This window comes from Leucopleurus acutus (genome assembly GCF_964270905.1).
Source record: "Leucopleurus acutus genome assembly, chromosome: 1".
Lineage (NCBI taxonomy): Eukaryota > Metazoa > Chordata > Mammalia > Artiodactyla > Delphinidae > Leucopleurus > Leucopleurus acutus.
The window spans coordinates 169,721,510-169,865,688 of record NC_139142.1 but is presented as its reverse complement, the minus strand read 5'-3'; the positions used below and the strand labels follow the sequence as shown (position 1 = coordinate 169,865,688).

General features: G+C 46.3%; 1 protein-coding gene across 2 annotated transcripts; it reads left to right on the top strand.

Moving 5' to 3' along the window:
- The first annotated feature begins 27,803 nt into the window (after positions 1-27,803).
- On the top strand, positions 27,804-143,572 carry IL16 (interleukin 16). 2 transcript variants are annotated; one of them, XM_082852560.1, is made up of 19 exons: positions 27,804-27,887; positions 60,937-61,349; positions 97,451-97,559; positions 103,074-103,216; positions 105,543-105,653; positions 109,129-109,243; positions 114,797-114,870; positions 116,104-116,320; positions 119,220-119,337; positions 121,499-121,631; positions 125,605-125,692; positions 126,409-126,869; positions 130,355-130,505; positions 133,075-134,173; positions 135,723-135,891; positions 137,983-138,084; positions 140,389-140,647; positions 140,881-141,003; positions 143,378-143,572. In XM_082852560.1, the coding sequence occupies exons 1-19, from the start codon at positions 27,848-27,850 to the stop codon at positions 143,569-143,571; spliced, it is 4,119 nt and encodes a 1,372-aa protein (XP_082708686.1). In that variant the 5' UTR covers positions 27,804-27,847; the 3' UTR covers position 143,572. The 2 variants fall into 2 exon arrangements, with proteins under 2 accessions (XP_082708686.1, XP_082708685.1); XM_082852559.1 differs by having other exon boundaries at positions 140,878-141,003.
- Positions 143,573-144,179: the final 607 nt, after the last annotated feature.

Here is a 144,179-nt window from a genome sequence, read left to right as displayed (position 1 = left end):
AATTTATGACAAAAGAGGCAAGAACATACAATGGAGAAAAGGCAGCCTCTTCAATAAGTGGTGCTGGGAAAACTGGACAGCCACATGTAAAAGAATGAAATTAGAACACTACCTAGCACCATACACAAAAATAAACTTCAAATGGATTAAAGGCCTAAATGTAAGACCAGACACAATAAAACTCTTAGAGGAAAACATAGGAAAAACACTCTTTGACATAAACCACAGCAAGATCTTTTTTTGACCCACCTCCTGGAGTAACAGAAATAAAAACAAAAATAAACAAATTGGACTTAATTAAACTTAAAAGCTTTTGCACAGCAAAGGAAACCATAAACAAGACAAAAAGACAACCCTCAGAATAGGGGGGAATATTTGCAAATGAAAGAACAGACAAAGGATTAATTTCCAAAATATACAAACAGCTCATGGAGCTCAATATCAAATAAACAAACAATCCAATTAAAAATTGGGCAGAAGACCTAAATAGACATTTCACCAAGGAAGATGGCCAAGAGTCACATGAAAAGTTGCTCAACATCACTAATTATTAGAGAAATGCAAATCAAAACTACAATGAGGTATCACCTCAAGCTGGTCAGAATGGCCATTATCAAAAAATCTAGAAACAATAAATGCTGGAAAGGGTGTGGTGAAAAGGGAACCCTCCTGCACTGTTGGTGGGAATGTAAATTGATACAACCACTATGGAAAACAGTATGGAGGTTCCTTAAAAAACTAAAAATAGAACTACCATATGACCCAACAATCCCACTACTGGGCATATACCCTGAGAAAACCATAATTCAAAAAGAGACATGTACCACAATGTTCATTGCAGCACTATTTACAATAGCCAGGACATGGAAGCAACCTAAATGCCCATCGGCAGATGAATGGATAAAGAAGATGTGGCACATATATACAATGGAATATTAGCCATAAAAAGAAACAAAATTGAGTTATTTGTAGTGAGGTGGATGGACCTAGAGTGTGTCATGCAGAGTGAAGTCAGAAAGAGAAAAGCAAATACCATATGCTAATGCATATATATGGAATCTAAAAAAAAAAAAAAGTGGTACTGATGAACCTAGTTGCAGGGCAGGAATAAAGATGTAGACACAGAGAATGGACTTGAGGACACGGGGTGGGAGAGGGAAGATGGGGTGAAGTGAGAGTATCATCGACAAATATACACAACTGAATGTAAAATAGTTAGCTAGTGGGAAGCAGCAGTATAGCACAAGGAGATCAGCTCGGTGCTTTGTGACCACCTCGAGCGGTGGGATAGGGAGTGTGGGAGGGAGGCTCAAGAGGGAGGGGATATGGGGACATATGTATGCATATGGCTGATTCACTTTGGTGTACAACAGAAACTAACACAGTATTGTGAAGCAATTATACTCCAATAAAGATCTATTAAAAAGAAAGAAAAATAAGGCAAAAAGCTTGAACTGGAAATTATATAAGAAATAATTCAAGCATCCAATAAGCATTTCAAAGCAAGTGCAAATGAAGACAATGAGATGCCAGTTTTTCTTCCTCTGAAGAAAGGCAGTGACAGAACCATAGAGTGTCAGAGCCCACAGGGACCAAACCTGATTTGACTTCCCCTGGTCATTTTACAGGTGAGGAAATAGGCTGGATCCCGGAAGGGACATGCTTAAGCCCATAGGGAGGATGGGCAGGGTTAGCTGAACTCCACATCTGTGTGACAGTGACTGTTGAGAGGTCTGGGCTAGTTAGTCTCACAATCAGTTAAGTCCTTTGGAGAATGGAACTAACTAGGGTAAGATTCATACAGGTGCTGAAGTCTGGATGGATCTAGAAGGTATTATGCTAAGTGAAATAAGTCAGACAAAGACAGATACCATACGATCTCACTTATATGTGGAGTGTAAAAACAAAATAAACAAAACAAAATGAAAACAGACTCACAGATACAGAGGACAAATCAGTGGTTGCCAGAGGGGAGGGGGAGGGGGAAGTGGGTGAAATAGGTGAAGGGGATTAAAAGGTACGAACCTCCAGTTATAAAATAAATAAGCCACGGCGATGTAATATACAACGTAAGTAAAATGGTCAACAGTATTGTAATAACTTTGTATGGTGACGGATGGTTACTAGACTCATCGTGATCATTCCATAATGTATGCAAATGTCAAATCATGATGCAGTACACCTGAAACTAACATAATATTGGACATCAACTATATTTCAATTGAAAGAAAAAAAGAAAGGAAGAAAGAAAGAGAAGAAAGAGAAGGAAGGAAGGAAGGAAGGAAGGAAGGAAGGAAGGAAGGAAGGAAAGAAAGAAAGAAAGAAAGAAAGAAAGAAAGAAAGAAAGAAAGAAAGAAAGAAAGAAAGAAAGAAAGAGAAAGAGAAAGAAAGAAAGAAAGAAAGAAAGAAAGAAAGAAAGAAAGAAGGAAAGAAAGAAGGAAAGAGAAAAGAGACTGGTTTGATTTGGTCTTGCAGTTTTCCAAAGCGGCCACAAGATGTCAATATTAAAAATGCTAACAAGTCAGTGCGGCCATCGCTCAACTGCTGAGCTTAATTTCAAAATACTAGGGAGTCTCCAGTTTTCAAAATGTATATTTTAAGAGGGGAAAACCCATAAAGGCCCTGCAGTCAGGGTATCAGTTCATTTTTTTTCCTTGTAAAAGAAATGGTGTATTAGGTGAATGTAAAGACTGCTTACCAAATGTAAAGTAGATAGCTAGTGGGAAGCAGCCGCATAGCACAGGGAGATCAGCTCGGTGCTTTGTGACCACCTAGAGGGGTGGGATAGGGAGGGTGGGAGGGAGACGCAAGAGGAAGGGGATATGGGGATATACGTATATGTATAGATGATTCACTTTGTTATACAGCAGAAACCAACACACCATTGTAAAGCAATTATACTCCAATAAAGATGTTAAAAACAAACAAACAAAAAAACACACAGCATTGCAAGGGGTTGTGCCGAGGGACATTCAGGTTAGGGCACAGCCCCTTTGGGACTCTTCCTAGGCATTCCACCCGAAGTCTGGAGTTTTCCCCAGGAAACTGCTTGGCACCCAGGCCCGGGACCCTGCGCTCTGCAGCTGCCCTAAGTGAGAGTAGCATGATGTCCAGGCGGGTGATTCCAAAGCCCTCTCTGTTCCTTTCCAACCTTGCCTAAGTCTTCCTCAACGCCGAGCCTCAGTTTTCTCTGCTGGGTTACTGACTTCCTCTCAGACTTGTTTATAAGATTGAATGAAATGACATATGTATTCTCGAGAGAGGCAAGAGGGGATAATAGTTATAAGCTCCTCTCTGGGGTCAGACAACTCAGTGAGGATACCGGGCACTTCCTAGGTGTATGACTTTGGAGATCACTGCACCTCTTTGAGCCTCGATTCTCCCATAGGTTAAAAGATGGCTAACATGTCTCCCATCTCATAGGCTTGCTGCGGGATTATATATACTAAGCATTCAGCACTCCATCCAGCACCATGTCAGTAACAATACTAATAATCGTTATGACTTGGGTATCTCACACATATCTCTGCTGTCTGTGTGCTGCCTGGCATTGCTGCATCCTGATTTTTTAATATCCCTCTCCTCCACGTGACTGTGAGCTCTTCAAATACAGAAGCTGCACGTATGCATACATGATCTTCGTTTCTGTACCCTCAGCGTTCACACTACTAAAATGTTCGCCCCCTCTTCCCCCTAATTTCCAGGTAAATCAGTGAAAGCTTGGAGAGGGGAACTGTGTTGCCCAGCATTGCGCACGAATTAGCGCTCCCTCTGCACAGCACTTGTCACCCTGAGTTGTCATTGTGTGTCTACTCCTCCACGTGCCATGCTTGACTGCAGGCTCCCTAAGGGCAGGAAAACCGATCTGGAGTTCCATCCCCAGTGTTAGAACATGACCATCAAGATCATCATCATTGTAGCTAACATTTATGGAGGACTAGGCGCCAGGCACTGTTCTAAGTACCTTTTCGTGTATTAATCAATTGAATCCTCACATATAACTTGTGAGATGGGTGTCATCGTTATCTGAATTTATAGAAGGGGAGACAGACATAGAACGGTTAACTTACCCGATGCTGTACAACTAAGTAGGGGCGCCAGGCAGTCTGGATCCAGAGCCAGAGCACTTCATCAGTGAGGGGTGCTGCCCGTCAGCCAGAAAGCTTTTGATGCATTTCTGTTGGATTGAACTGAATCAGGAAGACTGGAAGTTGAGCAACATTATAGTGCATTATGGGGAGTCACCATAGGTATGCCTTCGAGTTCTGCATTCGGAGCTGCTTTAAACGCGTCCTCCAAGGGCGCCTGGGAGAGCCTTGCCGGCAGGACACGATGAAACGAGGGGGAGGGAGAGGGTAAGGAGCCTGGCAGCTCCAGAGCCATTCAGTCCCGGCGGCAGCAGGGAGCAGTGGCGGGGGGTGTGGAAGAGGCTGGGAGCTGCCACAAGTCCATGGCGGGACCACAGGGGGCTCTTCTCAGCAGGAGGCAGTGCTCAGTTCCCTGGGCACCCAGGCTGCCTTGGCACAGCTGGAAGCTCAGTCACCCAGCTGCATCCTGCAAACCTGGAGGGGTGGTGTGTGGGCTTCCTCTTGGGTACCAGCTCTGGTTGAGTAGAGGCAAGACTGGGTGTGTCCAGTGTCCAGTTTCAGTGGAGAGAGCATTCCAGCTGTCCCCATGTGTCCAGCAGGGGGCCGTGGGCCATGCTGGGCAAACCTTCCCTCTGATAGACCCCAATTCCTGCCGCTTCTCCATTCCTGCCTTGTGTTGAGCCTGTGGGTTCTTTCTGGGGCACTGAGTGCATCAGGCTGACCCACCTAGGGCTCTACCCCAGAATGCTGACACTGTGGGCGCCATACTCTAACTCACTGCTGGCAGGTCATGCACGAACCCCTCCCTCCCTCCTCCCCCAGAAGGAGGGGAGGTGTCGTCTCCGTGGTGTCCCCAGCTATGGGGCAAGAGCCATCTCCCCTCCTCTCTCCCTGCAACATCATCTCTGTGCTGTGTTATTGTTGGCTGGTGTGAACAAGGTTGAACATCTGCCAAACATCTGCTCATGTCTCCTGTGTGTGCTCCCAAACAGACGGGCAGGAAGCAGCACCACCCCTGGACCAAAGTGCCAGGGGCTGTGAGCCACCACACAGGCACACTGCCTAGCATGTCTGGGGCTGGTGGGATCCCTTGGGGTCTCTGGGAGCTTGCCAGGTGGTGGGAGAGCTCTTGTTCTATGTCCTCCCCCTCTTCCCCGGAAGGGACAGTACTACGGTCAGGGATATTCAACAGAAGAGAGACCTGTTGGGGATGACTGGGGGTAGGGAGAGGGGGGATATGTTAGAATTCCCCCCACCCTGGGGAGGCAAAGACAAGGGTGGATGTGGGAAGGAGAGTGGCTTTCTGGGTGCTCCAGGAAAGGGACCTTGATGTGAGCGCAAGCAGTTTATTTGGTGTGATTCTATTTGAGATGATGTGCAACAAGGAGGAGAAGAAAGTCAATAAAAGGCACTTTATGAAGCAGTTATCGTTGGGGGCACCTGGGACTCCATCCCACTGAGGAACCTGAAAGACAGCCTCATTCCCCCACCTGGGAGGTGGGCACGTGGGGACATTTCTTCTTCACCTCCCCTCTGCCGTCTGGAGAGCGGCGCCGAGCGCATCAGCTTCCTGACTTTTCTGCCTGCCGCAGGGAGTGGGCTGGGAGCAAGCCTGCAGGTGCAGAGGCCCCAGTGCTTGCAGGGAAGCCACAGAGGGGGATAGGCAGGACACGGAGGGTCCCTCCCACCAAGGGAGAAGGAAGGTCAAGGATGAGGCTAGCTGGGCATCGGCAGAGTGGTTGCTCCTCTTCCCTCTCTCCTCTTTTTCTTTCTCTCTCTACCCCTTTCACTGTGAGTTGCCCATCTCCCACCCTCTCCTGTGGTCCTCTCCCTTCTCCCTCTCTCTGTCATCTCTCTTACTCTCTCCTTTTCCATTTGTACCTGCCTCTCCTCTCTGTTTTACTTATGTGGCCCTAATCCTGAACAAGGAAGGGATGGAATCATAAAGCAACTTCATTCTATTTCCCAAGGAAGGGCCCTTCCTCCTGTTCTACGGGACTAGGTGGTTCCTCCCTGTCTCCTGGATGAATACTCCACTAGTCCCTTCAGTGGTAAAGTGTCCTTTAACTACTTTATGTTGCTAAACACTTAAACATGGACTGCGGTTAGCAATTAAAATGTCATTTTCCCATGTAATAATCAAATTCTGGGCTTGATGGAAAATTGAGCCTTCCTTCCTCCTCCAGCTCGGCCCCCTGATGGCAGGAGGTTCCCTGTGTAGGTCTTCTCCCCCATCTTACCCACTGCACTTTCTGACCCTTTTGGGGTTGGAGCTTGGGGGAAGAAAAAGACATCAGGACATCAGGAAAGTTCTTTGCTGACAGGCAGTGCTGGGAGTCCCAGCTTCTGCACGCTCCCCTTGGCTGATGGCCGTGGTGAGTGTCTGTCTTTTTTTTTTTTTTTTTTTGGCCGCACTGCACAACATGTGGGAGCTTAGTTCCCCGACCAGGGATCGAACCCGCGTCCTCTGCAGTGGAAGCGCGGAGTCTTAAGCACTGGACGGCCAGTGTCTATCTTGAGGGTGCTGCTGTGTCCTCTGGGCATATCTCCCACTCCTGGGATCTTATCTAGAGTTTCCTGTGGAAGACAAATGCTGCTCTTCCTTGTTGCTTTTGCTCTCAGCCCCTGGGCATCCCCCATGTTTCTGGGTTCTTCCTCCTGAGGTCTGTTTGCTCTTCCAGGGCTCCTTCTGGACAGAACCTAAGATGCCCACATTGCCCCTCTTATGTGATTCACAGCTAGCTTACAGGAACAGTCATGGATTTCTGGAGTCCCAGCACATTCTAGGCGTGCAGATCCGTCCCAGGGCACCACCTGTTTAGTCACCGGAATAGCATCCCTTGATCTCCCGGGCAGAGGTGGTCCCTTTGCCCTCCCCTCTCCACAACAGACCAGCTCCCTGGGAAGCCTCACTCTCCCTGTCCGTGGCCCCTGCTGGGATCTGGTGAGGACGCACCGCAGGGCTGCTCACTTCGGTGCCCCTAACCGGCACTGCAGAGCCTGGCATTCAGCTAGTGTGGAGTCGGTGTTTGTTAAGTGGTTGAGCGAGTCCTTCGGCTCTGGGCCGGGCGGAGGGATCTGGGTGTGCTGGCTGGGCAGGCCCCTGGCACAAGCGCCTTAGAGGAGTCTCTTACCGAGGCTGGTATTCAAGGTCAGATCCAGCTCCCATCTGCTCTGTGACGTTAGGTGCTGTCTTTAGCAGAGAGGGGGAGCGTTAAGGGCTGGACCGGGAGACCCGAGTCTGGAACAACGGGAATGCCCATGACAGCTTTGCCTCCTTTCCTTTTGCTTCGTACCAAAGGAGCCATTGAGAGAGCTGGAGGAGCTGAAGGAGAGAATGAAGGCTCAGACAGCCTTTTGCTCCGGTGCTTTGTACAGCACGCCCAGGAACTGGGATGGCTGGCTTCTCTCGGTACTGCTGTTCATCTTTCACTTGGCACAGGGTTCGTATGACACCCTTGTGCAAATTCTGCTTCTCAGAAGGCTGAGGTTTCCTCCTGTCGTGGCCTCTTTGCCCCCTCGCTGTCACCAAGTCTTCCTCAGTCCCCTGAGCCTTCTCGCACCTGTTTCTATAGTTTTCCAAGAAAGTTGATTTTCAAGGAAAAACCTTTGGCTACAAGGTTGTTGGTTCAATAGAGTCCATCACTGTGACTTCTATTGCTTCCCCCTTGGCAGACAGCAGGGTGATCTAAGAGAAGATTCTTAAAATGAAGTGTGGTAGGAACCTGACGGATACCAATATGTTTAAAAAACATCGGGGCAATTTCCACAAAGGGAGATTATATACGGGGTTGAACCTATGTTTTATAGACAACCATGGCTCAAAATTGGTAATTTTCTATAGCTCAATCTAATATTCGGTGCAAAGTATGAGTTGGGCGTCATGGACTCTTGTCATACTTCAGTGGCGAAGGTGTTGTTAAACTTGATAGAGCCATGTAACTTTTCTGGATCTCAGTCTCTTTGTCCCTTTGATGTTGATACTGAAATAAACTATGGATTCCAAAAAAAAAAAAAAATAAGATAGGGACAAAACAGCTGTTTCAATCCAATGCTTCATTATGAGGTGTGTTCATTTTACTCATTCATTCATTCATCAAGCCCCTGGTTGTGGTCCAGGTGTTGGGGTTAGATATTCCTAGGTTGGCACAGTCCTAAAAAAGGTTTCATATAGTCATCACCACGTGCCTGTGCACCGCGCATGAAAAGAGAGCCTCTGGTCCGCATCATGTCTTGCGGACGCCCTCATTCCATGCCCCTGCTCGCACCTGGCTTCACACCCTCAGGCCATCGCCTGCGTGGCTGGCTCTGCTGCTCTTCTTGTCTCTTCTCCATGCCTGCCTTTACTCTTGGTTCCTATCCACAGAGAACCTTCTCAACCTTCCTGTCTTCTTGCCCCTCCCCAGGGTCTCCCAGGACTCATCACTTCTGGTACGTGAGGCTGAAGGGTTCACAGTTTTTGTGAAACAAAGAAGTAAATGTGACAGGGTTGGGACATCTACTCACAGTGCAATTTGAATGTGCACAACAAAGGACTCTTTTTTTTTTAACAAATGCAACTTTTCCTTTAAAAATATTTCATTACTTATAAAATGCAGCAGAGGTAGTAGTGGTAGATGAGTAACAATATAACTTACAAAGTGCAAAAAGTATTTCTGGTGCCGTACTTTTATATAATACAATAAATAATCATGCTTTTTAAATGTGGTATCTTGATTAAGCATGATTTTGTGTCTTTCCTTTATGAAAATTCATTTAAAAAGTCATTAAAATGTATACCTTTCGCAATTTTGTTTTATTTTATTTAGCTTTGTATTTTGTATTGGAGTATAGTTGATTAACAATGTTGTGATGGAACAAAGGACTCTTATACTCTGCAGCTACCATGATTTTCTTCACGAAGCCCTACCTTTGGGTAAGGGGATGATGAGAAGGGGGCGCATTAGATCTAGTGCAACCCTGGGATCTTCTTCCAGTGCAATAACTCAAACAGACCCTTTAGGTAAAATTTTTGATCTCTTAAGTTTGTCGTCATTGTCTTTCTCTACCCCTACGTGGCATGTGGGGTATGCAGAGGGCTTACCAGGTGTGCCTGGCAGCAGGGGAGAAGGCAGGTCCTCCAGTCCACAGTCTGTCCTGTTGGATCCTCGCTGAGCTCTGCCCTGGGTCACCTGGACTGGTAACTGCTGAGGGGTGACCAGCTCCCTCCCCTGGTATCTGTGGACCCTGATGATAGGACTCCGTGGTTGGAATGATTAGTGATCGGGCCTCTCCTTTGGCCTGGTCAGGACTTCTTGGTCTTTCCTGGTTGGCCTAGCATCACCTCAGTTCTCAGTGCACTGTGGCTGTCTTTTTTTTTTTTTTTTTTAACACTTTTTATTTTATATTGGAGTATAGCTGATTGACAATGTTGTGATAGTTTCAGGTGCACAGCAAAGCGACTCAGCCGTACATACACATGTGTCCATTCTCCCCCAGGCTCCCCTCCCATCCAAGCTGCCACGTCACATTGAGCAGAGTTCTCTGTGCTATACAGTAGGTCCTTGTTGGTCATCTATGTTAAATAGAGCAGTGTGTACATGTCAATCCCAAACTCCCTATCTCTTTTCCCACCCTTCCCCTCCGGTAACCATAAGTTCATTCTCTAAGCATCACCTCAGCCTCACCTGAGTTCTCAGTGTGCTGTGGCTGTCTTGATGCCTTCAGGTGTGGGCCGCTTTGTCCCTGCAGCAGGGACCTGTCTGGTAAGCTCTCCAGCAAAACCCTCAGCTAACTTCTATGTATCTTTTTTGACAAATTGGAACTTCTCGGTCATGTGCACAGCACAAGGGAGTGGGAAGCAGCTCGTTAGTGCTCAACTTAAGGGCCTCCCTCCCTAGTCCCACCCGTATCTCAAGTTCACTTTGATGTGATTTCCCTCCAGGTCGTTTGGGTTGTAATTACCTGAAAGGTGAGTCCAGCTTGAATTGGGCGAAAGTATATTCCTCAACTTCCCTAAGTCATGAGGATCAAGGTATCAAGAGGGGATGTATCCCCTCTCCCTTCTTTTGCCAATCTCTCCTCCTGTCCGTTATCCTTCGGGGTCTGAGGTGAAGCTCCGGTTTCTCTACTTCCTCTGCATCCTACCTGCTCCCTCTTGGTCAGCATCTTAGGCCACAGTCTCCCTCAGAGGGCAGAGGAATTTTCTCTCTATTATGGAAAAAACTAAGAAATTTTGTAACCAGACCTGCTTCCTGATAATCCAGGGGGAAGGGGGATGAAAAACCTATTGGGAAATCCTTTTCTTGCAACAAATCTAGTTTATAGAACCACTGTGTGACTGGAGCTCCAAAAATCCCATGTGATGCGGCAGAAGCTGAATCAGTAGCTTTGCCTTCCTGCTTTACTGGTTTGCCTTTCCGTCCATCTCCAAGCACAGGTGTGTGCCTTAAGCTGTCTAGGAAAAGCATGGAAACAAATATGAAAGAGAAAAGCACATTAGTACATGTAAAATATTACTACTATCTAAATGCTACCATTAAATACATAGGACTGTGGGAGAACAGAAGAGGGAGGGACTCTAGGATGCTTGATGGGATTAGAAAGACTTCTCAAAGGAAAGGCTAACTCAGGAGAAGGAAGGGCCTGTACACTAGTGCATCATCTTGAAAGAGATTCTTGAAAGACCTATGCAGAGAATGCAGATTTCAAATGATCAAGTCAGGTGAACTGTTAAGAACTGTTATCTCCCAAGCAACTGAATTGCCTGTTGACTTAAGTATTTGTAGTTTTCTTCTGATTACAAAGTAATAAATACTCAGTGTGGGAAACTGAGGAAAATAAAATAAGTATCCCTAATTTTTAGTGTGTTCCCTTAACATGTATATATATATATATATATATATATATTTAAATGGCCGTCATTTAATTTGAGTTTTTTTGTTTTCTTTTGTTTTTTTGCGGTACGCGGGCCTCTCACTGTTGTGGCCTCTCCTGTTGCGGAGCACAGGCTCCGGACGTGCAGGCTCAGCGGCCGTGGCTCATGGGCCCAGCCACTCCGCGGCATGTGGGATCTTCCCGGACCGGGGCACGATCCCATGTCCCCTGCATCGGCAGGCAGACTCTCAACCACTGCGCCACCAGGGAAGACCCCTGTAACATATATTTTGTATGCCATAGATGTGCTGCCAGACTCATCTCAGTCTTTATGTGAACAAGCAAGTGATGTGTTAAACCACTGAATTTGGGGGTTAATTTATGACCATAATATACCCTAGCTTATTCTGACTTATTTAGAAATTGACAGTAGAAGTAAGGTGCCGCAGTAACAAAAACCTACAATACCTGGCATCGATACATTGGTTAGGTGACCAGCAGGAGTGGAGGAAACCACCGGCCCCTCTCAGGCAGTGGTGAAATATTTGACTAGTCTCCTCTTATTCCTTGGAAGGCACATTTGGTTCCTAACGAACTTGTAGCTCCAGGAAAAGTGATCGGAACATAGAATGTTGGTAGTTGTGTTGGTTGTTACTGGCTCTGTTTAACAAGGTATTACAAGGCAGAGATGCACACAGAAAAGAATCGACTCGTTTCCAAGAGTAATGAGAGGGAATGGAGCAAGGCCAGAAATGAAGGTTGGAAAAATTAACGGCCTCTAGATGATACAGTCAGAAATGGGATTCAGAAAGACTTCTGAGTGGCCAAAGGCAAATTTAGGTTACGGGTGTGGTACCCAATGTGGTGTCCAGTTGGAATCAGGGCAGAAATCAAATTAAAGGTGTGGGTCTGGTGCCTATTATTACAATTTCGCTCTGGTTATTATGTCTCAGAGTAAATAGAAGAAGGATGTAAACTTCACACTTGCTGCTATAGGTTGCCTTAAGGCAGCCACTGTTGTATTGAGTGAAAGAGGCTTGGGGATGTGAAATAAAGAAATAAAGAAATAAAGCAGATCTAGGAACCAAGTCTTGAAAAAACAATGGGTGTGGTTCCTGGAAGATGAAACTGGAAACTGACTACTGAGTTTGAGAGTCATACTGCCAAAAAGAGAACCCTGGCCTTAAAAATCCTGTGATTATTTGAGACCTTTAACCCTCTAGCCACCCTGAAGCTCCAGCCATCTACAGGCAACAAACAGGCCGAGAAAGCTATGCAGCCCCCAAGGAGGACATACTTTCCAAAGTCTACTTCAGATGTGGCCAAGGAGGCAATGGAAAATGAAGAACTTTCCAAAAGTGGTCCTTCAAGAGCAGTAAATAATTGCAGTGCCCTCCTGAGCGCAGAATAGAGGGCTAGTCAGGGAACACCCCCCATCCTCAGGCTGGAAGTCTTCACAATGGCTGTCCAGTAGGGTTTTTCAGAATGTCTGTGGACCAATGAGTACTGGGTTCTTCCCATTTTTCTCCTCTTTGAATGGGAATGCTATGACAATTGAATACTAGGTGGGTCGAGGGCAGCTAAATTGACTTTTTAAATCAGCCTTTGGCAAACGCCACTGGTCAGATCCAACCTGCTGCTTGATTTTGTAAATAAAATCTGATTGGAACACAGCCATGCCCATCCATTTACAGATTGTCAGTGACAACGGTAGAGTTGAATACTTGCAACACAGACCTTATGGCCCACAAGCCTAACATATTTACTCTCTGGTCCTTAAGAAAAAGTTTGCTGACCCCTGCTCTAGAAGGATGCTTCTCTGGACCGAGGGCAGCCACACCTGGCTCGATACAAGGACCACTGTGCATCTGCTGGAGATTCTGATCTTTTGAGCTGGGGGCTGTGACTCAATGGGACTGTGGGTCATCGTCCATGGATTGGGAGTGTTTTCTTGTGGGGGAAGGAGGGAGAAAAAGGATATTGGTGACCAGACTGTAGCTGAGACATTGAAGGCTCACTGAACATCCTTGTGCTCTTTCTAGCTGCCCGCCAGCTGGGCATGGTCAGAGGGTATGTTCTAGGCAACAGATCATGCATGAAAATGACATGTGTCACGTCTGACCTGAGGCACTGAAAAGCCCATGTGAAACAGGAGGGAAGGGGGCAGGGCACAACCTTTAAAAGAATGACATAGCCATAGTACATGACGAAACTACTGAGAGCCAACTAGGTCCAAGAAGGTGGAAGATTTGACTTCCAGTGGACCTTGAGCCTCATTATACGCTCATTGTAATATATTAGCATAAGCTAAGTGACACACCCACCAGTGCCATGACAGTTCTCAGGCCAACCATAAAAGGCCAAAAAGTGGGTGGTGGCCCAATTCCTGGGAATCCCCGCCCCTTCCCCCAAATAATTGGAATAATCCTCCCACTCATCAGCCTACGACATTACCCAGCCCATAAAAGTTAACCGCGCTGTATGTTGAAGCCTCTTGCCTTCCAAAATGACCCACCCTCTGTCTGTGGAGTGTTTCTCTCTGAATAAATCTGATTCTCACCTATCACTTCGTCTCTGAATTCCTTCGCGATGAGGAAAGAACCTTGAATTCACTGGGAACCCGTGTATAAATCTCTATGCCCTCTTTTATTTTAATTTTTTATTTTTTTAACATCTTTATGGAGTATAATTGCTTTACAAGGGTGTGTTAGTTTCTACTTTATAACAAAGTGAATCAGCTATACATATACATATATCCCCATATCTCCTCCCTCTTGCGTCTCTCTCCCACCCTCCCTATCCCACCCCTCTAGGTGGTCACAAAGCAGTGAGCTAATCTCCCTGTGCTATGTGGCTGCTTCCCACTATCTGTTTTACATTTGGTAGTGTATATATGTCAATGCTACTCTCTCACTTCGTCCCAGTTTCCCCTTACCCCCCACCCCCGTGTCCTCAAGTCCATTCTCTACGGTTGTGTCTTTATTCCTGTTCTGCCCCTAGATTCATCAGAACGATTTTTTTTAGATTCCATACATATGTGTCTGTCAGCACACGATATTTCTTTTTCTCTTTCTGACTTCTTCATTCTGTATATAACTCAGCAATCCCACTCCTGGGCATATACCTTGAGAAAACCATAATTCAAAAAGAGTCCTGTACCACAATGTTTACTGCAGCTCTATTTACAATAGCCAGGACACGGAAGCAACCTGAGTGTCCATCGACGGATGAATGGATAAAGATGCGGCACATCTGTGCCCTCTGGTCCTCTGTTCTGGAACTCTGCACGCGTCATGTTGAGATGGTGGAGACGAAGGAGACAGCCAGGGTCCACCCCCCCACCCCGAGTCACCACTTGGAAAGTACTGCCTGGCGAGGGGCCTGAGTTGCATCGGATTTTGTGTTGATGAGAAATAAACTTCCGCTGGGGTTAAGATACTGAGAGTTGAGGACTGATTTTGCTATTGCAGCTGAAACTGTTATTCTTTAAAAAAATTTCTTTTTATTGAGGTGCAGTTGATGTACAACATTAGTTTCAGGTGCACAACATAAGGATTAAATATTTGCATATATTGTGAAATGATCACTACAATAAGTCTAGTTAACATCCAACAACAGACATAGTTACAGAATTGTTTTTCTTGTGTTGAGAACTTTTGAAATCTAGTCTTCGTAACTTTCAAATGTGCAAGGCAGTGTTATTAACCGTAACCACCACGCTGTACATTACATCCTCATGACTTATTTATAACTAGAATTTATACCTTTTGACTCGCTTCACTCATTTTGCTTCTCCTCCAGCCGCCCTGGCTGCCCACTTCTAGCAACCACTAATCTGTTCTCTGTAACTACGAGCTTGGGGGTTCTTTTGTGTTGTTGCTGTTTTTTCAGATTCCACATATAAGTGAAATCATACACTATTTGTCTTTCTCTGTCTGACTTATTTCACTTAGCATAATGCCCTCAAGGACCATCCATGTTGTCACAGATGGCAAGATTTCATTCTTTTTCATGGCTGAATAATATTGCATTGTGTGTGTGTGTGTGTGTGTGTGTGTGTATCTCAATGAAATGAAATACATATGTCTATAATATAACATATATAAAAACATAGCATTTTCTTTTCTTTATCCATTCATCCATCGATGGGCACTTAGGTTGTTTCCATGTCTTGGCTATTGTGAATAATGCTGCAGTGAACATAGGGGTGCATATATCTTTTCAAATTAGTGTTTCTGTTTTCTTTGGGTAAATACCCAGGAGTGGAATTGCTGGATCATAGGGTAGTTCTATTTTTGATTTTTTGAGGAATCTCCATACTGTTTTCTACAGTGGCTGCACCAATTTACATTCTCACACATAGTGCTCAAGCATTCCCTTTTCTCCATATTCTCACCAACACTTTTCGTTTCTTGACTTTTTGATACTAGCCATGCTAACAGGTGTGAGGTGATAGCCTGTTGTGGTTTTGATTTGCATTTCCCTGATGATTAGTGATGTTGAGCACCTTTTCATATACTGAAACTGCTATTCTGTCTGATTTAATATACATCACACCTATATAATATTGATAATTTAAATAAAATTGAGTTTATGCTTGTATTTAATTATCATTCAATTATACAATTTTATATTTATATAATTAATAGCTTTCCAGGCTATGTAAAATAATCTTTGAAACATGACTTTTAATAACTTCCTAATATTTCGTTTATTATTTCATTGCTAATGCACAGTGCTTAGGAAAGCATGGTGAGAAAGACAAGTTTCTGCCTTGCGTGTAAAGGGGTAACTTCGTGCAATCTTTCTGAAATGCCATTTAACAACATGTTTATCTCCTGTGATCCATTCATTCTGTATCTGGAAACATCATCAGGAAATACTAAGAGAGGTGGACGAAAACGGATAAACAACGGTTTTTGTTTTAGCTTTATAATATCAAAGTTGGAAATAATCTAAACATTCAACAGTAACAAAAGAGTTACATAAATCACAGTGCCTCTCCAGGCGTTGCCTGTTTGTTGATGTGGCTTGTTTAGCATCAGATGCTTTCAGCTCGAGACGCAACATAGATCTGATCTAATAACTGGCAGGTTGGATGCCGCTGCCTTTCACACTGTACCTATTCATTCCCTGCTGACTGCCTTGGATCAGGGATGGGGCTGGCCAAGGCTTGTCTCCTTTTCGTTTCTCTGGCAACTGATGACTCTTGGCTGCAAAGATTCTTCAGATGGTCTCTTGGACATCAAACAGCGACAGCCCAACATTTGGTTACATAAAGTGCAAATGAATCATGAACACGTGGATTATATTTCCGTTCAAATACACAGGGATTTCAATTTATGGGAAATAGACTGTGGGCTGCACAGATTAGCACTAGGTTTGGGAAATTGGTCAAATCCCTGACCAGATCCTCAGTTTAGTTATGTCCATCTGTTCCCCCCACCAGCTCCCCTCCTTAGCACCCTAGAAAGGACAGCTGTTTCGTTCCAGGGGATGCTAAAAGCTAGTCTTTCCTCCAAGACAGATGGGAGGCCAACTTAATTTGCCAAAGGTTCCTGAAGTTTATTTCTTTTGTCCCAAAGCCAGCGAAGACTAAACAAAATACAAAATGGACCCTCTTTTCCCCTTGGCTTCTGTGTTGGAAGTTTCTTAATTTTTATTTCTCTCTTTAGTTTCTTCTCGGCCTTGACGTTCCATGTCTCTTCCATTGCTGATCCCTTAAGTGTTGGAATTTCCCAAGGCTTCCTCCTGAGCCCGTTGTTCTTACTGTATTTTCTAGGTTATTTTAAACCTGAATCCTTGGCTCTGACTACTTTCTCTACACCTATGATGCTCGGATTTCTATCCCCAACCCAGATGTCTCTCCTGACCCCTGATTCCTGCATCCGTAATGCCCACCAGACATCTCTACTCTCTGTAGCCAACAGATGTCCAAATTACACTCATCCTTTTCCCCCTTATTCCAGCCATTCTCTCTGTATTCACTGTTCTAGTAACCGGAAGTGCTCTTCAATCACCAATGCTGTGATATGATCAGTGCAGAAAACTTTGAATCCTCCCTGTATGTCAGCCACTGAGTTACTTAAGGGGACGCAAAGATGATTAAGACCTAGTTCTTGCCCTTAACCTACTCATAACCTCGTGGGGTAGGTGGACATATAAATGAATAATTATAAGACACTGGAAAGCACAGCGTTAGAAATATGCAGAGGCTTTTCCACAGCATGGGAAAGGGGCACCATCACATTGATGCCTGAGCTGAGAATCAAAGGGTGAGTTAGGTGAAGTCGGAGAAGGGGAGAAACAGCAGAGTGGGAGCAGACAGAGGTGCACAGGGGCCAGATAATGGAGGTCTTACATCTCTTGTTCATAGGTTTGGATTTTATCAGCTAGTTTGTGTGGAATGTCAGAAGAGTGGGTTTTTTTAATCTTTTTATTTTACATTGGAGTGTAGTTGATTAACAATGTTTCAGGTGTACAACAAAGTGATTCAGTTATATATATACATGTATCTATTATTTTTCAAATTCTTTTCCCAATTAGGTTGTTAACAGAATATTGAGCAGAGTTCCCTGTGCTGTACAGGAGGTCCTTGTTGGTTACCTACTTTATATATAGCAGTGTGTACATGTCAATTCCAAACTCCCTATCTATCCCACCCCCGCACCCTTGACCCCTGGTAACCATAAGTTCGTTCTCAGAGGAGCGTTAAGTAGAGAGTATAACAATTTGATTTCTGCGGCTGTGGGAGAGTATGAATTTGAAGAGAGTAAGACAGAGGAGGGTGGAGAAGTTGAGATGCTAGAATTATCCGGGCTACATGTATGAGAGTCCAATCCAGGGAGCGTTTGAGAGATGTTTGGAATGTACACTGGCAGGACTTGAATTGAGAGTAGAGATAAGGAAAAGGAGCCAGGGATGGCTTGTAGATCTGGCTTGGGCGATGGGGAATCTGCTAATGGTGCCAGGAGAGAAAACACAGACGGTTTCACAAACATTCTCCATATGCTGGATCGTAATTCCTGAGCCTCTCCTGTTTCATGTCTCCGTACCACGGTGCGTGCTGGTTCCGCTGGTGCAGACGGGCTCAGCATCCTGACTCACCTGAACTCACCTGATGAGAGTCAGCTTATCGGTCCAGAGCCTCTCCAACCTGGCTCTGCGTGGTCTGTGCCCTATTCTGTGCCCCCACGTCTCCCAGGACTAGGCTTTATCCCTGAACCCACCCCACGGCAGTGTACCTGTCTCGGTCCCCGCCATCACTCTCCATCAGACAGCCCCTGAGGACGGCAGCTTGGCACCCATCCAGTGGCTGCTCGCCGGGTGCTGACTGCGTCTGGGGGAGATATGAAAGCCGCTCTTTCTGGTCATCAGGTTAAAACTCAACGCGTCGGCAAGATGAAAACAGCATGGCGGGCATCTGAGCTTTGACTTTATGGCTGTTGCTCTGGCGTGGCCTCAGGGAGGTTTGCTGCACGGTGGCGACCGTCTGATGGTGTGACCCGGGGCTGTAGCGACTTCTTTGGGCCCTATCTGCCTATTCGGTGAATAGGAAGTTTCACCTGTGCAAGTGGCTGGCCGACCCTTTGGAGGCAGAGTCCACTGAACATGGGGTGTGGGCTCAGGCCGCTCAGAGACCCACGTGGGAGGAGAAGGGCTGGTGGAAACGAGGAGTAGCTGTATGAACAGCACGATGGCAACAAGAGGCCACAGCGAGGGGAGCCCAGATATGGGCCCTTCCCTTGTCTCCTTAGCTGCAAATGGAATCCTCGCAGAGGACGAACACAGCAAATGATTAAGGTGTTGAGGACACAGGGTGGGGTAGTCAGGCTAGAGCAGTGGAAGGAAGAGGAGAGGGGACAACTGGCCCTAGAGGAGCAGTGTGCTGGGTCCACCGCAGACAGTGCAGGCTTGGAGACAACCACCAAGAGTCAGGGGGACCGATGGCCTCCCTGGTAGTTCTCCTGACTGTGTGGCCAGTGTAGGGGGAAGGCGGTGTGACATGGCCTGAGAGGAGTTGGGAGGGCACCTTGGAGGGACTGAGACTGCCTTTGAGGTGACGCTTAATGCCACCTCCTCCATGAAGTCTAGTCTAGTATGTTGTTATCACTGGGGCTCCTGTCCCCCCTTGAGCTCACCCCAGACCCTTAAGCCAGTCCAGCCTGCCCCCGCACTGTGTCCTCAGCTCCCGATGTCCTCCCTCTCTGTGTTTTGGACCCTGGCCTGGGGTCTGGTCTTGGCAACTTGGCTCTTGGGCTAAGCTTGAAAGTAAGCTCTGGCCTTTGCTGCCAACTCTCTGTACTTCAGCCTGCCTTGGAGGGGACCCCTGGCCTTGGGTGGAGGCTGGGGCTCTTTTGGGTTGACGTCCATTCAAGCACATCCAGTTCCCCCTGGAGAGGTGGGATTCAGACAGTGGTCCTTTGTCTCCCCGGTTTAGCACTCTATCAGTCTCCATCTCAGCATCCCCACTGAGCCACGGCCTCCCCCAGGTCTCCCCAGCTGGACCACTGAGTAATTTCTCCACTGCAAGACTAAACTCGCTCGACCTTCCAAACGGTGGGCTTATTACCTATCCACCCCCTCAAGGGAGAGCAAAGACGTGACACCTCTGGGCTTACCAGGGGGCTTTCATGTTGGTTCTGGTTCCCAAGTCATTCCTATGTCTCCCTCCTCCCCACTCACTGGGTCCCCTATTGCTTCCTGCATCCCTGCCTGGGCTGGCACTGGAGTGACTGTCCTTCTTGCTCCCTGTGCTACAGCAGACCGCCTGGCTGAAGCTCACTGGTCGGTCAGCCAGCCAGAGAGTGGCCACTAGTATCTGTGGATAACTTGTTAGTTTCTTCCCTACCTTCTTGTCTAGGTTGGAGGAGAAAATCAAGCTTTGATGAAGCGTTCTGCAATGTGATGCTGACCACACCTGCCTTAAGGACCTACTGTACAGCACAGGGAACTCTGCTCGATATTATGTAACAACCTCAATGGGAAAAGAATTTGAAAAAGAATAGATACATGTATACGTACAACTGAATCCCTTTGTTGTACACCTGAAACGATCACAACATTGTTAATCAACTCTACTCCAATATAAAATAAAAAGTTAAGAAGAAAAAGAGCTTTAACAAACAGAAAAGGGAAAAAAAGAGGTCACAAATGTCACGTGACTACTACAGTGCCTGACACAGAGTGAAGACTCAGGAAGTGGTCACTGTCATCACCATCACCATCACCATCCTCACCATCATCATCTCTGTCATCACCACCATCCTCCTCCTCCTTGTTGTTCATTACAATTACTTGCATATAATCTCTCCATTTCCCACTGTCCAGGCCCAGTCTAGGTGATCATACTATCATATGGAACTCAATCAGGGCAGCTGGCAGCCAGTGTCTTGAAGTGAAGGGTCTGCTCCCAGAGCAGAGTAAGCATGCTGTATACCCAGAGAGAGAGAGAGAAGACAAGCTGTAGTCCAGGGAGTGAAGCCAGGGGCCCTGAAGCTTGGGGGTCACTGAGTTCAGTCCATCCACGGTCAGTCTTGAGTTGGGGAGGGACTACAAAGAAAGAGCAGGACGGGAACCACAGGGGGCAGAGCTGTGGGGAGGGAGACAGGAGCAGGAACCGGTGGAGGGTGGCAGCTGAGAAGATGATGATGTCCTACCAAGAGGTGGCTTGGGTCAGACCTGTGAGGACGGAAGAGGGTGCTGCTGAGAGCAGGCATATGAGCTACCTGTGCTGGTACCCCCGCAGCCTGGTGTCTGAATCAGCACAGGTGCCTTGGAAATCCTGGCTGCCTTGAACTGACTGCCTGATGCCAGGTATTATCGTGAGTTTCTTCCCTGTGGCCTGTGCTTGTTTCTCAGTTGCTCTTGGGGACTCATATAGAGTCAACTTAATATTTGTGGAATTTTGTGTATCGGCTGTGGGTAAACAGTGATACATATGTATGTGTGCGTGTGTATATGTAACACACACACATTGCAAAACCTTTGCAATAAGATAGGAAAAGTCCTCCAGAATAAAGCCTTTATACCTCTGGGTCTGCAGAAAGTATTTTATGATAAATTAAAAATATAAGATGAGATAAGATATTTACAGGTGTGCTTTCACAAGGACCAAGTGTGTGAAAGATTGCAAAAGCAACTTCTATCCATCTCTGTGATTGCTGGGATGTCTCCCTGCTTGAGGAACTCTTGTGGACAAAGGAGACCGACCACGGCATCAATGGACTTCTCTAGATCATCTTAGTGTGCAGTAGACTGGTCACTAAGGGGTGGTTGAATGGGATCCTGGGGGCAGAGGAGTGGTGGGCATAGGTGGCCTGAGGACTCTCACATTTCTGTGATCCTTGAGCCAGTCCTTTCTGCTCTAGGTCTCAGTATCTCCACATGTTTGATGAGGGGGTTTCTTTAGGACTGCTGTTTTCCAGATGTGCTCATCAGAGCTCTAGCGGACTGCTGAAGAGCAGTAAAGGGGGAGGCTGGGGGCCAGCATCACCCTACCTTCAACCAGAGCAACTGATGTTGCTCTGATCTGCTTTATCTACTGATGTTCCATGTAAGATGTTTGAAAAAAGGGATCTGGTCCTCCTAAAATGTGGATTAGCTCCTCCCCAAGCCCTTCCACCTCTGACTTTCATGGTTCCATGACTATCCCAGCCAAGGCTTGGGGTGGGTACTAAAGATCACTGCCTTCCCATCTGGGGACATGAGGGATTGGTCCTTTTCGCTGGTGCAGCTATCTATTTAGTTCTTGACTGAGAAACTGTTATAGGTGTATTTCTTTTTAAAAATATTTTATTGAAGTATAGATGATTTGCAATGTGTTAATTTCTGCTGTACAGCAAAGCGATTCAGTTATACATATATATGTGTGTGTGTGTATATATTCTTTTCCATTATGGTTTATCACAGGATATTGAATATAGTTCCCTGTGCTATACAGTAGGACCTTGTTTTTTATCCATCCTATATATACTAGTTTGCATCTGCTAATCTCAAACTCCCAATCCTTCCCTCTCCCACCCCTTCTCCCTCTTGGTAACCACAGGTCTGTTCTCTGTGTCTGTGAGTCTGTTTGTTTCTCGTAGATGTGTTCATTTGCGTCGTGTTTTAGATTCCACATGTAAGTGATATCATATGGTATTTGTCTTTCTCTTTCTGACTCACTTCACTTAGTATGATAAACGCTAGGTCCATCCATGTTGCTGCAGGTGGCATGATTTCATTCTTCTCTATGGCTGAGTAATATTCCACTGTATATGTATATACCACATCTTCTTTCTTCACGTGGTAGGCACATTTCTGACCTTTACACGAGAATACCGGGCACCTCACCTCCATTGTTTCTTAGTTCTGTGACCCCAGGCAAGCCTCTCAACTTCTCTGAGCATCCACTTCCACCTCTGTAAGAGGTGGGAAAGCAATGAGGATTAAAGGATGCTATATGCGATAGGGTAGTTCTTTCTAATCTGAGAATGAGTGTGGACTGTCATTGTTAGGGGCTTAATAGTTAAGCAGTCTCTGTGGGTTCCAGCTCTGTCACAGGTGACCTGACGGAATTTCAGCACTTTTTTCCTGAAATTTTTGATCACCCAATCTCCCAGTTTAGTCTGTATGTTTGCTCTTCTTTGAATGTTGTAGGAGGTTCAGTATGCCCTTAACATGAATGTTTAAAAATTATAAAGCATTGTAAATATCAGAAATTGTCACAATAAGCCATCTCTATAATTTCCTGAGTGCAAAAGTAAAATTTAAAGGCAGTAAACATTTTAAAGTGAATGGGTTGGTTGAACAAGAAAATTGATTTTTAGGTGCATTTACCCTCCACAGGGATAAAGGCATTTGGGTTAATGATTACACATGAGATTGAAAAATAATTTACTGCCTCTCACTGAGCCACCCCAAGCTCCCTTGGGGTCACCATCATGCAGGCTGTCACATGTCCCTCCATGCAGTGTGGCAGCCCCATCTGTGGGCACGTGTGGAGACAGTGCTGACCTCATCTGAGGATGGAACAGGACACTTGCTGCTCTGGCCCTGGTTGAGAATGAAGAGGCAAAGCCTTAGAGGTTGTGACCTTGGGGTGATGCCGGCAGACCATGGCTCAGCTCGTCCTTCGGTGTTAAATGCGACTTGACAATATCAGCAGGGGACCCAGATGCCCAGGCAAAGGGGAACGGGAGGATGAGGACTGTGGAAGGCGGTCCCTGGGCTGCTGCAGGCCACGAATCCATTATGCAATAGGGCTTGGGGGAGCTGGACTTGGTGTGGGCTGTTCCCCTTTGGGAAGGGGTCCATGCTGGAACCTGGTAGCAGCAGTAGCATGTGGCTTGGAAGAAGGGAGCAGGGACAGGTCACAGGCCAGTCTTCAAGCTAGAGGCCCCTAAATTTGATGGAATATACAGTCAAGGGTAGGCTCCAGGTCCAGCAGGGAGTGGACAGGCCAGTCAACAGAAGCAAGAGGAAGGCTTGACAGACCCGGCCAGTACGTGGGGTCTGGGAAGACTCAGGGCTCATACAGGCATAGCAGATCCTGCATCCACAGCAGTGAGCATTCTCGTGGGCTCACCAGCCCAGCTCTCTGAGACTCCAACAACCTGGCTGCCTGGTCAGAATTGTCTCAGGACGGGGTAGGGCTCACTTTGTAACTGGAGGTGTCTTTGTCTATAACCCTGAGGGGCTGGGGGACACAGGGACCAGCCAGGGAAGGCGACCCTATCCTCTGAAGTAAGCGTGATCCAGAGGGCTTATTAAAAGTGTGTGTGTGTGGCGGAGGTGGACGGCAAAGGGCAAAGGCCTAGGGTCCTAGTATGGGGTCACTGCAGGTAGAGGAAGAGGCAGAGGCAGAGACCAAGAGGAGGACAGAGAGCTGGAACGTGGGGGTGAGGAGCCATCTCTCCCCAGGTGATTTGACCAGTAGGAGATAGGACCCCCCCCCCCATTCTTTGGTGCAGACCCTAGGCAACAAAAAGACATCCTCTCAGTCACCTTATGCAGGGGAAGGATACCAAGGACAAGCCTTTATTTATGGGAAGAGGCCTCCACGAATGTGAGACCCCTCCATTATATTCCCTTATACTTTGTGGTTATATCTGAGATTGTGCCATTTGACACTCTCTTCATTCACTTGTGTTGGGGGTACCTTCTGAGAGTAAGGAGCTGTAAATATATATATATATAAAATATAAATATATATGTTCCTTTTGGAAAAATAAATTAGAAAAGAAACGAAAAGCACTCACAATTTTTCTCACTAGCCAGAGATAACCTCTATTTACATCTTGGCATCTACTAATAGACTATTTTCAGACAAAAGTCATGTATAAACATGCAGTCTTCCTTATTTCTCTGTTGTTGAACTTAACTCCTAACCCCCCATGTCTGTGGATGATGGAAGACTAATTTTGCCAATCCAAAGTAAATTTAGTCATTCCTGGTTTACTCCTGATTTCACTCAGGTCTCCTCTGGGTACCTACTCAGCCAGTGGAGGGTCTCCCTGCCTGGTTTCTACGTGATATGGTGGCGCTGGGGAAGGTGCACCCGGTCCTTGGTCCCCTCGCTGAGACATTCACGGTAGAGGGAACCGGCCAGCCTCTCCTTTGTCCGAGAGGTTCCATCGCCACCATGTTGGCTGCTGAGGTATCTGGTTCTCTCATCACAGAGGTCACCCTGCTTCCTCCACACCCCACTGTGCAGAGCTCCTGGGTCAGCTGGGGCATTCAGGCATTCTGGGTACCTCTTCAAGGCACAGGGAACTTTCAGCTACACTCTCTCCTACCCAACCCTCCACCCTCCCATGGGAGACTCAGGGGATTGTCCCAGGATTTTGGTCTAACTCTCCCAGGTGGACATTTCCACTCCGAGTTGTCTCAGGACACTCGAAGAAGGCTCTTTCCTCCCAGTATTTCAGATAGAAAGTGGGACACAGGTCTCTGTGCTAGGTCTTGTCCCCAGTGTGTACTACCTGTGTGTCTCAGTGCCAACCAGGAAGGGGCAGAAGTGAGGGGCTCCTTCCCAGGCCCCAACCTGCAGTCTTTGAAACTCATCCTCTCTTCAGTTGGGCAGACCTTTATCTCCTTTTAAATAAGAAAATAGCTTCTCTTATATCTTCATACTTTTTCCCCAAATCTGTGGGTTTATGGTATAAATTTTGTGCTTTGTATCCTCCAGGCTTTGCTCTTTGTAATCAAAACCAAGCTTCTGGCATCAAACAAAATAAAAACAAATCCAAATGTGTTAGCGTCCTATTGCTGCTGTAACCAATCAACACAAAATTAGGAGCTTAAAACAATACAAAGTATCTTATGTAGTTCTGGAGGTCAAAAGTCCACAATGGGTCCCCTGGGCTAAAATCAAAAGTGTTGGCAGAGTCAACATCCCTTTCTGGAGATTGGAGGGGAGAATCCTTTCCCTTGTCTTTTCTAGCTTCTGGAGGCCGCCTACACCCTTGGCTTGTAGCCCCCTTCTCCATCATCAAAGACATCAGTGTAGCTTCTTCAAGACTCTCTCTAACTCTGACCTCCTCCTCTGCCTCCCTCTCCCACTTTTAAGGACCCTTGTGATTTTATTGGGCCCACCTGGACAATCCGGGGTAATCCCTCTATTTTAAACTCATCTGATTAGTAACCTTAATTCCATCTGCAACCCTAATTCCCACCTGCCTGTAACGTAACAAGTTCACAGGTCCGTGAGAACAGCATGTGGACACCTTTGGAGGGACAATTACTCTGCTTACCAGTCAATTAATAACTCCTTTGTCAAAGGCTTAATTCATATGATCAAAAGCTATGACTTTCAAAAGTATAGTTTTTGTTATTGATTTAACAAGATCTACTTAGTAGTCCCAAAGCCAATGACTTGACTTAAAAAAACAATTTTTTTAAATTTAAAAATGTTTCTATCATCCTATAGGTGATACAGATTGGAAGCTATTACTGTTCATTGACCTGTGGGGCTAACATAAAGGGTATTGGAAAGCTCAGTGGATGTTGGGAAGCTCATGAAGAAAAAAGAAATCCCTCAATTTTAGGTCTCCAAACTTAATCTTGTTTCATGTATATGGGTCATACTACACAACCTGTGTTTGTAACCTGATTTAAGTCACTTGAAAATGTAAAGCAGATATCTTTCTATGGCAATAAATCTTACCTTATTACCTCATTTTAATTTCTGCAAAGTATTTCCCTATTTATCTAGCCGGCTTCCCATTGTTGCTGCTACTGGGTATCACTAGAATGCAAGGCGCGTTTCTGGCCCTTATTGTTCTGCATGCGTAGTATAGCTGCAGCATCCTGACCTAGGCAGCTTCATGACCTAGGCAGTTAGGTGGTTATTCAAAGCAAGGTAGAGCAGGCAGCAGAGAAGTCCCAGCTCTGGATCCCAACCCTCATCTGGGGTAAGGATGACTCTCGGGGAGCTGTTCTGACTCCAGGTGCTGATAGCAGAGGTTTTCCTGGCACCCTGCAGCACTGCCCTGAGAAATGATTATTTAAGGGATGTGAGGGGTGACGAGGTGGGGGAGGGGTAGAGTGGTCACAGTGACCTGGAGGTGCTTTGATCAAGTGACGGTGATTCGAGGCTATGAATGGTGAGAGTGACATTGGTCAGGGGGCCAGAGGCAGCCATGGCAGGGATCCACCCCTGGAAGACCTGGGCCACTTGGCAGGGGACAGGTGACCCAGGAACTGGACCAGGCTCTGTCACGCTTGCTTCCCTGGTGACTTTTTCTCTCTCTATCAAACAGAGCAGCCTCTCCCTTCAGTCTGCTCTCACATTGCTGCGTCCCGAAAACTGTCACATTCTTCTGCAGCTTTCAGCTCTGAGTCTTTGCCCACTTATTGTATATTCTTTTGGTCTTTTTGGTGGGGGAATCCAAGGATTTATTTAACCCAGCAATCAAACTGGTCATTTAAAATAATAGTACATCTTGTCCAAGTCTAAAAATAAATCCCCCTGGTATGGGAAGGCTAGCAAGGGGAAGTTGGGTAGAGCAGGCTGCAAACGTTTTATAGCCCAGTTAGCCAGGGCTTGAGCCCACTTTTCTTTCATCCCTCCTTGTCCTGACATGGGCGGGAGTCAGAGCGCCTTCTGTTTGCCTCGATTAGAGTCAGCCTCCACCTTCCCCCAAGCCCAACTGCCCTTCTCAGGACACAGGCTGCATTCACCATGCCTCGCTCTCCCTTTGCAGATTTTATGAAAGGCGTTTTCACTTGGATTAAACAGGCACTGTGTTTGTGTGCGGCGTGTGTAAAGGAGAAAATGAATCACTTCGACTTTGGGCAAAGGACTGGAGGTGTTGTGTTTGTCCTTCGCAATTACATAAACACACCAGAACCCATTAAAAAGAAAGAAAGATGTAGGGTGGGGAGGGGGAAAGCCGCGTTGAGGGCTTGGGATGATCTGACAAGTTTAGCACATTTCCCATACGTTCAGTCTCAGAAAGCGTGTTCTGCCCCTCACGACAGACGCCGAGGCCAAGGGAAAGTTTGAGGTTTTGCATTTCTGTTTGTGGTACCGGAAAAGGCTTATGATCTGAGGGCTTGATTCAGTGAAGTAACATCGCCTTCTACACATTTGCTTCGCAAGGAGGGCAGGAGTTGGAAGCGACCGTTTTGAGATGTTAAAGATTTGCTGGCAGAGGGAAAGGGATTTTTTTTCCTCCCTCCCTGCCGAGGAAAAACAGTTCTAACGAGGAGTTACTTTGTAATTTTAACTCCCATTCAAATACTCCCAGCCCTAGAAGCTGCCGTTGATCCCCCGCCACTTCTTTTTTTTTTTTTTTAACATCTTTATTAGAGTATAATTGCTTTACAATGGTGTGTTAGTTTCTGCTTTATAACAAAGTGAATCAGTTATACTCAGAAGGGACCGGTCACGGCGCTCCCTCCTCCCTGGAGCCCCCGTCATGAGTTTGCAGAAGAGACTCTTCCCTGGAAGGGAGAATGGTGAGTGAGGCGGCTTCTAGGGGCTTCACGGGGAGGTGGGGATGGAGGGTTTGACTTTGTTTTTGGACACCGAGGGGTGGAAACCTAGGGAAGCATAATTTTGGTTATGCCGTGTGGTGTGGTGTGTGTGGTGTGTGTGTGTGTGTGTGTGTGTCTGTGTGTGTGCACGTGTGCGGTGCAGCGGGACACAGTCCCTCCCAGTCTGTCTGCGTTGTCCTCACAGAGGCTGGCTGAATGCTCACTAGGCTGCTTGGTGGAGGGGTGAGAGATGGATGTATCACAGGACCCCCAAGGGGGATGAGAGTGAGCCCTGGCCAGGGCAGCTGCTTCCTACCTGCCCGTTCTTCCTCTGTGAGTGGTCCTGGCAACGCTCAGGGGTGGGGATATCAATATCTAAATGCTCAAAGCTGTCAGGGTCCCCATGGTTGGACTCCGCTTCTAGCAGGATGCAGGACAGAAGGGGGAGCTGCTCAGCACCTGGGGGAGACCGGGGAGCAGGTCCCTGGAGCAGGGGGCCCCCGAGCCTCATGGATCTGAGCCCTGGGAGGGGCGCCAGGTACCCCGGCCAGACTCCCTGCCTTGTTGCAGGTACAGCCCCGTGGATCAGATCATTTCTTATGACAACCTCCTTCCTTTGCTCCAGAAGCATAAACAAACAGGCATCAGGGAAAAGGATTTTAACCCCTCAGCCTAGCTTTTAAAGTCAACACTTGGCAAAGCTTCAGCTCTGTCGTAACTTTGGCATAAGAGAATAAACACGTGGTTTTCTTTAAAAAGGAGAGCAAGGCGAGTCAAAGGCACATTCTGGCTCTTTCTGCTCCAGGAAGATATGATAGAGACGGCTAGAACCCTGGGATCCATTTGGTTAGGTTCTGTTAAAGAATTCTCTGAATTCTGAAGAAAGGCAGTGGGGCACAGGGGCCCAGAACCCGGGCTGTGGGGACGGAATCTTGGCTCTGAGATGAACAGGCTAGTTGGTGTGGGGAAAGGTATTTAACCTCGCTATGGCTCAGTTTCCTCCTCTGCAAAACAGGGGTCATAAATTCCTACCACACAGGACTATAGAAGCCGTAAATGAGATGAAGCTGGTGAAATGGCCCGAGCAGCATCTGTGCGATACAGAGAACGTTTCAACCCCCAAAGCAGCTGCTCCCCTGTTCCCCTGTCGTGACACAGGAACCCTCACAGAGCGCTCAGCCCTTGGGGATGAAAGAAGGAGTTCTCGAGGGTCCCAAGTGGCCATGGCCTCCCTCTCTTGCAGAAGGTGGGCCAAGCTTCAGAGATAAAGTACAGGATGCATTTTCTTACACTGGGGCATCTTTGAGGACTGGACTTCACCTGGTATTTAGTAGGCGCTTGACGTGTGCTGAAAGCATTTTCTTCATTTTTATTTCCATGGGGTCCTGCCGCTTCCTGTCCCTGGCTGCATCACCATCTCTGGTTGGGTTTCCCTGGTGCGTGTAGGAAGTTCACTGGAGAGCGTTGCTCCAACACAAACCTCAGCCGATCCCATGGGGCTTTGCACCCTTGCAATGACCCAACACTGCATGTGGGCCGCCCTGGGGAGAGGCCGCTGCCTTCAGCTGAGGGTAAGTCCTGGAAAGAGGTTCCGCTCTGAGCTGTTCCAGGCAACCTGTGTGCCAGCTGTGGGAATGAGTACTCAGTCTTGGGGCAACAACCCACAGCATCACTTCTCGACGGTAATCGAGTCCCTTCTTTCCTCTGAGTTCCAGCAGCTGGAAGGTTGGGGGTTCAATGCACGGACACCTGTTCAGTTACATTCTTACACAGCATTACGACCTTGGATAAGCCCCTTCCCGTATCCAGGACTCACGTCGCTGTCTGTAAGGTGGATGGAAGGTGTTAAGGAGAGATGGTCTCTAAGAACCCTTCTAGCGCTGCCTTTCCCCACGTGCAGATTCTGAGCACGTGACAAGGTGGTTGGTTGTACCCCCAGCAATAGTTGGGTCACGTGATCTCCTCCACAGGTGCCTCCATTCCTTCCAGCAGAAAATGGAATCAAGATATACCTGGGGGCCCTTGTGAGTCCCCATGGCCAGCTGTCAGCAGGGAGGGGCCGGGCCTGTGAGATGCAGAGGGAGGGTCTGTGTAGGGCTGGAGGGCAGGGGGTGGGGTTTGAGGAGAATTCTGCCGTATGCTTTCTCCCGCCTCACCCCTGCTCTTCTCCCCAAAACAAAGTAAAACCACATTGGACGCTGCCATCCATCTTTTTCTTTCCTTTTTTTTTGCGGTACGCGGGCCCCTCACCGCTGTGGCCTCTCCCGTGGCGGAGCACAGGCTCCGGACGCGCAGGCTCAGCGGCCATGGCTCGTGGGCCCAGCCGCTCCGCGGCACGTGGGATCTTCCCGGACCGGGGCACGAACCCGCGTCCCCTGCATCGGCAGGCGGACTCGCAACCACTGCGCCACCAGGGAAGCCCTGCCACCCACCTCTAGTGGTAAGGAGGTGTATAGTGTTGCCTGGGACAGGCATGGATGTAGCTGGCTTTATTTTATTGCCTTTCCCACCCCACCACAGATTTTCTATTTAGTTTTCAACCTACAAAGAGTGAAGTCACTCTCTCAAACACTTGGAATTCATTCTCAGCAGATGATTTATTTAGAGCAGTCTGTGCTTCAGGCATCGTGCTGGGCTCTGATGATCTGATGGGAGACTTCAGATAATCCGTCATACAAGCATCAATATCATGACAAGAGGGTTCGTTTTATTTATTTATTTATTTTTGGAGTAGAGCTGCTTTACAGTGTTGCGTTGGTTTCTGCCGTACAGCAAAGTGAATCAGCTATACGTGTACATATATCCCCCTCTTTTGGGGATTTCCTTCCCATTTAGGTCACCACAGAGCACTGAGTAGAGTTCCCTGTGCTATACAGCAGGTTCTCCTTAGTTATCTATTTTATATGTAGTAGTGTATATATATCAGTCCCAATCTCCCAATCCATCCCACCCCCACTTTCCCCCCTTGGCGTCCATACTTTTTTTCTCTACGTCTGTGTCTCTATTTCTGCTTTGCAAATAAGTTCATCTGTACCATTTTTCTAGATTCCACACACATATGCGTTGATTTACAATATCTGTTTTTCTCTTTTTGACTGATTTCACTCTGTATGACAGACCAAAGAGGGTTAGTTGCAACGAGAGGCTCTAACCAGGGAACCGGCCTAGTCTAGTGGTCAGGGCGGGCCTCCCTGAGGAGGTGCCCTTTGAGCTGTGTGCAGGTGTATAGGAGCGAGGTCAGGTGCAGAGGTAGGGAAGCAAGCTCTAGGTAAAGAGAACAGCATGCCGAAGAATAAGGATGAGAAAAGAGAACTGTCTCAACTCTTACGAGCTTAACTTTGTCACTGTGAGCTCTGCAAGCATCCTTCCATCCAGTCTGTTTTCCTTGCAGAATCTTTTAAAAAATCATCCTGGAGACTTGTTAGCTCAGGGGAAAAGAGATTTTGCTGGTGAGGCCAGGTCTCAACAGCCCTCTCTCCGTGTGACAGCCGGTTCTCTCTGTTCCCCACATCTGGTGGCCAACCCCTGAGGGTGCCTCCTGGAAATCTCTCTGCAACTACTAGTACCTCCCTCCACCTGGGCGCTTTTAGCAACAGGCGCTGATTTAGGACCCTGATGGGCACTGACTCACTGCATCTTCCCCCCACAACCCTATGAGGCCAATGCCTTGTCTATATCGTATAGGTAAGCAAAAATGAGGCCTGGGGAGCTTATCCAAATGGTGAGTGGCAGGACTGAGATTTGAACCCAGGGCAGGTCTGTTTCATTCTGAGTTCTTAGCATGTGGCTGAAACATAACAATAATGATCCTGAGGTACGTACAGACTGATTCCCGTGCTGACGTTTCCACTGGGGGTTAGGGTTCTCAGTTCCTGCAAAGTTTTCAGAACCATCACCATTATGGCCCCCACATTATGGACCCTTTAGATTGCTTTCAGTGGCATTTTTTCCAAAATCTTATTAAAAACATTCAAACATACAGGAAGGTGGAAAGAACCGTAGTCTAACAAGCACATACCCGCTATCTAGCTTCCACAAGTAACACTTCATTTGCCTTCTCACGTGACCATCCGCCCCTCTATCCATCCACCCATGCACGCATCTTATTTTTTGAATACATTTCCAAATAAGTTTCAGGCACCACTGCACTTCACTTCTAAACAGTTCAACATGGATGTAATTAAATCAAGTTCAGGGTTTGCCTACTATTCTCCTTTTAGGTAAAATTTACACACAGTGAAATGTACATATCTTATGTGTACCATTTGATTAATTTTGACACATAGATACACCTGTGTAAGACAAACTCTTAGCATGGTGGGAACATTATTCTCACCCCAGAGAGCTCTTCCATTCCCCTTCTCAGTTGCTTTCAGTTTTTCCTAATAATATATAACATGTCACTAGATTTAAGGGCCTGGTTTAATAAAGTACAGAACCTGCCTTGTCCTGCCTTGGCCGTGAGGGCAGAACCCTTGGTGGTAAAGGCCCCCAAGTCTGCTGGGGAGGGCTCACAATGGGTTCAAGTGCAGATTTTGGCTGGGGTTTTGGGAGAAGGGGACAGCATCAAGCAGAAGGTTTTGAGGGGCTGAGGGGAAGCAGATATAGTTAGTGGTGCAGACTGGGCACGGGCTCCGGGGGCTCCGGTTGGGGCTCCGGGGTCTGTCAGTGGGTTTAGGCACAGGCCAGGATGGAGGAGATGGGGCAGGTGCCCTTTCGTGGGAACTGGACCCTTGGGTGGCGGGGAGAACCGTGCCAAGGCTCTGTATATACTCGTGTGTCCTAGGGCCTCGCGGGGGGTCCCCACGGGGTCAGGGTGATAGGGACCAAGCTGTTTTCACTGGGGCTGCCTTCTAGTTCCTGATGCAGTCCAGACGGGTCCAGGAATTGGAGCCAGTACGTGCATCTGTCACTGGGAAAATGGACACAGAAGCAACCAAAATGGGTACCGTGCAGTGTAGGGCAGATACGTTTCGAGTGTCTGAACAGCTGTGATGGAATGAGATGGCAGTGGAGAGGGTCCAGACCCAGGGGCTTCTGACTCCGGCACCCTGCATGCTGCCCTTCCCACTGTGGGTGGCGTCTGGGGCATCGCGGGCGGAGTGCGGTTGAAGGAAGGCAGCGCTGATGCTTGTGGAAACACCACCGCACGTCAGGCAGCGACAGCATTCTTATTGAAGTCTTATAATCACACATGTTACAAAGGAGACATCTGCAGCTCAGGAGGGGGCGTGGCTTCTCCCAGGCCACACAGCCAGTCCGCAGCAGCCTCGTGGTAAGAGCTCAGGTCTCTGGACTCCTGGACCAGCGCTCTTCCTGCACAGACCCTGCGGTGGTGCGCGTATGCATCCCTGGGCATGCAGTCAGTTATATCCGTCTGTCTCTACGTCTATATGCATCTGACCACAAAGATCCCTCTCTCCCTCCTTCCTCCTGCCTTTTTGCCCTGTTTCTTTTCTTCTTCTCATCTCTTCCTCTAACAGGTATTTAACATCCACTTTGTGCCAAGGACTGTGTAGGGCAAGAGAGAGAGAGAGAGAGAGAGAGAGAGAGAGAGAGAGAGGAGACACAGTCCCTGGCATCAAGGATCTCACAGTTACTGGGTAAGACCCAGATGAGAGAGCTTTGAGCGTACAGAAGGGCCACTCCTTTTTCCATTCATCTGTTGATGGACATTTAGGTTGCTTCCAAGTCCTGGCTATGTGTGGTACATATATACAACGGAATATTACTCAGCCATAAAAAGGAACGAAATTGGGTCATTTGCAGAGAAGTAAATGGACCTAGAGAGTGTCATACAGAGAGAAGTAAGTCAGAAAGAGAAAAACAAATATTGTATATTAACGCATATATGTGGAATCTAGAAAAATGGTACAGATGATCTTATTTGCAAAGCAGAAATAGAGACGTAGAGAACAAACATATGGATACCAAGGAGGAACGTGGGGTGTGGGAGGAATTGGGAGGTTGGGATCGACACATATACACTCTTGATACCATGTATAAAGTAGATAACTAATGAGGACCTACTGCATAGCGCTAGGAACGCTACTCAATGCACCGTGGTGACCTAAATGGGAAGGAAATCAAAAAAGAGGGGATATGTGCATATGTATAGCTGATTCACTTTGCTGTACAGCAGAAACTAACACAACATTGTAAAGCAACTATACTCCAATAAAAATTAATTAAAAAAAAAAAGAAATTGCATTCTCCTCTCCACCGCCCCCGCCCCCCCCCCAAAAGAAGGGCAGCTCCTAATTCCATCAGTGAGTTGGGAGGGAGGTGTCAGGGAAGACTTCCTGGAGGAGATGACTCTGAGCCAAACCTTGAAAAACACAGGAGAGCTGGCCGGGAAGCAGGGGCTCTGGGAGTTAGAAAGCGCATTGTGTGCCGAGGCGCGGAGGTGGGAGAAGGCACGAAGAGTCTGGAGGAACTTCAAGCCAAGGGAGACAGTCTGCGACCTTGGGCAGGGACTGAAAATTTTTACTTATTGAGTCAGTCATGTCACGACAATAACAAATGAAGAAAAGAAAGCAGGGATTTCTTCAAATTTAAAAATGTTACTTTCTGATGCAAGACAGGAAGCGGCATTCCTCAGATAATTGTGTGGGCAGAAGGACTGCAGGAGGGGGACGGGCAGCCTCCCCGGCTGGCCAGGCTTGCTCCACCTTGGCTAGTCCCCTGTCCTGTGTGAACACGCTCTGGAGGGGGCCGGGCCCCCCGGCTGGGGGAGCTCCGGCATCCTGTGAGAGCCAGAAAAGTCGGGGCGCTTGACTGTCTCTACACCCTTGGACCGAACACACGGCTCCTGCCAAAATCTTACTGAGTGGAAACATCCCCAGCGCCCTCTCTTCCCCCTGGGTGTGTCATTCATTAATACCTGGCCTTTTCTTGTGGCCTGGTGAAGGGGAAGCTTGCTGTGCAAACCATCCTGATCTTGGCCTTGAAAAAGCACCGCCCAGACACCAATCCTTCCCTCCTGGTTTGGTGTTTAACCCTTTCTCGACCTCCCACCCATGTGACTGCACGGCCGGGGATGGGTAGGGATTTCCAGATTGCTCAACTTGGCACAGTTTATTTATTCAACGTTTATTCCAAGGGCCAGGATTGCCTGGACTTTGTTGTCAGATAACCTTGGGTTCAAAGGCTGGCTCCGTGCCTTGGGAAAACCGTTTTCTCCCTTCCTCGTCCGGAAAATAGGGATAACGAATGGCGCCAACCCTACGATTAGAGTTGGGAGATAGATGCTGTGTTGTCAGTACTTAGTGAAGTGTCTGGCTCACAGCAGGCGCTGCACGAGTGACAGTTGTTACTATTATTATTATCATTCCTATTTTTGTCCGCACCACGCAGCATGAGGGATGTCAGTTCCCCGGCCAGAGATCGAACCTGTGCCCCCTGCGGTGGAAGCTCAGAGTCTCACCAGGGAACTGCCAGGGAAGTCCCAGTTGTTCCTATTATTCATCAGTCAAGGTTCTGTATCTCCAAGTGTTTTTCTTCATCCCACAGCTATGAATTAAACCAAGTGACTCTGCTCGGCCAATCCAAAGGGTTATTGGTGCTCTCAGAAATGAACTCTTTTCTCTTGCAGAGAACATTCTCACTCTGTCCCCATCAGTGACCTTGAGAGACTAGGAGAGAGGGTGTGAATATGTTTTTGAAGTTCTGTCTAAGTCTGAGCCTAATCACATAAATTAGATGAAGAAAATGTCTGCCAGAGCTCTCTGTAAACGCTAAAATACAAACGAGTGCAGAAGCTCATTACATGGCATTAGTCATTCATCTATTCATTCGGTTTGGGGTTGATTCATTCAGTAAGTGTTTACCGAGCCCTTCTAGACCAGGCATGTCCTAGGGCTGGAGACCCTGCAGTGAACAAAGCTGGTGAATTCCTGTTTGGGGTGCTTGACTGTCCATGGGGCACAGAGATACAGACTAGAGACCGAATAGACTACAAGACACCTTCAGATGATGACGAGTTCTATGAAGAAAAGGAGACGAGATGGGGAGTAGCTGGGGCCTAGTGTAGACGGGGTGGAGAGGAAAGGTCACATTTAGGATATCAAGGCAGGAAGGAGACAGCCTTAGGAAGATCTGGAAGTAGGAAATTCCTGGAAGAGGAAACAGCTTGGAAAAAAGCTTTAGAGTGACATGGGCTTGGCTTCTTCAGGAAAGGGGAGACTAAGAGGGGCAAGACCATGTAAGTCTTTCCGGTCGTGGTAAAGAATTTGGACTTTATTTTGAAAAAGCAATGCAACGCCTTGGGGAGGAGTAATGTGTGGGCCCCAGGGCTTTTCAGGGCAGTGGCACACTGCTCTGCGTGACACCATAATGGTAAATACATGATGTTATGCATTTGTCAAAGCCCACAGAATATGCAACCCAGAGAGCGAACCCTGATGTAACCTGTGGAATTTAGTTAATCACAATGTCTCAGTATTGATTTACCAATAGTAAGAATGCAGGATGTTAATAATAGTAGAGACCGTGAGTGGAGCATACGGGAACACTCTGTACTTTCTGTGCAATTTTTCTGTAAACTTAACACTGCTCTAAAAAAAAAAATCCTTTTTTTTTTTTTTTTTGTTTTTTGCGGTACGCGGGCCTCTCACTGTTGCGGCCTCCCCCGTTGCGGAGCACAGGCTCCGGACGCGCAGGCTCAGCGGCCATGGCTCACGGGCCCAGCCGCTCCGCGGAAAGTGGGATCTTCCCGGACTGGGGCACGAACCCGTGTCCCCTGCATCGGCAGGCGGACTCTCAACCACTGCGCCACTAGGGAAGCCCTCTTTTTTATGTTTTTACTGTTTGATAATTTATGAAACATTTTTAGATACTTTATTACGTTTTTGCAATATACTTGCTATGTCATTACATTTTTACAATATCTGTGTTGAAAACAACATTAATGAAGAAATCCATGGATAATCGAAATTATTTTGATAGAAACTTGAACCATTTCCCTAAAGAAGTAGATACAAGAATAATTATCAGAGAGTGATGTTTTAATTCATTTAAAGCACACATTGAGCTGTGACAGATGCATGAAGGTGTCAAGGTAAGGGAGACATTTGCCCAAACCCTCAATCTCCTTGGTGTCTTGTATTCCAAAACCAAAACAAAAGCATGCGGTTACTTCTAACAGCAAAAGTTTGTAGAGCTGTTCACAGGGGCTCCCTCTCCTGTTGTCTCCTTCCCTCTAACACCCTGCAGTGGGAGTTTTTTGTTATTTTTTACTTTTTATGTTTTGGCCGTGTTGGGTCTTCGTTGCTGCGCGCGGGCTTTCTCTAGTTGTGGTGAGTGGTGGCTACTCTTCGTTGCGGTGCACGGGCTTCTCATTGCGGTGTTTTCTCTTGTTGCGGAGCGTGGGCCGTAGGTGCTCGGCTTCAGTAGCTGTGGCATGCGGGCTCTAGAGTGCAGGCTCAGTAGTTGTGGCGCACGGGCTTAGTTGCTCCGTGGCATGTAGGATCTTCCCAGACCAGGGATCGAACCCATGTCCCCTGCATTGGCAGGAGGATCCTTAACCACTGTGCCACCAGGAAAGTCCCACGGTGGGAGTTTTTAATTCCATTTGGCAGATGAGTAAACCAAAGTTGAGACGTGACCAAGATCCCATAGGAAGACCTTGCCCGAGCTTGGCATGTAGCTCAGGCGGGCCCCATTTCTCACCCAGGTGGGGCTCTCCCAGCTGCATCTTCCCGCCTTTCTTCAGGCACGAAATGAGCTCGCCTATGGAGACTGTCAGGGTGCAGAGGGAAGACTCCTTTTTCTGGAAGGGGTCCTGGAGGGCACTGATATGATACAGTCTCCACCACGAGGGAAACCACCCTGTGTCCGTAAAGGTCTGGGCAGGAATGAATTCACCTTTGGAGAGTGAGCAAGCGTGTATCATCTGAAAATGGAAAGGCAGGGCCTTCCCCGGCGGTCCAGTGGTAAAGACTTTGCCTTCCAATGCAGGGGGTGTGGGTTCGATCCCCGGTCAGGGAGCTGGGATCCCGCATGCCCCAGGGCCAAAAAAACAAAACATAAAACACAAGCAATATTGTAACAAATTCAATAAAGACTTTTAAAAAATGGAGAGTTCCAATAAAGATGTTAAAAAAAAAAATGGAGAGTAATATTCCATTGTATATGTGACACATATAGACACTGGAATATTACTCAGCCACAAAAAGAAACAAAATTGAGTTATTTGTAGTGAGGTGGATGGACCTAGAGTCTGTCATACAGAGTGAAGTAAGTCAGAAAGAGAAAGACAAATACCGTATGCTAACGCATATGTATGGAATCTAAAACAAAAAAAAGGTCAGGAAGAACGTAGGGACAAGACGAGAATAAAGACGTAGACCTATTAGAGAATGGACTTGAGGACACGGGGAGGGGGAAGGGTAAGCCGGGACGAAGTGAGAGAGTGGCATGGACATATATACACTACCAAATGTAAAATAGATAGCTAGTGGGAAGCAGCCGTATAGCACGGGGAGATGAGCTCAGTGCTTTGTGAACTCCTGGAGGGGTGGGATAGGGAGGGTGGGAGGGAGATGCAAGAGGGAAGAGATATGGGAACATATGTATATATATAACTGATTCACTTTGTTATAAAGCAGAAACTAATACACCATTGTAAAGCAATTATACGCCAATAAAGATGTTAAAAAAAAAATGGAGAGGCAGGAAGTGGATTCAGGTACAGGTGACAAGGCGTAGAAGGGAGGCTGTGGGGTCTGGGAAGGGCAAGGCTGGCCTCCTCACACCTGGGCTACCAGATCGCCCCCCAGCCTTTCTGCCAGTGAAACAGCCTGGGCAGTTGATCCCCGGGCCCCAGCCTTGACTACACTGCAGGTGTGAGCAGAGCAGGCAACACTGACCGAGGCCCAGGCTTCCTGCACTTTAGAAGTTACTCCACTGCGCCCCAGACTCAGCCCTGCCGTGTGGAACTGCCCCCTACACCCACTGACAAAGGCAGCTTTATCCCCAAAGTGCCTCCCTTGTGACCGTGGGCCTTGTTCCCACAGTAGTGCCTGGATCTCCAAAGCCTTGCTTGGAATTCCCAGGGCTTCCCACGAGTTGCACCTACACCCTCATTAAAGCCCCCAGTCAGCCCTGAAACATTTGGTGGTGAGCAGAGGAAAGCATTCCTTTTGTTAGAAGAGAGGGCCACACAGAAGTCCCGGCCCGGCACGCACAAACAGCTCACAGAGACCGTGCTTAGGGGAGATGTGTGGGATGGTCATGAAGGGGCAGACGGGTTAAATGTCACCCTTAGATCAGGCTCTCCGAGGGGACATGCGGGGGAAAAGCACTCTCACCATGCAATGAGAATCCTGAGAGGACACACAGAGTGCCTTGTCCCTCTGTGCCGCGGTTCTCAACACGCTCTCCGTAAGTGAAGTCCTCGGTTCTCAAACTTGAGTGGGCACCAGATGGTTCTGGAGGGCCTGCAAAAGCAGAGCGCCAGACCCGACCCCCAGAGTTTCTGATTCCGGAGGACTAGATGCAGCCCGAGAATCTGCATTTCTAGCAGAAGTTTCTACGGGCTCAAACTCGTTACATGACTTATTTTTGCCAGTGATCTCTTGGAGGCATCCCTTTTGATGCCTACAACTGGCGTGGGGACCAGACTGGCTCCTGAGATCCAGTTTCTTATTTTAAGGACAGCCTAGCATAGAGAGGTGGCATGATGCCATGAAAAGAGCCTGGGCTTTGGAGTCGGGTGGATCTCAATTAGACTCCTGACGGGATACCTTGCTAGCTAGGTGACCCCTGGGAAGGCGCTGGATTTTGCTGAACCAGTAGTGGGCTATGACCCAGGGTCACCAGGTCTGGCGCACAGTAGGTACTCAGTGAATCTCTGTGCCGTGACCTTTTCACCTGTAAAATGAGTATGGTAATATTTACAAGATGGACGGCGAGATAGTGTGAGCTGACGTTATGCCAGGCCCTTTGGAGGCACTGAGCAGTGTTTGTTACCTTTCTGCCCTCCCAGCCACTTCCAGGTTATCCAAGGAAGGCAGGGGTCAACTGGGACCCCAGCGAGGAACCTCGCCGGGCTCTGGGGTTCTGGGCGGCGCTGGCCTCCTGGGTGTTCTCTGCCAGCCCAGCAGATGGTGGAATTTGTTCTGAGCCGAGCTTCCCAGCGCTGGCAGCCCGGCCTTTTTGGACCAAGCGTCTTCACGCAGAGAAGTCAGATGGCTCAGGTCGGGAGTCTCCAAGCGAGCCGGTGCCAGGTTGGACACATTTGCCCTGAGTCACCTGTCCAGAGCAGGTTGTGAGAGCGTTGTCCGACTCACAGCATCCCAGCCATCAGCGCCTGAGATCCGATTTGAGACCAGCCTCTGAGTGAGAAAGGCGCATCCATTTCTCATTCTTTGCCGGCTCTGACCCAGGCCCGGGCCCTGACTTTTCCGGGATAAATGGTTCCGTGGTCCCGGCTGGGCAGTTGGAGAGCAAAGCCCCAGGGACTGTGAGCAGAGAGGTAGGTGGGCCCGGGTGAGAGAAGGTCCCTCAGGCAGCAGTTCTGACCAGGTGGCAGTTAACGGACGCAGGAGGCTGGCTTCTCTGACCTGCATGGGGACGGGGCCCGGTTGCTGGAACTTGGGCACCTGTTTGGAGGCTGTGCTGGGTTGGGCAGGAGGGGAAATGGTCACTGGGGTAGGAATCGGGTGCCACCTTTGGTTGCAGAGGGGTGGGGGAGGAAGCCGTTTGAGAGGTTGGCGTGGGGAGAGGGCTGTCACTTGTCCTCGCTTTGTAGCCCTGGGAGCTTCTGGTTCTAGGATTTCTGCCTGAACAGCCAAGACCTCATCCTTGGGACTGGGGATATGGAAGGCGGCGGAAGGAAGGATAGAGAGACCAGAGGAGGCCCCCCCACTGCTCACTATGCTTCCCCTCTCCCAGGTGGGCACGGTGCGTGGGCAGCCCTGCCACAGGCCTTGGGAAGACTGTCACTCCACTTGCTTTAGATGAGGGTCCACTTGCTTTAGACTAATTCCGCATGGTTTCAGTCCCACGGTTGGCGCTCCTTTGGTTGATAAAGCTGCTTGCTTTCTGTTGTCAGAGGACTCAGCAGATTCCTTCTCCGTGAGGACACAGGGCAGCATCTTCCTTCTCTTTTTTTTAAATTTGAATTAATTAATTAGGCCACGCAGCTCGGCATGCGGGATCTTCCCCGACCAGGGATGGAACCCACTCCCCCTGCAGTGGAAGTGCGGAGTCTTAACCGCTAGACCACCAAGGAAGTCCCATCCACTTCCTTCTCTTGCCAAGTGAAATCCTCCCGTTTCTGGCAGAGCCCGTCAAAGGAGCCGAGCGCCAAGCCTTCCTTACTTCCCCAAGCAGCCCGGGATGCTGCCCTGTGGCTTCTTTCCCTTTCTCCAGGCTGCTGGGAAGGACAGGATGGCTCCATTCCTTTCCTCTCCTCTGTTCTCTTTTTTGTCCTGCAGTTAAGTGGCGGTCAACATTCATGACCACAGTTGAGGGTACCTCCTGTATTCCACGCATGACGAGGGCATGAGCTATCAGGGTGCGACAGCCCCCTCCTTGAAGCCCCGGCTATATATTTATTCACCTCCACTGACGTTTATTAATCACACTGAACACCCAATCATTTCCTGTGCACTCTTCCTGCCCCAGGCTCTGTGCTAAAATCTTTTCCTGCATCATCTCATTTAAGCCTTAACAGCAACCCTGAGTTAGGTAGTGTATCCTCGCAAACTGCGAGACGAGGTGACTCGCCCAGGGTCACTCAGCTAGAAAGTGGCACTGAACCCCAGCCTGTCTGACTCCAAACTCTACAATCTTAACTGCTCTGCTACATGCCTCAACAAATATTTCTATTTCCAAAACACAAAGATGGTCGTATACCCACAGGGTAAAAAAAAAAAAAAAAATCTGAGTTGGATTATAATTACCTACAGCAGATGTTTTCTAGTTCTTTTTATCCATGGAAACCTGTTTAGAATTGAAATCTTTCATAAAAATTCATGTGTCAACAGTTTGGAGCAGAATTATTCAGACTGAAGGCAGGCTAGGAGTTTGAGACCTGTCCTCTTGCCAAACTCCCCACCCCCCTTTCTGGGCCCCAGCCAGCGTACCCCCGGGGGTTTGGAGGTGAAGTGGGGAGCGTGCACTTTGAAATGAAAGCCACTCACTAGCAGGATAGTGTCTTCATTCCTTAAGCACGACTGCTCGGCTACCTGAATTGGCCATTTGACGCTTCTCCCCCGCCCTGCTCACACCCAGACTCCAGTGTTGCCAAGAGATCTGCTCCGATCTGAATACAGGGGGGTCTTTTAGAGCTTTGTGACTTTGCTTGTTGTTCTGTCTGCTGGAAATGCTCACTCTTCTGTCTTTCCTTCCCACGTGGAAAACCCTCATTCAGCTTTCAAGCCTCAGCTCAGGGGCCAATTCCTTGGTGACACCATCCATAATGTCACTTCAGATGGGGGTACTTGATTCAGACCATTATTATGAAACTTCCCACACTAGGAATATTATCCACGTATTCATCTGTCTTCTCTCACTGGCTGTGAAGGACCATGTCTTCATCCTTTACATCACGAATGCCTGGCACACGACAAATCTCAGAATATAGTTGTTGCAAAAATGAATGAACAATATCAACATAACAACAACGCTAACTCTGACAATAGCACCTTGTATTTGCATTGTCCGTTTGGGCTGGCAACCCATTTTAGTATATAAGATGTTTTGGATACTAAGACACAAATCAGTGTGAATAGCAACATACTGTTATATGCAAGGAGAAAAATACCCCCCAAGGCAAAATAAACAAACTAAGAGCTTGGACTTTGGCTAGGAGGGCTTTGTCTAGGAAGGCAGCCTGAAATTAGGAATTTCCTTCAAGTTCTTCTCTTGGATCCCAATTTATATAAGGACAAATCTATGTCGGTCCTGTCAGCTAGGCAAGTTATGGCAGAAGGATTAAGGGGGTCTGCATGAAAGAATGCAGAGCAGGGTGCTGAGGAAGGCTTGTGGAGGAGCAGGGTGCCTGGGTGGAAGGGCAGAGCCCATTGAGAGCTGTTATGCTTGCACGCTTGGAGATGCTGCAAGAGAGTGTGTGCCTTTCGCGGGAGCAGCTCATGAGTCTGGCAGTGCCTCTGTGCAGTGCCCCAGATGCTGAGGACCACCCAGAGTGGGGATCTCCACTGGTCTTGCTTCTGGCTCAGACTTGGCATGCACATCTGGGCCAGAAATGTTTCTCAGGTAGACAGCTACAGCAGCTAGGACAGGGCTGCCCTACCTGGTCGACGGGAGGTGCTCCCCCCGCCCCCCACCTCCCACAAACGTGTTCTCCAAATGATCAGAAGCTCTCCTCACTCCTGGGATGGCTGGCACTAGGGCTTCCTCCCTGCTGCTCACAGCAGCTCTCATCTGGCAAGGGAAAGCTCCAGTCAACCTGAGCCCTTCCTCAGTCTTCTATCTGCATATGAAAGATTTGAGCAGAAAATTTCACGGTCGATCCCACCTCTCAAATCTGGAGAAGCACAGGTCTCTGAGTAAGGACGAGCAAAGGCACCCAAATCAACGTACACGTGAAAAGATTCAGAGGCTCAGAAGGGACCTAAATGAGGAACCAAAGCAAATACCCTCCAATGAAAGTACGGTAGGAAATCAGAGAAAACTTTAAGTGGTTTTCAAACATGACCCATGAGTGGACTGAAAATCAATTTAGTGGGTTGAGACCAGCTTTTTTTTTTTTTTTTTAACAGAAAAAGAATAGAGTTTATCAAAATGCATCAGGTTCTTGGCAAAATCATTTTAAAATAATGTTTATTGAAGATTAGTTGATTTATAATGTGTTAATTTCTGGTATACAGCCGTGTGACTCAGTTATTATTCTTTTTCATATTCTTTTCCATTATGGTTTATCACAGGATATAGTTCCCTGTGCTATATAGTAGGACCTTGTTGTTTACCCATCCTATATATAATAGTTTACATCTGCTAATCCCAAGCTCCCACTCCATCCCTCCCCCACCCCCTCCTCCTTGGCAACCCCAAGCCTGTTCTCTATGTCTGTGAGTCTGTTTCTGTTTCGTAGATATGTTCGTTTGTGTTGTATTTTGGATTCCACACATAAGTGGTATCATATTTTTCTTTTTCCTTCTGACCTACTTTGCTTAGTATGATAATCTCTAGGTCCATCCATGTTACTGCAAATGGCACTATTTCATTCCTTTTTATGGCTGAGTAATATACCATTGCATATATGTACACACCTCTTCTCCATTCTTCTGTCGATGGACATTTAGGTTGTTTCCATGACCTGGCTATAGTAAATAGTGCTGCTATGAACATTGGGGTGCATGTATCTTTTCGAATTATACTTTTGTCTGGGTATATGTCCAGGAGTGGGATTGCTGGGTCATATGCCAACTCTATTTTTAGTTTTTTGAGGAACCTCCATACTGTTCTCCATAATGGCTGCACCAATTTAAGAAAAATCATTTTTATATCATCTTTGTCATGTTTTCACCTTATTATACCATAGTAAGTGTGTTGTTTCATAAACCTTTTGTTTTGACTCTTTGTATTTATTTATATATTTATAACTATTTATATACATAGACACGCGTTTATGTGGTACATACTATGATGTAAAATGTAAATTCTTACTGTAAGTGAATATTTACAAAGTTTCAAGAACAGTACTGTAGAAAGAACATTGGGTGGGATTTGGAAAGGCAGAGATATGTTAGGAGAGCATTTTCAGCCCCAAGTATTCTGGATCTTCTCTTTCAACAAGATGGTCTTATCCCCGTCATCCAAGGCAGGGATTCCAGACCTAAGTCAGCTATGAGGTGATCTTTCGCTTTTCCTATCCTCACCTGTCCTTAAATCGATTAGAGGGGTTTAAGCAAGGGAAAGAATTGGAAAAAGTGGGAGGCACTCTGGGCTCATGTGCCTTCCGTCTTCTCATCCTCCAAGGGTGTTCAGAGTCAATTCCAGCCACACTGCAGTGGTCCGAGCACCTGGGGCAGCTGCTGATGGAGGGAGGAGACCCATGGCCTTGACTAAGCAATGTCTGGGCACGCACTTCCCCTGCACTGAGCTCTTTGTCAAAAGCAAACAGTAGGGCTTCCCTGGTGGCACAGTGGTTGAGAGTCCGCCTGCCGATGCAGGGGACACGGGTTCGTACCCCGGTCCGGGAAGATCCCACATGCCGCAGAGCGGCTGGGCCAGTGAGCCATGGCCGCTGAGCCTGTGCGTCCGGAGCCTGTGCTCCGCAATGGGAGAGGCCACAACAGTGAGAGGCCCGCATCCCACAAAAAAAAAAAAAAAAAAGAACATTAAAAAAAAAAAAAAGCAAACATTATAAGTGTGTGTGTGCGTGCGTGTTGTGTGTTGAGAGAAATAGAAAATAATATTGAAAGAGATGATACATACCTCTTACCAAAACCGAAATCCCAAACAATCGTACACACACACACACACATACACACGTGTGTGTGCACACACACAATGGCAGCCGTTGGACCACAAAGTCCAACAGTTCTTTTAGGCCAAAGACTCTATGATGATTTGTAGCTGTTATTTTGTTTTTCTTTGAATCTCCTCTCAGTTCGCCTTAGAGATCATTGGATATCAGTTTAATGCCCCTGCAGTTCCTTCCCCAGGAAGGGATTTTTGTTGTTTATCCAGGAGTATGTCTTGAGCATCTTTCTCAAGGCAGGTCTTTTAGCAAGTAGGTCATATTTTCAGTTTGTCTGTTTTAAATTTTCTTTTTTTGTCTTGATCTTTTCTCTTTTCTAGATTGTAATTAAGTGATGTATACATATTTATTACCAATGTATGATATTGCCACTTTGCCCACAGAAGGGCACCTGGGACAGCCCTAGGTCTGGATAAGGGTGTGGTTTTAATTCAAAGAAGTGTTATCTAAAAATGGGATCTGAAGAGTGATGAAAATTTAGCGTCACCTAGGGTTATAGAGAGCAGGTGAGGCATTGGGAAGTGCCTGTGCCTCGGCCAGCAGGTTAGAGAAAGCCAGGGCTGCTCAGGAGGCTAAGAGCTTAGTTGTGCAGTGGACGGGGTTCAGGAAAGGAGCAGAGCGAGAGCTGAAGAGGGTGGTCGGGGCAGACCCTGCTGATGGAAGAGCAGATATTTGGGCCACAAAAGGAGGCTAACTCTAAGTTAAATCTCAATCATCGACGGTTCTCAACAGGATTTTGAAGTAAATGATAAAAATAATTTTGAAAGAGATAATATATAATGTCCTCCAAACAACTTGCTCTGAACTGAGAGGTTGGAATAAGGAGGAAGTGAGAGGATTCCCAGCACCTGTAGGGAGAGGCATCAGGTACAGTGTCTTTCTTGGAATGGATGAAGAGGAAACAGCTAAGCTCAAACATCACTTTCAAAAATTCTTTATGGAGCCATCCATAATATAAAAATAGAACGTGAAACCTCTAATTCATTAAGGAGAAGAAGGAGTGAATGGCTTGCCTGGAAATCAAGAAAAGGAGGCAGTAAGAAGCTACATAGGGCTTCCCTGGTGGCGCAGTGGTTGAGAGTCCCCCTGCCGATGCAGGGGACGCCGGTTCGTGCCCCGGTCCGGGAAGATCCCACATGCCGCGGAGCAGCTGGGCCCGTGAGCCATGGCCGCTGAGCCTGCGCGTCCAGAGCCTGTGCTCCGCAACGGGAGAGGCCACAACAGTGAGAGGCTCGCGTACCGCAAAAAAAAAAAAAAGAAAGAAGCTACATAAAGAGAGCAAAACAAAGCATAGCAGAAGGAAGACGCCTCAATTAAGATATGATATAAGGTTGTATATTAAATGTGTATAAGATATACAAAATATAGTATAAGATATAAGGTCATATATTAAAATAAGAAGTCTCCCAGATACAGCTTAAAAAAGGGAAATTAAAACACCCAAAGAAACAAACTCTCCCTCCCACTCCTATTATATCCCACTTGTAAGGGACACGTTTAAAACTAAATCACGTGAAGTTAAAAATAGTGATGGGCAAGAACCATGCAAATGCAGATTAAAAGAAAGTGGGGTAGCAATGTTAATTCTGTCAGACAAAATAAAAACTGAGGCAACTGTTAAATAGATCAAGAAGTACTTTTTACAAAATGATAAAAACACACAATGGAGGTATGAAAATCAGAGAACTTTATGCACCTAAGAAAGGCATTGAAATATGTAAAATAAAAATTTTTTGAAATATATTACAAATATGGCACCAGATTTCAATGCACATGACTCTAAGCTTTTTCAGATTAATTAGACAAAAATATAAATAGTTGATGACTTATAAGATTGAATATATACACATATTTTAATATCACATTTGAGTATATACATATTTGAAACTCCAAACAGAGGAAAATCATTCTTTTCAAATGTGTACTGAACATTTAAAACATTTAGTTACATCACATACTGGCTTACAAAATAAACCTCAATAAATTCCAACAAATAAAAAGTGTCCAGGGCACATCCTGTGGCCATGATGCAATTAAATTGGAATTTTCTAGTAAAAAAATTACAAGAACAACAAGGCTAAATCTTGGAAATTTAACCACAAGAAATTAACAATAGCAATAGCAGTCTTCTAAAAAACTGAGTTTCAATTGGAAATCAAAGCTGCAATTACAGGCCATTTCTAAAATAACAACAATTAGAGCATCGTGTTTCCAAATTCATGGGTTGTGGCCAAAGGGGTATTCAGAAGAAAATTTCTAGCTTTTTATAATAATGGTGATTATGACAATGGTGGCTATAATAACTAGCCAACAAACTGTGCTGAGGGATTTACATGCAGTATTTCAATTTATTATCTATCACAAAGTTGCTGTGAGGCGGCTCCTACAATCATCCCCATTTTGCAGATAACAAAACTTGAGTCACAGAAAAGTTAAGTAGATTTTCAAGTTCGGACACCTATTGGACTGGGATTTAAACTAAGACCTAGTTGGGATCCATGCCAGACCAGGTAATCACTGCATGATATGCTGTTATTTCTAAAATAGAAAGAATGGATTTGGGGGAACTAAATATTAAACTCTAGAAGATGGAGAAAAGAATAAAACAAATATCAGAAAAACAGGAAGGAAAAAGGAATAAAACTTAAGCCGAAATGAATACGTTGGAAAGCAAACTGAAAAGAGTAGATGTTTTTACTAATTCTAAGAATGAGTCCTTTGAGAGGACCAATAGAATAGCTCTCTTCAATCAGGTAAATCAAAGCAGAGAGGAAGGAGGACCGGAGGACCAACTGAAATGTACAACACTGGCCATGAGAGACAAAGCGAATGTATAGAATAGTTTCAGAGAAAAAAATTTAAATTGTGAATATGTAATGGACAGCTCTATACTAATAAATTTGAAAATCTTGATGAAAGGGTCATTTTATGAACAAGGTAAGTGATCAAAATTGACAGAGGAAAAGATTTTTGAAAAATTGAATAGACCAATAACTAAGGAAACAATGGAAAGTTTCAAAAGTGATGCCAGGACCAAAAGATTTTATGGAAAACTATTTCAAACTTTTACTGGATATATTTTAACTATTTCAGACCCGGGCCCTCGGCAGTGAAAACGCAGAGTCCTAACCGCTGGACCTCCAGGGAATTCCCCCAATTCCTTTTATAATAACCAAAGACAGCCCAAAGTGGGGTGATAGGCCATTTCTTTTTGTGAGCGTAGATACAGAGACCCTAAACTAGATGTTAGCAAACTAAATTCAGTTCTCTATGAAAAGAATTGCACACTAAGATCCAATTGGATCAAAATATTGGGGGCTCGGTCTTAATAATGCCAGTAATATGTTTCTTCACACTGAGAACTCAAAAGAACGATACACAACATGGCCAAGGAGCTGAAAAAGCATTTAATAAGCAACACCGTTCTTAGAGAAAATACTTCCCAAATGAAAACTAGTAGAATATTTCCTTAATATAATAAAAAATAATTTTATCTCAATATAGCCATCAATATTCTACTTAACTAGAGAATTTCCATTAATATCTAGAAAAAGACATGGAACTCCTCTATTGTAGCCATTATTTACTAAAATTCTGGAAACTTTAGTCAGTAGACTTAGAAAATAAAATGAAATAAGTGGTATAAATCTTTTAAAATGAAGCGAGCTTATTAATATTCAGAGATCCCATGATTGGAAATGCAAGAGAAACTATTGAATAGTTTCTAGGTAAGAGAGATCTGTAAGGTTGCTGGTTATGAAATAAATATGCGAAAGCCATAACTTACATATAAGTAATAATCAATTAGAAAAAATACTTTACAAATGGTCCATTCAAAATAAAAACAAAAGTGCTGACAAATAAATGTTACTAGAGATATTTAAAGCGTATATGAAGAAGAATATAAAAGTGGATTGAAGGTCTGAAAAGAAAAGCTGAACAAATATAAAAACAAAACAACAATTAAAAAAATGGTCCTGGATGGGAAGACTTTCTCCCCAAATTCATCTGTACATATGAGGCAGTCTCAATAAAAATTTCAACCAGATATTTTCAAATCTGAGAAAATTATTATAAAGTTAATCAGAACTACTAGTTAACAAAAATTAGCCATAAATTTCAATTTTATTCTTTGGAACAGAAACCTTTATTTTTCTGGTTATAATTGTGATACATGATTGTTGTCCAAAGAAATCAGGAATAGGAAATGATTAAGTAGAAAGGAAAAGCTCCTTGTAAATTCCATCTCCCAACATCTTCCTTCACCTTCCAGAAAAAATTATTAACAGTTGGGTTTTTATTCATACAAGTACACTTTTATAACCCAAACTAGTCAGTACGTCTACTTTGTGGTGTTTCTTACAATATACTGTGGACCTCTTTCCATAGCCGTATATTTTATTCTTGATATTGGTCACATAATGTTCCATTGTGTGAATGTTCCATGATATGTTTAATAAAATCTCTCATTGATGTACATTTAGATCGTTCCTACTATTTTACTTTTTTCTTTTTCTTTTTTAGTCCATCTGTGTGTCAGGCACTCAGCTGAGTCCTTTTCAGAGCTACCTGCTTTCGTTCCCACAGTGGTTAGCATTGTCATTGCCAATTTATGGGTGATCAGCAAGTCATAAGAGAGTTCAACACTTGGCTTGAAGTTGCACAGGTAAGGGGCAGACCTGGCATACAAACTAAGGCCACCTCCAGAGTCTAAGCCCTTGGCCAGGACATTTGTGTACCTGCTTGTCACTCCTCCCAATTACAAGCATCCTTGGGGTAGCTCTGGGCAGCTGACTGCTTATTTCATGGTAACAACATTTGTTTTACCTTTTTTTGCAAACATTTTATTTATAGGTAGATAACATATGGTGGTTTTTTTAATTGAAGTAGAGTTGATTTCCAAAGCTGTGCCAATCTCTGCTGTACAGCAAAGTGACTCAGTTATACACATACAGACATTTTTTTAATATTCTTTTCCATTATGGTTTATCACAGGATATTGAATATAGTTCCGTGTGCTGTAAATTAGGACCTTGCTGTTCATTCATTCTAAATGTAATAGTTTACATCTAGCAACCACAAACTCCCAGTCCATCCGTTTCCCTCACCCCCCACGTTGACAACCACAGGTCTGTTCTCTATGTCTGTGAGTCTGTTTCTGTTTTGTAAATAAGTTCATTTGTGTCATATTTTAGATTCTACATATAAGTGATATCATATGATATTTGTCTTTCTCTTTCTGACTTACTTCACTTAGTGTGATAATCTCTAGTTGCATCCATGTTGCTGCAAATGGCATTATTTCATTCTTTTTTATGGCTGAATAGTATTCCATTGTATATATGTACCACATCTTCTTTATCCATTCATCTGTTGATGGACATTTCGGTTGTTTCCATGTTTTGGCTATTGTGAACCATGCTGCTATGAACATAGGGGTGCATGGATCTTTTTGAATTATAGTTTTGTCCCTGGTATATTCCCAGGAGTGGGATTGCTGGATCATATGGTAATTCTATTTTTAGTTTTCTGATGTACCGCCATAGTATTTTCCATAGTGGCTGCACCAACTTACATTCCCACCAACAGTGTAGGAGGGTAACCTTTTCTCCACACCCTCTCCAGCATTTGTTATTTGTAGACTTTTTTAAAAAATTATTAATTAATTTATTTATTTTTGCTGTGTTGGGTCTTCGTTTCTGTACGAGGGCTTTCTCTACTTGTGGCAAGCGGGGGCCACCCTTCATCGCGGTGCGCGGGCCTCTCACTATCGTGACCTCTCTAGTTGCGGAGCACAGGCTCCAGATGCGCAGGCTCAGTAGTTGTGGCTCATAGGCCTAGTTGCTCCACGGCATGTGGGATCCTCCCAGACCAGGGCTCGAACCCGTGTCCCCTGCATTAGCAGGCAGATTCTCAACCACTGCGCCACCCGGGAGGCCCTATTTGTAGACTTTTTAATGATGGCCATTCTCACCAGTGTGAAGTGGTACCTCATTGTAGTTTTGATTTGCATTTCTCTAATAATTAGCGATGTCGAGCATCTTTTCATGTGCCTGTTGGCCATCTGTAGGCAACAAAATTTATTGAGTGTCTCCTATATGTGAAGCCCTCTTCTGAGCACTGGGATTTAATGAAGAATCCGTCTTAGCCAGTCCCTCCAGAACAGTGGTGGGTGGATGTGCCTTTCTTGAATTTGTCTAGGGTCTTTTTGAGGTTAATTATATTTTCGGCCTTTTCCATCTTGGAGGGAATGCATGCTGAGGGGAAATAGTCCTGTCCATCTTCATCCTTTGTCTCAGAGGCCTGGGTTTTTGGGGGGCATGCTGGTGATCTGACTTGTGCTTGCACGTTGATGGATTTGATCACCTTCCAGGATGTTGAAAGTGCAGAGGCCCCTGTGAGGGCCTCCTCTTAGCATCTTACACACGCCTTTAGGATTTTCCCGAGGAGCAGATTCCAGAATGTCTTTCCAATGGCTCTGACTTGTCATCTACTCTCAGGTGCAACCCACTACGACTCCTTATCACTCTGATGCCAGTCGGTTACCTGGAATCCTTCCTTCTGTGGTACTAGAGGGGATGTTTTCCCTGGTGTTTCGTCATAGTTCTGCAGAGAAGTAGACCAATAGGAGGTAGATAGATACATGGATGGATAGATAGACAACAGATAGATGTAAGGAAGGAGATTTATTATGAGGGATTGGTTCATGTGCATACGTAGGCTGAGAAGTCCTAAGATCTGCTCTCTGCAAGTTGGGGGCCCAGGAAAGTGGGTGGTGTGGTCCAGTCCAAACCCAAAGGCCTGAGAACAAGGGGAGCCAGTGGTGTAAGTCCTGGTCCGAGTCCAAAGGCCCAAGAACTTGGACCACCGATATCCAAGAGCAGGAGAAGATGGCTGTCCCAGTTCCAGCAGAGAGAGTGATTTTTCTCTTCCTGCACCTTCTTCTTCTTCTTCTAGTCGGACCCTCAAAAGATTGGATGATGCCCACCCACTTGGATGTGGGCAGATCTTCTTTACTCAGTCTACCGGTTCAAATGTTAATCTCTCCTGGAGAACCCTGACAGACACAGCCAGTAATACTGAAAACCCTTAGCCCAGTGGAGTTGACATATAAACTTAACCATCACGCCTGGGATCATTTCACCTTATATTGGTGTGGGAAAGGTCAACTGAAGGCAAAGGAACTTTTGAGATGTTCATCCACCATTCCTCCCTTCCTCCCTCCCTTCCTTCCTTCCTTCCTTCCTTCACTGGACATGCAAATGCCCCTACTCTGTGCTAAGCCCTGTCAAAGGTCTGCAGACATAAAAATAGTGAGATATGGTCAGTGCAGAGGAAGAAAGACCAAGGGTATAAAACTAACTTCAACACCACCTTCTCATTTTACCATTTGGGAAAGAGGCTATGAGGTGCTGTGCCATTTGTCTTGTCCTGTGACTGATGTATACAGACATACACACCACCAGTCCCAGCGGCGTGTCCCACGGAATCCTATTAAAGATACTCTTTTAGAAAGAAAAGGAGCCATGAATTTCCTCCCTTCATTTCTTATCTCTGAGTCACTCTTTAGCTGAAGACAAAAATTATCCCCTGGGCAAGAGTGACCAAACTTTAAAAATTGCCTTTGATATAGAACACTGTTGGAGAATTCAGAAATTTGAAACACATTTTATCAACTAGTTCCCCTTTCTCCATATGGCTATTTACCATCTCAGAGTTCTCCAGTCAAGTGAGTATATTCTAACCAGATGGAAGTACCTTTCCTCCAGTGGGTTAGCTTTGCCCAAAAGATAACAGGCACATAACAGTTTTTCTCAACAAGTGCTTTCCGAGGGAACAAAGGAAAACGAAGGAAGGAAAGAAGAAAAGAAAGAAGGAGAGAAGGAAGGACTTCACTGATCCTTCTCCTGCGCCCCCAGTCTGGAAGTTTTTCAAGCCCCTTGAAAGGAAGAACCATCCGTTTCTTTGCACTTCGTCTTTATGCTTTTGGCTCTGCATTTTCTATACAGATGACAGCTAAGCCAAGGTGGGTCTAAACATACATTGGGAACTGTGATGGCGAATTGGTTCGTATCCCTTCTGGCCACACAATCTCCTCATATGTGTGACGGGGAGACCCCTTCTGGCCTGAGTATTCTGTGGAAACTCTAACTAAAGAGAATGCTATCATGGTTTGGGGGGGAAAGCCCCTCCCAAGGAACTGGTTCCTGGGTGAAGTGGATCCTTTGGATTTTTCTGCTGGGAAGGGGAAGCAGCTGGTCCTTTTAGCTTAGCCATGTTGGAAACCTCAGCTGTGTATCCCTGGGAAGTCTCTGGAAGAGACCCACAAGACAGTCTCATGGAGGACCCAGGGGGGCAGAACACATCTGACAAGAGTTTGGCAAATGTTCTCGAAGCCCAGGGTAAAATCAGAGAGAGCTCATTAGCTTTGACCTGTTGAAGATGGCTGGAATCAGGGAATGGCACGGGCTTGCCCCCCACTTGCTCTGCTGACATTTGGTTCCATTAGGGACCAAGAGCTGGTTCCAATGTCCTGAGAGTAATTACCAAAGCTAAGCTGAACACGGTGCTGTGTTTTCAATTATTGTCTCTCTCTCTCCCTCTCTCTCCCCCTCTCTCTCTCCCTCTCTCTCTCTCTCCCTCTCTCTCTCTCCCTCTCTCTCCCCCTCTCTCTCTCCCTCTCTCTCTCTCTCCCTCTCTCTCTCTCCCTCTCTCTCCCTCTCTCTCTCTCTCCCTCTCTCTCCTCTCTCTCTCTCTCCCTCTCTCTCTCTCCCTCTCTCTCCCTCTCTCTCTCTCTCCCTCTCTCTCTCTCCCTCTCTCTCCCTCTCTCTCTCTCCCTCTCTCTCCCCCTCTCTCTCTCCCTCTCTCTCTCCCTCTCTCTCTCTCTCCCTCTCTCTCTCTCTCCCTCTCTCTCTCCCTCTCTCTCTCTCTCTCTCCCTCTCTCTCTCTCTCTCTCCTCTCTCTCTCTCTCTCTCCTCTCTCTCTCTCTCTATGCCAGGCCTAGAGGCAACACAGTCTCCCACAGAAGTCCAATCCTGGCTTCTCCTCTACAATCCTTTTGCGATCATCCCCTTCCTTTTTTACATTTTCCATAATAACAAGGCTCATTTTGAAAACCCTCTTTGCTTTGGACCGAAGGGTTAACCCCTCAACCCCTGTGCCTTGCCCATCCCGCGGCTTCTGCCATCCCACATGACAGCCAAGGCCACAGAAGTTGCGGTTCTCTCTGGAAAAGCTTATTTTAAGAAACTGACAGCTCTCATCAGACACTCGTGCAATGGTCCCCTGGGATTAGCCCAGTTTCCACCAAGGAATATTATCCCTCTGCTCTCCTAAATCCTACATGCAGCCAACTTTTCCACCACTGAGTGAAGCGCACAGCCTTGTACCTGGTCCAGAAAGCCCCCAAATGTCTGTGTCCTGGAAAATGGCCAGTGAGTGAGCTCGCCTTTGCTGGGACAGCTATTGTGGGTTAGGAGAGGACATGGGGAGAAAGGGAATTGGGTTTGCAGTCTAAGAATCCATGCAGACGGTAGCAATGCTTGGTGAAAAAAGAAGGCAACAGGCCTTTATACCAGAGCCAGGAACTGAAGGGGAAAAGAATTGGGGCCTTCACTGGGGGTGACTGGCACCTCTCCTAGGCTTGGGATGGGATAAAAGACAGTTTCAAAAAGCCCCTTGGCCCTTGAATGTCACTGTTTTCTGTAACTTATGCCAGTGGCATCAGAGAGAAGAACAACTGTGCCAGCAGGATTTTTTTTTTTTAACATCTTTATTGGAGTATAATGGCTTTACAATGGTGTGTTAGTTTCTGCTTTATAACAAAGTGAATCAGTTATACATATACATATATCCCCACATCTCCTCCCTCTTGCGTCTCCCTCCCTCCCACCCTCCCTATCCCACCCCTCTAGGTGGTCACAAAGCACCGAGGTGATCTCCCTGTGCCATGAGGCTGCTTCCCACTAGCTATCTATTTTACGTTTGATAGTGTATATATGTCCATGCCCCTCTCTCACTTTGTCACAGTTTACCCTTCCCCCTCCCCATATCCTCAAGTCCATTCTCTAGTAGATCTGTGTCTTTATTCCCGTCTTACCCCTAGGTTCTTCATGACCTTTTTTTTTCTTCCTTAGATTCCATATATATGTGTTAGCATACAGTATTTGTTTTTCTCTTTCTGACTTACTTCACTCTGTATGACAGACTCTAGGTCCATCCACCTCACTACAAATAATTCAATTTCATTTCTTTTTATGGCTGGGTAATGTTCCATTGTATATATGTGCCACATCTTCTTTATCCATTCATCCAACGATGGACACTTAGGTTGCTTCCATGTCCTGGCTATTATAAATAGAGCTGCAATGAACATTTTGATACACGACTCTTTTTGAATTATGGTTTTCTCAGGGTATATGCCCAGTAGTGGGATTGCTGGGTCATATGGTAGTTCTATTTGTAGTTTTTTAAGGAACCTCCATACTGTTTTCCACAGTGGCTGTATCAATTTACATTCCCACCAGCAGTGCAAGAGGGCTCCCTTGTCTCCACACCCTCTCCAGCATTTATTGTTTCTAGATTTTTTGATGATGGCCATTCTGACCGGTGTGAGATGATAGCTCATTGTAGTTTTGATTTGCATTTCTCTAATGATTAATGATGTTGAGCATTCTTTCATGTGTTTGTTGGCAATCTGTATATCTTCTTTGGAGAAATGTCTATTTAGGTCTTCTGCCCATTTTTGGATTGGGTTGTTTGTTTTTTTGTTATTGAGCTGCATGAGCTGCTTGTATATTTTGGAGATTAATTCTTTGTCAGTTTCTTCATTTGCAAATATTTTCTCCCATTCTGAGGGTTGTCTTTTGGTCTTGTTTATGGTTTCCTTTGCTGTGCAAAGGCTTTTAAATTTCATTAGGTCCCATTTGTTTATTTTTGTTTTTATTTCCATTTCTCTAGGAGGTGGGTCAAAAAGGATCTTGCTGTGATTTATGTCATAGAGTGTTCTGCCTACGTTTTCCTCTAAGAGTTTGATAGTTTCTGCCTTACATTTAGATCTTTAATCCATTTTGAGCTTATTTTTGTGTATGGTGTTAGGGAGTGTTCTAATCTCATACTTTTACATGTATCTGTCCAGTTTTCTCAGAACCACTTATTGAAGAGGCTGTCTTTTCTCCACTGTATATTCTTGCCTCCTTTATCAAAGATAAGGTGACCATATGTGTGTGGGTTTATCTCTGGGGTTTCGATCCTGTTCCATTGATCTATCTTTCTGTTTTTGTGCCAGTACCATACTGTCTTGATTACTGTAGCTTTGTAGTATAGTCTGAAGTCAGAGAGCCTGATTCCTCCAGCTCCATTTTTCGTTCTCAAGATGGCTTTGGCTATTTGGGGTCTTTTGTGTTTCCATACAAATTGTGAAATTTTTTGTTCTAGTTCTGTGAAAAATGCCAGTGGTAGTTTGATAGGGATTGCATTGAATCTGTAGATTGTTTTGGGTAGTAGAGTCATTTTCACAATGTTGATTTTTCCAATCCAAGAACATGGTATATCTCTCCATCTATTTGTATCATCTTTAATTTCTTTCATCAGTGTCTTATAATTTTCTGCATACAGGTCTTTTGTCTCCTTAGGCAGATTTATTCCTAGATATTTTATTCTTTTTGTTGCAATGGTAAATGGGAGTGTTTTCTTGATTTCATTTTCAGATTTTTCATCATTAGTGTATAGGAATGCCAGAGATTTCTGTGCATTAATTTTGTATCCTGCCAGTAGGATTTTTTTAAGCAAAAAAGAAGTTTTATTCGTTTGTCTAAGTGAATAGATAGTGTGGCTTCAGGCATGATTGAATCTAGGTGTTCATATGGCATTTTCTAGGCTCGTCCTTCTCACTCTTTCTCTCTGTCCTCCTTCCTTTCTCTCTTTTTCTTCCCCTGTGGGTTCTGTACCTTCTGTGTTGGCTTCACTCTCAGGCAGCCCTGTCCATGTGGTGGCATCGGCAATTCTGGATTTATATCCCCTCTGTATAGCACCAGCAAAAGTCCAGAAGGATTTTAAACTTTGATTGTCTTTCAATATTTCAAATACCTAATGGACCAGTGCTGGCTGTGACCAACACTCGCACACACACACACTTCCTTCTCCATGAGTCCCAGGTGAACTATGGGGAATCCTCATGAAGCTGAACGAAATGCAAAGAAGTTTGGATATATTAATCCCTATAGTGGTGCTGGTGTTGAGAGTTACAAATTCTGGGATGTTGCATTGGCAGAATGCAAAGGATCGCCGGTGCTGGGGAATGGTGGCAGGAAGGAGAAATTTACAATTTGGATTTGAAAGATGACACCTGGAAGTAAAGGCTAGTGATGAGAAGAAGGAAAAAATTTTAAAAAGAACTACTGTAAAAGCTTGAATTCTCTGTATTCTTCAGCCAATAGATCTGAGCATTGATATTTAGGTGAATGAATCCTCTAGAAATGAAGCAGGTTTCGAGCAAGCAGACCATGCCCTCTGGACTTGGGTTCATGACTTCGGTAAAATGCAGAACTGATTTAAAAAAAAAAAGAGTTTCAGTGGTTTTCGGGGAAGGAAGCAGACTCTGTGGGCTGTGGCTCAAAGAGGAGGTGAGCCTGAGAGCAGAAAGTACAGAGTGTAAAACGTTTGTTCAAGAAGATAGGAAGGACAGAAGAATGGTCCATTGTCAACATTGTGCCTGTTGATAACAGCATTGGGCTGTACACTTAAAAATCTGTTAAGATGGTAGATCTCATGTTAAGTGTTCTTATCATAATAAAGAAAAAGGAAAAAAAATATGAAGGGGATAAAAGAGAGGCAGGTAACAAGAGGAAGATAGGGGTTCAACACATAGTTTTTAAAAGACAGACAATTTGAGTATGTTTACATGCTGCTGATAAAACCCAGAACAGAGGGAGAGAATGAGGTGAAAGAAAGATGCTAATAAATGGCGGTGTGGAGCCATAGTAAAGATGCAGGCTCCAGAGTCAGACTGCCTGTTTGAATTCCTGCTTTCACCGTGTTCTAGCTGTGTGATCTTGGGGAAGTGGCCTAACCTCTCTGTGCCTCAGTTATCTTTCTTTGTAAAATGAGGATATTGATGGAACCTACAGTAGATTTTGTGAGAACTAAATGGTAAAGCAATTAGAACAGTACATCATAAGCACTAAATAAGTGTTAGCAATTATCATTTTTATTGTTGTTAAGTCTAAAGAACTGAGTGGTATCCCGAGAACGGATGGGTGGGTTGACCTCAATAGGAGGGCAAACGTTTCACTACGAAGGGTATGGACAGGTATGTATGGATGGCAAATGGATTTGTATATTCGATGGTGGAAATTTGGGAGGGATTGCTATCTGAAAACTTCTGTGTTTCTATGAAGCAGAAGGTGACATTACCTGTTTATGATGAGGAGAGAGGTAAATCTAGTTTTGAAGACAGTGAAGTCTTGAAATAGTCATTATTGAGAATGAATGATCAACCTAACCATGGAAACACAGTACAGTTGTTGGCTAGAATGTTTCACGAAACCAATCTGCTCAGGAGTGGGCATGTCCCCTGCAGGGCTCAGAAACCTGCAAGCAGCCATGGAACTTAGTGGAGGATTGCATTCATCTGTGCTTGGGGTTTTGCTATCACAGTAAGTCCCCTACAAACAAATGAGTTCCGTTCCGAGAACGCGGTCGTAAGTCCAATTTGTTCTTTAAGTCCAACAAAGTTAGCCTAGGTACCCAACTAACACAATCACCTATATAGTACTGTACTGGAATAGGTTTATCATACTTTTCCCACAAATAATACATAAAAAACAAACAAAAACAAAAATAAAGAAAACAGTTTTAATCTTACAGTACAGTACCTTGAAAAGTACGGTAGTACCAGCTACATCACCACTGCTTTTACACTTGCTTCCGGACATCCTGGGCTTGAGATAAAAACACTGTGCTCTATACAGTATTGTACAGTAAAGTACACAAAAGCACAACCACTTGTAGAGGATGCACGCACGTGACAGTGTATGCCAGCCACGTGAACTCACTTATGTGATTGGACAGGCGAACACATGTTCGTATCTCTGAACGTTTGCAACTTGAAGGTTTGTATGTAGGGGACTTAGTGTGTTCGAGATGGAAGGACACAGAGTACAGGACTTTGGGATATTGGCCAGAGGGTGCTTGATGAAATGGACCAACATTGAGTTAATTTACACTAAAGCATTCAGAAGAGTGCCTGATGTATAGAGTAGACTCTCAAAGAGTTATCCATTCATTCATTTTAATTCATTGCTATTGGCTGCTATAGATGATTGGTGGATAAATTGATAAAATTCAAAGGCTAATACAGAAAACAATAAAATGGTGCAACTGGGTATTGAGAAACACTGTCTTCTTTTAAAAGAAGTTCTCTTTGGGGGGATTACGTAATGTGAAAGGGCTCCTACTTGATGAGATGCTGGAAGGCCTCTGCTTTTTCTTATTCAATACTAGTTGTGCACGAACAGCAGTACCCGTGGGCCAAGAGCATCCCACATTTGTTATTCTGGCAACAGGCTTGTTTTGTGGCTTGGGCCTGAGTCAGAACTGCTTTGGATGCAGCATCAGGGCCCCTTTCACCACCTGCCTCACGGAGACTGAATCCGGGGCAGGCCCCTCAAGGTGAAGCGGAGCTGAGCTGGGCTGGGCTGAAAGTGACGCCGTTGACCTGGTGGGTGAAGCCAGTCTTTGATCCATCAGCCTGTGAGAGTTTGATCCCATGGCAATAGATGACAGAGCCAGAGACCCTCGGCCTGGCTGTGATACCGGCCAGGTGTGACCTTGGTCCCAGGAAAGGGCACACAGGTTTGCCAGACACCTGTTGTGTGCTAAGCCCTTTGGCACGAACTGTCCCTGATTCACCTTGTTTTACACTCAAAACAACACTGATGGGTCAGCGTTCGGTGAGACTCCCAACCCTTCTAGTTTGTAGGCTCTTCATCTGAGAATGGAGCGCGTAGACGTCAGCGGTCTTCAGCCTGGGCTCTGTGAATTCTCAGGTTGCTGTGGAGAAGATACAGACGTTACCAGGGTTAAAAAGAAGGGACTAGCGGGGGCAGCTTAGTCTTCCCCTTTGCCCTGATCTGCTCTAGAGTCTGGAGTTCCCTGTACACTTTTGACTGAAGAACGGCTTTTACATTTAAAAATCTCGCAGAGCACAGGTCTCTGTGATCTCTAAAATTCTTCCTGGGATCTGATCACTGCCTCTCCTGCAAATGCTCTTTGTGGCTTTGCATTTGAGCCTCCTTCCCTGTGCCTTGGTGTCCCTGCGTGCAGAAGGAGGGTTTGGATAAGAGAAGCTCTGGCCTCCGGGATCCTGGGAGTGGAGGGCCTGGTAAAAACATTTGGGCTCACTGAACCCCGTGTGGCCGGCACCCTAGAAGGGCCAGTGATACTGAAGGATGATCTCTCCATCTGTCCTGTCTCACGGGCACCGCACCCGGCACTCGCGGCTCGGTTCCAGGACTCAGGTCTCTCTCCACTTGTCCACATCAAGTCACATTGCCTCTTCCCATTTTCTCTTTCCTCCAGGGACCCATGAAGTGGTGGCTAAGCCCAATTTGGTCGCCACCCGTCCACCGAGGGCCAGAGATCAGGAAAGGAAGAAGGGCAGCTTTACTTTCTCCCTCAGGATGGAGCCACACAGCCATTCTGGAAAGAGCAGAAAATCCACAAAATTCTGGTCCATCTCCCGGTCCCTGATCCTGTGTAATGCCAAGACCAGTGACGATGGCTCAAGCCCCGATGAGAGATATCCTGATCCTTTTGAGATTTCCCTGGGCCACGGCAAGGAGGGACTTTTCCTCTCATCTGTGCAGCTGGCAGACACGTCAGAGGCCGGGCCCGACAGCGTTCCTGATCTCACGCTGTCCTCCGAGGCCGCTCCACTGCAGGCAGCTGGGAGTGATGGAGGCCAGAACTGTAGGAGGATGCTCTTCATGAAGGTACGCCCAGGATTTGTGGGGCTGGAGGAGACTGCAGTTGCCTTCCGGTGCTGTGAATGAAAGTCTTCGCGTTTTTTTATTCCAAAGTCAGGAAGGCACAGAGTTCTCATTTTGAACGAGAGCAGGGAAGAAGTTGAGGCAGGGCCCACTGGAATGATGACAAGGAGCACGGCAGTGAATCAGGCTCAGTTGACCTTCCTGCTTGAAACATTCTTTGAGATACGGTGTCAGCCCCAGGTAAACTGAGCCTGGGTCCCTGCTGGAAAATGCCAGGTGCAATACACTGGGAAGGGCTCATCTCCAGACAGACAGTATCCAGCACACCACAGGCAGCTCAGATCGAATCCAGTAGAGAACCTGATAGAAGCTGACTTATAAGGCCCGGACTGAGAAGGAGCTGGAAGGTCGAGCAGGGCAAGGAGTACAGCCTGAGTGAGTTTGCACTTGAATGCTGACCGAGAACGTTCCCCAGGTGCCCCGTGCCAGTTCCAACACAGGTGTGAGTGAGGGCTGGCAGGCAGAGCCATAAAGGAAGGGGGAGAGGGAAAACTAAGTAGGGTTTGGAGACTTGCCAAGATACAGAATGTTTTCTCTTCTGTTAGACAGTATTTCAATTTTTGTTATTATAGCAAGGTGGAAATTGCAGGGTACTGTGAGATAGAGGCTGATTAAAGAATTTCACTCTCGAATTAGTCTCTATAAGTCCTATGCCCTCAGCCTTCCATCAAAGGCAGGATTTCTCAAGGGTCCAAACAGCCCTGAACCTTGGAGCCAGTGCGGCTCGCTCAGGGATGGGCCAGCCCCGAGGGGCTTCTCCCACACCTTACTGCCAAGACCCGCTGGGCACAGTCACGTGACTGTCAACAGCAAATAGGGAAGGTGTTCCGGTACCTTTGGAGGAGACGCAGTGCTCTTGCATCTTTCCTTGAGGAAGAAAATCATTGCTTAACACATGAATAGTAAACACCATCATGTAACATTATATAACAGGTTAGCAGGTCCGGCCCAATAATCTCCACACACAAGCAGCTCCCTCAAGGGACCCACCCAGCCTAGGGTGCTCCATCACCCACAAGGTGGCTTCTGTTGATGTGACCTGAGCTCACCCGATAGGGTAGAAGGAGGGAACAGCAGCTCAGTGGGTTTGGGGGAGCCTGGCCAGGCTCCTGGTTTGCCACCAATGATGTGACCAGTATACAATCCATCAACTGAGAGTCAAGTTTATTAATGACAATACCAATTTATCCAGGTCAGAGTTCACATAAATGAAATTTAAAAATCATTTGGAGATTCCAGCGGACTCCAGAACGAACTTTTCACTTGCTTCTATTTAACTGAACAAGCATTTCCTGAGCACCTGTTACATGCCAGGCACAATAGGGATCCAGCCCCTGCCTTCAAGGAACTTGTCTCAAGTGGAGGAACAAAGAATACACTCCAACGGGGCTGTTGGAGGCTCAAAAGGAGGCGGCACATCTCTAGGGGTGGGTATCAGTACATTTAGTCAATGTTTACAGAGTACCGACCGGTGTCAGGCACTGTTCTAGGGAGTAAACCAGACTCAGTCCCTGCCCTTGGGCAGCTTTTCTTCTCGTGGGGGGATACAGGTGTTAACAACTCAGCATATGCTATAATATTAAAGAGTGAAGGGCTCTGAAGAAATATTAAGCAGGATAAAGGGATAGAGAGCAATGAGGAGGGGTCACTGCCCTTTTTGAAAAGGTGATCACGAAGGCTCCTCCAAAGAAGTGATATTTGAGCCATGACCTGAACGAATGAAGCAGAGAAGGGAGTCATATGAACATCAGGGGGGAAGAGCGTTCCGGGCGGAGGGAACAGCATGTGCGAAGACAGGAAGAGAAGAATGTGCTTGTGGAATGCTGGAGGAGAATAGGGTGCACGGGTGGTTCAGGGAAGGGGAGAGCAGGGGAGGATGGAGTCGGGGTGGTAGCCAGGCACCATACGTGGAGTTTTACTCTTGGAAGGATGGGGAAGCCTTGGAAGACGGAGCAGGGGAGTGACCCGATCCTTTTCAGGAGCACTCTGGCTGCTGAGCAGAGAATGGAGCACAGGGAGGCCGGTTAGCGGAGCTACGACAATAACCGAGGCCGGAAGTGACGTGGCTGGACTGAAAGGGTCATGGGGAAGGCACTGAGGATGCTCAGGGTAGGCATTTATTTTCAAGACAAAGCCAACGGGCTTTGTCGATGGAAGGATGGAGGGGGGCGAGAAGCAGCAAGTTCAACTGCAAGTTCTGACCTGACCTACCCCGGGGAAAGGAGGTGGCCTGTTCTAATATGGGAAATACTCAGGGCTGCAAAAATGATCGGGAAAAGGTGAGATGTTGCCAGAAGGACGCAGGATCTGACAAAGCAGGGGTGGGTGGAAGAGAATCCTAGGTGGAAGGAGCTGTGTGAGCAAAGATGAGGGCAGGAGGCACCGAGTGCTTATGCGTGGGCCACCGTGCACAGGAGAGTGTGTCTCGAGCTGCGTTTTGGGCGCCTGTCCAGTGACAGGAGGCTGGAGACCCGGGGAAGCTAGATGAACAGGCATAGGACAGGAAACTGGTAAGGGGTCAACGATAAACTCCACCTTTTCGTCTCTCTGTGATTCACATGTGCACCATAATTTGGTTTAAAAAATGTTTTCACAGCTCTATCTCATTGTCTCCTTCCTGGGAGGAAGGAAGTCACAGCGGCATTTGTATTTCCGAGGGCGAGGATGGGCCGTACGGCACAGGGGCTGGCGGTGTGGGCTCATTAGTCTGACTGCTTGGCCTTGAGTCCAGCTTTCCCAGTTGTGTGATCCTGGACAATTCCCTTTAACTTTTTATTTTATATTGGAGTATAGTTGATTAACAGTGCTGTGATATTGATAGTTTCAGGTGTACAGCAAAGTGATTCAGTTATACGTATACATGTGTCTATTCTTTTTCAAATTCTTTTCCCATTTAAGTCGTTATGTAATATTGAGCAGAGTTCCCTGTGCTATACAGTAGGTCCTTGTTGGTCACTTTACCTTTTTGTGTGCCCATTTTCTCATCTATGAAATGGAGAATGTTAGTAATGATATATGAGTTTTCTTAGGATAAAGCTATAAGTATTTACATAAGAAAATCCACAGTGCAGTGCACATAGTAATTGCTTAATAAATACTATTATTATTATTTCTGTTTTAGGATGGGGATGCTGACTGTCACTGAGTAATTAAGTAATTCATGAATTCAATAGCATATATTAAATGTGCCAGGCCGTGGGCAAGACTTGTAGCTTTGCAATGCTCATAGGCTAATGAGGAAGACAGGGATGAAACAGATGATTCCTGTTTCGGGGTGCGGCTACAGATCTGTAAGGGAAATCGTGGGGGTGCTGAGGAGGAATGTGCTGTTCTATTTGGGGAAGGGCAACCCGGAGGGGGTGAAAGCAGGGTCTCCAAGTAGACAAGTCCAGATCCTAGTAGTACGAACAGGCAGAGGGACAGGAAGAAGTCTCAGAGGCTGGAAAGTGGTTTGTTTGCTGAGATGGGGGGAGGAGTGATGTGCATTTGCGTCAAGTTCGAGGCAGGGATGAACTGGGAAGGCAGATAGGGGTATTGGCCAGCTCTGAACCCAAGACTGTTTTTTTCTTTTTAAGGAGCACAGGTGATCTTTCACTATCCATGAATGAGTTCTAAGCAAGTAAATGTTTCAGTTGTCTGAGCAGGTCCTGTATCAACAGTGCCAGGGCAGAAAGGCAAAGGTGACAGCTTGTCCCAATTTCCTTTTCTGGAGGAGCCTCTGTGTACTCAGTAACACCCCCCTCCCTGTCCCTTCTCGCAGGGACACTCTAGCCCCCGCCTGGCTCCTGCCCTGCACCCAGGCATGACTCAGTTGGCCCAGATGGACTCCTCAGCTTCCAGCAATGCCATGGTTACACTGATTTCAAAACAACATCTGGAAAGAGGCCCTGTGACATCAGCCTCTTCTCTAGAAACGCCTAATATGAAAATTAAAAAAGAGGAAGTTAGATAAACAGCCAACTGAAAAAAAAAAGCCTTATTGGATGTGTTGTGTTTGGCACAATTAGGACTGAGTAAATCATCACCCAGAGATGTGTCAAAGCTGGGCAGGGGTGTGCGGAATCTGGAGTAAGCATTTGGATCTGTGCTGTGCATTAAGGGACTGGCAGGGTCCTTTTTCAGGAGGAGCTTCCAGACCCTTGGGGAAGAATGTTCAAAGCCAGACTCCCCAACCTAATAAACAAAAACGCAATGTATCAGACCTAGACTTTTCAAAGGAGGGAATGCACAGACTCCTTGGCTACTCCAGACCCACTGTCTTTTTCCAAATGGCAAGAGTATTTTTTTTTTTACATCTTTATTGGAGTATAATTGCTTTACAATGGTGTGTTAGTTTCTGCTTTATAACGAAGTGAATTAGTTATACATATACATATGTTCCCATATCTCTTCCCTCTTGCATCTCCCTCCCTCCCACCCTCCCTATCCACCCCTCCAGGCGGTCACAAAGCACTGAGCTGATCTCCCTGTGCTATGCAGCTGCTTCCCACTAGCTATCTACCTTACGTTTGGTAGTGTATAAATGTCCATGCCTCTCTCTCGCTTTGTCACAGCTTACCCTTCCCCTCCCCATATCCTCAAGTCCATTCTCTAGTAGGTCTGTGTCTTTATTCCTGTCTTACCCCTAGGTTCTTCATGACATTTTTTTTCTTAAATTCCACATATATGTGTTAGCATATGGTATTTGTCTTTCTCTTTCTGACTTACTTCACTCTGTATGACAGACTCTAGGTCTATCCACCTCATTACAAATAGCTCAATTTCATTTCTTTTTATGGCTGAGTAATATTCCATTGTATATATGTGCCACATCTTCTTTATCCATTCATCCGATGATGGACACTTAGGTTGTTTCCATCTCCGGGCTATTGTAAGTAGAGCTGCAATGAACATTTTGGTACATGACTTTTTGAATTATGGTGTTCTCAGGGTATATGCCCAGTAGTGGGATTGCTGGGTCATATGGTAGTTCTATTTGTAGTTTTTTAAGGAACTTCCATACTGTTCTCCATAGTGGCTGTATCAATTTACATTCCCACCAACAGTGGAAGAGGGCTCCCTTGTCTCCACACCCTCTCCAGCATTTATTGTTTCTAGATTTTTTGATGATGGCCATTCTGACTGGTGTGAGATGATAGCTCATTGTAGTTTTGATTTGCATTTCTCTAATGATTAATGAAGTTGAGCATTTTTTTCATGTGTTTGTTGGCAGTCTATATATCTTCTTTGGAGAAATGTCTATTTAGGTCTTCTGCCCATTATTGGATTGGGTTGTTTGTTTTTTTGTTATTGAGCTGCATGAGCTGCTTATAAATTTTGGAGATTAATTCTTTGTCAGTTGCTTTATTTACAAATATTTCCTCCCATTCTGAGGGCTGTCTTTTGGTCTTGTTTATTGTTTCCTTTTCTGTGCAAAAGCTTTTAAGTTTCATTAGGTCCCATTTGTTTATTTTTGTTTTTATTTCCATTTCTCTAGAAGGTGGGTCAAAAATGATCTTGCTGTGATTTCTGTCATGGAGTATTCTGCCTATGTTTTCCTCTAAGAGTTTGATAGTTTTTGGCTTTACATTTAGGTCTTTAATCCATTTTGAGCTTATTTTTGTGTATGGTGTTAGGGAGTGATCTTATCTCATACTTTTACATGTACCTGTCCAGTTTTCCCAGCACCACTTATTGAAGAGGCTGTCCTTTCTCCACTGTACATTCCTGCCTCCTTTAACAAAGATAAGGTGACCATATGTGCGTGGGTTTATCTCTGGGGTTTCTATCCTGTTCCATTGATCTATCTTTCTGTTTTTGTGCCAGTACCATACTGTCCTGATTACTGTAGCTTTGTAGTACAGTCTGAAGTCAGGGAGCCTGATTCCTCCAGCTCAATTTTTTGTTCTCAAGATGGCTTTGGCTATTCAGGGTCTTTTGTGTTTCCATACAAATTGTGAAATTTTTTGTTCTAGTTCTGTGAAAAATGCCAGTGGTAGTTTGATAGGGATTGCAGTGACTATGTAGATTGCTTTGGGTAGTAGAGTCATTTTCACAATGTTGATTTTTCCAATCCAAGAACATGGTATATCTCTCCATCAATTTGTATCATCTTTAATTTCTTTCCTCAGTGTCTTATTATTTTCTACATACAGGTCTTTTGTCTCCTTAGGTAGGTTTATTCCTAGATATTTTATTCTTTTTGTTGCAATGGTAAATGGGAGTGTTTTATTGATTTCACTTTCAGATTTTTCATCATTAGTGTATAGGAATGCCAGAGATTTCTGTGCATTAATTTTGTACCCTGCTACTTTACCAAATTCATTGATTAGCTCTAGTAGTTTTCTGGTAGCATCTTTAGGATTCTCTATGTATAGTATCATGACATCTGCAAACAGTGACGGTTTTACTTCTTCTTTTCCAATTTGGATTCCTTTTATTTCCTTTTTTTCTTTGATTGCTGTGGCTAAAACTTCCAAAACTATGTTGAATAAGAGTGGTGAGAGTGGGAAACCTTGTCTTGTTCCTGATCTTAGTGGAAATGCTTTCAGTTTTTCACCATGAGGACGATGTTGGCTGTGGGTTTGTCATATATGGCCTTTGTTGAGGAAAGTTCCCTCTATGCCTACTTTCTGCAGGGTTTTTTTCATAAATGGGTGTTGAATTTTGTCGAAAGCTTTCTCTGCATCTATTGAGATGATCATATGGTTTTTCTCCTTCAATTTGTTAATATGGTTTATCACATTGACTGACTTGTGTATATTGATGAATCCTTGCATTCCTGGAATAAACCCCACTTGATCATGGTGTATGATCCTTTTAATGTGCTGTTGGATTCTGTTTGCTAGTATTTTGTTGAGGATTTTTGTATCTATGTTCATCAGTGATATTGGCCTGTAGTTTTCTTTCTTTGTGACATCCTTGTCTGGTTTTGGTATCAAGGTGATGGTGGCCTCGTAGAATGAGTTTGGGAGTGTTCCTCCCTCTGCTATATTTTGGAAGAATTTGAGAAGGACAGGTGTTAGCTCCTCTCTAAATATTTGATAGAATTCGCCTGTGAAGCCATCTGGTCCTGGGCTTTTGTTTGTTGGAAGATTTTTAATCACAGTTTCAATTTCAGTGCTTGTGATTGGTCTGTTCATATTTTCTATTTCTTCCTGATTCAGTCTTGGCAGGTTGTGCATTTCTAAGAATTTGTCCATTTCTTCCAGGTTGTCCATTTTATTGGCATAGAGTTGCCTGTAGTAATCTCTCATGATCTTTTGTATTTCTGCAGTGTCAGTTGTTACTTCTCCTTTTTCATTTCTAATTCTATTGATTTGAGTCTTCTCCCTTTTTTTCTTGAGAAGTCTGGCTAATGGTTTATCAATTTTGTTTATCTTCTCAAAGAACCAGCTTTTAGTTTTATTGATCTTTGCTATCATTTCCTTCATTTCTTTTTCATTTATTTCTGATCTGATTTTTATTATTTCTTTTCTTCTGCTAACTTTGGGGGGTTTTTGTTCTTCTTTCTCCAATTGCTTTAGGTGCAAGGTTAGGTTGTTTATTCGAGATGTTTCCTGTTTCTTAAGGTAGGATTGTATTGCTATAAACTTCCCTCTTAGAATGGCTTTTGCTGCATCCCATATATTTTGGGTTGTCGTGTCTCCATTGTCATTTGTTTCTAGGTATTTTTTTATTTCCTCTTTGATTTCTTCAGTGATCACTTCGTTATTAAGTAGTTTATTGTTTGGACTCCATGTGTTTGTATTTTTTACAGATCTTTTCCAGTAATTGATATCTAGTCTCATAGTGTTGTGGTCAGAAAAGATACTTGAAACAATTTCAATTTTCTTAAATTTACCATGGCTTGACTTGTGACCCAAGATATGATCTATCCTGGAGAATGTTCCATGAGCACTTGAGAAAAATGTGTATTCTGTTGTTTTTGGATGGAATGTCCTATAAAAGTCAATTAAGTCCATCTTGTTTAATGTATCATTTAAAGCTTGTGTTTCCTTATTTATTTTCGTTTTGGAAGATCTGTCCATTGGTCAAAGTGGGGTGTTAAAGTCCCCTACTATGAATGTGTTACTGTCGATTTCCCCTTTTATGGCTATTAGTATTTGCCTTATGTATTGAGGTGCTCCTATGTTGGGTGCATAAATATTTACAATTGTTATATCTTCTTCTTGGATCAATCCCTTGATCATTGTGTAGTGTCCTTCTTTGTCTCTTCTAATCGTCTTTATTTTAAAGTCTATTTTGTCTGATATGAGAATTGCTACTCCAGCTTTCTTTTGGTTTCCATTTGCATGAAATATCTTTTTCCATCCCCTCACTTTCAGTCTGTATGTGTCTCTAGGTCTGAAGTGGGTCTCTTGTAGACAGCAAATATATGGGTCTTGTTTTTGTATCCATTCAGCCAATCTGTGTCTTTTGGTGGGAGCATTTAGTCCATTTACGTTTAAGGTAATTATCGATATGTATGTTCCTATTCCCATTTTCTTAATTGTTTTGGGTTCGTTATTGTAGGTCTTTTCCTTCTCTTGTGCTTCTTGCCTAGAGAAGTTCCTTTAGTAGTTGTTGTAAAGCTGGTTTGGTGGTGCTGAACTCTCTCAGCTTTTGCTTGTCTGTAAAGGTTTTAATTTCTCCATCAAATCTGAATGAGATCCTTGCTGGGTAGAGTAATCTTGGTTGCAGGTTTTTCTCCTTCATCACTTTAAATATGTCCTGCCAGTGCCTTCTGGCTTGCAGAGTTTCTGCTGAAAGATCAGCTGTTAACCTTATGGGGATTCCCTTGTGTATTATTTGTTGTTTTTCCCTTGCTGCTTTTAATATGTTTTCTTTGTATTTAATTTTTGACAGTTTGAGTAATATGTGTCTTGATGTATTTCTCCTTGGATTTATCCTGTATGGGACTCTCTGTGCTTCCTGGACTTGACTAACTATTTCCTTTCCCATATTAGGGAAGTTTTCAACTATAATCTCTTCAAATATCTTCTCAGTCCCTTTCTTTTTCTCTTCTTCTTCTGGGACCCCTGTAATTCGGATGTTGGTGCGTTTAATGTTGTCCCAGAGGTCTCTGAGACTGTCCTCAGTTCTTTTCATTCTTTTTTCTTTATTCTGCTCTGCAGTAGTTATTTCCACTATTTTATCTTCCAGGTCACTTATCCGTTCTTCTGCCTCAGTTATTCTGCTACTGATCCCATCTAGAGTATTTTTAATTTTATTTATTGTGTTGTTCATCCTTGTTTGTTTCATCTTTAGTTCTTCTAGGTCCTTGTTAAATGTTTCTTGCATTTTGCCCATTCTATTTCCAAGATTTTGGATCATCTTTACTATCATTATTCTGAATTCTTTTTCAGGTAGACTGCCTATTTCCTCTTCATTTGTTAGGTCTGGTGGGTTTTTATCTTGCTCCTTCATCTGCTGTGTGTTTTTCTGTCTTCTCATTTTGCTTATCTTACTGTGTTTGGGGTCTCCTTTTTGCAGGCTGCAGGCTCGTAGTTCCCGTTGTTTTTGGTGTCTGTCCCCAGTGGCTAAGGTTGGTTCAGTGGGTTGTGTAGGCTTCCTGGCAGAGGGGACTAGTGTGTTCTGGTGGAAGAGGCTGGATCTTGTCTTTCTGGTGGGCAGGTCCACGTCTGGTGGTGTGTTTTGGGGTGTCTGTGGACTTATTATGATTTTAGGCAGCCTCTCTGCTAATGGGTGAGGTTGTGTTCCTGTCTTGCTAGTTGTTTGGCATAGGATGTCCAGCACTGTAGCTTGCTGGTCGTTGAGTGAAGCTGGGTGCTGGTGTTGAGATGGAGATCTCTGGGAGATTTTCGCCATTTGATATTATGTGGAGCTGAGAGGTCTGTTGTGGACCAGTGTCCTGAAGTTGGCTCTCCCACCTCAGAAGCACAGCACTGACTCCTGGCTGCAGCACCAAGAGCCTTTCATCCACACGGCTCAGAATAAAAGGGAGAAAAAGTAGAAAGAAAGAATTAGTAGAAGAAGAAAGAAAGAAAAAGAAAGAAAGAAAGGAGGGAGGGAGGGAGGGACGAGGAAGGAAGGAAGGAACGAAGGAGGGAAGGAAGGAAAAAAAGAAAGAAAGAAAGAAGATAAAGTAAAATAAAATAAAGTAAGATAAAATATAATAAAGTTATTAAAATAAAAAAATTATTAAGAAAAAAATTAAAAAACAACAACAACAACAAAAAAACGGATGGATAGAACCCTAGGACAAATGGTGGAAGCACAGCTATACAGCATAAATCTTGCTCTCAAAGTCTACCTCCTCAATTTGGGATGATCCGCTGTCTATTCATGTATTCCACAGACATCAAGTTGATTGTGGAGCTTTAATCCGCTGCTTCTGAGGCTGCTGGGAGAGATTTCCCTTTCTCTTCTTTGTTCTCACAGCTCCCAGGGGCTCAGCTTTGGATTTGGCCCCGCCTCTGCGTGTAGGTCGCCGGAGGGCGTCTGTTCTTCGCTCAGCCAGGACGGGGTTAAAGGAGCCGCTGATTCGGGGGCTCTGGCTCACTCAAGCGGGGGCGGGGGGGGGGTAGGGAGGGTCATGGAGTGCGGGGCGGGCCTGCGGCGGGAGAGGCCGGCGTGACGTTGCACCGGCCTGAGGCGCGCCGTGCGTTCTTCCGGGGGAGTTGTTCCTGGATCCCGGGACCCTGGCAGTGGCGGGCTGCACAGGCTCCCCGGAAGCGAGGTGTGGATAGTGACCTGTGCTCGCACACAGGCTTCTTGGTGGCGGCAGCAGCAGCCTTAGCGTCTCCTGCCCGTCTCTGGGGTCCGCGCTTTTAGCCGCGGCTCACGCGTGTCTCTGGAGCTCCTTTTAGCAGCGCTCTTAATCCCTTCTCCTCACGCACCAGGAAACAAAGAGGGAAGAAAAAGTCTCTTGCCTCTTCGGCAGGTCCAGACTTTTCCCCGGACTCCCTCCCGGCTAGCCGTGGCGCACTAACGCCCTGCAGGCTGTGTTCTCGCCGCCAACCCCAGTCCTCTCCTGGCGCTGCAACCGAAGCCCGAGCCTCAGCTCGCAGCCCCGCCCGCCCCGGCGGGTGAGCAGACAAGCCTCTCGGGCTGGTGAGTGCCGGTCGGCACCGATTCTCTGTGCGGGAATCTCCCCGCTTTGCCCTGCGCACCCCTGTTGCTGTGCTCTCCTCCGCGGTACCGAATCTTTCCCCCTGCGCCACCCGCAGTCTTCGCCCGCGAAGGGGCTTCCTAGTGTGTGGACACTTTTCCTCCTTCACAGCTCCCTCCCACTGGTGCAGGTGCCGTCCCTATCCTTTTGTCTCTGTTTAGTCTTTTTTCTTTTGCCCTGCCCAGGTACGTGGGGAGTTTCTTGCCTTTTGGGAGGTCTGAGGTCTTCTGCCAGCGTTCAGTAGGTGTTCTGTAGGAGTTGTTCCGCGTGTAGATGTATTTCTGGTGTATCTGTGGGGAGCAAGGTGATCTCCGCGTCTTACTCTTCCGCCATCTTCCCGGAAGCCCCTGGCAAGAGTATTTTTAAATGCCCTTTAAGTAGGATGTTGAGGCAAAAGGGAAGGGAGCCCACTCAGGTGGGACTGAAGCTTACCTAAACCACCTTCTCTTTCCTCTTTCTTCTCCTTTCTCCTTCATCCCTTTTCTTCTGTTTCTCAAACATTGGCAAAGCACCTGCTACGAGCTCTCCTCTGGGGATAGAGAAACACATTTGATACTATTCCTTCCCTCAGATCAATCCTGTTCCTTGTCCCCTCCCCTAAGCTATGGCTCTGCTGGTTCAGTTTTCTTATGGAAAGGGTCCCAGGTAGGGGATGAGTAGTTGGGGAATTACATCCTCAAAGGAGCCTTCAAGGTTACCTTTCATTTTCCCAGAGCGTTCTACAGTCATAGGATTTATGTCCTTCATTATGGAACCTCCCTAGAGGCGAATGGGCCCAGGTCAATCACTGTGACATCTAAGCAATCTCAAAACAAGAGAATGGCTTAGGTCAAGCTGACCTAAGGGACCTGCTTGTCCCTCCAGGAGGCTCAGCATGTGTGGACGAATGCTGTAGGTAGTGCTTCCTTGGAGGGAGCCAGAGTGGTGGGGTGTGCAGGTAGGATTGGGGCAAAAAATGCAGAGGGGGACAGTGGAGGGAGGGGAGAGAGAGGAGGTGGTGGGAATGGGCGAGAGATACCACTTCTACATCCCACAAGTCAAGCTTGACTCCAGATTTACTAGGGGTCCTTTTAAAGAAATGTTTTGTCTATTGCAAGGTCATAAAGATATTCCCCCGTGATGCTTCTAGAGGCTTTGTTGTTTTATCTTTCACATTTAGATCTTTAATTCATATGAAGCCGATTCTTGTATACCTTGTGTACACATTAAATATTTTTTTTTCCTATATGGATATCCAACTGATCTAGCACTATTTTTTGAAAAGCCCGTCCTTGCCCCACTGTACAACAATGTCATCTTTTTTATAAGTCAAGAACTATATCTATCTCTCTATTTCTGACCTCTCCATTCTAAGTATTTTTTCTTTTTCCTTTCACTGATATCACACAATTTTAATGATGATACTTTTAGAACAAGTTTTTTGATATCTGGTAATACAAGTCCTCTAGCTTTGTTCTACAAACTAGAGTTGATAATTCTGGTGGGCTTTTTACTGGAATTGCAAACTAGAGTTGATGCTTCTGGTGGGCTTTTTACCCTAATCCTCCTATAGATTTATTTGAAAAGAACTGACATTTTTACAATATTGAATTTTCAAATCTGCTGACATGATGTATTTCTTCAAAGTTTGGCTGTTTTTTTCTTTTTTTTTGGTTTTCAGCATACGCAATTCTTTTTTTTTTTTTTTTGCCATTTTTGAATAATCATAGCTCTATTTCTTCCTTCTAATTTTTTTTTTTTTTTTTTTTTGCGGTTCGCGGGCCTCTAACTGTTGTGGCCTCTCCCGTTGCAGAGCAAAGGCTCTGGACGCGCAGGCTCAGTGGCCATGGCTCACGGGCCCAGCCGCTCCACGGCATGTGGGATCTTCCCGGACCGGGGCTCGAACCCATAATCTCTGCATTGGCAGGCGGACTCTCAACCACTGTGCCACCAGGGAAGCCCTGCTTTATATATTTTGAAGTTATATTTTTACTGTGGATACACATTTAGCATTTAAAAATATTTTCCTGGTGGATTAACACCTTTATAATTTTGGAATAGTCCTCTTTAGTCTATCAATTACTTTTGCAGAAAAATGATCTGATATTAGTATAGCTTAGCCTACTGTCCTTTGGTTAGTGTTTGCATTGCATATCTTTTTCCTCTTTTTATCTACAACCTGTGTTCACCTATATAAGGAATATTTCATGTAAGCAGCATGTAATTAGGTTATTTTTCTTCCATCTTACAATCTTTATCTTATACTAGTGAGTATTCATACCATTTACATTTAATGTCATTGCAGATGAGTTTGGGTCTATATCTACTCTCTTAATTTTTGGTTTCTAGCTGTCCTCAAAGTTTTACATTTGTTTTTTTAATTCATCTCTTCTTGCCCTCTTTTAGATAAATACATTTTTTTTTACAACTCCATTTGCCCTTCTTTTAGCTTCTTAGTTATACACTTTTTACTATTTTTTAACCATTAAAATATACAACCTATGTTCTTAATGACTTAGAGTCTTCTATAAATCTGTACTCTTACCAGTTCTCAGACAACACTTAGACCTTAGACACACAGCTCCATTTATATGTCCCACTTTTTTTTGGATATTATCGTCATGCATCTCAAGTCTACAAATATTTAAAACTCAAGACCTGATAATTATTATCGTTCTGTAGAGTCAGTATTCATTTCCATTAATTCACATGTTTACCGCTTCCATCATTCTTCATTCATTCCTGCATGTCTGTGCCTCTCATTGCGATCACTTTCCTTCTGCCTGAAGCAGGCCTGCCTCTAACATGGGCAGGATCTGGGACAAGAGAACCAATGGAGATCTATATGCCAAATATCTCCGTGTTTAAAAGTTATAAATCAAGGTAAAAATATGTTTAAAAATATATGTTCTGTCCTCCTCCCTTGACAAACATACCTTCATAAGTACTTGGACAGCCAAGTTCAAGTAAGTTCTTGGATTTCTCAGCATTTTGCACTGGAATGTGGTGGCACAGGGAGAGCCTTTTCTTGGCTCTCGGCCACCGTCCATGCTCCCCTTCTTCTACTACCCATAGCACAGTCCAGTACCACAAGAGGTCTTACCTGCAAGAATGTGGACACCTGCAATTCTCTAATCATCACCCCCCCCACTCCAGCAAACAGCCACCCTGGCACCCCTCCAGCCTAGGGCTGTACACGTGAGTGGTGTGATTTGCTCTTGATCAGATAGACCCAGGGGAGAGAGACAGGTTGTGGGTGCAGGGTCCTTTGATGCAATCTGACGCCTCCCACCTCATTTGTTTCTCCGTTTCTCTCTAGCTAAATATTAGCAGATCACCAAAAAGGCCTGAAGCCAGTATTTATCTACCCTGGAGCTGGCCCTCTTTTTATGGCACCGGATGAGATTGGGTACTGACACATAGTAGTGGCTCTATAAATATTTGTGGGAAGAATGGTTGTTGCATGAATGAGTATAATGAGGCCACCCTTAAGGCCTAGAGTCTATTGACATAGCCTGAGCTGGCATTGGTGTTTTTGAGCCAACACATGGGTTTACATTGGACATTGCTTTGGGCATTCCCATTGGAGTCACTGGACACTCGATCTGGGGGTCTGGAGTCACTGGACACTCGATCTGGGAATAGGAGAGCAGCAGATGAGGCCAGACGTGTGGGAGGGCCTCCCTCTGGGGCTGCCTTTCTAAAAGGATACAGAATGCTTTGATCCACATGGGAATGGCCTCAGTAGTGTGGAAAACCCTGCTTTTCTTTACAAATTCAAATTATCGGTTAGGCAAAGTCACCACTCATGCAGGGTGACTCAGGATATGATGAGGTCAGATCAACCGTCTGAATCTCTGGCATGTGCTGTTGCGGGGAGAGAGGGTGGTCGAGGCCCTCTGTGAGCAGACAAGTTTCTTCGTCTTGCTGCCTGCGAGCAGCTCAGCCTGTGGCTTTGAGGCCCAGGCTTCCTTGGCAAGTGGGAAACCCAATCCTTTGGCCTCTTGCCTCTTCCTGCCACAGAAGAGCAGCTTGTGGAGGCTGAGAGCAGCCCCTGGGAGGGAAGCTTGGGACTCCAGGACTCCCACGGAGTAGCCACATCCCCTGTGTGTGTGGGGAGGGAGCCTAGGGTGGTCCACGTGCAGGGAACTGGAGGGCCGGCCCACAGGTACGATTAAGGAGCACTTGCTGTCTTCCAGACATCACTTCACGTGATTTCTAGTTGCTCTTTCCATAGTCAAAGGCATTTGGAGCTATTTGCTTGGAAGCTGGTCTTCTGAACCTCATTGGTTCTGACAGGACACCATTTGGTTAGGGAAAGGGGGTCTGGTGGAGAGAAGCAAGAGGAGAAGGGAAATTGGGAAGAAGTAGTAAACCATCTACCTTTCCTACTCTTGTTTCTCAGTGTGGCCCTTCATACGTACATTACAGGCCACCTAAGACTTCTCCCTATTCTTTGCATCTATCCCACTAGTTACTATCTCCAGGCTTCTGCCCTTGATGCCCCGGCTGCTTGGAATACCTCTGCTTGGAATACCTTCTTGACTCTTGTCTTCATGAATCCATGTCTTAGTCATCCATTAAGGCTCAGCATCGATAGAATATCGGTCACGAAGCTTTTCCCGATCCTTCCTTTACTCTTTAGTTTCCACTCTCCCTACTTGAAACAACCTTCTCCCTCTGGATTTCTAGGCCGTGCTGTGCCTCCTTATTTTACTACAGTAACTTATGACAGAAACACAAATGTACGTGTTCCCATTGAAGAATGAATTCTGGGTAGTAGTCACAGGAGAATGTCTGAAAAAATGTTAAAACCTGTGTGAGTTTCCATCACATGGATGTATCATAATTTATTATTTTAGGATCTTAAAAATAGTTTGCCAAATACTGAGAATATAAAAATGAATTTATAAAATGTATATGCGCTCTAAAAAAGAAAGTTGCCCTAAATACCTCTCTATCAATCATCAAGTTGAAGGAACAAAACTTACCATGAACTTTGTGGTCCCTTGAGTGCCCCTACCTGCTGCCATCCCATTCCCACTCTTAAAGAGGTAACCACTATCCTTAATTGTGGGACTCTCATGCCCCGGCTTTTCTTTAGAGTGTACCCTATCTGTTTATATTCCTGAATGATGTATTCTTTAGTTCTAGCTACTTTTTTTTTTTGTGTGTGTGTGTGTGCGGTATGCGGGCCTCTCCCTGTTGTGGCCTCTCCCATTGCGGAGCACAGGCTCCGGACGCGCAGGCTCAGCGGCCACGGCTCACGGTCCCGGCATGTGGGATCTTCCCGGACCGGGGCACGAACCCGCGTCCCCTGCATCGGCAGGCGGACTCTCAACCACAGCGCCACCAGGGAAACCCATAGTTCTAGCTACTTTTGATTAATCTTTTCATATCTTTTTAAAATCCTTTTACTTTTGACCTTCCTATGTCATTATTTTCAAGTGGACAGCATATAGTTGGGTCATTTTAAACTTTTATCTACTCTGTCAATCTCTCTATTTTGGATGTATTTAGATTGTTTACATGTAAAGAAAAATCAGTGTGTTTAAATCATTTACATTTCAAGTAATGATTAATATGTTAAGGCTTAAGTCCGCCACCTTATTATTCGTTTTCTGTTTGTTTCCTCTATTTCTTGTTCCTTCGTTGCTTTCCTCTTGCCTTCCTGTGGATTACTGGAACATTTTTCAGAGTTCTGTTTGGATTTATTTACAATATTCTTGAGTATATCACTATTTATAATTTTCATAGAGGTTGCTATGTTATCGTATTGCTATGTATTGCCATATTGGTACAAGCGTTTTGCTATTTTGAGTGAAAACTGACTTCATTTAGGCCCCTTTACTCTCTTCATGTCTTAAATATTTCCTCTATATCCTTTGAGTACCATATCAGATGACGTTACAACTTTTCCTTCAACCACAAATATGATTAAAGAAACTTATGAAGGGAAAAATAATCTATTATGTTTACTCCTGTTTTTACCAATTCTGCTGTTCTTTCCTTCCTGAAGTTTCCAGCTGTTTTATCATTTTCTTTTCATTTGGAGAGCTCCTTTGAGACATTCTTTAAGGGTAGATCTAGCAACACATTCTTTTAGTTTTTCCTACATCTGAGAATATCTTTATTTCCTCTTCATTTCTGAAGGGTATTTTCGATGAATATGGGATTTATAGTTGGCATGAATTTTTCTTCACTTGAAAAATATTGTCTTCCTCCTGCCTTCCATGTTTTCAGTGAAATCTGTCTTTTGACTTGGTGTTTTTTGGGGGAGGTAATGTATCATTTCTCTCTGGTTGATTTTAAGAATTTTTTTCTCTGTCTGTAGGTTTTCAGAAGTTTAATTATGAGGTATCTTGGTGTTAATTTCTTTGGGTTTCTTGAATTCAGTTCTCTAATCTCCATTTGCTTCTTTTAACAAACCTATTTCTTGGTGGACGTCTCTTAATTTTTCATTTGTATCAAGAGAATTTGTCAATGATTGTTGAAGCATTTCAATGATGACTGCTTTCTAATCCTTGTCAGATAATTCTGACATCTGATTCATCTTTGTAGTGGCATCAGTGGTTGTCTTTTCTTATTCAAATCATGTATTCCTGGCTCTTGATGTTAGAAGTGACTTTTAATTGTATCTTGGACATTTGCATTATTATGTTGGAGTCTCTTGATCTGGTTTAAATCTGTCATTTCAGCAGGCAGCCACCTGCTTACGTTTAACATATAGTTCTGGACTACTTTTGCGGGCTCTTGTAATGACATTTTTAAGAGCCCTTGCTATGCTATTCTGGTCTGCTTCATTTTTCTGGCATGGCTAGAGCTCTCGCTTAATCCCTGCAGCTCTGCCTGCTGGGATGGAGAGAGCTTCTCTGGCCTGCCGGTATCACTGGTGACCATCTGCCGCTCAGGGTGAGGATGGGCGGAAGCTTCTGGCCCTGGGTCTCCTTTGCCACTAGCTAGAGGGCAGGAATACTGATCCTGCCCACACAGGTGGATCGACCTCCTGCTTGTGCCCCTGTTATAGACTGGGGGCTGGGTCAGCCTGGGGCTTTGCTGCTGCCGCTGCTGCAGGTAGATTGGATCACCTGCCGGTGCTGTAGTTGTAGAACAGGGGCTGGGACGCCCGCCAGGGTTTGCTGCTGCCAAGACAGACATGTCACACCTCCTGTTGGTACCCTGGTTGTGGGGCAGGGGCTGGGGATCCCACTAGGTCTTTGTTGGTGTTTCCCATTTCCTGGTCTTGTGGCCGGACCAGAAAGAGCATTGTTGTTTGTTTGCTTGTTTCTTGTCATTGCCTATTGGCAGTTCTGGGTCGCAGGCCTTTCCAGGGCTTGATTTGGGTGTATAGTTCTTTATAAGAAACACAAAGAATTCACCAGGCTGTCATTCATCAAATTCTGCGGTCACTCGCCAATTAGCCTTCTCCTTGCTGTCATTCAGAATCTTTTTATTGTTATCTGTTGAATAATTTCCAGGGTATTTAGTTGTATTTAGCAGAGAGGAGGAAAGTGAGTTGACACCATCTTGTCCTAGAACCGGAAGTCTCAGTTCTACTTATTTTTGAAGATGATATGATCGCAATTGCGTAGACTTACTTCTGTTACTCCGTGTTATGTTCCAGAAATTTATTCATGTTATTCCATTTTGCTGTGGTTCATTGATCTTCACTGCTTTATGTTTTTCTATTTTGTGAACACACAATTGATTTATCCATCCTACTACGGACGGGCTTTGGGGATATTTCCCTTTACTTCTTTTCAGAGACTGTACTGCAACGGTCACTCTTGTACATTTCTCCATGTGCATGTCTGCAAGTTTCACTAGGGCATAAAAATAGATGAGGAAGCAGTGAGCCTTAGGGCATGAATATCTCCATTTGTACCAGATATGCCAAATTATTTTCTAAAGTGATTGTGGCATCTACCCTTCCATCAACAGGTGTAAGTTTCTGATTGCTCTGCACCTTCATCAGTTTTCTTTTTAAAGATTTTTTTTGATGTGGATCATTTTTTAAAGCCTTTATTGAATTTGTTTCAATATTGCTTCTGTTTTATGTTTTGGTTTTTTGGCCGTGAGCCTTGTGGGATCTTAGCTCCCTGACCAGGGATCAAACCCGCACTCCCTGCATTGGGAGGCGCAATCTTAACCACTGGACCACCAGGGAAGTCCCCATCAATTCTTGACATCATCAGGCTTTGAAACTTTCCAGTCTGGGGCCTGTTAAATTGTCTTTCATATTGATTGTAATTTGCATTTCCCTAATTACTAGTAAGGTTGCACATACTTCCACGTGTTTATGGAACTTTTGAATTTCCTCTTATGTGATAGGTCCTTCCAAGCTTTTTCTGTTTTTCTTTTGAGTTGTTGGTCTTTTCCTTTTACTCCTTTAGGTGATGAGCAGAAGTTCTTCATTTTAACGTGGGAGTTGTCAGTCATGTCCTTTGTACTTTGTGCTTTTTGTATCTTACTGGAAAATTTCATCCTTTTCTAAAGTAAACACATTCTCCTACAATGTCTGTTCTCTTCTACTGTCTTCTGAGCATCGTATAATTTTGTCATTATGTTTTTAATCCACCTGGAATTGATATTTGTGAAGTGTAGGGGTACATTATCATTTTTTCCACATGGTTAATCTGTTTTCCCAGCAGGCCTATTGAAGTGCCCCTCTTTCCCCACAGATATGAGTATAGTATTAGTTCTCTCACAGATCAAGTTTCCTCATATGAACTGAAGCTGTTTCTAGGCTCTCTGTCCTGTTCTATTGGTCAGTTTGCTACTGTTATGCCAAAACTCTACTGTCTTGATCATTATGTTTTTAATATAAGTATTGTTCTCTTGTATTGAAATTTCTCTCTCTTTGTGCTTTTTAAGGTCTGTGTCTTTCTTTGAGGCCCTTGGCTTCTTGATAAAAATTTAAAGATCAGTTTGTGATGTTCTAAAAAACACTTGAAATTTTGGTTAGTACTGCATTAAATTTGTAAATGAATTTGGGGGAGAACTTATATTTATAGAATAGTAAGCCTCCCATTTTCATGAACATAATGTACCTCTCCGTTATTCAGGCCTTAGTTAATGATTTTCAGTAAGCTTTGTAATTTTTCTCAGAAAGGGCTTACATATCTTTCATTGGATTAGTTCCTAGCATTCTTTATTTTCTGGTGCAGTTGTAAATGTCAGCTTTTTAATAATCCTATTTTCTAACTGCTACTACCTGGCATATAGAAATGCATCTTAAAATAGCTTTTGAAATTAAATTGTTTCCAGATTATTGTAGATTCATATGAAGATATGAGAAAATAATACAAAGAGTAAAATAATACAAATACAAAATAATACAAAGAGAAAATAATACAAATACAAATAATACATAGTTTTCCCCAGTGGTAACATCTTGTAAAATTATAGTATACTGTCACAGTCAGATTATTGGTATTGAAGTAGTCAGTATACAGAACAATTTCTGTTACTACAAGGATTCCTTATGTTGCTTTCTTATAGTCACACTCAGTTGTCTCCCACCTGTACCTCTGCCTTCACCTATGGCAACCATTTCTATACTTCTGTCGTTTGAAAGCTTTGTGTAAATGGTACCACACAGTATGTAACCTTTGGGGACTGGCTTTTTTTCACTCGGCATAATTCTCTGGAGGTTCATCCAGGGTTTTGCATGCATCAGTAGTTAGTTCCTTTTTACTACTGAGTAGTAAGCATTGCATGGCAGGGGTGTGCAGTCATCCCTCGGTATCTGCAGGTTCTGCCTCCACGATCCCCAGCTAGTTGCACCAGCGAATGTGGAACCTGCAGATAGGGAGGGCAGACTGGACATAAGTGACTTGAGCATCTGCAGATTTGGTATCCTCGGGAGTCCTTGAACCAATCCTTCCCTAGAACAAATGTAACACAGTTTGTTTAACCATTCACCATCGAAGGACATCTTTGGTGTTTTCACTTTTGGGCAATTATGAATAGCGATGATGTTAACATTCCTGTATAGGTTTGGTGTGAACATAAATTTTCTGTTCGCTGGGATAAATGCCCAGGAGTGCAATTTTTGGGTTGTGCCATAGTTTTGTGTTTTAGTTTTAAAGAAACTGCTGAACAGTTTTCCAGCGTGGCTGTACCATTCTACATTCATGTAAACAAAGTATAAGTGATCCAGTTTCTCTGTATCCTCCTTAGTATTTGATGTCACTATTTTAAATTTTAGCCATTCTGATAGGTGTGTAGTGATATCTCATTGTGGTTTTAATTTGTGTTTCACTAATGGCTGATAATGTTAACTGTATTTTCATGTGCTTATTTACCATCTGTATATCCTCTTCAGTGAAATGCCTGCTCCTATCTTTTCCTCATTTTCATTTTTTGAATTTTATTTTATTTTTTTATACAGCAGATTCTTATTAGTTATCTATTTTACACATATTAGTGTATATATGTCAATCCCAATCTCCCAGTTCATCCCACCACCACCACCCCTTCCCCCTGCTTTCCCCCCTTGGTGTCCATACTTCTGTTCTCTACATCTGTCTCTACTCCTGCCTTGCAAACCAGTTCTTCTGTACCATTTTTCTAGATTCCACATATATGCATTAATATACGATATTTGTTTTACTCTTTCTGACTTAACTTCACTCTGTATGACAGTCTCTAGTTCCATCCATGTCTCCACAAATGACCCAGTTTCGTTCCTTTTTATGGCTGAGTAATATTCCATTGTATATATGTACCACATCTTCTTTATCCATTCATCTGTTGATGAACATTTAGGTTGCTTCCATGACCTGGCTATTGTATATAGTGCTGCAAGTGCATGTGTCTTTTTGAATTATGGTTTTCTCTGGGTATGCCCAGTAGTGGGATTGCTGGGTGGTATGGTAGTTCTATTTTTAGTTTTTTAAGGAACCTCCATACTGTTCTCCATAGTGGCTGCATCAATTTACATTCCCACCAGAGGTGGAGGAGTGTTCCCTTTTCTCCACACCCTCTCCAGCATTTTTTGTTTGTAGATTTTCTGATGATGCCCATTCTAACTGGTGCGAGGTGATGTCTCATTGTACTTTTGATTTGCATTTCTCCAATAATTAGTGATGTTGAGCAGCTTTTCATGTGCCTCTTGGCCATCTGTATGTCCTCCTTGAGAGAAATGTCTATTTAGATCTTCCACCCATTTTTTGATAGGGTAGTTTTTTTTTTTTAATATTGAGCTGCAGGAGCTGTTTATATATTTTGGAGATTGATCCTTTGTCCGTTGATTCATTTGCAAATATTTTCTCCCATTCTGAGGGTTGCCTTTTCATCTTGTTTATAGTTTCCTTTGCTGTGCAAAAGCTTTGAAGTTTCATTAGGTCCCATTTGTTTATTTTTGTTTTTATTTCCATTACTCTAGGAGGTGGGTCAAAAAAGATCTTGCTGTGATTTATGTCAAAGAGGGTTCTTCCTATGTTTTCCTCTAAGAGTTTTATAGTGTCCGGTCTTACATTTAGGTCTTTAATCCATTTTGAGTTTATTTTTGTATATGGTATGAGGGAGTGTTCTAATTTCATTCTTTCACATGTAGCTGTCCAGTTTTCCCAGCACCACTTATTGAAGAGACTGTCTTTTCTCCATTGTATATCCTTGCCTCCTTTGTCATAGATTAGTTGACCGTAGGTGCGTGGGTTAATCTCTGGGCCTTCTATCTTGCTGCATTTATCTATATTTCTGTTTTTGTGGCAGTACCATATTTTCTTGATTACTGTAGATTTGTAGTATAGTCTGAAGTCAGGGAGTCTGATTCCTCCAGCTCCTTTTTTTCCCCCTCAAGATTGCTTTGGCTCTTCAGGGTCTTTTGTGTCTCCATACAAATTTTAAGATTTTTTGTTTTAGTTCGATAAAATATGCCATTGGTAATTTGATAGGGATTGCATTGAATCTGTAGATTGCTTTGGGTAGTATAGTCATTTTCACAATATTGATTCTTCCAATCCAAGAACATGGTATATCTCTCCATCTGTTTGTGTCATCTTTGATTTCTTTCATCACTATCTTATAGTTTTCTGAATACAGGTCTTTTACCTCCTTAGGTAGGTTTATTCCTACGTATTTTATTCTTTTTATTGCACTGGTGAATGGGATTATTTCCTTAATTTCTCTTTCTTATCTTTCATTGTTAGTGTATAGGAATGCAAGAGATTTCTGTGCATTAATTTTGTATCCTGCAACTTTACTGAATTTATTGATTAGCTCTAGTAGTTTTCTGGTGGCATCTTTAGGATTCTCTATGTATAGTATCATGTCACCTGCAAACAGTGACAGTTTTACTTCTTCTTTTCCAATTTGTGTTTCCTTTTATTTCTTTTTCTTCTCCGATTTCCATGGCTAGGACTTCCAAAACTATGTTGAATAATAGTGGTGAGAGTGGACATCCTTGTCTCATTCCTGATCTTAGAGGAAATACTTTCAGCTTTTCACCATTGAGAATGATGTTTGCTGTGGGTTTGTCATATATGGTCTTTATTATGTTGAGGTAGGTTCCCTCTATGCCCACTTTCTAGAGAGTTTTTATCATCATGGGTGTTGAATTTTGTCAAAAGCTTTTTCTGCATCTAGTGAGATGATCATATGGTTTTGATTCTTCAGTTTATTAATAAGGTGTATCACATTGATTGTTTTGTGTATTGAAGAATCCTTGCATCCCTGGGATAAACCCCACTTGATCATGGTATATGATCCGTTTAATGTGTTGTTGGATTCTGTTTGCTAGTATTTTGTTGAAGAGTTTGCATCTATATTAATCAGTGATATTGCTTTGTAATTTTCTTTTTTTGTAGTCTCTCTGTCTTATTTTGGTATCAGGGTGATGATGGCCATGTAGAATGAGTTTGGGAGTGTTCCTTCCTCTGCAATTTTTTGGAAGAGTTGGAGAAGGATGGGTGTTAGCTCTTCTCTGAATGTTTGATAGAATTCACCTGTGAAGCCATCTGGTCCTTGACTTTTGTTTGTTGGAAGAATTTTAATCACAGTTTTAATTTCATTACTTGTGATTGGTCTGTTCATATTTTTTGTTTCTTCCTGGTTCAGCCTTGGAAGGTTATACTTTTCCAAGAATTTGTCCATTTCTTCCAGGTTGCCCATTTTATTGGCATAGAGTTGCTTGTAGCAGTCTCTTACAATGCTTTGCATTTCTGTGGTGTCCGTTGTAACTTCTCCTTTTTCATTTGTAATTTTATTGATTTGAGTCCTCTCCCTCTTTTTCTTGATGAGTCTGGCTAAAGGTTTATCAATTTTGTTTATCTTCTCAAAGAACCAGCTTTTAGTTTTATTGATCTTTGCTATTGTTTTCTTTCTTTCTGTTTCATTTATTTCTGCTCTGATCTTTATAATTTCTTTCCTTCTACTAACTTTGGGTTTTGTTTGTTCTTTTTTCTCTAGTTCCTTTAGGTGTAAGGTTAGATTGTTTATTTGAGATTGTTCTTGTTTCTTGAGGTAGGATTGTATTGCTATGAACTTCCCTCTTAGAACTGCTTTTGCTGCATCCCATAGGTTTTGGATGGTCGTGTTTTCCTTGTCATTTGTCTCAAGGTAGTTTTAAATTTCCTCTTTGATGATTTCTTCATTGATCTCTTGGTTATTTAGTAACATGTGGTTTAGCCTCCATGTGATTGTGTTTTTTGTGTTTTTTTCCCCTGTGATTTATTTCTAATTGCATAGCATTGTGGTCAGAAAGGATGCTTGATATGATTTCAATTTCCTTAAATTTACCAAGGCTTGATTTGTGACCCAGGATGTGATCTATCTTGGAGAATATTCAGTGTGCGCTTGAGAAGAAAGTGTAATCTGCTGCTTTCGAATGGAATGTCCTATAAATATCAATTAAATCTATCTGGTCTATTGTGTCATTTAAAGCTTGTGTTTCCTTATTAATTTTCTGTCTGGATGATCTGTCAGTTGGTATAAGTGATGTGGTAAAGTCCCACACTCTAATTGCGTTGTTGTTAATTTCCTCTTTTATAGCTGTTAGCATTTGCCTTATGTATTGAGGTTCTCCTATGTTGGGTGCATATATATTTGTAATTGTTATATCTTCTTCTTGGATTGATCCCTTGATCATTATGTAGTTTCCTTCCTTGTCTCTTTGTAACAGTATTTATTTTAAAGCTTATTTTATCTGACATGAGTATTGCTACTCCAGCTTTCTTTTGCTTTCCATTTGCATGGAATATCTTTTTCCATCCCCTCACTTTCAGTCTGTATGTCCCTAGGTCTGAAGTGGGTCTCTTGTAGATAGCATGTATATGGGTCTTGTTTTTGTATCTATTCAGTGAACCTGTGTCTTTTGGTTGGAGCATTTAATCCATTCACATTTAAGGTAATTATTGATTTGTATGTTCCTATTACCATTTTCTTAATAGTTTTGGATTTGTTTTTGTAGGTCCTTTTCTTCTCTTGTGTTTCCCACTCAGAGAAGTTCCTTTAGCATTTGTTGTAGAGCTGGTTTGGTGGTGCTGAATTTGCTTAGCTTTTGCTTGTCTGTAAAGCTTTTGAATTCTCTGTCGAATCTGAATGAGATCCTTGCTGGGCAGAGTAATCTTCGTTGTAGGTTCTTCCCTTTCATCGCTTTAAATATATTGTGCCACTTCCTTCTGGCTTGTAGAGTTTCTGCTGAGAAATCAGCTGTTAACCTTATGGGAGTTCCCTTGTATGTTATTTGTCGTTTTTCCCTTGTTGCTTTTAATAATTTTCTTTGTCTTTAATTTTTGTCAATTTGATTACTATGTGTCTCGGTGTGTTTCTCCTTGGATTTATCCTGCCTGGGACTCTCTGTGCTTCCTGGACTTGGGTGGCAATTTCCTTTCCCATGTTAGGGAAGTTTTCGAGTATAATCTCTTCAAATATTTTCTTGGGTACTTTCTCTTTCTCTTCTCCTTCTGGGACCCCTATAATGCGAATGTTGGTGCATTTAATGTTGTCCCAGAGGTCTCTTAGGCTGTCTTCATTTCTTTTCATTCTTTTTTCTTTATTCTGTTCCATGGCAGTGAATTCCACCATTCTGTCTTCCAGGTCACTTATCCATTCTTCTGCCTCAGTTATTCTGCTATTGATTCCTTCTAGTGTATTTTTCATTTCAGTTATTGTATTGTTCATCCCTGTTTGTTTGTTTTTTAATTTTTCTAGGTGTTTGTTCTTTAATTCTTCTAGGTCTTTGTTAAACATTTCTTGCATCTTCTCAATCTCTGCCTCCATTCTTTTACCGAGGTCCTGGATCATCTTCACTATCATTATTCTGAATTCTTTTTCTGGAAGGTGGCCTATCTCCACTTCATTTAGTTGTTTTTCTGGGCTTTTATCTTGTTCCTTCATCTGGTATATAGTCCTCGGACTTTTCATTTTGTCTATCTTTCTGTGAATGTGGTTTTCCTTCCACAGGCTGCAGAATTGTAGTTCTTGCTTCTGCTGTCTGCCTTCTGGTGGATGAGGCTATCTAAGAAACGTGTAAGCTTCCTGATGGGAGGGACTAGTGGTGGGTAGAGCTGGGTGTTGCTCTGGTGGGCAGAGCTCAGTAAAACTTTAATCTGCTTGTCTGCTGATGGGTGGGGCTGGGTTCCCCCCCCCCCCCCGTTGGTTGTTTGGCCTGAGGTGATCCAGCACTGGGGGCCACAGGCTCTTTGGTGGGGCTAGTAGCAGACTCCAGGAGGGCTTATGCCACGGAGCACTTCCCAGAACCTCTGCTACCAGTGTCCCTGTCCCTGCGGTGAGTCACAGCCACCCCCTGCCTCTGCAGGAGACCCTCCAACACCAGAAGATAAGTCCGGTTTAGTCTTCTATGGGGTCACTTCTCCTTCCCCCTGGGTCCTTATGTACACACTACTTTGTGTGTGCCCTCCCAGATTGGAGTCTCTGTTTCCCCCAGTCCTGTCGAAGTCCTGCAATCAAATCCCGTTAGCCTTCAAAGTCTGATTCTCTAGGAATTCCTCCTCCCCTTGCTGGACCCCCAAGTTGGGAAGCCTGAGGTGGGACTCAGAACCTTCACTCCAGTGGGTGGACTTCAGTCGTGTAAGTGTTCTCCAGTTTGTGAGTCACCCACCCAGCAGTTATGGGATTTGATTTTATTGTGATTGTGCCCCTCCTACCGTCTCACTGAGGCATCTCCTTTGTCTTTGGATGTGGGGTATCTCTTTTGGTGAGTTCCAGTGTCTTCTGTCAATGATTGTTCAGCAGTTAGTTGTGATTCAGGTGCTTTTGCATGAGGGAGTCCATCCTTGGCTGTTATTGGCAAAGAGAGCCCATGATTTTTTGAGGGGGCCGCTATTTTGCATGGAAACATCACTACAAAGGTAGTGACATCTAAACTGATTCTTGAAGAATGAAGGGGAGCCAGCGTGGGTAACTATACAGATAGGACAGGACACATAGGGTCTACCGATAGGGCGTGTAACTAACTGGGCGCAATGGAGGCTTGAGTCAGTTTCAGTATTTTTTTTTTTCTTAATTTTTAATGGAGTATAGTTGCTTTACAATGTTATGTTAGTTTCAGGTATACAGCAAAGTGAATCTGCTATACATATACATAAATCTGCTCTCTTTTTTTTTTCTTTTAGATTCTTTTCCCATGTAGGCCATTACAGAGTATTGAGTAGAGTTCCCTGTGCTATACAGCAGGTTATTATTAGTTATCTATTTTATATATAGTAGTGTGTATATGTCAGTTCCAATCTCCCAATTTATCCCTCCCCCTTCCCTTATCCCCTGATAACCATAAGTTTGTTTTCTACATCTGTGACTCTACTTCTGTTTTGTAAATAAGTTCATTTGTACCCTTTTTTTTAGATTCCACATATAAGCAATATCATATGATATTTGTCTTTCTGTGTCTGACTTAGTTCACTCAGTATGACAATCTCTAGGTCCATCCATGTTGCTGCAAATGGCATTATTTTGCTCTTTTTTATGGCTGAGTAATATTCCATTGTATATATGTACCACATCTTCTTTATCCATTCCTCTGCTGATGTATATTTAGGTTGCTTCCATGTCCTAGCTATTGTAAATAGTGCTGCAATGAATATTGGGGTGCACGTATCTTCTTGAATTATGGTTTTCTCTGGGTACATGCCCAGGAGTGGGATTGCTGGTTCATATGGTCGTTCTATTTTTAGTTTTTTAAGGAACCTCCATAGTGTTCTCCATAGTGGCTGTACCAATTTAACATTGCTACCAACAGTGTAGGAGGGTTCCCTTTTCTCCACACCCCATCTCCAGCACTTATTGTTTGTAGATTTTTGTTTTTGTTTTTGTTTTTTTGTTTTTTGCAGTATGCGGGCCTCTCACTGTTGTGTCTTCTCCCGTTGCGGAGCACAGGCTCCGGACGCGCAGGCTCAGCGGCCAAGGCTCACAGGCCTAGTTGCTCCGCGGCCTGTGGGATCTTCTCGGACCGGGGCACAAACCCGTGTCCCCTGCATCGGCAGGCGGACTCTCAACCACTGCGCCACCAGGGAAGCCCTGTTTGTAGATTTTTTGATGATAGCCATTCTGACTGGCGTGAGGTGATACCTCATTGTGGTTTTGATTTGCATTTCTCTAATAATTAGTGATGTTGAGCATCTTTTCATGTACGTTTTGGCCATCTGTATGTCTTCTTTGGAGAAATGTCTATTTAGATCTTCTTCCCGTTTTTTGATTGGGTTATTTTATTTATTTATTTTTTTGGTAGTGTTAGAGAAGGAAGGACCTTCAATGACATGCCAGGGAGTTTGGATTTGATCTTGAGTACGTCATAGATTTAATTAGGAAGTCTCCTGCATACCATCTGCGTTTTTGTGAAATCATGCTGTCAGCAGAGTGTAGAGGGGTTGAAGTGAGAAAAGACTGGGGGCAGGGAAATTCTTAATCTATGAATGAACAGATGAATATTCCATTTTAAGTGGTTTTATTAAGATATAACTCACACACCATACAATTCACTTATTTAAAGTATACTGTTGAGTGATTTTTAGTGTATTTACAGAGTGGTACAACCTTCACCACTATCTGATTTTAGAATGTTTTCATTACCCACAAAAGCCATGTAATACCCATTAGCAGTCATTCCTCATTACCCCCTCCCCACCACACTATTGCTCCATCCTTAATCGTCTACTAATCTACTTTCTGTATCTATAGGTTTGCCTATTCTGGACATCTACTACAAATGGAATCATACAGTGTATGGTCTTTTGTCACTGGCTTTTTTCGCTTGAGTAATGTTTTCAGGGGTCATTATGTTATATCGTATATTAGTACTTCATTCCTTTTTATTGCCAAATCATATTCCATTGTATAGATATACAATATTTTATTCACCTGTCCATCAGCAGATGGGCACTTGGGTTGTTTCTGCTTTGGGGCTATAATGTATAATGCTGCTTTGAACATTTGTGGACAAGTTTTTGTGTGGATGTATATTTTCATTTCTCTTGAGTATATACCTAAGAAAGGGATTGCTGGATCATCTGGTAACTGTATATTTAACTTTTAGAAGAACTGCCAAGCTGTTTCCAAAGCATCTGCATCATTTTTTATTTCTACCAGCAATGTATGAGGGTTCTATTTTTTCCAAATCCTCCATATATTAGTGGATGTTCAGTGGGTGTGATGACAGCCATCCTAGTTGGTGTAAAGTGGTATCTCATTGTGGTTTTGATTTGCATGTCCTTGACGGCTAATGATGTTGAAGCTGTTTTCATGTGTCTCTTGACTTCTTGTGTATCTTCTTTGGGAAGATATCTAATCAGATCCTTTGTCCATTTTAAAAATTGGATCATTTGTCTTTCTATAATTGAATTGTAAAAGTTCTTTATATATTCTTTTTTAAAAAATATTTTATTTATTTATTTGGTTACATTTTATTTATTTATTTGGTTGCGCCAGCTCCTTAGTTGTGGCATGTGAACTCTTAGTTGCGGCATGTGAACTCTTAGTTGCGGCATGCATGTGGGAACTAGTTCCCTGACCAGGGATCGAACCCGTGTCCCCTGAATTGGGAGCATGGAGTCTTAACCACTGAGCCACCAGGGAAGTCCCTCTTTCTGTATTCTTGATGCAAGTCCCTTATCAGATATATGAGTTGAAAATATTTTCTTCAATTCTGTGGGTTGTCTTTTCACTGTCTTGATGGCGTCCTTTAGAACACAAAAGGTTTTAATTTTGAAGAAGTCCATTTATCTGTATTTTCTTTGTCACTCGTGCTTTTGATGTCATATCTACCAAGTCTTTCTCTAACCCAAGTTCATGAATATTTAGTCCTATATTTTTTTTTCTAAGAGTTTTATAGTTGTAGCTCTTACTTGTAGGTCTATGATTTATTTTGAATTAATTTTTGTGTTTGGTGTGAGGAAGGGGTCCAACTTCATTCTTTGACATGTGGATATCCAGTTGTCCCAGACCATTTGTTAAAAATATTCTTAAAAATACTTTTCTTAGATGCCATAGGCCATTGTAATAACCTAATCTAAAAGGTATACTATGAACTAGAACATAGCCAGCAAGAATGGATGTGTTGGGGCATTTTGAGAAGGTAGAATTACAAGGACTTTGTGGCTGTGGTCATGTAGGGACCACGGGAGGAGAAGCAGGACTTTTGAAGGACTCCTAGGTTTCTGGTTTCCACCCTTCCTCTCCATATCAGGAGGTATGTGGCCTCAGCATCCCGCGTGACCAGGTGACCATCCCAGAACCCATCTGCTGGGGCCAGTTATTTAACCTTCTGACTTAAAGGTCAAGTCTGCTGCTGCATGATCAACCCAACCACAGGAAACAAGCCTTGATCAGGAGGGCAGTTGGATTCCATTTTATGGCTCCCTTAGCAGCTATAGCATCTCAGTTCAAAGAGAAAATGGAAAGGCTTGTATGTAAGAGGAATGCAGTCACCAAGCTCCAGAAGGATCGAGCTGTGTCAGCCACGTTAAGGGTCTGGATACAAAATGAACGCTTCTAACAGAGTAATAGAGCCTTGGAACCTTTGGGGAACAGTTCGGACTCCAGAATAATGTTGCTTGTAGAAAGCAATGCCCCAGAATTCTGCATCTTCATTCCAGGTTTATTCCTTGGTTACGTGCGGATCGTGGGTTTTTTCCATTGCTTGGGGTTGGCTGTTAAGTCCTAGCAGTTACGGGACTGGTCCTTGCTTTGGGAGGGCTCTCTGGACAGTCTACCTCATTCCCCACTCAGGCACCAGTGGGACCGATACATGCAGAGACTGCCACCCAGGTAATGATGGGGCACACCACCCACAGAACTGCTGCTCTGGGTTGCAGTCTCTGAGGAGAACAAGGGGAGATGTGTCTGGAAATGGCTTTGCCAGCCTCTGACCTCAGGGACAAATCCTTGGCCTCCAGAGCAGCCCCACCTTGGGAGCAAGAATAGAAGAGTTCTGTTCTGTGGGCTGCTGGGGGAGCTGTTCTGTGCAAATGTTCGTAGGGGCTCCTACAGAGACTCCTTTGTTGAGAAACCACTCCACCCAGGACATCCTTGCCAGACGGAGAGGGGCCAGGGAACCAAGGGAGGATGTTATGTCCTTGTGAATGATCTTCTGACATGTGGTCATTTCAGAGAGGACAGTAACCCTTTTGCTCTTTAAACATAATCATCAGTTACATTCAAAAGTATAGAGCCGAAAGTGGTTATAGAAGTTGTTTCGTCCACCCCTTCACCTTACAAAAGAGGATACCAAGATCAAACAATCAACTGACCAGTCCAGGGTCATAAGAGGCTTAATGCTGCTGGCCTCATGACCCTTTATCTGCTCATCCCACTGTGCATATCTCGTGGAGAAGCATTATGCTCAGGGTTTTATGATTAAAAAGAATGAATAGGGCTTCCCTGGTAGCGCAGTGGTTGAGAGTCCGCCTGCTGATGCAGGGGACACAGGTTCGTGCCCCGGTCCGGGAAGATCCCACATGCCGTGGTGCGGCTGGGCCCGTGAGCCATGGCCACTGAGCCTGCACGTCTGGAGCCTGTGCTCCGCAACGGGAGAGGCCACAGCAGTGAGAGGCCTGCGTACCACAAAAAAAAAAAGAATGAATAATACCTTGAGATGATCTCAGAGTCTGGAAGAGCACTGGATCCTTGTTGATGTCCAGGAAATAGAAGGTCCATAGAACTTGTGCATTGCCTCTATTTTTGGAGCTTTTAAGGGCCATATAGTTTTTTACATGTATGTCTGATAGAAAATTGCTACTTAGATCTCATCTTCTGTTTGTGGTAGTACATTTCCGTTCTTCCCTGTAGTAGCTGTCCAGTGAACAGATTCATACCACAGCCGTGTCAAAGTGAAGCACCTCCACTTTTCACAACTATCCAAGAGCTTGACGGTAGCCTGCTTAGATGCAACTCATTGAAACCATCAGCCAGTTCAGAGACTGGCTACATGGCAGAGGTTACATGTCTCATGTCTGTTGTGAAGACATGTGAATTGTGAAGTAGAAGGACTCGTCCATAAACTTTGTGCAGGCAGCAGAGGATCTATGGTCGGCATGTTCACAGTGAGATTACTGTTCCTGGAGCCATGGCCAGAAAAGGCTGAGCCGCTGAAATGTAGAGAACAGGGTGGCCGAGTGGTTGATCCGGCTGGTTCAATTTCTTTTGGATAAGGTCTAAAGTCTTTTTTTTTTTTTTTGCGGTACGCGGGCCTCTCACTGTTGTGGCCTCTCGCGTTGTGGAGCACAGGCTCCGGATGCGCAGGCTCAGCAGCCATGGCTCACGGGCCCAGCCACTCCGCGGCATGTGGGATCCTCCCGGACCGGGGCACGAACCCGTGTCCCCTGTATCGGCAGGCGGACTCTCAACCACTGCGCCACCAGGGAAGCCCTCTAAAGTCTTTTAAGATTCCCTGTTCTGAATGTGGCGTTAACCATTTCCAGGTAATCTGGACAAAAAAAAAAAAAAAAGACTCCACTTCTATGACTCTTCTGCCATCAATTGGCTTTATATGTCAAGCAATTTCTAAATCATCTTCTGGACAGGCAGCTTTCTAAAGAGGATTAAAAGAAAGAAATTTAACAATAAATATACTTTGTCGTAAGTCTTCTAATGTGACAATTGAAATAAATGTAAAATTAATCACTTGTTTCTGGTCTGAAGTAATACATGCTCATTATAGAATATATGAAAAATACAGAAAGTTGTAAAAGAGAAAATAAGTAGCTATAATCCCATCACCCAAACACAATCCTGCTAATTCATGAGAGCAGGACCTTGTCTTTCTCGAGTACCGCCATATCCTCATCCTCGGAATAGTGCCTCATACGTAGTAAATGCTTAGTAAAATATGGTGAATGAAAGAGTGTTACTATTTTGGTGTATTTATTTACAGTCCTTTTTCTAGGCCTGTTTTACATGATTGTAGTCAGACTCTATTCAGATCATAATATCTTTTTTTTCTAACTTACCGTGAGAATACAAGTATATCTATATCCCAAAAGCTCTTTACAAACATTATTTTAAAAGATACTTAGTATTCTGTGTTTTGTGTTTACCTCATTTACTTATTTATTTTCATCTTACTAGATATTTGGGGGGAAATACATTTCAATTGTACTTTGCAAATAAGGCTTCACTTCAAACAAGTAGACATACTGGCTGTTTTATCAGTGAATCCAAAAGAGATACTGAAATAACATGTTATTATTTACTTTCATAGTCTCACTGGAGAACATGAAGAGGTGGGAATAATGCCAGAGGGCAGTCTTGATATTAGAATTAGGACATGACCTCGAGAAACTATTGGAGCTAAGAAATATCTTTTGACTACCATGTCGTACGAAACAGCTAATTCAAAGAACCAGCCATTTTGCTAAGTCCTAGAAATATGGAGTCTCAAGAATTCAACTGAACTAAACCACCTTCCATATAATCCCTGTTCTCTCCTTTAAAACATTTCCTGGGCTACCCTGGTTAGAAAAGATAAGTTTGTTCAGGTTAATATAGCGCCATCTGCTGGTGAAAAGGAAAATGAATGTCTAGGAAGATGAGTTCTCTGATTTTAACATTGATGTGTACAAGAAATAAAAGGGAATTGATATGTGGTTTCTTGCAGGATCCCCTTGTGTCAGAACTGGATACAGTTTTAAAAAGAAAAAAAGGCTGTGAGTGGACTTCTGGCTCCAGACGGTTACAGAGTACACTTTATTAACTCCCCCACCTCTTAGAAATTTCTATCAAAAAACAAAAAAAAAAACAAAAAAAACCTACCAATAGGGAGAAAAGCATGTCAGAACAGGAAGCCACGGAAAGGGGCCAACCACATTCTGGAACCCATGAGAACTTTCTGCATGACATAGTGCAGGTGAGACTGGATTGAGGGAAGGGCTTGTTAGCCTGCCGTTGACCACACGGGAGGGAAAGGCCTGGGGAATGAGTGGGACAGGGGCCAGCAGACCCCTCAACCCCAGTACCTACCAGCTCACAATGCCGGGGGCTGGAGGGGAGGATGGGTTACTTGGTGCTTAGTGAGAGGCAGCGGTAGATCCTCCCTCCTTCCACTCTGGGGAATGTACCAGGTGCTGGAAGTCGGCAGGCACTTGGCACACGAAATTAACCGGCACTGCCAAGGCTGGCTTTGAACAAGACGGACCTGTCAGAAAAGGGTGGCAGGTACCCCTAGCAAACCTCTACGCTGAAACACTAAATCCCGGGTAGCATTTGAGCCAATTAGAGTTTCTAGATAGGATAACCAATACCCCTAAACTCTATACTCAGCAAATCATTCAAGTGTGACCACCACAGGAAGACATTCTCAGACATGCAAATATTCAGAGAGCTTTCCATCTGCACAACTTTCCTGAGAACACACACACACATACACACACTCTCTCTTTCTCTCCTAAGGATTATGGTGGTGAGGAATAAAACCAACGTAACTCAAGAATTAAGTCAAGATCATTATGGCTAATAAAGTTATGCAATAAAAAAAGATACAAAAAGTAGTTCTGGGAAGAGAAGTAAAATAATTAATACCATTATCCTGTTAACCTCTAGCCTTCTGTCCGTCTGTCCTCTGTTTCTAAAATACCAGGGTGAGGAGAGGGAAGTGCGTGAAAGTTGTTTCAGATTCTCATCTTACCTGAGGAAGGGTCATACGTTTTCTATTTCATCACTGACCCTGACAGAGAGATGAGTTCAAGTATGTGATTTAATACATACTGCTTATAGACTCAGTACAATGAGTTCCCAAATTATTAGTATAAAAAAGAAGCAGGGAAAATTGGATCAATATGGCAAGGTAGGAAAAGAATAACAGAATGATAACCAAATTTAACTTAAGAATATTGATTTTTCAAGTCCTAAATGAAATTTTCACGGAGAGAAATCAGCAGTATAAGAAAATTGTAATACACTCAAGAATGCAAGGATGGTTCAATATTAAGAAATCTCTTTATATAATATTCTTTGAATGACGGTTTCTGAGTGCCTATTATGTGCCAGAACGATGGAATTTACTTGATCGTCTTCTCTAACACATTCCTCCCAGCCTCCCATTCACGTCAGTCTCTAGTTCTTTTCTTGGTAGCACTTATTATTCTCTGTCATTATCTTTCACCTTTATCTGTTTGCTTGTTTGCTGTCGGCCTTCCGTCACGAAAATGCCTTTTCTCAGTGCCCTTCTCTGTCTGGCTCACAGCTAAATCCCTAATGCCTAACAAAGAACCTGACATGTAACAGCTGACATAATCATTCAACATTTATTGCATTAGTTCAACATTTATGCAATCTCTATTCATTCTTTATTATAATTTGTATTCTTTGTCACATAAAGATATTATATTTTCATATCCTTTATTAACTGAATTAATATATCTATGAGTTAATGGATGACAGTAATTCTAAATCCCTGCTCTCATAGAGCCTGTAATTTAGGGAGGAGACAATCTGACAAGTACTTCCATGGTCAGTGTCGAAATCTCAGTTTTTCTGTTCTAACTAAGTTGCTGAATAAGAGATGGAAATTGTTTTGCAGGAAGCTTCTACACCTTCCTCTCGAGAAAAGTCTGGAAAACTGGATGCACAAAGTAGTAACTTCCTGTTTCCCAAAGCCTGTCACCAAAGGACACGCAGCAACTCAACCAGTAAGTGTGTCATTGAACCATCTTTAGGAGCAGGGCTTCGATGTTGTTGAATATCGAGAACATGAGTGATGTTGGAGATTTGGAGGAGGGTGGGTCTCTGCTTGTCTAGATGGACTAGCCCAAGGTGGTGGTCTGCTTACCCCTCTGAGAGCACCCTTCACTGCCTGTGCATGTCCTGGCCAGCTAGAGCACCTCTGCCCTTGCTGACAGAGCTCTCTGTGGTTTAGTCAACTTCTCTTCTAGATGGACTTCAAGTGCCAAGTTGCGAAGACGTGACACAGAAGATAAAAGACGAGGGCTTTACACCTGCTCTGTCATCTAAGATGCTCCTTGGTCTTCGGAAGGCCACTGTCTCTCTCAGGGCCTCTGTCACCTCATCTGGTATAGGATGGGAGCTGGGGCTGGAAGATGTCGTGATTCTCGGTTGTCGCAAAGAGAACGGTGCTAATGCAAAGTCAGGAAAACGTGAAGAGTGCAGAAAAGCACAAAGAAATTAAAACAATGCCAAATCCTAATTAGAGGCAATCTATGTTAACATTGTCAATTATTTCCCTCCTATGCCTATATATGCCTATAGAAACACACACACACACACACACACACACACACCCTTGACCTCACGTCATTGGGAATTCTTTGGTAAACACTATTTTTAGTGGATATATAGTGTTTCATTATGTACATAATCTAGTTAGCTTGCTCCCTATTATTAGATAGGTAAGTTATTCTCAGCTTTCTGCTACATAATCAACATTGCTGAGGTTGAGGTTGTCCATGAAATTTTGTTCGAGTTTACAGTGATTTTCTCAGGTGAAATATACAAGGCAGTGGACTGATGTGTGGTTAGGAGCTCACACTTGGCAGCCAAGGCACTTGGATTTAGATCCTGCTTCCAGAAATAATTATCTCTGTGACCTTGGGCACATCCCTTAAACGCTCTAAGCCTCGTGTGATTCTGTTGTAGGATGGACCATCATTATAGTAATCATTTCCTCTTTTTGGACTACTAGTTGCCCTTTTTCATCACTTTTTTCCCTTTAGCATAATATCCTAGAAATGGAGTTTCAAAAGGTAAATATACCTTAGATTTTTACCTGGGCTTCCAAATTTCCAGAGCTAATACTCTAATACATGTATACAAATACCAATTTCTTCAGTCATAGCCCACACTGGATGATAATTTTAAAAATATTTGCCATGCAGGTTTCTCTCTATTTCCCTCTTCCCCTTACCCATTGTCCGCTTTTTTGGTGGGGTGAGGGGGGGCTTGTTTTGCACCCAGGAGCAGCTCTGCAATTTGTGGGGATCATTGTAAGATGAAAATGTGGGACTCCTGTTCAAATATTATGAAGAATTTCAAAGTGGCGGCAGCAGAGCATTAAACCAAGCTGAATACCTGCTAAGTCCGGGGCTCTGTGTGAATTCACAGGTCGCATGCCCGTGAAGCAGCCCTGCTTGCAGCCCAGCCACTGACTCTTTCAGATGGCGTCATCCGGGTGCCCTGGCCCTCTGGTTTCTAGTTGAGTTCAGTCGATCAAAGGGAGACTGGAGGGTGGGAGGGAGAACCGCTGGGGTGTTTCTCTGCTCCCTCTGCCTTGGTGGCTCTGACAGTGCCCTGGTCCCAGCACTCCCTGGCCCGGTGATGCTGTTTCCTCTCTGTGCCCCTTCAGGTCTGGGATGGTAACAGCTTCCAGCTCTTGGCAATTCCTAGGTACCTCAATAGGCCTTGTTTTCTTAAGCCCCATCTACGCTTTGTCAATGGCCCCCTTATTTACTTTCTCAAAGTCCTACCTGAGTGTGCCTTTTGCTTTTGTCAAACCCTGACCGGTTCATGCGCCTATGAAATCAGTGGAAAGAACACCTCTCTACACAGGTGCAGTTCAACGTTCCTTCATTTGTTTATTTCCCTTCTTTTGAGTGCGCCTATTTTTCTATGGGGAGGATCATTATTTTATCACTAATTTATGAAAAGTCTCTTGATAAAATTAATATTGGGCCGCTGTATTTGCTGAACATACTTTCCTCAGTTGGTTATTTTTCTTTTAACGTAATTTTTTAGCATTAAGATGTTCTCATCTTTATCTAATCAAATTCATCAAATTTTCCTGTCTAACGTTAAAAGTGTCTTCCACATCCAGAGAACTATTAAATATTTGGCTGTGTTTTCTTCTAGTTTTTTCTCATGTATACTTATTTAATTATTACACTCTGACACCTTTAAGTTGCTTCCAGCTTATCGACATTTACAAAATAATTATAGATACATGCTGTACACATTTCTTTTATCATATTTGGTTACATATTTAGGAGAGAATCATTGAGGTTCTATAATAAGAAGATTATTAAGTATACAACCACATCGATTAAATTATTTCTACGTAGTGTTGTTTTTTCTAGTTTTTTAAATGATTTGCCTTTTTTTCCCCAACTTATTCTATCTGTAATTTATTTTTGGTGTTTGCTATGAAGCAAGAATCTAGATAGATTTTTTTTCTAAGTGGCTGATTGCAGCATTACTCATGGGTAGTTTCTGCCCATCCTTTTATTTTACACTTTTTGTTTATTTTGTTTATCTCTTGCAAATGATATGCACTTAGATCTCGAAAGCAAATCTGGCAATCTTTTTAAAGAGAGAAGCTTAAGCCGTTGACATTAGTATTATAATTAATATTTGCTTTTACTCATGTTCTTTTTCATATTTATTTACTTATTTATTTGGTTGCACTGGGTCTTAAGTGGCAGCATGTGAACTCTTAGTTGCAGCACGCATGTGGGATCTAGTTCCCTGACCAGGGATCGAATCTGGGCTCCCTGCATTGGGAGCATGGAGTCCTATCCACTGCGCCATCAGGGAAGTCCCTCATGTTCTTTTTATACTACCTGTTTTCATGATTACTTGTCATTTGTTTTCTGCCTCTTGCTCTGTGTGTGTGTGTGTGTGTGTGTGTGTGTGTGTGTGCGCGTGTGTTTAGTTTTTGCAGTGATTTGTAAGGTTTATTTAATTTTTCTCACCACTTCCAGTTTCCTTTAAGTTTAATCAATTAGGTTTAATTAATTAATAATACTTGAGACTATATTTTCCAAATTGTCCCCCTAATGGAAGATGGTGTTATTTACCTCTAGTCCCATTCCCATTTATTTTTCCATTTCATAATTCAATGTAAACTTAAATTAGAAACTCACGTTATTATTACATAATCTTCAAAATATATAGTCAAAATTTATTTTGGTTTTTGCATTAGATTTTATAACCACATTTTCAGTGAACTCCCTCAGTGCTACATGTTAACTGATTTCAACTTCCCCCACTCAAGGTGATAATTTTGATGTATTTCCTTGCTGTTGGAGCACATCCAGTATTTTTTTGAAAGAGTAGGCGAGGGCTCAGACCAGTTAGTGCTTTCGAGAGACTGCTCGTCCTGACCCTGGGCCTATGTCCTTGCTGATTGGAACTCATAGTGGGAGCAGGAACCACAGAAAGCCCGAGTTTTTTTTTTTTTTTTGTCTGGATCAGTGAGGGTAGAAGCGGAGTTAGCCTGGCCTGTTCCCCCTGTGCTTGTCCATGGCTCCAGATGCTTCTGTCCTGTGGACCGATCCCAGTTGGCCACGCGTTTGCTTGTCCTTATTCCCTCTGAACCCAAACAGTACACCGCTGCCCTTCTTCAGACGGCAGTCACCTTGCACTGCTGCGGGCGGAGAGAATGGGAGACTCGTTTTGGTTTCCTCACGATGAAGTAAGGAGCTCAACTCCCTCAAGATTCCTCAAAAGCTGGACGCATCGCCTGGGGAGCCTGATAAACACACAGACCCCCCGCCCCCACCCCCACCTCCGCCCCAGACCCCATACATGCAGACATGGATTCAACAGGTCTGGGTGGGGCATTGAAATTTGGCCCACTTATGATACACACCCAGGTAAACATGATGCACAGACAGATTTAGGACCATCTGTAGCGCCTCCTCCCAGCCCCGCTCCAGGATTCTTGGTCCCCTCTTTCTGGGGCGTGGTTTTCTGAACCTCCTGGCTTCCTCTCTCTCCCGGCCCCTCTGGGGTCAGAGGGTCTCTGTGAGTCAGGGAGAACCGGCTCCTTGTGTGGAGACGGCTGCTGGGAGCAGCTCTCCTGGCAGGGAAACATTGCCCCAGCCACCTGGAGTGCCAGTGGACCAGGACATCTCCTTTCTCCCCCAGGCCTTTGTCCCTTCTTCCTCTTCCCTTAGGGATCTCACATCTCCAGGAATGCCCATTCTGTCCCATGGTCTCAGCCCACCCTGGGCAGTGGCTTCCTTTCTTCAGCCTAAGTCTTTACCATCCTAAGAATGAAAGCAAACAAAAGCTCTGCTCCCACGTCCCTTCTTCGCTCTGAACCACCACCCATCTCGGGTCTTTCTCTTGGGAAATTTCCCACCAAAGCCTTGTCCACTCACTTGAGTGGAGGGACACTAGGAAAATCGGCCCCTCTCTGCGTGCTTGCTGCCCAGTGCCGTGGCCACTGTTCACATCTCGAGCACCTGGAGTGTGGCTCGTCCAAATGCTCAGAGTGCCAAAGATGCGCTCAACTCGAAGACTGAGCACAAAACCGAAAAAAGGATGCAAAATACCTCATTAATAGCTTTATGTATTATATGTTAAAATGGCAGGGTTTAGGTCTATTGGACTAAATACAATACACGATTAACATTAACCTCACTTTTTCTTTTGACTTGTTTTTAATGTGGCTACTAGAAAATTTCAAATTACATATGTGACTTGTATTATATTTCAATTGAGAAGCACTGATCTAGACAGTGAGGGGCCATAGCAGAGAATCTCTGCAGATTTTTCCAGCTGGAAGAGGTAGAGTTCCCGGTTGGGTGAAAGGAAGTCTGGGATTCCCCCAAAAGAAAAAGAAGATGATGGCTTTGCATTTTCTTAGATCCCCAAAGAATCAAGAGTTGACCCTGCCTGCCTGCGTTAGGGGTGTGTATGTGCCTGTGTGTGAATGTGCGTGTGCATGTGCGTGTGTGTAAGAAGCAGTCAGGTGCTGTCGGGACGTTGGACGTTGCCATGGCAGATCCCACAGGCTCCTGCCCGGTCTCTCCTCTGGCTCTACATGTCTGGGGGCATTCCTCCTCTCCCTCCTCTCCCTCCTCTCCCTCCTGGGTCGAGACTGAAAACCCCCTGGCAGCAGGCACTGGAGTTGACAGAGCATTGCGGTTTCCTGAGAGCCCAGCATGCTGCTTGACATGTAGGAGATGTCTTGCCAACTGTCTCGAGTTGAGCTGAGGCGAGATGGAAGTGACAGTCCCACCTGCACCCTGCGGTGCAGACAGCATGAATGGAGCTAATGCTGCCTACGTCTTCATTGGCCCCCACTCTGCATCCTGCACCCAGCACTGGGTGCTCCATGGTTCAAGTTCACTCTGGCCGCTGGCTCATGAGGGCTGGCCGTTGGCCGGGGCTGACGTTGTTCTCCCTTGAGCTTTGCTTTCTGACAGCACAAATGATCTCTTCCTTTTTTTCCTCTCCTGGGTTAGGTGTTAATCCCTACTGCACAGGAGAGATTGATTTTCCAATGACCAAGAAATCGGCGGCTTCCACAGACAGGCAGCCTTATTCCCTCTGTAGCAACAGGAAGTCTCTCTCTCAACAACTGGACTGTGCAGCGGGAAAGGCTGTGGTAAGAACGAAGGCAGGGGACCCTGGAGAGCAGGGAGAGAGGGGAGGGGTCCAGACTCAGCGGCGGCTGAAGAGACCTTCCTAGTGGTTTGACGGCCACAGAATTACAGAGGGGAGGGGCTGGCTTCGTGAGTGTGGGCACCTCCAGGCAAAGAACCACATTAGGAATGGTCACCTGTGAGTGCCAGGCACTAGTGACCGCGGCTGCTTTGATGCTACAAGGAGCTAATGTGCAGAGAACATTCCACCCATGCAGACCCTGAACGGACACTTTATGTGGGTCCCTTTATTTCATCTGCACAGCGACCCTAGGAGGTGGGTGAGGGAAGTGAGGACAAGTTAAGGGAGGCATGTGAATTCACATTGCTAATAAGAGTCCGCGCTGGGACTCGAAGTCAGAACTTCAGGATTCCAAAACCTGTGCTTTTAGCCCCTGTGATATAGTGACTTGCTTTACACATTTTGCCTCTACAGTAAGTCCCCTACACACGAACGAGTTCTGTTCCGAGAGCGTGTTCATAAATCCAATTTGTTCGTAAGTCCAAGAGTTAGCCTAGGTCCCCAACTAACACAATCGGCTCTCTAGTACTGCACTGGAATAGGTTTATAATACTTTTCACACAAACAATACATAAAAAAAACAAACACAAAAAACAAAGGAAACATTTTTAATCTTACTGTACTGTACCTTGAAAAGTACAGTAGTACAGTACAACAGCTGGCATCCAGGGGCTGGCATCGAGTGAACAGGCAAGAAGAGTTACTGACTGGAGGAGGGAGAAGGGGTGGGAGATGGTAGAGCTGAAGGATCGTCAGCAACAGGAGACGGAGGGCGAGCTGCGATGTCACTGACACCTGACATGGATGGCCCGCACATTTGCATCTTGGAAAGTTTGCAACTTGAAAGTTCGTATGTAGGGGACTTACTGTAATTCCTGAGCTTAGGAAGGAGGATAACGTCAGCCCCATTGTACAGCGAGGAAGCAGAGGCTTGGCAAGGGGAGTAGCGGTCTGAATTCACACATCTTGAAAACCTAAGTTTCCAGCATTGGAACCAAGCCCTCACCAGTCCGTTCCCTTCCCACTGTGGGGCACGAGGTTGCAGTCTGGGAGCCAAGCAGGTGTGAAGCACAGGGTCCCCTCACTTGTCACCCCAGCCAGCCTGTTGTGTCCCTGAGCTCTGGCCGAGGCACAAGGCACCCGCAGTGCCTCCTGCTGCCACCTGTGAGCATACAGCGCCCTCCGTCTGCAGCACCCTGTCCCCTTCCCTCACCTCTAGCCTGCAAACCCTACCCCATCCTTCAAAACCCTTCCTAGCACTACTTCCGCTGCGAGCTCTCCTGAGTCCTCCAAGTGCTTGACCCTTATATGTTTCCTGACGCCCATCGTAACGTGTCTGGGCTTCTCTTACAGACTCACCCAATGTGCCTTGTTGGTGTCATTACTTATGTTAGGGTCTTAGCTCCCCTGTAGGGTCCATAGTCAAGCGATGTTTGATGTTTGATTCTCCCCACACGGTACACATCAGATGCTTGAAGATTTCATTTCTCTCTTCCATTCCCTTCCCTGAGCTATTATGCTTTTCGCTTACCAGCAGGAATCATCGGTGTTCCAGTGTTAGAAAAAGACAGCTTCCGAAGTGACAGGCGACTTTACAGATAAGGAACCCGAGGCACAGAGGGGTCAAGTCAGTTCCCCGAGGTCACCAGCTGATAGTTGGAGAGCCAGGCAGCCGGGCTCCCAAGCCTGAGACCTAACCACCATGCTCCTTTGCCCCTCCCCACGGCACTTCCTGTGGGGCGCAGGGCGTGTGTCTGTTTGGCACGCCTGCTCCTATGCAAGTGGGTAATCCCCTGTCTGCCTCCCCCTGGAATTTACATTCTGAGTTTTCACATCTTTGGGTTCCTGACCCTTTGTCCACCACCCTGTGCCTGGCACTAAATGGGGTCTCCGTAAATGTGGCTTGGATTCTGTCGAGGGTGTCCTCGGCTGTTGGCTTCCCAACGTGGGCTGGGGACTCCGGTTATGGGACCCGTTGTCCTGGGGCAGCGTGGTCTGTGTCGTGACCCGGGACCCACTCCTGTGACAAGCCTTAGTGAGTCTCTGGCTGCTGGTCCACAGGGAGATCAGGCTCCTGGGGCCACCAAAACAGCCCCCCTCCACCAGACGCCCACCCACACCCCATTCACCGTGCTCTGGCTGCTATGCTGTGAGAGAGGGGATCGGGGTCCTCTCCTCGGCTGGGCCTTCCCTGTCCCCGTGCCCAGCAAGGTGTGTGCTGCCGTCCTGTTGACTCATCCTCTCCCCACCCTGGTCCCTCGTTCCAGGGTCCGTCAAGGCCAATACGGTCGCTCAGCACAGCTCAGCTCATGCAGCCCTTGGGGGGCCTCCAGGCATCCGTCATCTCCAACATCGTGCTGATGAAGGGCCAGGCCAAGGTGAGCAAGGACTGTGGCCAACGGAAGTTACTGGGTCGACACGGGTTCCTGAGGAGGTGTCGTGTCATGGGAAGGGTGGAGAGAGGGACTGGTGGTTCTGGCTCAGAACATGAGTGTTCGGATGCTCTCATGCCGGCACAGGGAGGGGCAGTCAGGGTTGCTCTGCACCGTGCGGGTCACAGGAAGACAAATGTTGCCCAGTTTTTCCCTGGCGTAGTACTTTCCAGAAGTTAGTTTTACCTGATGATTGAATTCAAAACATCATCATAGTCAGTTCAGGCTGCTATAGCAAAAATACCATAGACTGGGCGGCTTAAACAGCAGGTATTTATCTCTCACGGTTCTGGAGGCTGGGGGTCCAAGTTGAAGGTGCCGGCAGATGCCACATATGTTGAGGACTCCTCTCCTGATTCACGGATGCCTCGTTCTCTCTGTGTCCACACATGGTGGAAGGAGCAAGGGAGTTCTCTGGGGTCTCTTTTATGAGAGCACTAATCCCATTCATGAGGGATCCACCATTTTTCCTTTTTTTTTGGACCAAGGCAGTATTTTTCTTTAGAATAAATATATTTTGTAAACAAAGCAAGTACATATATAAACAAATTAGCCTTTATTTTCTTTTGTTTTTGCCTTTATTTTATTTTACTTATTTTTTTATTGAAGTATAGTTGATGTACAATATTATATAAGTTTCAGGTGTACAACATAGTGGTTCACAATTTTGAAAGGTTATATTCCATTTATAGTTATTGTAAAATATTGGCTATATTCCCTGTGCTGTACAATATTTCCTTGTAGCTTATTTATTTTATACATAGTAGTTTGTACCTCTTCATCTTCTATCCCTACCTGCCCCGGCCCACTTCAGGAGTACTCCCCCTTTATGGCCTAGTTACTTCCCAAAGGCTCCCCCTAACATATTAATTTGGGATGGGGCATAAACATTCAGTCCGTGTGTCTTCCCCAAATTCAGATATTCAGACAGATTTTTGCCCCACAATTGAGAAATAGCTAAAGGGGGGCACAAAAGCAGTGGTAATTGTGGGACATCCCAAATGCTCCTTGGCATTGCTTCCAGAACATGCCATCCCATACATGGAGTTGACGTGGGCACTGAAGAACTTCTGAAATAGACATGGCAGCTGCTGCAAAGTTCTCAGGCCAGCCCAGGGAACCGAGATGCTTAAATGATGGAAGGGTAGGTTTCTACCCACCTCATGTGATTTTCGTGTGTGGTGTGAGGGAAGATCTGTTCACCAATATGGTCTTCCTGCAGGAGGGCCCCATATGTCTGGAGTCCTTCCCTCCACCCCCATCCATCCTGTCTCCTGGGAGCTCAGCAGAGATAAATGAGGAGAAACAAGTGGGAAGTACTGAGATGATTGTTCCTCTAATCACAAGGGGGTCACTCTCGCCAGTGCTGATTTTCTCCAGACAGCCCCTCTTTCTGATTTGTAAATCACAGTGCTTGTCCCCCCTTGAATTTAGGTCGAAGCATTTTTAACATGGTTGACTTTTAGACGGTTTGCAATGCTCAAAAGGAGGCAGAATGGAAAAAAGCACCAACACTTGTGCAAAGATGATCAACAGTGGTGTCAGTCATCTCGGTGTGCATAGACTGTACAGTCAGTAAATAGATTTCGTGGGCAGATGTGTCACTGGGTGGACTGAACTGCCCTCGATGGACAGCCCTAAGGTGTTTGGTGTCGGAAGCCTGGAGTACAGAGCAGGGACGATGGGTTAGAAATACGGTGGGTCTCCCACTGTCCTCCTGATACACCTCCACACCGAAGACCTCATCATTAACGGATAAGTAGAAGGAGGAAGAAGCAGAGCTAGAAGGTTCCACCAGTGCCTGAGGTAGCCAAAAACGATAAAACCAGCGACCAAAACCCAGGCATTGCGCTAAGGGCTTTGCAAGGATCATTCCTTTAATTCTCACAAAACCCTATTATTATCTCCTGTTAATAGGTGAGGAGACTGGGGATCTGGGACTTACAGGACTGGCCCAAGGTCACTTGGTTAGTGAGCAGTTGACTCAAGACTTTCAGAGCCCTGGATCTTGTTCTTAACCACTACACCATCCGGCCTCACCAGGGTGGCTGAAAGTTTGGGTCTAGAGCAATTATTTCAGCCAGGAAGAAGTTGGGAGCGCATACAGGGAGCCCGGAAGCTGCCCTCCCTCTCATTTTCCTAGCCCCATGCTACTCCTGGACACCATTGCTCTTTCCCATCCTGGAACACCCACACCTTCACCAGAAGCTCACACCAGCGCTCTGTCCACACAGCTTTCCCGTCTGTCCCCTGCTCGCCAGGCTCCCTTAGGGTCTTGACGGTGGCTGCCTGGCCTGCCACCTCTGTGGTGCTGGGGCGATGCACACACTCGGCTCCGAGCAGCTGCTGGCCTCGGAGAAACTGCCCAGGAGCAGTGATGCTGTTACTTGGCAGCCATCGCTTGGAGGGGTCTTCCTGGGAGCCAAGTTGCTTGCTGCTTCCTGGCACGCTTGCAAGCTGAATCCAAAGGCCCGGCCTCCAGCTGGCTTTCGTGCCTTCTGTCTATAACATATGTTTCCCGAGCACCTGCATCCAGAGAGCAGACACTGACAAATAAGGTGCGTTCCCCACCTCCGGGGAGCTCACAGTCTCCAGAGGAATCCATTGCGACCCAAGCTAAACCTTCTCGAGAAGAAGGGTGCTCTCGGTCATCATCCAAATAAAGCAGGCTGTGTGTGCACCTCCTTCACTGCTCTCTGGGCCTGCCTAGGTGGTTGTCCTGACTCACTGCAGGTCTACAGGCCAAGCTGGACCCGCCCGCCTTTCTCTTCCTGCCGTCTGTCGACCTCACGCCTTTCTCTTGCTTCCCCGGCCTCTGGCCTCCTCTCTGCTGCCACCTGGCAGCTCCTGACCTCGTGGCACTGCAGGGGCAGGAGGGAGAGCACAGGACTGTAGTAAATTCCCTGAGAAGGGGAGGGGTGGGATGTAGAACAGAAGGGGAGTGAACAGCTTTTGGTAGGAGAAGAGATGCTTCCCCCACTGTCAGCTGCTGCTTTTATGATTACTGGTGTTGGTGTGTTAGTTGTGGCTGCTGGATGTCTTAGTTAATATTCAAACACAACGCTATGAGTTTGGCGATGTCAGCATCATTTTCCAAGGGGGTAAATTGAAGCTCAGAGACAGGAAGTGATCTGCCCAGAATTGCTAGTCAGAGGGGCAGAGCCAGGGTACTTGCTAGTCTCCATTCAGACGCCCCCTGTGTGGGGAACATCAGACTCATGAGAAAGCCCCAGACACGACACAGCCCAGCGTGGCCTTGAACTTACCACTTTTCCCATTCCTCTGTTAGGTCCTCTAAGACCAAGGGCACCCCGCTCCTCCCTGAGTCCTCTGTTCAGGGCTGGGCAGGGCCTCAGGACAAGGCAGCCCAGTGAATGGCATGGAACATTCCGAAATCTGACCTTCTCCTCTTCTTCCCCAGGGCCTGGGCTTCAGCATCGTCGGAGGAAAGGACAGCATTTATGGCCCCATTGGAATTTACGTTAAAACCATCTTTGCGGGGGGAGCCGCGGCCGCCGATGGAAGGCTACAGGAAGGTAGATTTCCCGGCCTTCACTAGGTGATGTTGGTGGAATCAAAAGCAGAATCACTAGGCTACCAGTAGAAGCTACTGGGAAAGTGAAATGTGTCTTGAGCCTTCAGAATCCAGCTTGCATGGATTCGGGGGTCTGCGGGCCCCGATGGCTCCGTCAGGCCTGGCACATTGGCTGGGTGTGGTTGCACACTCAGTCTCGGTCCTGTTACTGGCCTGGGGCAGAAGAGCCCTTCCATCCCTCTTGCGCCTTTGCTTGTCAAGGCCCCTCTGCGTTGCTGGCAGCCATCGGCATCCCCTTTGTTTCGTTTTCTCTGCCCTCCCCAGCCCACAGGCACGGGGAACCAGGCCCAGGGCTTCCAGTGAGTCCTCTGTGAGCCTGCCCCGTGCTGGCCTCTAGGAATACAGAGGATTATCAGACAGGTTCCCTCTACTGAGGAGCTCAGGATCTGCCCAGCTGCCGCCCCTCCCCTTCTGCCCCCCCTACTCCCATCCACTACCTCCCTCCAGCTTTTCCATCTCTTCCAGGGAGGGAAGCCCCTGGCCATCCTGAGAGGAAGGGGCCCAGGGCGCTGAGGTGTCCTCTGAGTGCCCCTCCCTATCCCCTTGTCCTGGAGGGGAGGGTTTTCTCCCCACCCCCAATCCTACCCCACAGTCACGTGTAGGCTTGGCCCCAGGAGATCTCCAGGTTCTAACTGGGAGGCAAAATTCCGGGGCAGGTAGTCAGGGAGCAGAGGGAAGCTGCTGCAGGCCTGACCCTGGGCTACACGCGGATCTTTAAAGAGAAGTGATTTCACAGCCTTCTTACCTTCTCTGTCAGGCCAGTTTCTGTAAACTCTGCTGCGAGCCAAACCACCTTTCATAACCTAACTTGTTCAGGGCAGGATTGACCAGCCACAGCCCGCAGGCCACATCTGGCCCACTGCCTACTTCTATAAGGCTCACGAACGAAGAAGGGTTTTCCTGTCTCTTAAACGGCTGAAAAAACGTCAAAAGAAGTTTGGATTCTTTTGTGAAAATTAAATTCAAATTTCAGCCTCCTTAGAGAAGCTTTATTGGTACACCGCCGTGCTCGCTCACTGACCTCTCGTCTGTGGTTGCTTTTGTGCAGCGTTGAGTAGTTTCGACAGAGAGCATGTGGCCTGCGAAGCTTAAAGTATTTACTATCTGGCTCTTTATAGAGAAGTTTTGCCAGCTCTAACATTATGCGTATGGATTTTATTGTAGGGGCAGTGGGGAGCATTTGAAGCTTTTTATAATTTGGGAGGGACCAGCTAGGACCAGGGTTTTTAAGTTGATTCAGGAAGCCGAGTGTAAGATGAAATGGGCTGGCTAGACACCAGAAGCAGTAAAACCAGTTCAGAGGCTATTGTAAGAGCCAGGCTCCAGCTCTTAAGGGTCTGCCCTGAGGCTGTAACCCTGGGAGGAGAAAGATGCTGATGGGGGAAACAAGGGCTTCTGTGGAGGTGGCAAATGAGATCAGAGAACACGTGAAGGCGTCTGATCTTAGTAAACTAGAGAACGATGATGAATTATATATAACAGGAGATGGAGGAAGGGTAGCAAAAGAAGGCAAACGAGGGTATTTAGGTTTGAGCCGCAGAGCGGAGTGAGGTCTCCAGGTGAGCACTAGGTGGCGCTGTCCAGCAGGCGAATGAAAATTTGGGTTCCAGTTCAGGAAGGGAATAAGGGTTGAATGTAGATTTTTAGGGTCATTTGGAAAATAGCTGAAGTTATAGAGTGGATGCAGGAAGCAGGGAAGAGAGGAGAGAGAAGAGGACCGAGGCAAGGCTTGAGGGGGATAGCTAAATCAAGAGGCATGCAGAGGAGTCATTGAGAGAAAGGAAGGAAAGTGAGATCAGAATCTTGAGATGGGCCGGTCTGCTTCCTTATCTTCTGTACTTTTCTGTGTTTGACTAAAAGGTGGAGGAGGAATTGAAGTGGCCAGAAGAGAGAAGCCTGCCCAAGCCAAGCTTCATTCTTTTTCTTTCTGGGTATTTGTCTCGCTTAGTTAATAGTGATCGTAAGAATTCGGTGAAAAGGACACTCAGCTAGTCTGCAGTCCTTGATTCTAGCCTCAAATAATTGACCAAATTGCCTTTTGTAACTTCTTTCAAAAGTGAAGTTTTAGAATACGCCCTTGAATTCCCCAGGAGATATGTCAGTCGCAACAAAAGTTTGGTGTCAAGATCAAGGCTAAGAATGTTTTATTTGTATTCCCTTTGCAAACAAATGATTGTGTAAGATTTATAAGGCAAAACCGAGGCTATTCACCTTCCACCAGATATGGCCAAATAAGGCTAAGGACTCTCTGGAGGGCCCAGAGTATGTGGCCCCCTTGGGATGGACATTCTAATAATCTGAAGACAAGTTCAGCCTCTTGTGTCATAAAGAATGGACGTTTCTGAAGTGTGTTCTTTGTAGATCCTGCCTTCAGCAAGTACTTAGTTATATTTTGATTATTTTTAATTTGTCAGTTGTCACACCTCAACTTGGAATCTCATAAGGACAAGGGCCGAGCCTTTTATTTTTCTTGTCTAGTTTTAGCAACGTAACAGATGAAGCTGGTTTGAATATGCTTCCCACCCCTTTATTGTCATAGACACAAGTTGGCTAAAACAGCACATCGGAACTCTAAAGAAAGAAACGGAAACACCCAGCTTCTAAGAAACAAAGAAACCACTTTAAATCTAAGCGTGACATTCCCAGGAGTTGATGACGTGATAGCACAGGGAGCTGCTTACTGGGCCTAAGGCCCAGGCGCTGGGATTCGATGCCCACACAGGGGCAGGAGAGGTGGTCTTGGGCCCTGGGAACCTCTGAGAACCTGTAGAAAGCCTTCATACTGAAGAGCTGCCCTCATGAAAGGCCAGCAAGCCCAGGGAAGCAACAAGGAAACGTAATTTTGTCCTTGGCCCTTGGGCGGGGAAAAGACATCTCACTTGAGAAAATGAAGAGCCAAACCCGTGTCAGGGTGAGTGTGCAACCCCAGCCGTCAGCCTTGCAGCTCAGGACTCCCAAGCTGAGGAGCTAATGTTACTACTGGGCCTGAACCAGTCCTGAGACCCCAGGGTGCCTGCTGGAAATAAAGGAAAAAAATAAAAGTAGCCACGTGAGGGGTGTGGGAATTCCACAGAAAAACAAGCTCCCCTTAAAAATGAGTTGAGGGCTTCCCTGGTGGTGCAGTGGTTGAGAGTCCGCCTGCCGATGCAGGGGACGCGGGTTCGTGCCCCGGTCCGGGAGGATCCCACATGCTGCGGAGCGGCTGGGCCTGTGAGCCATGGCCGCTGAGCCTGCGCGTCCGGAGCCTGTGCTCTGCAACGGGAGAGGCCACAGCAGTGAGAGGCCTGCGTACCACAAAAAAAAAAGAGTTGAAAATAAAGATTACAATTGTTCAGCCAGAAAAAGGAATGAAATCCTGCCATTTGGGGCAACATGGATGGACCTTGAAGGCATTATACTAAGTGAAATAAGTCAGAAGAGAAAGACAAACACCATACAATCACACTTATATATGGAATCAACAAAACAAAAACCCTAACTCATAGCTATAGAGAACAGATGGGTGGTTGCCAGAATTGGGGGGGGGGGGGAGGGTGAATTGGGCAAAGGCAGTCAAAAGGTATAAATGTCCAGTTATAAAATAAATAAATCTTGGGTGACTCTAGTTAGTAATACTGTATTGTATGTTTGAAAGTTGCTAAGAGGGTAGAGCTTTTCTTTTTTTTTAAATTTTGTTGAAGTGTAGTTGATTTACAGTGTTGTGCTAATTTCTGCTGTACAGAAAAGTGACTCAGTTCTACACATATATATTCTTTTTCATATTCTTTTCCATTCTCGTTTATCACAGGATATTGAATATAGTTCCCTGTGCTATACAGGAGGACCTTGCTGTTTATCCATCCTATATATACTAGTTTGCATCGGCTAATCCAAAGTTCCCAATCCACTTGGGCAACCACAAGTCTGTTAAAAGAGTAGCTCTTGAAAGTTCTCATCACAAGGAAAAAAAACTTGTAACCAGGTGTGGTGACTAATATTAACTAGACTTATTGTGGTGATCATTTCTCAACATATAAGATCTTTAAAAAGATAAGAGAAGGAATAGAAAAACAATAAGGAAACAACAGAACACAATGAAAAAATAGATGGATGTGAAAAAAATAACTTTTAGAAATTAAAAAAAAGCAAAAAAACCTCAACGAATGGGTTAAACAGTAGATAAATGAAGCTGTAAGGAGAATTTGTGATCTGGAAATTATCCAGTAAGCCACACAGAACAATAGAGAAGCAAAAGAGGAGCCCTAGAGAAACATGCAGAATAGGTTGAGATGGTCCAAAATAATCTAATGGGAATTCTAGAAAGAAAGAATAGAGTGAAAGAGGGAAAGTGATAGGCGATGAGATGGTGGTTAAGAATTTTCCAGAATTATCCAGAATTTTCCAGAATTATGCAAACTTCAGTATGAGGTAGCACCCTAATACATCCTAGTGAAACTTCAGACTATCAAAGACAAAATATATATATATATATATATATATATATATAAAACAACCAGAGAAAAATGATGGATTCTCTACTGTGGGACCATAATTAAGTGACAGCAGATTCACCCAATAGCACGCAGGCCAGAAACCCGTGTAAAACATAAAGTTTGCATCTGAATTTCCCAGCACAGTGTTGAATACAGAGACAGTGCTCTTTGTTTATGTATTGAATAGATGGAATGAATGGGAGAAAGTGGTTTTCCATCCCCATAAAAATGGATCTCTGGGCACAGAAAAAATTCTTCTCTTAGGTATAGGAGGAAGAAGCTCTAAGTCCTGACTTTTTACCATATGAACTTTGGACTTCTCTGAGCTCACTTTCCTCTTCTGTAACTTGGGACCTACACTGCATTCTGGAAACATCACATCCAACCCACATTTACTGGGCACTGTGGAGGCCTCACCCAGAATTGGCCCTGGGGATGACAGCATCTGACGTAACAAAGCCCCTTCCCCAGGGAGAGACTTTCACAGTTCATCGATGACCACCGGGGTGACAAGGGCTGTGAGAGTGGTAGGTTCTGGGTGCCACGAGAGTGCAAAGTCAGCAGAGACCAAGAGGTTAAGAAGTGGTAGGTGAAGAAGGTAGGAGATGTACATTTTAGTTCAGACGCTGGCACGGAAACAAGCATGGGACTGCACAGACCACTGTGGGAAAGGCAGGTGTGCAGCATCAGGAAATGGTCCAGGGGAGCGAATGGCATGAGGGGCTGAGAGGCAGGAGAGAGAGAGGTGAAACCCAGAGGTGGGCAGGGAGCCGACTGGGCCAGGCCTTGTGTGCCTGGCTAAGGACCCTGGATCTCACCCTGGAGAGTAAGCAGTACCAGAGAAGGCCCGGCACTGCTGCCCACCTCCCAGGGGGAGAGCCCTGAATGAGGAGATGTTCTCTGTGATGCTTTGTACATCTCACAGAAACCTGGATGGGGGGTGGGGGCACTAGAGTTGAAGGGATAACGCCTCCTGATTGGGCAAAACTCTTCTCAGCTACAATTTCTCCCTCTCCCAACAGGTGATGAAATTCTGGAACTCAACGGGGAATCGATGGCTGGACTCACACATCAGGATGCTTTGCAGAAGTTCAAGGTGACCATTTATTATCAATATATGGCCAAACTCTGGGGCCTTCAGACAAAGGAATCAAGCTCCCAGCATCACCCTCCTTCCTTCAAACCTACAAATTCCAAATGTGGGCTCCTTTACATGGGGCACCTTGCTGACACTCATCTAGGCACATTGTTCAAAAAAGGCCTTACTCTGAAAATAATAGTGTAATCAGGACTGTTGTCGGGGGCTGCATCAACTATTTGAGGTTTATAGAATGGTTTTATTTTATTTTTTTTTATTGGAGTATAATTGCTTCACCATGTTGTGTTAGTTTCTGCTGTACAATGAAGTGAATCAGCTATATGTGTACATCTATCCCCTCCCTCTTGGACCTCCCTCCCATCTCCCCCCCATCCCACCCATCTAGGTCATCACAGAGCACCGAGCTGAGCTCCCTGTGCTATATAGCAGGTTCCCACTAGCTATCTGTTTTACACATGGTAGTGTATATATGTCAATCCTAATCTCCCAATTCATCTCCCCCTCCCCTTCCCCCCTCATTTCCACATGTCCGTTCTCTATGTCTGCATCTCTATTCCTGCCCTACAGATAGGTTCGTTGGTATCATTTTTCTAGCTTCCACATATATGTGTTAATGTACGAAATTTGTTTTTCTCTTTCTGACTTACTTCACTCTGTATGACAGACTCTAGGTCCATCCACATCTCTACAAATGACCCAGTTTTGTTACTTTTCATGGCTGAGTAATATTCCACTGTATATATGTACCACATCATTATCCATTCCTCTGTCATTGGACATTTAGGTTGTTTCCATGTCCTGGCTATTCTAAATAGTGCTGCGTTGAACACTGGGGTACACATGTCCTTTTGAATTATGGTTTTCTCAGGGTGTAATGTTCTATGTATTTATATTACAATCTTTAAAGTTTCGAAGACAGTCACTGAAAGATATTTTTTGAGTCTCCATCTAGTTAGTTCAATTCAAGACTCCATCTCTTTGGCATATATATGTATGTACTTCGTATATAAGATGTCATATCCGTATCCAGACATACACATATATGTCATGTATATGTATACACACATTGCTGTATCACACACACACACACACACACACACACACACACACACCCGCATGTGGCCACATTTCTTTAAAAAGCATTCTACTATTGTTCCCCACAAAGGCCCAGGCTCTTGCCCTTGGCCCGAGCCGCTGCTGGAAGCCGTGGCCCTCTCTCTTTCCTTCCAGCAAGCCAAAAAGGGGCTCCTCGCCCTCACGGTGAGGACCCGCCTGACGGCCCCCCACTCCCTGAGCAGCCGCCTGTCCCCCCCACTGTGCCGCTCCCTGAGCTCCAGCACCTGTGTCACCAAGGACTGCAACTCCTTCATCCTGGAAAGCCCGGAAGCGCCCGCCAGCAGCACCAAGCCCAACTACAGGATCCTGGTGGAGGTGTCCCTGAAGAAAGGTAGGCTGGCCTCCTGGGGGCTCCGCTGTCCTCCTCCGCCCTCTGCCTGGGCCTCCCTCCACTGAGCTATCTCCCAGACTTTCTTTGGCTGGAAACAGGCCCGGACATTGTCCTTTAGCAGATTTTATGGCTGTTGTTTAGCCCCAAGGTCTAGGGCTCTGTTTGTTAACAGAAGCCCGGGACACACCATCCGAATTCAGTCAACATGTCCCAGTGCAGTGGATAAAATAAAACAGAAGGAAGCAAACACAAATCACACACACACACACACACACACACACACACACACACACGACCAGGAGTTGTAGCTCCCCAGCTAATCTGCTAAGAGACCTTGGGCAGGTCACTTGCCCTCTCTGGGACTCTTATTTTCTCACTTGTGCCAGAAAATTGAGATCCTCTCAAGCTCAGACATTTGGGGATCAGCATCTAGTCCCTTCACACACACACCCCCGCCAAGGGTGGATGCTAACTGCAGGGCCCCCCCTGCCAGATTACAGCTAGGCTGAGACCTGGAGAATGAAGAGGAGGCAGCTCCCGCAAAGGGACCAGCTCAGCTTGTAGGGGCAGAGGGAAAGCCAGTGTGGCTGCAGTGAGGTGGGCAGCCCGAGAAGTGGTGTTGGAGCACCTGGCGGAGGCAAAGAGAGAGACCCTGTGGGGCTTTTCTGCTAGATTCTCTTCTAATTGCAATTGGGAGTCCTTGAGGGATTTCTAAGCACAGACGTAATCAGCTTATGCTTTAAAAGAAACATCTCCTAGGCGTCTCTGTAGAGAATGGCCTATAATGTGACAAAAATGGAGGCTTGGGAACCAGTTGCAGCCGTTGGATCAGAGAGGATGAGAACGGTAGGTGAAGACGGGGGGGTGGCTTTGAGATCTGTTGTAGAAGAAGAATGAGGAATGAAGAGGGTAGACGGCAGGCAGCCTGAGGACTCAGATATCCATGAGTCCCCAAGCCTGGCATGAATACTAGGCACAGGTCAGTACGTGCTGGCACACGCCAGCAGCTGTGTCCAGGACTCGCGGCGTGAGTTCCCTGAGCAGGTGCAGGACATGGGGAAGACACGGCTCTCTTCCTTCCCCTGGTGGGCTCCGTGGTCCCTGGCCTTGGGGTGGTGTTTCCTCTGGTCACTGGCATCAGAAATACCATAGGCAGGGTTTTTGTTGGATTGCCGTATGTATATGACACAGCTTCTTAATCTCTACCCCCAGAGATTCTCTTCCACAGTATTAGAAGAGAGGCCCAGGGATCTATAACTTTTATATAAGTACCCCAGGCAATTCTGATGCCTGCAGGGCTTAAGAACTCTCACTCTGGTCAGGAAACCTGATCTCGGCAAAGGGCTCTGACCTTTGTTTGTGGGCCATATCACAGCCAAAATTCTTCATCCATCAGACAGGGTTGCTAACAGTTGCCCATGGCAACCCTCCTGGGACATTGGGAGGACCAGCATCAGAGGTGAAAATACCCACAACCGTGCTTTGTAAACCACAGGTGCCAGGAGCAAACCACAAGAAGGTCTTTCTCCTACTCCCTGGCCACTCCATCTGGTCCTTCTTACCGGCTACCCCTCATTCTCCAGTCCTTTTGATGCTGGCCAGCCCCCGGCCCTCCTCTCCCACACACTCTGGGGGACCCATCCAGCCCCATGGTCCTAACACAACCACCTCCACGTTGATACTTTCAAACTTCCACCCAGCCTTCTCTGCTGGGCTCCAGATTCATCTACCCAACTATCTGCTCCCCGTGTCTCCTTGGCTACCTCATAGGCACCTCAAGAGTGACTGGGGCAAAACTGCACACCTGGTCGCCATCCTCATGATTCTGGTCCCCCATAGGCGTCCTGTTTTGGTAAACCGAATCATCACCCACCCAGTTATTCAAGAGTTCTTCAAGCTAAAAAAATCTCTACGAGTTATCTTCATTTTAATTTATGAACTCCCCATATTGAATCCATCAGCAAGTCTGTCTTCAAGAGGCGTTCTGTGTGTATCCATCTCTCTCCCATTTCACTAGCGGTAAAGTCCAAGTCACCACTGCTGGGTGAAGCGTAGCCTCCTAACTGATCTCCTTGTTCCCATTCTTGCTTGACCCTTCATAGCTCTTTCTTTTCCCAGCAGCCGGTCATACTGGGGAAAATAGAACTTAGCCCATGTCACTTCCTGCTCGTAAGTTTCCTATGGCATTCCTTCTCAGTGGAGAATAGCGTCCTTTCACTGACACATCCTTGTTGACAAGGTTCCATTTAAGCTGGCCCTTGCCTCCCTGTCCTGAATCCTCTCATACCACTCTCCCCGTGATGGGCTACGTTCCGGCCACACTGGCCTCCTTTTTGGTCCTGCAGCATGGCCTGCTTCCTTTCACCTTGGGCCTTTGCATTAGCTGTTACCTCTTTTGGGAATGATCTGCCCCCATCCCTGGTTCCTTCTTGTCATTCGTATTTTAGCCTAAATGTTGCCCTCTCTGAGCCCTAAAGAGGTCATCCTCTTGTGTTCTAGTGCATTCCCTATTAATTCTCTGCCTAACACTTATCACCCCCCTGACAACTTCCTCCCTCCTTCCTTCTTTCCCTCCCTCCCTCCTTCCTTCCCTTTCTCCCTCCCTTTTCCTTTTGTTCCTTCCTCCTTCCCTCCCTCCCTCCTGCTCTCTCTCCCTTCCTTCCTTCTTTCCTTCCCTTTCCTTACTTGACCTTAGCATCCTCATCTGCCTTGGTCACTAGTTGCTGACCCTAGAGCAGTGCCTGCTCACAGTGATGCTGCATAAGCATGGGTGGAATGAATGCATTAATGGATAGGAGACACCAACTAACCCAGGACAGGTTTGGCACCTAATAGACTAGTGCATCCCTGGGAAAGCTCAGTCACCAGTGCCCCACCCCCATCCCGTTCTGCCTTCCAGAGGCCGGTGTGGGGCTGGGAATCGGCCTGTGCAGCGTCCCCTATTTCCAGTGCATCTCTGGCATTTTCATTCACACGCTCTCTCCGGGATCCGTGGCGCATCTGGACGGACGACTCCGGTATGTCCTGATTTCTGTTTTTGAAAAGACCCCTGATTTACAAAGGAGGGAAGGAATTCCTTAGTGCATCAGGAGACTGACTGGGAGATGAGCTATTTAGAATGATCCAGGGATAGCTCAGAGCCTTTGTCCTCAAAGTGTGGTCCCTGGACCAGCGGCATTGAAATCACTTGGGAGTTCCTTAGAAATGCAGAATCCCAGGGCCCTCCCCAACCCACTGAATCAGGACCTGCATCTTAACTAGATCCCCGGGAATTTGTATGCACGTTGCAGTGTAAGAGGCATTGTCTCAGAGAATATCAGTCCGAAACAGAAAACATGAAGTGAAACATACTTTAATTCAGATGTAAATAATACAGACTGTAGAGTGACATAAATAGGGGCTTCAAGGAGGTTTACCTGTGGAGTCAGTCTGTATGGAAAAAGAAGCTTACTCAGCAAATCAGTAGTATTAACTCCATTTCTTGGTAGCATAAACAGAATATTTTCGGGCATTCCACGTGTATCTTTTCCCGAATAACTTCTAAGAGAAGTAAACATCTAAGTTTTATTTTCAACAAGGGATCTGAGTTTGGTGATTACATTTTATTCCAGTTTACCTTGTTACAGTACTGTATACTCAGTCCAGCACTCATGTGCGGTATAGCTTCTCTCCTATAGCATAAGAAGAGACATGCTATATATTTATATGTATTCCAGATCGTATATCTTCATGTACATCTTCTCTCCTGGGCTTAGGTTTTGCTGAATCAGGGGAGTTTTGCCGTTAAAATGTTTTCCTATCATTGTAGTATTGGGGCTGGCTAAAAAGTTCGTTGGGGTTTTTCCATAAGATGTTATGGAAAAACCCAAACGAACTTTTTGGCCAAGCCCATATACGCAAGCCCTGCTTAGGGTGGTATCTTGATGAAGCTTCTGAATTAGAGGTGGGCCTGCTGCTGTCATGGGCACGAGGGTGACAGCTGATTTGCTGAGCTGCTGTTACCTGGGACCGAGTGGCTCAGTCAGAGTGATGGCCTTAGTCCTAATATCTTTAGACAGAGTCTTCCCTCCTGGACCTGCAGCTGGGTAGGGACTGTTTTGGAAGCTTCCACTTTCCTTGGCATCAGGTGCTGTGTGGTCTTCAGTTACCTCAGTGAAAATGTGTACTTTCTTAGCAAGAAGGAGAAAGGGAACTAACTCAGAGACAGAAATGTAGAAGGAAGGGGCAGCCAACCGCAGCAGGAGGAAGTGTGAAACCAGCCACAGGAGACCTGAGTTCCAATCCTGGCCCTGCTGATAACCAGCTAGGGCAGAGGAGGGCAAATGGGGGCCCACCATCTGTCGTTTTTGTTAAATAAAGTTTTATTGAAACAAAGCCATGCTCCTTCACTTACATATTGTCTAAGGCTGCTATTTTTAGGCTGTGACATCAGAGTTGCAGCGTTGCCACAGAGACGGCACGGCCTGCAAAGCCTAAAATATTTACTATCTGGCACTTTCCAGAAAAAGTCTTTTAATCCCTAAGTGACGTCTTCTTGAGGAGATAATGTCACCCTCTCTGCCTCATTTTCCCCACGTATGAAGCAAGAGGATTGGATTGTACAAAATCCTCTGTGTATCGATGCAACCTTATTTTTTCTACCTCATTTTTTCCCCCATTTCCCGCCTTACAAGAATGAACTCCATTGCCTTCCCTCTTTATTTCTTTTTGCAAGAACCTTGGCTTCCCCCCCATCCAGTTATTTCTTCTTTACCTTTTAGCACGTCCCATCTGCTCTTCCTGTTAACCATTCTGCATATGGGAACATTGAAGCCCCAAGAGAGATGTGAGCAGTTCGATTGTGGTTAATTGGTTAATCCATTACATTGGTTAAACGGTGCCCGCCATCTTGATCGAGCTTAAGTTAAATGGAAAGGGCAGAAAAAAGTTACAAACTTCCGTGAATGTTGCCCCACACTCGGTATGCATTGTCTCCCACTTTGTGGTCATGCATGAAGGGCGCGTGCGATATGTCGCTTTGGTCGGCCCTGTACTGAGTTTCAGTCGGGAGGCGAAGGAGGTCTCCTTATTGCTGTGAATTTGAGGTCTCATCACACAGCCCAGGCAGGACTGGGACCTCGGGGAAGCACACGTCCTGCTGATGAGTTTGCTGACGGCTTCCTGTTGATGCCTCTGCAGATGTGGCGATGAACTTGTGGAAATCAACGACTCCCCCGTGCACTGCATGACGCTCAACGAAGTCTACGCCATCCTGAGTCACTGTAACCCGGGTCCAGTCCCCATCATGGTTAGCCGACATCCGGACCCACAGGTGACACCCTGCTGGGCATCCTCTTCTTCCCAGACCCACTCTCTCAGGACTCAAATGAACCAAGTGTCTGTCGTAACAAGCGTCTGCAGAGAGGTCCTCTGACAAACTCCTAGACGCAGAGGCGATTGGTGTTAGCTCAGGGAAGCTCTTGCAGCTGGGTTACAAGCTCTAGGGCAGGAAAATATAGACCCAGGGTTCCTGCCAGTAGATAGAAGAGACTCACTCACTCATGCATGCATCCAGTGGGTCCTCACTATGTGATTGTCTGGACCCAGGCGCTGAGCACACAGGAAGAAGTGGGCTCGTAGCACGCACGCCTGCCCTCCAGAAGCTTACGTTCTGGCTAGAGAGACTGAGAGAGAAATCATTGGGATATAGAGTGGTAAGTACTATGAGAATACAGGGATACAGAAGGGAAGGTGAGAGAAAGCAAGAAATATCAGAAGTTAGTTTTCTCCAGGCCAAGAATTTGTGGAAGGTCATTCCAGGCAGTGGGAACACAAAGTTAGGCTGCAGAGTCATGAAGGGACCTGTCGTGGAAGGAGAGGGGGGTAGGTTCTCGGGCCTGGGATGTAGGGACTGGAGGAGAGCATTGAGAATGGAGTTTGGCGAGGCACTGGGGTTACGTGGCAAAGGGCTTTCCACAGGATGCTAAGGTGTTTGCATTTTATTCCGTGAGTAGTGAGGAGCTAGGGGAGGTCTCTAGCTCTATATGTAACGTGTTCAGGGTTTTTTTTTTTTTACCCTTTGATTGCACGGCAGAGGACAGGATGGAGTAGGTGGAACTCGGAGTTTTTCAGAGGAAGGAAACGGATGGTGAGGGCCTGAACTAAACAGCAGATGTGGGAAGAGAACAGAGAAGAAGGGGCAACAAGAGGCAACCTGGGAAGAATCAACGAGATCTGTTGGCTGATTAGCTCTGGGGCAAGAGACGGGGGAGCCTAGGAGGACTGGAGTATTTTTAGATTAGAAGACCGAGCGATGGCAACACCACCACCGGAGTAGAGAATCAGAGAAGGGAGGTGGGCTTGGAAGGGAAGAGAAAGATCTCAGTGTGGGATACAGAGAGATGGAGGTGCCTGGGGGAGGTTTAGTTAGAGATGCAGATAGGCAATTAGATTTAGGACTGACAGTGACTGGTAAGTGAGATCCAGGTGGAAGGAAGACTTGAGAAGTGCAGCCATGGGCGTGGGTGAGATGACTTTGGGGACCCTGGTGATAACCACCATCACTATTGATTTCATCCTTAGTGTGTACCAGCTGGGTTTGCCAAAGACTTGACATATACAATTGCATTTAGTGGCTATACATCCCTCTGAAGTCGGTATGATTTTCCCCTCCAATTCCTAGATGAGGAAACTGAGGCTTAGAAAGGCAAAGGAACTTGCCCAGTGGTGGAGCTACGAAGTGGAGAAATGACGATTTAGATCCACCATAGCCTGTGTTCGTAACTAGTGGGCTCCCAAACCCCCAGCAGAGAGAGGACAGAGAACGGAATGATGGGGAAGAGCCACACGTGCCTGTGGGGTGGGATTCAAACCCAGCCCTGCTCAGTTATTAAGCACGGACAGTAAGCACACTGGAGGAAAGCGAACCTCTCACTTACGGTAAACAAGTAACTCGTCTAAACCTCTGGGCAGTAGAAGAGAAGAGAAAGGAAAGGGGTCTCGATTCGGTGATCCGTGCCTCTTGCTGCCCTGGAGGACCATGGCGAGAGGGCAGCGGAGGAGGACGCAGGGTAGGGGGGCGAGGCTGTGGCCCCTGCACTTGAGGGGCTTGCATTCTGGCTGGAGGGGGGAGGCATCCACACAGAGAGTCCACGGGAGGTGAGGACCCTGGGCGTGAGGGGGTCAGGGGCCCAGCTGCTCAGCTGAGGGAGCCAGGTCGTGAAGGGCAGGCAGAGCTTGGAGCAGCAGAAGGGCTAAGGCACTGCAGGCAGGGGACACACACAGGCAGCAGGATGCCTCGCTTATGCCCAGCTTTGCTATTTACTTCGAGTGACCTTGGACATCCATCTAACCTCTTAGAGGCTCTGGTTCCTCAACTCTGAAATGGGGGTGTGGTCTTCACCTTACAGGACTTCTGTTGAGGGTAAATCTCTTCTACTGACAGTCTACCATTCGGCAGGAATTGTGCCCAGCACTTTTAATGATTTATTTAGTATTATTTTTTTTGCGGGGGGGGGGTAAAATTATCTAACATGAAGATTACCATCTTAGCCATTTTTTTTTTTTTTTTTTGGCCGCAGCACGCGGCCTGTGGGGTCTCCATTCCCCAACCAGAGATTGAACTCGCGCCCCCTGCAGGTGAAGCGCGGAGTTTTAACCACTGGACTGCCAGGGAAGTCCCCCATCTTAGCCATTTTGAAGCGTGGAGTTCAAAATGAAGCGTGGCACGAAGGGCATTCACAGTGTTTTGCAGCCATGACCACCAGCCACCTCCAAGGACTCTCCGTCTTGCCAAACCGACACTCTCTGCCCCTTAAACAACTCTCATGCCCCCACCTCCCCGCCCCTGGAGGTGACCATGTTACTTTCTGTCTCCATGATCTTACTGCTCTGCGTACTTCATACAAGTGACGTCATACGGTATTCGTCCTTTCGTGACTGGCATATTTCACGTAGCATAATGTCCTTTAGGCTCATCCGTGTTGTGGCATGTGTCACCATTCCCTTCCTTTTCAAGGCTGAATAAGATTCCGTTGTATGTGTAGACCATATTTTGTATATCCATTCATTTGTTGATGGACACTTGGGTTGCTTCCACCTTTTGGCTATTGTGAATAATGCTGCTATGAACATAGGTGTACAAATCTCTGAGTCCCTGCTTTCCATCCTTTCTGGGTATATACCCAGAAGTAGAATTGCTGGATCATACGGTAATTCTATTTTTAATTTTTTTGAGGAACTGCCATCCCGTTTTCCATCGTGGCTGCACCATTTTACACTCTCACCAGCCGTGTAAAAGTGTTTCAATTTCTCTGTATCCTAGTCAACACTTTTCATTTTCTATTTTTCTGATAGTAGCCATCCTCATGGGTGTGAAGGGACATCTCATGGTGGTTTGGATTTGCATTACCTTAATGATTAGTGATGTTGAGCATCTTTCACGTGCTTGTTGGCCATTTGTGTATCTTCTTTGGAAAATGGCTGCTCGAATCCTTTGCCCGTGTTTTACTTGGATAGTTTGTTTTTGTTTTTGAGTTGCAGGAGTATGATTTGCAAATGTCTTCTCCCATTTCCTGCGTTGCCTTTTCACTCTATTGATTGTGCCCTTTGTTGATTGATACACAGAATATTTTCATTTTGACGTTGTCCAGTTTGTCTATTTTTTTCTTTTGTTGCCTGTGCTTTTGGTGTCAAACAACGTATTTCTTAAAACCCTCTGTTCTTACTGTGAAGTAGGTTCTATTGTCATCATTTTACAGAAAAAAAAATTGAGGTTTAGAAGGTTAAGTACCCTGTGCAAGTGTGTGCAGTTAGAAAATGGGGGCGCTGGGACTTGAACACAAGTCTGTTTGGCTCCAGGACTCAGACTTTTAACTATTACTCTAAGGTGATTAATTACCTGTGACAATAAGATGATTAGGGTGATGGTTATGACGTCTTTGTTGTTGGTAACGATGACGATGATGGTGTCCTGACAGCCTTAAGAATGGAATAGCTCCCAGAGGTAAACTCTGAAATGGTAACTTTGCCTAGTTTTGCAGCAAGTAGTGGGGAGAAGGTTGGAGAGTTGAGAGGGGCCGTCTTGGCAACCCTATTACTGACAGAGTTCGGACTTTACCTAGAAGATACTAGGGAACCATTGATGCCCAGGTGTTTTTGGAAATGGAATTTGTTGGCTCTTTGTAGAGTGGGTGTGAAGGAAAGAAACTAGGATCCAGGGACTCAGCTTGGGAGCCGGTACAGGACTCAGATCCTGATGCAAGAGTTTCCACTGTTTGCTTGAGGAGGTGATGGATGTTTTCTAGGTCTCTGAACAGCAACTCAAAGAAGCTGTGGCCCAGGCTGTGGAGAATGTCAAGTTTGGAAAGGAGAGGCACCAGTGGAGTCTGGAAGGTAAGGAAACAGTGAACTTGCATGTGCAGTATCTTCGTCTTCTTAGAAAGCTTTGAGTTTAGCCATTAACTCACCCTCTCCAATGGATCTCCATCTTACAGATGAGGACATGGAGTGTGGGGGCCTGGGTTCCCCCGGAAGCCGACTCTGACATGGGGTTTGGCCTGCAGGATGTTTATTCAGAAGCATCCTGGGCTCCACACCTGTGGAAGGGAGGGGAGTCACAGGGCTGGGCAGAGGGACGAGCTGAGCTGAGATGACGCCAGACAGCTTCCGCCCACCCCTGGAGCTCAAATGGCCCATCGGAGTTGTCCTGTTGGCGGAAGTGGCTGGGCCTTTCTAGCCCCGTCTCCATCAGGCTTTGGAGACAGCTGCCCCTCGGGCGAGGTAGCTCTCTGTAGCCAAGGCGGTCCCTGGAGGGGCTGACAGCCACAGGCCATCTGCTCTCAGCACTCGGCACAGCTAGGACATCAAGCCCTTCCTTGAAGGGCCATGGAGGGGGTGCATCTCAGTCTCCATCACGTGGAGACTCAGAGCGTTTGAATGATTTTCCCAACCTAAAGTCACTGGTGCTGGGCACCGGACCCAAGACTGCCGAGCTCCAAACCAAAGTGACCTCGGAGGAGAATCGGACAGCCTGGGCAGGCGGCGTGCCCCCCGTGGCTCACCTTGGGAGCAAGGCCAGGGGTGGAGGTTCCCTTGTGCTTCCAATGCAGGTGTCAAAAGGCTGGAGAGCAGCTGGCACGGGCGGCCGACCTTGGAGAAGGACCGGGAGAAGAACTCGGCTCCCCCGCATCGCAGGGCTCCGAAGGTCATGATCCGCTCCAGCAGTGACAGCAGCTACATGTCGGGGTCCCCTGGGGGCAGTCCCAGCAGTGGCGGAGAGCAGCCGCCCTCCGACTTGGAAGTCAGCACGCGCAGCCCCAGCCTGCCCCTGGGGCCGGAGCCAGGGGTGCCTCCTGGGGCATCATCCGGGCCGCCCCAGGAGAGCCCGGGCGGCCACCCGCCACTGAGACTGAAGAAATCCTTCGAGATTTTGGTGAGAAAGCCTACGTCCTCCAAGCCCAAGCCTCCACCCAGAAAATACTTTAAAAGTGACAGTGACCCTCAGAAGAGTCTAGAAGAGAGAGGGGGCTCCCTGTGCCCTCCTGGACACACCTTGCCCACCTGCGGCCAGGTAAGAGTATGTCCGATGGGTTGAGCGTTCTCCCGCGCCAAGCAGGGTTGGGCATTCGCAGAGTGTTAGCCATGGGCAGAGGAGGATTCTCCTCCATCAGAGAGGAGAGGCTGGGCTCAAGCTTAGGGCCGACTGCGGAAAGAGAGGTTTGAAGCCCGGCAGGTCTCAACTGAAGCCCCAGTCTTGTTGATTGGCTTCTGTGTTCCCATCCATTACACCCTGGAATTCAGGGTTGTTTTCACAGCTCTCTAAGCCTCAGTTTCCTTATCTGTTAATTGGGGCCAAGTTTAGAGGCTCCCTGCACGGGCTAGCATGAGGATTAAATGGAACCGACCAAGCGGATGCCTAACAGACTGTCAGGCATAACGGCGTTCATTGCTACATTGGCTCTTGCATCGCACCCCTAAAGACCTCATGTCCTCCCATCCCACTCCCCTCCGGGAAGGCAGGCTGACGGCCAGGCAGCTTCTACATCTGGGGCCGTTTTTATGCCCAGGCACTGTGCTTCGTCTCAGTTAAAGCCTGACAGCCACCTGGGGATGAGGGTGCCCTTCATGCAAAGAGGAAACTGAGGGACTTGCTCAGGGTCACATTGCCAGTGGGTCACTTCATCACTAGGCTATGCTGTCTTTCACGTCTTCCCCGACAGCTGCCTTCTCTGGGCAGGTGGAACTGGGAATCCCCTCTAACTATCTGTAAAGGAGGGTTGGTAAATTTCAGCAGGAATAAGAAACCCCAGAGAGGAAGCTATTGGTAGGAGGGGTGAGAGTGAAGAAGGGAGAGGAAACCAGGTTACTGAAGAGGAAGCACGGTTTTGCAGGCCGGCAGGATGTGGCTGGTTAGCAATTCACGATGGAGTTGCCGACGTGGATCTGTTCCCCTGCTCCTCCTTTCTAAGCAAACATTTCATTTTCCTTCGAGCCTGAGACCTATAAGTCCAGGAGGGCAAATTAGGAACAGAGAGTCTGAGAAGCCAGGCTTTTTACTTTGTCCCTGGAGACGCAGAAAAGGAGCGGATTTGCCAGAGCAGGTCTGCCCCAGTGATGCCCTTGGGCCACCTGGCCGGGTTGGACCAGATATGGGGCAGGGGAGTCTCCCCAAGTGAGGCTGCTGGAGGAGGAATCAGCGTTTCTGCTTCAAACCTCCTCCTTCTTCTGCAGAAGAGGGAGATCTGCTGCAAGCAAAAGTCCCTTGTCTTTGCCACGCTGTGATGCCTCTTCCGCATCTGTCGCTCCTGCCTGCACCCTCCCACCTTCTGCTGTGTCCCACGTGGCCCACAGAGCCTTCTACGGCCTTTTACAAAAGCACAACCGACACCACATTATTTTCCTGGGCGTTGGGTGTACAGAGAAAGGATTATAGCACAGCAAAAACAGGGGGCTGTTTGCTGTGCGTCATTCTTAAAAATCTCCACCGCCATGCCTGGGGATTTCTCACTGGGTGTTTCTCTCCTTGGCCCCAGTGTATAACATCTCTCCATCCTTCTCTCCCTCCCTCCCCCTCCTCCTTGTCTGTTTTCTGTCTCTGTCTCTCTCTCTGTCCCCCCACCTTCCCCTCCACCAGTCTTTTCTCTCCAGGGTCCCAAGACCCTTCTCAAGTTTTTATTACAACCCCCAAATCTTTTTCATCTACTGTAACTCAAGGGGACTTAACTTTCACTACCAAGATCACCTTCAGCGTATTCCCTTCAACAGAAGACCAATCCTCTCCTTTCTAGAAAATCAGCTTGAACGATCACTTGTGGTTAAAAATCACTTTCTCCCCTAAGTCCACATCTCTGTCTTCTTTCCTTCTTTCCCTTCTCTCTCCCTCTTTCACCAAGCACTGTGCCAGGAAACACTATTTAGAATAAATTCAAGTAAAATCAAATTTATTTCAGGAGCTAATTAAAAAAAAAACAACTTCCATATAGAGGGTGCAACATCGGGTGTGCTGATGAAAAGACAACACACATCTGTGTCTGTTCCAAGATGCAAAGTTGCTTTGACGACTGTGGTTGGTACCCAGAGCATCGGCCTATGAAAGTGTCAACCAATCATGGATATAGACAAGTGTCACCTCATCTTTCAGAGTTCCAACCGGGTGAAATTAAATTTCAGCCACATATCATCTTTTCCTGCTGATGAGTGTCTTAGATACTTAGATTTTAAGCTTCTAAGTCCACGGCCAAGCCTTGCTTTTACGAAGGACTAGTTCAAGAAACGCAACGATTCCTTTGAGTTCGTTAGTCTCTCAGTGTTTCCAAAATAACCCCCCTAGACTCAGTTCTACACTAGGGACCTTGGGCTGGGACAATGCTTTGGGAACATATTTCTAACTTCTGTAGAATTTTCATTCCTAAAGAATGTTTATTGACAAAGTAGGTATTAAATCTCAGGCCACAGACATTTTCGATGTCTTTTTTAGTCCCAAATGGTGCGTTTGTTCCTCCTTCCTTCCTTCTTTTTGGGAGGAAGGCTGCAGCCTTGTAATAGCCAGCCCGTCCTTCCACCTGACCCTGGAATGAGCAGAACACAGATGCCATCCACGGCAGCATGGCAGAGTATTTCCCTTGCAGAAAAGTTTAGGCAGCATCGTTTTGATGATGTCTGCCTTTTTTTTTTTTCTTTCTGAGTTGGTACTTTACTTATTCCTTCTACTGTGTATGTCTATGTCTCTGGAATACTCTCCCTCAGCTTCTCTGCCTAGAAAATTCTTACCCTTTGCTCAAGAACCAGACAAAAAGCACTTCCCTTGGGAAGCCCTCAGCACCTCTCTGGGACAGAACTGCTGCTGGCTGCTTCCTCGGTCCTGACAGCATCTCTTTCATGCTGTATGAATACCCAAACTCTAGTCGAGCATCGGATGGTTACTTGGTGCTTTCATCCCTAGGCTGGTTTGTGAAGGCTCAGTGGGGAAAACGATGCGGCCCTAGAATGGTAATATCACTCTGGGGGCTGCAAAGGGAAGTGATGGCACGGGTCCTGAGTATCTGTCATCCCTTGCAGCACGCTTTCTAAATAACCGAATAATGAATCACAGTGTAGAAAGCGACAGCCACGTTTTCCTCCAAGTGTTCTAACCTTAACTTGGTGAAGACTAGAGGGTAGTTCTTTGCCTGGTTCTCTTCCCTCCTGGGACGGGGGGTAGTTTTGCAGAATGCAGTGGTAAGTGAAGCAGTGACAGTCCCCCGTCCCCACTCCCAAGCCTCTTTTCCCTGTCACAGAGAGCCCAGGATCTCCACATATGTCAATAGGATGAGCCCTTGTTCTGGACACCGGCTCGTGGGAAGCAGAGGGATGCTCTGGGCCTCCAGGAGGTGCTGGCTCCCTGGGTCAGCCAGGCAGGTACCACAGTGGAGGAAAGGCCCTTGACTGACAGGGCCGCTGCACTTCTCATTAAAGCATCTGAACGTCACCTCTCCAGTCCCAATCAAAGTGCGCCTTGCCTTCTCACAGCTGGAGGCTACCGTTTTGACACGGTCTTGCTTCCTGTTTACACCACAGGAAGCCAGCGAAGTACTGCCGCCGCTGCCTGTGCAGGAAGGCGCAGCAGGGAGAAGCCCTCACGCCACTGCCTGCAGCCCAGGACCTGCAGTCGGCCTGCAGACGACGTCCTCCTCAGAGGGCCAGCCGGGGAGGAGAGGAGGCAGCCCAGGTAGGTTTTCAATTAGATCTGCCAGGAGGAAGGAACTTCCGGATCAAGGTCCGGTGCTCAGGGAAGGACGTGAGTCTGCCCAGGGCATTGGACGGTTCTGCACGACTCGACAGCTGGACTTGGGCCGATGAACGGTCAGGAGTCCCCCGAGGCGGTGGGACTGCAGGACCGTGCGGTGGCTGTCCAGGGTGGGAACCTCCTGGCTGGATCTGTGATGCTGTGATGGGGGCGGGGGATGCAGGGGGAAGTCGGGCCAATCCAGACAGTCAGCTGGAGAAAGGGGCCCTCGGGAAAAGGTCCAGGACACGCCCACCCAACCACAGTGAGCAGCTGCTCCCTCTAGGGTGACAGCGTTCTAGTAAGCTGCGTTCAGCATTTCCAAGTCTGGGAGCGCGGGGTCAGAGAGGGAGGAATCAACAGCATGTTGCTGGCGGTCACCGCCTCCTGCGGGGGGAGGGGGGGCGTGGATGGAAGCGGTGTGCCCACATGGTGCCCCTGGCAGTGCTGGGACATGAGCTGAACATGCAGAGCTTTGTTAGAAAGAGCATCGGACCTGGGGTCAGGGAGACCAGGGTAGGAAACCCGGCTCTGTCCTTCACGAATGTGACTCTGGGCAGCTTTCTTTACTTTTCTGAGCGTCAATTCACTCATCAGCAAGTGGGAAATCACACAGCAGCCCAACATGTGATTCAGTTCAGCCAGCGTGTACTGAGCGCTGGCTTCGTGAGGCCCTGTGCTGGCTTCTTAGGAAGGACGGAGGGGAAGAGATAGAGATAGAGGTAGAGACAGAGACCGAGACAGGGGGGGAGAGAGAGAGAGAGAAGATTTGAGAATGAAGGAGAAAGAGAATGAGAGAAAGAAGAAAGACCAGTTCCTGCCATCAAGGAGCTCCCAGCAGTGGCAAGGTAATAACTATGTCGGTTACAAACCTACATATTTATTACTCGACCTGTTTGAGAAACACTACGTGAAAAGCACACGGAAGGCTCTCAGAGGTTAAGGGACATTATGAATGGAAATAGCTGGCACGTCTCACCCAGAGCAGCGGCCCTACCACTGGAGGCTCCTCTCCCCGTCCCTCCCCTGAGTCCCCCCAGTTGAGGAACTTGCCAGGGAATACCTTGGTGTTCTACTGGCAAGAGCTCCTCGCCCCAGTTTGCAGAGGGCTCTCCTGTAGAACGTCTGACTACTGAGTCTTAAGACAGGCCCTGCGGCAGAGCGATATGTAAATGCAGAAGCAGGCTGAGGGGGCTGGGCTCACGTGGTACAGCCCCCGGCGTCAGTACTGACCACCCTGGCCTTTGGGATGTTGCAGAAGGTCTCCTGGGCATCTTCAAGGCTTAGTGCTCTCCATGGTTTGCATACCTTGAGGGCTGGCGTTGAGACCAGCGGCAGGAGGAGTCAGCCCTCCTTAAACTGGGTTGCATTCTGATACCAGCATCCCCCAGAGCATGGGACCAGAGCAGCATACTCCTAACCAGGGAGAGATCAGACCTGGGGTGACCCGAGGGCCACGCATCTACTTGGCTTCTTGGCTGTGCAGGACTTGGGGGCCGGCCTCCCTCTGTTCCTGGGAAAGAGTCCAGGCAGACTCCCCTCTTCTGGCTTGTTCAAGACTGGCTTCCAAGAAAGGCCACCGGTGGTGAGGGGCTGAACTTGACTAGGCGTGCCTGAGAGAGCAGGTTGGAATGACCTGTGGGGCCGCTCCAACACCAATGCCCAGGCTGCATCCCCGGTGTATTACATCAGCACCCAGGGCTGGACGTCAGCATTCTTAGGTCCTCCAGACTCCAATGTGCCAGCCAAGTTTGGGAATCGTCACAGAGCTTCCTTCTACCTGGAATCCTCTCATCAGCTCTTTAGGTAGGGGGAATGCTCCCTTGCCGAGCAAGCTGGGTAATTCTTTGAGTAGGGAGAGCAGCAAACTCACATGACTTCAGGCACCAGATGGATGCTTTAATGTGGGAAATGCCGACCTGGTGAGGGTGAGGGCTGTAACTGCGCAGAGCTGGGGTGTGCCCCGTCGGAAGGCGTGCACGCCCACTTTTGCTTTTTAATGACACGGTGGTCCAAACCAAATACGGCTGCCAATTTGTGACCCTTGGCTTAAAAGTTTAAAAGGTAAGAGGACTGCTTTGACCTTTAAAGTTCTAATGAGTTATCTAAGAGGCTAGTTAGTACAGTGGAAAGAATACGAAAGTGGGGAATCAGGAGACAGGGGTTCTCACCCTGGCTCTGCCAGTAGATGACCCCTTACCCTCACGAATGTTGGGTTCCTCAATCATACAATGTCAGAGGTCAGACTAGGTATTCTATGCGAACCCTTGTAGCTCTAAGATGCTGGGATGCTGTGGAGTGACTCACAGCTCTGGTCCTCTGGTTCTGTGTCCCTGCCTGTTCACCCTTAGCCAGGTAATGGCACGTTGGGTAGCAGCTCACCCGACAAGGGATCCACCACTTCTGCTTGTCGTCTCCTCTAGCATCCTTGCTATTCATCGTTGAAACTAGAACTTAGGAAGAAAACCCACGATCAGGTGTAACGCACAGCTTTGGCCTTTCTGCTCCCCAGTGACGCCAACGTCTCCAATAAAACACCCACTGCTTAAGCGGCAGGCTCGGATGGACTATACCCTCGATATCACCGCCGAAGACCCTTGGGTTAGAATTTCTGACTGCATCAAAAATCTCTTTAGCCCCGTCATGAGTGAGAATCATAGCCACGCGCCACTGCAGCCCGTCGTCACGCTGGGTGAGGAAGATGGGATTCAGGGCCACCCAGATGGGACTGTGCCCAAACTGGACACCACCAGTGGCGGTCCCACAGTTTACAAGTCGGCAGACGGCAGCACGGTGAAGAAGGGTCCTCCGGTGGCCCCCAAGCCCACCTGGTTTCGCCAAAGCTTGAAGGATTTGAGGAATCGTGCCCCAAGGCAGCCCCCAGAGGCAGCCTCCGCCAGCCAGCCGACACCCACCTCCAGGGAGCGCCCAGGGCCACCCCTACGGGCCTCCTCTTCCATCAAGCAAAGGATCAGCTCCTTTGAAACCTTTGGCTCTTCTCACCGGCCTGACAAAGGAGCCCAGAGACTAAGCCTCCAGCCCTCCAGCTCCTCCAGGGCGGAAGCAAAACCTCCTGGGGAGCAAGAGGGAGGACGGGCTTCTCGGGCTCCTGGTGTCTCAGGGCGAGGGGCTCCCCCCGCCGTGGAGCAGCAGTGGCCAGAGCCAGAACAGCTGCCCCGGGCCTCCCTCGCGGCCCTGGAGGCCAGCGACCCCGGTGTGCCGGAGTCCCCTCCCCCCGGACAGCAGCCCGGTCAGAAAACCCTCTCCTCGGACCCCGACCCTCTCTCAAGGCTGCTGGCGACGCAGATGGAGGGATCTCGAGGCCCAGGGGTCAAGATACCAAGCCAGCGGGCACGGAGCTTCCCCCTGAGCAGGACCCAGTCCTGTGAGATGAAACCACTGGATGAAAAGACCAGTAAACTCTACTCCATCAGCAGCCAGGTGTCATCGGCTGTCATGAAGTCCCTGCTGTGCCTTCCGTCTTCCGTCGCCTGTGGCCAGACCTCCTGCAGCCCCAAGGAAGGGGCGTCGTCCCCCATGGCGTCCAGTGAAGATCCTGCTGCAATTAGCTCTGCTGAATCTCCTGCCTCAGACACGGGCTTCTCGCTCAAGTGAGTGTCTCTGCCCAGTGTTGAACTTTCTTGCCTTTCTTCCTCTTATAATCCTCTATGTCTTGTAAAACATCACCCAGGTTTGCTAAAGGATTGTTCCACCTGTTCTTTGACACACGCGTGCGCGCGCGCGCGTGTGTGTGTGTGTCACACCTCTGCCTTCTGTATTAAGGAGTTTTCACAACACCCGGCCTTGGGAGGGGTGGGAGGTGGGGGACAGAACTGGCCCCCTGCTGAATTACACGTGCATATTGGAACTAGTGCACCTTGGACATATCCGGCCATTGCTCAGGAAGACCCGAACGAGGCCAGGAGATGATCCCTTGGGGGTTCTTGCCACCTCCCTCTCTCCAAAGAAATCCACCTGTACTCTGCACAGGGTTCAGCCTCCTGGCCTGGGAGTTTGGACACCTGAGCCCCAGTCCCATCTCCCACACTGACGCCCTGACCGTGAGCTGGTTCCTTCCACACTCCCCCTCGGTTTCCTCTTCAGTTGAAATCAGGAGCTGGGCAAGACCTGCTCCACAGAACCGGGGGCGCGGGGGGCTCCCAGCAGTGCCCCAGAGCTCCTGCTGCAGGGCTGGGGTTTAGTCTTCCCTCTTGAATCAGAACAACCGTGCATTGATCAGTATTACGTATTGTTCTTATATTGCTGAGAAATGTTTGAGACTCACTGACGCAGATGTTCTATCAGGTGCCACCTACTGTGAGGGAACAGGAGAGATCCTCCAAAACAGCGTCCCCAACCATTTTGGCACCAGGGACCAGTTCTGTGCAGAAAATTTTTCCACGGACCCGGGGGGAGGGGGAGGTTCAGGCTGTAATGGGAGCAATAGGGAGCGAGGGGGGCGGCAGATGGAGCTTCGCTCGCTCGCTCGCCGCTCACCTCCTGCTGTGCGGCCCGGGGGTTGGCGACCCCTGCACCAAGACACCCCCGGATCAGGGGCTGAAGAGCCAGACCAGCTCAAGCACTAGAGTTGGTCAGTGGTAGAATCGTAGCCTTTACTATTTAGGCTTCCCAGGAGCTTGCTTTTTCTGGCTGAGAGCCTGTTCTTCTGGAACTGCAAGGCTCACCATGAGCAATTACTGCTGTGAGACGCCCTCCACCTTGTGTAGTGATTAGGTGCTAAGGTAGGATAGGCAGGTGCTGACAACATCTGTGAAGGAGGCCAAGGTGAGTGTGTGTGTGAAAGGACATCCGTCTTGGTGGCCATCTAGGTGCAGATTTGTCCAAAGAATAGTTATACTCTGGGGTGAGGTGCTGAGGTTCTGAACACAGACTCTGGAGTCAGACACACCATGATCTGTGATTTCGAATCCCAGATCTCGGCCTTCCGTAACCACGTGACCATAGACAAGTTATTCCCCCTCCCTAAGCCCCAATTTCCTCATCTCTATAGTGGAGGGATGCTGGTATCTATTTGTGAATTTGCTGCACCAACTAATAGAACGAACATTAGCACCGTCTTGGAAGAGAGTAATTATGCTGAGGATGTTAGCTCTTATTAATATCATGATTCATGCTGTGTGCGGGTCCTCCCTACGAAAGCCTTTCAGAGCTGAGAGAATACACAGAGGGTCTCGGTGAGCCCACGGAAGCTGACGGCTCCGACCACGGCACTTCTCAGTCTGGTCAATCAGTGATCTCCCTGCTGAGCTCCGAGGAATTAAAGAAGCTCATAGAGGAAGTGAAGGTTCTGGATGAAGCAACGTTAAAGGTAGGTTTCTTTTATAAGCACTTGCAGAGATGAAGGCCTTGCTGTGAGCAGTGTGGTCACCTCAGGTGGGCCGGAGGGGAAGCAGCGCGCGCTGCCTGGGCTCCTTGAGGTCGAGAAGGGAGTTCCCAGGGGCTGACACCAGACTCGGGTTGTATCCTGCCCGGGGCAGAGGGGCGGTGTATCACTGGACCACAGTAAGACCTTCCGGTGTAGGGAGCTTTGTAGCTCATGAAGTGCTTTCAGTCATAGACTTATTGTATCTTTTTGACCCTTTAAAAAATGAGGAAGGCGAGGTTCAAGGTCACAGAGCCTAGGTTTTCTATCTCCACGTTCCGTGCTCTTTCCACGTCCCACGGGCTGCCTGCCCAGTGTGCGTCTCCAGGGAGATGCTGCGTGGGAGTGAGCCATCCATTGCAAGTTCTGATCTCTTGCCTGAAGACTTGCCCTGCACACCGAGAGGTGACTGATCCCAGGGCTCGTAAGGGTTCCCACACTTCAGTCAAGTCATTCTGAAAGTCCCACTTCCCCTAGGCCTTCTGAGCACGACCCAAAGGTGCATGGAGAGGAAGTGGTCAGGCAGAGCTGAGGCCCATTCAGCTCAGATGAGCACGGGCTCGTGGGCCTTGCATCCGCCTGGGCTGCCCTAGTCCATGCAGGCTTTTTGTGCTGGAATCATCTAGACTGGGATGAGAGGATAAGGAGGGACCATAGCTGGTGCTCCCTAGATCCAGGGTAGGGGTGAGTCTGACAAGATGCCCTGGGCCAGGATTCATCCTCTGGGGCTCTCACTCATCACCTGGGCACTGGGACCATCATCCCCAGGGCCTAATTCAAATGAAATAACAGAGGCAAAATTGTTGCGTAAAATACAAAGAGCGGTCCTGCCTGGTGTTCCTGGGACAGTATTTGCTTTCCCATTTGACAAAGGGCTCTTATAGGGCAAGTAAGCTGACACTTGGGTCAAAGTTGGGAGATGTGGGCCAGTGCTGGCGTAGAGGCGGGACAGTGAGGTCCATTCATCCCTTCATCCTTCCTGGGTCTTGGGGACTCCAGATCAAATGATCATAGAGCCAGCTGCGCAGCAGATGCTCTGTTGGTGCCAGAGCAAGTGAATGCTTTGACATAAGGTTATTCCCTCGCGCTAAGGCACAAACTGGTGGCCCGAGAGCCTGCAGGTCTATTTTATGTGGTCTGCGTGGTGCTTTTTAAAAAAGTATTGTATTCTAAATATTATCAAACCTGAATCAAAACCTGGATTTCTGGCTGCTCTCTTTTTATAAAAGGAACGAACAATCTTGTAGCACTGGGTCTGCATTCCTATGTAGCCGTGGGTCCTCTTAAGCAGATGTGCTCTCAGGTCTCTGCAGTTCCTGTCGCTCACATCTGCCCATTTTGCTCTTTGAAGTCATCTGCCTGGGTCCTGTATGCATTTGAGTTTGAGACCCCTCCACCATCGAGACCGGAATGGGGGTCTCTGACTTTAGACACTGCAGAGCGATTGTTCTGGCTCCAGCTGAGCCCAGGCGCAGGCTGGGAAGTACTGTGTGTGCGTGTGTGCGTGTGTGTGTGTGTGTGTGCGCGCGTGCATGCGTGCATGTGTTCTAGGGCAAGGAGTCAGCTGGGCTCCTAAATGCAGCTGCTGTGCCACATGGAGCAGCAGGTGTAAAGACAGAGCAGCCAACTTCTGCAAAACAGCCCTGCTCCCAGCTGTGCTGACCCAGAGTCCTACAGGCTGACCTCATCTTGTCCCACGCCAAGGTGCCAGAGCTGTGTTATCTCACACGCTGGGATTTCCAACTGACTTAGTAGCACCCAGCCCTGTCTCCGTACAAATGTGGATGTGGATTGCGTGAATAGGAGAGGAAAAGAACTCTATTGGTTGCCTTATGCACATTTTTTTTTTTCTTCTGAGCTTCCCATGACTCCAGGAATTATAGTCTTCTCTTTACAAATGATGAAATGGGTCTGACGTACCTGGGAGCGTGGCCAAGCTGGGGTTTGAGAACGAATCAGCCTGATGTTGGAACACTTGTTAAACTGTTCACGCTGTTGCAATAAAATGTTTTTTAATATATATGTTTCCTTCTGCAGCAATTAGACAACATCCATGTTACCATCTTGCACAAGGAGGAAGGGGCTGGCCTTGGGTTCACCTTGGCAGGAGGTGCGGATCTAGAAAACAAGGTGATCACGGTGAGTGGCCCAGCCATGGGGGCGCGTCAGAGCCAGAGGTGACGGCCCTGGGAGGGGGAGCACTTACTAGGAGAGATCAGAGGAATGCATGACCCCAGGCCACTGGGTGTGAGGTTAGGGCAGGAGCTTATGATCCTTTTCAAGAAGGTTTACAGCCAGGATTGAAGACCTGGCTGTGATATGTAGCACAGCACACCTAGATGGAAAGAGGCGTCACCTGGACAGAAAGAGCCCTTGGGAAGGCAGGTCCTGTACAGGAGGCTGTTTTCCTGGGTTTGCCCACTGGGAGATTGGGGATGTTAACATGCACGATTGCGAAGCAGATCTGATGGTTGGTTGAGGGCAATGGGGCCCAGCTGGAAAGATCAGGAACTGCACAGCGCAACCCAGGGTGCGCATGAGGCTTCAGATCTCACAGTCGAGCCCCCTGTTCTCTCAGGACCAACTAGAGCCCGGGGTAAGACTGGGGAAGGCATCGATCCTGGATCATCTGCGTCTTCCCCTGTGGACCCTGTTTTCTTGGTCCACACAGTCTGATCAGCATTGGCTGCTGCCCTCTGCCCACTATGTAGGCTACCTGCACCTGACCCAGGTGGTTTCTGGTCATCCCATCTTCATGGACCCAGCTGTGACATGGCTGCTTCATCTCTCCAAAGCTGAGTGCACTGGCGTCACCCCCATGGCTGTGTTGCCTCAGCATATCCTTCATGTGGACTCATCTGAACTCCCTTGCTCAGCTGAAAACAAACCCTCCAGCTCACAGGGGCAGCCAGCGTTAAACACACCACACCCCCTGGCAGTGGCAACTTGGTCCATTCCTATTGGGCACTTCGGAGTCAGTTGTGGGCGAGCAGCAGCTTCCTCCTTTGTAAGCAAGCTCTCTACCGCATAAAAGCACGTAAAACCCATGAGGACCTGTTTCTGACACTAAGCACGTAGCAGAGCATCATAAAGACATTCCTGATGGTGCAGTTTGCTTTCTATTTGAAGAGAAGAAAAGAGAGCTTGCCTGTGGGACGAGTACTTTGGATCTGTGGGTCTTTCCTTGAGCCGGGACTTCTCTGCATCCCGTTTGCTCGCCATCCCTGAGACACTGCCTCAAAAACCAGGAGCGATACACACCAGCTGATCATATGCACCAGACTTCCCCTTTCTCCTTCCGTGTTTGAGCGCTTCCCTTCCTTTCCTGATTCATTAAAAGAGAACTCACATTGAGCACCGTCCATGACCAAGAGCAAGCTGGGCTCTCACTGGCATGTTCAGGTCGTCTTCCCCATACCTCAGGATGGGGGGTTGGGGGCATGTATGCTTCATTTATAGAGGACAGACTGAGATGCAGAGCAGAGATTCTGCTTCCTTACTTAAGATTCTGCTTCCCTACAAAAACCAAGGGATTTTGACCACATCTGACCCCATAACAGACTTTTTCTAACACTGAAACAGGTTAGAGAAACAAAGAACCTTGTTCAGATGATAACAGCAAAACAACACGCAGCAGAGTTTAGTGATTGCCCGTCCATGCTGTCATTCAGTCCTCTTCATTAAGCACGTGAGAATTTACATCATTAGAAAGGCTGAGGCAAAGACATGAGATTTTTTAATCCCACATATTTTTCAGAAAGGGAATGGGGGTGGGCGATGGTCCCTTTTAACTGGAGTTAAAGGATCAGAATTTCTAGGGTAGGAGTTTTAAAAATGTCTAGACTTCCTAGGATAGGAATTCTGCATTCTGCAGAAGATGGGGCCTGAGAATTTCTCTATGGAAAAAAGGATGCTTTGCTGAAACTTTGGGGGATCACTGTATTATATGGCCTGTTCTTAGAGAATTATCATGCCAAATAGCACTGTAGAGTCTCTAGGATTTTTTTTTTAAAACTGTAGGCATTTTCAGAGCTTATGTTTTATCCAATGTTCTTAATTTTCTTAGACTTCAGAAACTTTTCTTACACAATACCTATTAATATGGCACAGAATCAGTGCTTGAATTAAAGTACTCTGGGAAATGCTGATGTAGAGCACATAAGGCAAAAGATTTTAACTGAATGTTAACGAATTGTAGTGATATAGTCTCGGACATTGTGTTGGGAAGGATTCTGAGGGCCAATCTGGCCATTTTTGCTAATGACCTCTGGTCTGGGTGGAGGAGGGAATGCTGGCTAGCAGTCCTAATCTAGGACACATTTCGTCTTATTTTTTTGGCCCAGGGATCTGCTGGGTTTGACTAACTGGTTCAGATCCTCCTGCAGCAAGAATCTAGATCCGATATGGTGATTCCCGGCTCCTGACTTCCTTTGGTTTGCTCAGGTTCACAGGGTGTTCCCCAACGGGTTGGCCTCCCAGGAAGGGACTATTCAGAAGGGCAATGAGGTTCTCTCCATCAACGGCAAGTCTCTCAAAGGGGCCACACACAATGATGCTCTGGCCATCCTTCGCCAAGCTCGGGACCCCAGGCAAGCCGTGATTGTCACAAGGAAGCCAACTGTGGAGACCACGCCAGACCTCAACTCTTCCACAGATTCTGCAACCTCAGCCCCTGTGGCCGGTGACGCTTCCATAGATTCCTGTAAGTTCTCCCCACATGGTGGAAGCCCCATGGGCCACATCACCTTTGGACAGGTGAGGCCCATGCCGGCAGGACTGCGCAGTCATTTGTGGCCCCCAGAACACGTGGCCTGGCTTGTATGCCGCCCGGCACACATGCCTGGGTTTATCCGTACACATGCACAAATTTGCCGGGAGCGTTAGCCGGGCACACTTGAGAGCATCCCTAACAGTCCCCCTGTGTTTTCTCAGCAGCAGAGGCCACCGTCTGCACAGTGACCCTGGAGAAGACCTCTGCAGGCCTGGGCTTCAGTCTGGAAGGAGGGAAGGGCTCCCTGCAAGGGGACAAGCCTCTGACTGTTAACAGGATCTTCAAAGGTGCGGAGTGCGTATGCCTCTCAGCCTTCGCTCCAGTTGCCCCCCAGAGGCTTCTGAGCACCTTCTAGGCCATGTCGGTTTCCCACAACCCCAGGCCCTTTTGGGAGGCAGGCAAGCCTGTTAAGGACTCCACTTTGCTTTTTCTCCCTGTTCTCCTTGGCTCAGACATCCCTTTAATCTCCCTGTTTTACTGGGTCCTTGTACGTGACCCAGCCCTGGGCCTGGTTCAGCTTGGCAGGGCCGGGGCTAGGGTGAGGCAAGTGAGGCACTGCCCTGGGTGCAAAATTGAAGGCAGCACCGTAATATTCAGTAATCAGGATACATACTGTTTCAGTGCAATATTTTTAAAACTCGAAATTAATTCAAAAAGTCCACAATGAACAAAATATCAAGTTGTGAAACAAAGACAGAGTCCGACTTTCCAGGGGCACAACTCAGCCTTACTCACCTCACCCTAACCCTGGACCTGTCTGCTCCTACCTTTATTCAGAATTTTGAGATTTTGTTCATCATGGACTGGGGAGCAAGCCAGCCTCTAGTGGGGGGTCACTTGGGTTTTCCTGTGAAAATCATGAATGGCCTGCAGCTGTCACAGGCAATCACCCTGATTCTTCACTGCCTCTCATGCTGGACCCCCCTGAGTCACAGAGCAGGGAGCTGTGGACAGGGGGTCACGTGGCCTGCGCTCTGGTCTAGCTCTGCTTCTGACTTCCTGAGCGACTGCTGCCTTCTGCACCTGAGGCTGCTTACCTATAAGAAGAGGTGTGGGTGTGTGTCTGAGGGCTCTTAGTACTGGGACCAGAGGCCCTCCCAGCTCTGCTCCCCGGACCCCAGGCGCCCCCACTGCAGACTGGTTTTGTTAGCGGGAAATCCGTTACAGCTGCTGAAACCCAGGGGGCGGACCAAGGCTCACGTGGAGCTTCCCCAGAAATCCACGTTGACTCCAGTTCTGCGAAAGATTTTTTTTTTTTTTTTTTTGCGGTACGTGGGCCTCTCACTGTTGTGGCCTCTCCCGTTGCGGAGCACAGGCTCCGACGCACAGGCTCAGCGGCCATGGCTCACAGTCCCAGCCGCTCCGCGGCATGTGGGATCTTCCCGGACCGGGACACGAACCCGTGTCCCCTGCATCGGCAGGCGGACTCCCAACCACTGCGCCACCAGGGAAGTCCTGCGAAAGATTTTTTTAACTTTGAAGGTCAACTTGGAATGAGCGTAGGGCTCAAAGTCGAGAGACCTGGATTCCAGTGTTAGTTCTGCCCCTAATGGCAGCATGACCCTGGGCAAGTCCCTTCATCATCTTGGCCCCATTTGCTTACATGGGGATGTAAGGGACCAAGGGAGGTGGCGTCTACAGCTGCACCCCTCAGCAGCTTTGGAGCTTGTGGGAGCTACTTGAGTCCTTGGTTTCCTCCCACATGGAAAGGGAATACTAACAGAGCATACATACCTCATAGGACTATCGCCATAAATGCCAAGTGTTAACACAGTGCCTGTTATATATAATTGCCCAATATATTTTAGCTAATTTTATTTTTTTTTGAGAAATGTCTGCTTAGATACTTGGCCCATTTTATTTATTTATTTATTTATTTCTTGGGCGCACCGCACAGCATGCGGGATGTTAGTTCCCCCACCAGGGATCAAACCCACGCCCCGCCCCCCGCCATGGAAGTGCGGAGTCCTAACCACTGGACCGCCAGGGAAGTCCCTAGCTATTTTTTTATTAGGATCATCATTACTATTATCTTTTACTCTTATTAAATATTTGCAGATATCATTGTGTCAAACAGATGGGAAATTTTCTTTCAACACCAGCAGTAAAAGGGCACTCTTTCCCTACGTGACTCTGAAGGAGTGGGAGCCGTATGTGATTATGTCGTCTTTACGTGGACCCAGGGGTCTTCTCCAGGCCATTCGGAGCCAAAAGCACTGTGAAGATTGTTTCGTGAACATCCCACCAGCTCCATTCCCACACCACCCAATGCCCGGCCACCTCATTAGGAGTAGAGAGAACACATGTGCGGGGGAGGGGTGTTGGGTATTGGGATGGTATCCAAGGAGGCTTAGAGGAGGACCCGGTTCCCCGGGGAGGTCTCCCCAGCCAGGCTCTGGCTTGCAGCTGCTCGAAATCTCCCTTCTCTGGGGACAGCGTGGGCCTCACCTCTCCCAAGGGCCACGGAGAGCTGGAGCCTGGTGTGCCAGCCTTGAAGTCACCGTTTTATGAGATGTCTCATTTCAGAACGACCACCGAGTTCCGGAGGGATGGGCGCCAGTTGCCTTCTGAGCTGTCCCGGCTCCTCAGAGACCAAGGGTAGGAAGTAACTGCTTGTTCCACGGTCACCTGTGGGACTCATTCTCTTCTCTCTCATCCCAGGGGCAGCCTCAGCACAAAGTGAGACGGTGCAGCCAGGAGATGAAATCTTACAGTTGGCCGGCACTGCCGTGCAGGGCCTCACACGGTTTGAAGCCTGGAACATCATCAAGGCGCTGCCTGATGGACCTGTCACTATCGTCCTCAGGAGGAAGAGCCTCCAGTCCAAGGGGACCACAGCTGCTGGAGACCCCTAGGCCCAGCGCCAGAGCTGACACCAGAGCCAACTGCGTGCAGCTCTCCACAACCGCTAATTCTCAGGGTCACTGCTCACCCCACCCCGATGGGGGAAAGCACAGGCGTGCTTCCTGGTGGCTGCTTGCCCACGTCCGGACGGACCTTCTGGAACGTCACCCAACAAGCGGGCTGTCCCAGAAAGTTAGGGCAGAGTCACACTGGGGTGGCTGATACAAACTACAGACTACGTCTAGAGAGAGCTTACTGATAATATTGTGGTGCTGTAAATAAAATGGATATATGACAACTGGATATGAAATCCATGTTTTGCTTTGCAGATCTTCTAAGGACCATCACTGTGTCTTGATCCACCCCAAACAGCACCCTTTCTTGTTCCCATGACTCTGCAATGGTGGCAGATTTGGAGGGGGACAGCACGTCCTGGTCCACTTGACATCAGCTGGCCCAAGTCAAAGGCCGGAGGCTGGAACCACCCGGAGGGTCACTCACTCACTCACACATCGGGCCGCTGATGTTGGCTGCTGGCTGGGAGCTCAGCTGGAGCTGTAGGCCTGTACACTGCAGGAGGCCTCTCCCTGTGGCCTGGGCGTCCTCACAGCGTGGTAGC

Coding starts and splice junctions, on each gene's coding strand:
- IL16 (XM_082852559.1), top strand. CDS start 27,848: ATGAGTTTGCAGAAGAGACTCTTCCCTGGAAGGGAGAATG. Junction 116,321..119,219: donor GGAGGTGTCCCTGAAGAAAG/GTAGGCTGGCCT, acceptor TCTGCCTTCCAG/AGGCCGGTGTGGGGCTGGGA. Junction 121,632..125,604: donor GCCGACATCCGGACCCACAG/GTGACACCCTGC, acceptor GATGTTTTCTAG/GTCTCTGAACAGCAACTCAA.